At 36.1% G+C, this 144179-nt stretch overlaps 4 protein-coding genes and 2 non-coding genes across 7 annotated transcripts; 3 read left to right on the top strand and 3 right to left on the bottom strand.

The window, feature by feature from the left end:
• The first annotated feature begins 6162 nt into the window (after positions 1 to 6162).
• Positions 6163 to 13712, top strand: LOC112790152 (VAMP-like protein YKT61). The gene is made up of 6 exons (XM_025832413.3): positions 6163 to 6607; positions 7212 to 7309; positions 7945 to 8049; positions 9170 to 9235; positions 9897 to 9983; positions 13369 to 13712. Exons 1-6 carry the CDS (start codon positions 6415 to 6417, stop codon positions 13417 to 13419), a joined length of 600 nt encoding a protein of 199 aa, XP_025688198.1. The 5' UTR covers positions 6163 to 6414; the 3' UTR covers positions 13420 to 13712.
• A 30407-nt stretch (positions 13713 to 44119) lies between these two features.
• LOC112790151 (uncharacterized) lies at positions 44120 to 46436 on the top strand. The gene is made up of 3 exons (XM_025832411.3): positions 44120 to 44473; positions 45222 to 45245; positions 45849 to 46436. The coding sequence occupies exons 1-3, from the start codon at positions 44260 to 44262 to the stop codon at positions 46148 to 46150; spliced, it is 540 nt and encodes a 179-aa protein (XP_025688196.1). The 5' UTR covers positions 44120 to 44259; the 3' UTR covers positions 46151 to 46436.
• A 13152-nt stretch (positions 46437 to 59588) lies between these two features.
• On the top strand, positions 59589 to 64396 carry LOC112790150 (calmodulin-binding protein 60 E). The gene is made up of 7 exons (XM_025832410.3): positions 59589 to 60256; positions 60844 to 60919; positions 61329 to 61387; positions 61526 to 62019; positions 62603 to 62763; positions 62888 to 63091; positions 63191 to 64396. The coding sequence occupies exons 1-7, from the start codon at positions 60147 to 60149 to the stop codon at positions 63917 to 63919; spliced, it is 1833 nt and encodes a 610-aa protein (XP_025688195.1). The 5' UTR covers positions 59589 to 60146; the 3' UTR covers positions 63920 to 64396.
• Positions 64397 to 74940: 10544 nt separating this feature from the next.
• On the bottom strand, positions 74941 to 80050 carry LOC112790149 (two-component response regulator ARR12). 2 transcript variants are annotated; one of them, XM_025832406.3, is made up of 6 exons: positions 79598 to 80050; positions 79029 to 79181; positions 78284 to 78688; positions 78097 to 78173; positions 76339 to 77565; positions 74941 to 75359 (listed from the first exon to the last, which is right to left on the bottom strand). In XM_025832406.3, exons 1-6 carry the CDS (start codon positions 79713 to 79715, stop codon positions 75288 to 75290), a joined length of 2052 nt encoding a protein of 683 aa, XP_025688191.1. In that variant the 5' UTR covers positions 79716 to 80050; the 3' UTR covers positions 74941 to 75287. The 2 variants fall into 2 exon arrangements, with proteins under 2 accessions (XP_025688191.1, XP_025688190.1); XM_025832405.3 differs by having other exon boundaries at positions 74941 to 75371; positions 79598 to 80045.
• A 22835-nt stretch (positions 80051 to 102885) lies between these two features.
• LOC112793349 (small nucleolar RNA R71) lies at positions 102886 to 102993 on the bottom strand. Its single transcript, XR_003198046.1, has one exon. It is a non-coding gene; the product is annotated as a small nucleolar RNA R71 (small nucleolar RNA).
• Positions 102994 to 122210: 19217 nt separating this feature from the next.
• LOC112793324 (small nucleolar RNA R71) lies at positions 122211 to 122318 on the bottom strand. The gene has a single exon (XR_003198022.1). It is a non-coding gene; the product is annotated as a small nucleolar RNA R71 (small nucleolar RNA).
• Between the last annotated feature and the right edge of the window lie 21861 nt (positions 122319 to 144179).

Here is a 144179-nt window from a genome sequence, read left to right as displayed (position 1 = left end):
TTTAAACGCAAAGGTTGGTGTAAAGCTCAACTGAATGGGTCTAGGAAGCTGTTTGGTCGCTGCAGTGAGATTTCAGATCACCTTTCACCCGGCTGAAAAAATGCAGATCGAGACAAAAACGGGTGTAAAAGTAAGGTTTGGGATCCTGGAATCTGTTCTGACATTTGTCACTGCGGGAGTCTAAGAATCTGTTTGAAGCTTCTTAAGGGCTTTACATTCTTAGTTTGGGACCCCAGAGGCTACTGGAAGTACAAACATCGGTGGGGATTCCTTGATCAGTACAAGCATAAACTACCATAACAGGGAGCTCACCAAATGTCCAACTTAAGGGCTTTAACTAAAAGGTGGGAGACAACCCACCATGGTATGATCGTTTCTTTTTCATTTTTATCTAGTTTTATTTGTTTCCGAGTCTTATTTTATCTTATTATATTGAACCGGGAGTTTTGCATAACATTCATATTAGCATTGCATTCTGCATTTTTCATGCATAATAAAAAAAATTTTCACGCAACGCGACCGCATCAGCGACGCATCCGCGTCGCAAGGAGAGGGGAGAAAATAAAAACGAATAGAGAGTCACGCGAGAGCATGGCTGGAGGCGTGCCAATGGCACAAATCGTCCCATGCGACCGCGTCATATGGGAATAATGGCCTCCCACGCGACCGTGTGCCCCACGCGGCCGCGTGCCCTAGATTTTGACGTAAAAAGGTGCACAACCAATTATTGTGCTAGAGTGGTGCTGGATTGGTGCTGAACGCACAATTCTACCCACGCGGCCGTGTGACCCACGCGACTGCGTCACATTCTTCTAAAGCCCACTCACGCGATCGCATGCCCCATGCGATCGCGTCACTTAAAATTTGGCACTAATAATAATTTGAACGGAGAGTTGTGCGAGCGCGCGGCTGCCCTCGCGCCAGTAGCATGAATTGTGTCACGCGACCGCGTGACCAACGCGACCGCGTCAATCAGTATCAGCGCAAGTCGCGCGACCGCGTGCCCCACGCGATCGCGTCACTTGCGCCGCACAGCTTATCCTAATTTGTCAAATATCTTAACTTTTCTTCCCCAATCCTAATTTTTCCTCCCTCCTTTCTTACTTACTTCTTCTTCCCTTCTTTCCCTTCTCATTCTTCTTATCTCTTATTTTATTTTACTTAATTTATTTACATATTTCATTCATTGCATCTTCATTTTGTGCATAATTTTTATTTTCTTTTCTAAATTCATTATTTTTCCTTTGGTGTTTGATTTTCTTATTTAACTGTGCATCTTCTCTTGAACTATTTTGGGTGCTTAGTGACTTGTGTTATTCTGGTTAGCTAATATTATCAATGCCAATCTTTTTTTTCTTTGTATTACTTTTGCATTGACATTACTTTATATTATCTCTCCTCTTCCACTCTCTTCCCCATTGTTGTACATTTTGTACCACTGGCATGCCATGACTTCTATTATTTTTTCACTTGCATGTTGTAGCTACCATGTAATTGAGACCCTCATTATTTGGCATTAACCCACCCATACTTTATTTATTTTCTTATCTTTACTTCTGGGTATTACTGTTCTTCTTTTTCCCTTCTTCTAGGCTGGCCACCGAAGACAGAAAAAGGGAGAAACTTCTAAAAGGGGAGACAAAAAAAGTCCATCTGCACAATCCTTGAAGGAAATCATTAGTTGGAACAACCCGTCCACCTACACATCTCAGCATGCACCGAGGACGGTGCAACCTTTAAGTGTGGGGAGGTCGATACCGATCTCCACGGGTTAGTTAGTCCCTTCTCAACACCAATTTTTGTTTTTCATTGTTGCATTTGCATGTTTGATTGCATTTTGTTTCTTTTTATGCATATTTTACCACTTGGTTAAAGTAATATTTTCTTTTTCAAGAAATTTTTATAGTATTTCACTAATTTGAATAAAACTTTTTTAAAAAAAACTTGTTTGAAGAAATATTATCTTGGAACATAGTTTAGAGCTCGAACACACAAAACCAGTGAGATTTTGAGCCTATTTGATTGGTTGCATTTTATCAACCAATATTTTATTCTTGGTGTGTGTTTCTCTCTCTAAAATTGTGATCTTTGTCTTGCTTAATTCTATATTTCCATTATTTGATGTATGCATGCACTTATATGATTGAGGCCTTGTTTCACTGAGCTTACATACCCTTATGGCCTTACCTTTTATTATCCTTTGCAAACCCATGTTGAGCCTATTTTACCCCTTGTTCTTTACTTTAGCTCATCACTAACTCTAAGCGGAAAATAATAATGTCCCTAATTTGAATCCTTGATTAGCTTAGACTAGTGAGAATGCTCATGAACTAAGTGTGGGGAAAAGTGGGTTTGAAAACGTTTGGTTTGGGAATTGAGTATGTTAGACTTTGTGTAAAAATATAAAAAATGTTAAGAACATGTTTATGCATTCAAAACCTTAATCATATGCATTAAAAAAAAAAGAGAAGCAAGTAATAAAAGGGGACAAAATGCCCCAAAGTAAGTGTTGGTATCAATGCATATGTACTAAACTCAAATTTAGGATGCATGAACATGTAATAAACACAGTTAATGGGAAGTTAGATTTTGTATTTTAATTAAATAAATTGTCTTAAGTTAGGTGGAAAGTTTATGTTAATTAAGGATTCAGATTTTAGTCCACCTGGCCAAATACAATCCTACCTTGACCCTAACCCCATTACAACCCTTAAAAGACCTCTTGATTTGTGTATTGGTGCATTAAATTTATGTTGATTTTTAGATGAAGAGCAAGCTATAGAAAGCAAGATTAGTAGAGAATTGAGAGAATTGACCCTAGACACTTGAGAGTTAGAATGATATACACTACTAGTAAGGGTTCAGTGCTTAATTCTATGTTCCCTACTTTTATGAGCTATCTTCTTCTTGCAAGCTATTTATATTGTATTTTGTGATTTAAATTAGTGAAATCCAGTTCATATTTATTCTTGAAAGATTTATTTACTTTTTCACCAAGTAGGTAGAACCATTTTAGCATGTAGTTGCATTCACATTTCATAGGTTGCATTGCATGAGTCTTGCCTTTTCCTACTCATTTATTTGGTCTCCTTGAGTTTAGCATGAGGACATGCTAATATTTAAATGTGGGGAGGTTGATAAACCACTATTTTATGGTTTACAATGTGCTTAATTGTGTGGTTTTATCATGGTCTTTACCCACTTATTCATATAATTAGCATGCATTTATATTTCCTTCCTAAAATTATTACATGATTGAAAACATGCTTCTTTGGTCTTAATTTAGCTCATCTTAATCCTCTCTTATTATCATTCGATGCCTTGATCTGTGTGTTAAGTGTTTCAGGCTTTATAGGGCATGTGTGAGTGAGAGATTGGGAAGGAAGCTTGCAAAAATAGAAGGAACACAAGAAATTGAGGAGATGACCAGCAAGAAGTGACGCGTACGCGTCAGCGACGCGACCGCGCGGAAGAAAGGAATTCGCAGTGACGCGGCCGCATGGCTCACGCGACCGTGCGGATTGGAAAAGCACAAGTGACGGGGAAGCGTGGACGACGCGAACGTGTGGCAGGGAAAAACGCGAATGACGCGTCCGCATGGATGACGCGATCGCGTGACGTGCGCGATCTGCAGAATTACAAAAGTCGCTGACAGAGATTTTGGGCTGCATTTCAACCCAGTTTTCGGCCTAAAAACACAGATTAAAGTCAGAAAACTTGCAGAGACTTGAGATCATGCTCTCATAATTCATAATTTTAGGATTAGATGTAGTTTTTAGAGAGAGAGGTTCTCTCCTCTCTCTTAGGACTAGGATTTTTAGAACTTAAGAATATTTTTATCTCATCCTTTTATCAGGTTCAATATCTTTTTATTTCGACTTCTCTTAATTGTTGATCATTAATGTTGCTTATTTGGCTTATGACTCTTCATATTTGGATTGATTTTATTTTATTAATATAATTGAGATATTTCAGACTTATATGTCACTGATGTTTGGTGTCTATCCAAATTATTTTCATTCAAGTAGATTTTATTCCATTTTGGCTTTGGTTGATTGATTGGTAACTCTTGAGTTATCAAACTCATTGTTGACTGAAAATTGGAATTCTTCAAGAATTAATTCGAAATCCAATAACTCTGACTTTTCCCAAGGAAAGACTGTGACTTGAGGATTCGAATTAATTCATTCACTTGACTTACCTTCATAGTTAGAGGTTAACAAAGTGGGAGAAAAATCAAATTCTCATCACAATTGATAAGGATAACTAGGATAGGACTTCCAGTTCTCATACCTTACCAAGAGTTTATTTTACAGTTGTTATTATTTTATTTTAAGTGTCATTCAACATACCTTTTACCTTAATCCAAAACTCTGAACATACTTTTGCATAACCAATAATAAGAACATACCTCCCTGCAATTCCTTGAGAAGGCGACCCGAGGTTTAAATACTCGGTTATCAATTTTAAAAAGGGGTTTGTTACTTGTGACAACCAAAACTTTTGTACGAAGGAATTTCTGTTAGTTTAGAAGCTATATCTACAACGCGAATATTTTTATAAATTCTTTACTAGCAAAAATCCTAACGTCAGGACTCCCTTCGTTGTCGCCAGCAAAAGGACACACGACTTGTTGTTGTAATGGGAGAGTTGTCGGCACTGGCTAAGAGGTGGCAGCGCAATTACGGGAAGTGGAGCGACATCGTGAGTAGGGGTGGGAGAAGAAGGAAAGTAGGTATGCAGTTAAAAATTTTTACCGTGTGTGAAAGTAAAAAGTAAAATGAGAGTTAAGTTTGAATATGAATGTCAAGATGTGGAATACTTTGTGTTATTGAACTTTTTTATTAGGTGAATTTTATGGTGTAGAATGTAATTTTTTTCTACACATATAGAACTTAGGTGGAAGCTTTTAAAAATAGACATCTGTTGTACTACACTCTGTTTAATCAAATCTTGTAGTCTCTTGGCTAATCAATAAGATAGTTTGCAGTGATTTTGTCTCTTTAAATTAAGTATTAGCTGAACTTAATTTTTGAATGAAAGTGTTAATTAGACGGGTTAAATTTTTTTTGTAACAGGCCAGTTAAAAATTTGGACCATACTTGAATTTGTGCTAAAATAAGTCTCTATTTTTTATCACTATAGTTAATTAATTATTATAGATAGTTCTTTATAACTTTATCAATTGTCCATGACCAAAGAAAGAAAAAATACCAATAGTCACTTTTGATTATTTTAGTCAAAAACAAAATAAATAAAATAAAATATTAAAAAAATAAAAATCTGATTTTAGAAAATAAATTACGATGTAGTTTTATCTCTAGATCAAACTTCTCTTATTGCACTTTTTCTCTTATATTATAAACATTATATATGTTATAATTATTTAGATTTTTAAATATTAATTTAGATATTCTTTAAAAAAAATAAAATCGTGCAATAGAAAATATTCATTTAGAAACTAAAATAAAATATTTTAACATTTGGTTTTTATATAAAATAATTATACATACAAATTTAGTAAGTATAATAATTATAAAAGTTAAAATATAACGAAGTAAAAGTATGGTCATATTATTCATTTAAATTAGAATAATTTTTTCAAATTTGTACTAAAATCGGTGTGGCCAAACTTATATTTTTTGTAAACCAACAAGAAAAAACGAAATTGTATGTTGGTATTTTATTTGATTTTCATTGTTTTTTTGAAAATAATGCTGTGTTAATTTATTTATTTATTCATTTTTGTCAATTAATTTATTTATGTTAAAAAATCTAAAAGAATTATACTGTATTTTTTTTGTCCGGTGAACAATTATATTATATATTAAAAGACCTAAAATGATTATTATTTTGATCCAAATTAAAATATGATTCAATTTTTAATTGACCTGTTGCAAAAAAATTTAACCCACCTAATTAATATTTTCATTTAAAAATCAATTTCAGTTAATATTTAATATAAAAAAATAAATTACTGCAAACTATCCTATTGATAAGTCAAGAGATTGTAAGACTTGATTAGACATAAAATACAGTATAAAAATTACCCATTTTTAAAACTTCCACCAAAATTTTATATGTGTAGAAAAAAAATATATTTTTCACCATAGAATTCACCATTTTATTATGGCCTATATTGTAATTGGCAAAATTGGGTGATACTTAGTTGGTCACCTAGCAAAATTGTCTGTTATAAAACTAAAAGGTTCCTTGTTTTCAATAGTGTGCAACTTGCCTCGTATTCCATTTCTTTTCTTTTACACGGTTGCACCATCGTTTGCCGACTCCATAATCGGAATCCAAGAAAGGAACAAAAAGGAAACTGAGACTTTTGTAAGAGCAAATCGAGCGAGAAAGAACTCAGAGACAGAAGCAGTAGGAAGAGAGAGAGAGAGAGAGAGAGAGAGAGATATGAAGATCACATCTCTGTTGGTATTGAAATGCAGTGGCGAGGGTTCGGATCCGGTGATTCTGGCGAACGCTTCGGACGTGAGCCACTTTGGTTACTTCCAGCGCTCAAGCGTCAAGGAGTTCATCGTCTTCGTTGGTCGCACCGTCGCCAAACGCACTCCTCAGGGCCAGCGTCAATCTGTTCAGCATGAAGGTTCGTATATTCCCTTCAAAATCTCAACGTTTTAGGGTTTCATTCTCGCTTTCCGATTCTTGAATTTATGATGAGTTTGGTCGTTTTTGAATTGTTTGGTTGTCGTTTTGATTGATCTAGGTTGTTGATGATACTGTATTTTGGTGCTGATCGCTTCTCTAGTCGTAGGATTTTTAATCATTTATTTTGGGTTCTGCTTCTGCTATTTACTAGAAAAATTTACAAATGTTTTTTTGCTTCCTTTTCTTCCTTTGGGTGGGGGATGGGGGTAGTGGTTTTTTTTTTTAAAGCAAAGGATGGAATAAGGTTTGGTCCTATTCATGGGGATTCTGTAAATATTCCATTCCAAAAAAAAGAGAAAATTCGAAACAATTGGGATTTTTTGGAGATTGGATGCAGTTACTAATTCATAACAATAGAAATTGTAGATCAATTTGTGATGAGTGATGGCAATATATTTTGGTCTCTGATGAGGATAATCTTTATTTTCCATTTGATTTTAGTTTTTGGTTGTGATCGTTCAACGCGTGGTTCGGTACGGTTTCTTGTGTTTGAAATTTTGAAAATTTGAAAACTTGTTTCACTTTGTTGCTTCCTTTTCCAGAGTACAAGGTGCATGCTTACAACAGAAATGGCCTTTGTGCTGTGGGATTTATGGATGATCACTACCCAATTCGAAGTGCATTTTCTCTTCTCAACCAGGTGAGGGTGGGATCAATGTTTTCCGTGAACTGTTAAATTTTCCTTGTAAGACTTAGGCTTAGATCATAAAATGTTAAAGCTTTAACATGCATAAACCAATTTCAACAAAGACTCTTTTCTGCAATCCCTGCTACCGATACTAAGTGACAAGCCTTAGTCTTTGGTTCTATAGTGGTTGTGGGATGTGTGGCTAATTTGGACTCTGCAACAAGTGTAAAATGGCTTCTGTATGATAGGAGAGTCGTGATGTGAGAAAATTGGGGAGAACAGTGTGTTTGGAAAAGGAGAAACAGAGTCTCTTGGGTGATCTTGTAAATGCTCCTAATCCTAAATTATAGAGAGATTGATAACCAGAATCACAAGAATCATGAAGCCACTTGAAGAGCGTCCATGGTGCACCTGTAGAACCAAACCTCCGTTACAAATTCAATATACCATAGATTATTAGGAATCTAGATTTGAAACTGTAGCAGCAATCTCAAATCTCAATCATCAACTGCACCGAATTAATTTTTCCTAACTTTGGACTCCATAATTGGCACAAAAAGACAGTTTCTGATATGATACTTATAATTTAGTATTGTTTCATGGTGATGAACTTTCTTTACTATGAAAAGAAATTTGATTTTTTGCAGGTGTTGGATGAATATAACAAAAAATTTGGTGAGTCATGGAGAAGTGCTCAAACAGACAGCACTCAACCCTGGCCTTATTTGGATGAAGCTCTGACAAAATTCCAGGCATGTAAATACCTTTTCGTTATATTAGCTTCACAAAGAATAGATATTACTAATTTCATTTAAAAATTTTCATAATCTTAGAGCCTGTTTGAAAGTGTTTTGGTTTTCTAATACTTTGAAATTGTTGTATAAAGCTAGTTTGATTTGAATTTTTAAAAACAAGAGATAAAAAAAAATCTGTTTCACAAATTAACTTTCCAAACAGTTATATAATGGTAAAATCTATAACTTCTGTTTGGATGGTTTTGTTTCACAATTCACCAACTATATGAACTGCAAGATCTCTAACTTTTTTGTTATTTTTATTAATTTTTTGATTTTTTAATTATTTAATCGTAAATATCACTTGTTGTACTCTGCGGTATTTTTCTATTTGTTTTATGTTGCCACATTCAGTTTACAATGTGATCACATTTCGATGTTTTGGGCCAAAGCACGCATTTGAAGAAAAGGAAAGTTGTTTAACACCTGATAGAGCAGAGTTCAAGAAATAGTGTTGGTGGGATAATAATGCCAATTGGCAGGTTCAGATGATCAGTTGATTCAGATGTCTGTTGTCAGACTAACTCAAAGGATCAACTGAGATCATTTCGAACTGATGTTTGCCAAATCAAAGCAGACTCTGGTGCTGAACATGTTGGCACGTGGAGGTGGCCTGTGGCTGAGTTGCAGTAAGGAGCTTCCTCACCATTGGCTGCAGAAAATAATTTGTAATGGAAAAGCGGGTGATATGCCAAATGGAAGAAGAAAAAGCAGCTTCTTCTTTGGCAAATGGAAGTTTGTGAGGACACTTGATGCTCCCCTGTTAAAACTAGTTTCTTAAATTAGAATGATGAATTTCTTAAAATGTATTCTCTATTTTTTTAATTATCAAGCATATTATTAGTAAGACTCAAGCTGTTTTAAGGTTTTAAAAATTAATCCAGATTAATTTCTTAGCAGGCAAGCTGTTTTTTTTGTTTTTTTTTTTCTTTTTTTTTTGTTTTTTTTTAACACCAAGAACCAGTTTCCAATAACACTTACCAAACGGGCTATAAGTTGTATCAATGTTTCCCTGTCCTTCGATGAATACTTTTACATAATTGCATTTCACTGGAATCCTCCTTCTACATATTGTCAGGACCCTGCAGAGGCTGACAAGTTGTTGAAAATCCAAAGAGAACTAGATGAAACAAAAATCATTCTCGTAAGTATTGGGTTAACTATGTATTGCTTTATATATTTGCAAAACAGTGAATTTCTTCTAAAATTCACTTATCCTTAGTCAGATGTTTTCCCTTATATGTAATTATTCAAGTTATAAATGCTTTGTAGCTTTTGTCACTTTAATGGAATTTTGGCATTGCTTTTCAAATACATTTAGTCGCAGATGACAATGTCTGCATTATGGCCAAGTGTTCTCTCTCATGAGGCAAAATATAATGTACTATTACAAATTTCTGTATGATATTTGTCGGTGGGTTATCAACCAATCAGTTACTATCAATTCTGTTTCATCAAACATATTAGTGTTTCTTAGACTTAATAATTCACTTGTTCAATTTAAATTTGATGTTTGATATTAGTGTTTCATTTCTAAGAATCGTATACACATGAAAGCATGAAGTAGTTTCATTTCAACTGATTTCTAATGTCATTGTCAAGGACCTTTGACTTGTTTTTAACATTTATAGTTTCTCTGACATCATTTTCACATTTTATATTCCTTTGGCATAAGTTTTATATGTATAAGTATTTCCATTTGGACTTCAAGAAAAGCATAAATCGTCCCTCCAACAATCCCATTGACCTTCTATTTGAGTTATTTTACTATTCTCTCACTGTCTGGTCTTTAATTTTGTAAACAGCATAAGACTATTGATAGTGTGCTTGCTCGAGGAGAGAGGCTGGACAGTTTAGTTGAAAAGAGTTCTGATTTGAGTGCAGCATCACAGGTACACAATAGCTCTTATTTTACTTCTTTGCATTTGTTTCTGATACATGAATGCATTGCTTTCCCTCATCCTTCTCGTTACTAAACCTTTGTCTTTGAAGGTTATCATTAAGTATATTGGTGATCTTATTTATATTATTCTTTTCATTCATGTCTTGGCTTGTAGCAATTGTAAGTTGTCTGATTTTGGACAATTACTGATACAAGCTCATTTAGCCTAACAAGCCAAAAATGCTAGATAATTTAGTGTGGCACCTCTGGGAATACAACACTAGTTCCCTAAAATTAAACAAATCTTATATCATTTTCACCTGTTTAACAACAATATATGTGTAATCGAAACAATCAACTTTAGCATTACCTCTTCCATGGTACTGGTCATGACTTGCAAATATAGACAATGTCAGCTATACAAAAAGGATATTCAAAACAGAATAACCACCTATGGATACCCTTATTTCATTTTGCATCCAAAAGTGGATTATCTCCTATCGAGTCACATTTCAATCATACACATCTCAACTCTCAAGTTGTTGGTCTTGGCAACTTCTTATGGTTAGAAACTTAGAATCCCTCCTAAGACATAAGCAGGGTTAACATGATACTGTTGATCTAAGAAGCATATCTCTTGACATGGACAGTCAACATAACATAGACATGGGGACTCATCAAATTCTTAAATTGTAGGATATATCATATATATAAACATGAATGTGAAGTTGAAGATTCACAATATCTTTAGATGCTGGTAGATGTCAAGACCTATGATGCATATAAGTTGACATGGAATGTCATAATGACATAGACATGGAGATGCACCAAATTCTTAATATATATATATATATATATATATATATATATATATATATATATATATATATATATATATCTTCAGATCTCATAGATATGAAGTTGCTAATTTTAACGTTTCACTAGCATCTAAGCTCCGTCAAAACATATGTAGCATTCTTGACATACACATGCCAGTACAAGTGGATCTTTGGGAATTTTTTGTTTGATACAAATGCTAGTACAAATATTGCTTTGGCTTTCTGATTCATATACAATCTAAAATAATCTCTCAACGAATAACTTGCACTTTTTTATATTTATTCTTTAGTAATTCAATTTTTTAATAAAATACAATAAACTTCATGATGATCGATGTCTTAAAATGACTGCACATTAAATTCAAGAGCATAAAAAGGTAATAATGCTAATAACAATTCCAGAATCGTTATTGAAGTTATAATTATGGCTTCGGAACAAGCTTTCTGGAGAGATATAGGCTTTCTCCAATGATCTATGATAAATTTGAAGGATTGATTTCCTCATCGTTGAACATCATCTGGAAAGGATTTTACAAATGCCTTCCTAGATTTTACAGTGCTTTCTGGAAATACATCCGTTAGTTGGGTTGTTTGGTAGATATGCAAAGAGATTAGCATGTCTTGTCACATGAATCAATCTTGTACGGCCTTCTATTTTTCTTTGGAGGATGTCAGCTATACAAAAAGGATATTCAAAACAGAATAACCACCTATGGATACCCTTATTTCATTTTGCATCCAAAAGTGGATTATCTCCTATCGAGTCACATTTCAATCATACACATCTCAACTCTCAAGTTGTTGGTCTTGGCAACTTCTTATGGTTAGAAACTTAGAATCCCTCCTAAGACATAAGCAGGGTTAACATGATACTGTTGATCTAAGAAGCATATCTCTTGACATGGACAGTCAACATAACATAGACATGGGGACTCATCAAATTCTTAAATTGTAGGATATATCATATATATAAACATGAATGTGAAGTTGAAGATTCACAATATCTTTAGATGCTGGTAGATGTCAAGACCTATGATGCATATAAGTTGACATGGAATGTCATAATGACATAGACATGGAGATGCACCAAATTCTTAATATATATATATATATATATATCTTCAGATCTCATAGATATGAAGTTGCTAATTTTAACGTTTCACTAGCATCTAAGCTCCGTCAAAACATATGTAGCATTCTTGACATACACATGCCAGTACAAGTGGATCTTTGGGAATTTTTTGTTTGATACAAATGCTAGTACAAATATTGCTTTGGCTTTCTGATTCATATACAATCTAAAATAATCTCTCAACGAATAACTTGCACTTTTTTATATTTATTCTTTAGTAATTCAATTTTTTAATAAAATACAATAAACTTCATGATGATCGATGTCTTAAAATGACTGCACATTAAATTCAAGAGCATAAAAAGGTAATAATGCTAATAACAATTCCAGAATCGTTATTGAAGTTATAATTATGGCTTCGGAACAAGCTTTCTGGAGAGATATAGGCTTTCTCCAATGATCTATGATAAATTTGAAGGATTGATTTCCTCATCGTTGAACATCATCTGGAAAGGATTTTACAAATGCCTTCCTAGATTTTACAGTGCTTTCTGGAAATACATCCGTTAGTTGGGTTGTTTGGTAGATATGCAAAGAGATTAGCATGTCTTGTCACATGAATCAATCTTGTACGGCCTTCTATTTTTCTTTGGAGGATGCCTTATCCTCTTTCTGTAGTGATATTCTTTCTTTCTTAAAAGAAAAAGTTGCATTCTCTTAGAAGATATTATCTAGTTATTCTCATTTCATTATAATTGATATTTTAATGGAGGTTAAGTGTGAATTTATAAGACATGAATGTAATTGCAATGATAGTTGGTAGGGATAAAATGAAAAAGCGGGAATTGGACACCAAACTCCCTATATCTCCTTTATATATTGTTATAAATACCGTATATAGTGAAGATATGGAAAGAGTTAGTGTACAATTTTTTTTTAATTCTAAAATACTCTTCATTATATATAATCCATAATTTTTTTTTTTACTCTTCAGAACTTGAATCCAAGTGCCTATTGATAAACAAAACAGTAAATTAGTGTCTATTGATTAACTTGTATAAAATAGTTAGACAGACTTGCCAAAATTTACAATGCTTCTCTTACATATAGAACTTTTTCTCTACTCTTACCTTGATTTTGTACCCTTAAGAGTGTCATCGCTTTTCACAGTTTTCTCTTTTCTCCTACCATCAAAAGAATGAAACATCAACATGGACACTAACACTTCCATTCTAATTTTGTGGAAGATAATTCTTTCAGTCTAAATTATAGTTATCGAGTTATTTCCATTATTTACACATCCCTTTTCTTTTCCTGGTAGTTATCCATTGATGAATGTTAAATCAGTTGTTCTATTTATTGCCATGATTAGAGTGAATTATTTGAGTACATATTTTCTTGTGTATTTGAAAGAAAGCAAGACGAACTTTTTGGATTAATTTGCTATGCTGACACAAGAACCATGATGCTGGTGTTTGAAACAGATGTTCTACAAACAGGCGAAGAAAACCAATCAGTGTTGTACCATATTATAAACTTCGAAGACCATCAGTTTCCAGTGAACTCACCTGAATCCTGTTCTGATGTTGAGGCTGTTGGATAGGAGAAAATAGCTTCATTATGTCTATATATCTATATACATATCTCACTTTCTCCGTTGTTTGCTTCGTGAAATTCTATGGTCTCCGCGATATATGTATTGCAGACGGGAACTGAATGTTGGTTAAAGGTCTTACCGTGTTGATTTAAAGAGTTAATACTCTCATTTACGTTGTCTGTGATTCATAATATGTTAATTATAGTATACATAAATTATTGTTTCGATACAGCCGTTCAGTCTATGTTAAATGTCATCTTATCCCCTGCAATGGTTATTTGATTTTCATGCCCTCCAGTCCCTCTTATTCTGGTGGATGACAAAAGGGAAAAAGGAAAAAAAAAATTCAAAATGAGTATCCATGGAAATTAACGGTTATAGGACGAAAGCGGAAATCAGTCCTCACGATATACGGGGATAGAGGCGGGAAGAGGTCCCTGTCCTCCGGAGACATGTAAAAGTCCTATAAAATGTGAAAATTGTAATAGAATTGTGATTCCATTAATATGAAAATTTAAAATTAGAATGCTAGTTATTGATTTTGTTAATATGAAACTTGAGTAAATAATTATTTTGATAACCAAGTTGGGTTGGTCTAGTGGTTAGCTCACTAGTCCGCTTAAGCAAGTGTCGGGGGTTTGAATCCCGCCTTGTGCATGCAGCAACCCATTGGCCAGCGGCAAACCCTTAAATGGAGCTCAGTACCGCGGCGGATTAATCCTTGGCCTGCCGGGCTGGGGGATACCGTGGGAAACCAAAAAAAAAAAATTATTTTGATACTTGAAAGATTTTGAATTTAAACAAAATGGATTTCAATTTTCATTTGTGACAAAATGAATTATCAAATATCAGTTTAGTTTGACAAAATGGGTTAATCATTAATTTATACCATTTTGTTAGACAAAGTTGATATTTGGAATTTTATTGTCAAAAATAAAATTGACACCCATTTAGTCAATCAAAATCTTTTAAGTGTCAAAATGTGTATTTATTCTATAGAATTTAATAAAATAATTTTTTTTAACTTTATATGTTTTCTAATGAATGCAATACGTTTTTTTATTTTTTATATTAGATTTTGTTGGATTATATTGTTGAGAAAATTTTATGCAAATAATATATGATGTACACTCATTCTATTAGTAGAACTCTCAAGCTTCGTGAGGATTGGACAAGACGTTTTAGGTTGAACCAATATACATTGTTGTGTATGTAAATGTGTTTGATCGATTTGAGAGCAAAAACAATCCTTGCAATGAACCAAACCGACCAGACTTTCGGTTTATCAGTTTTTTGGTCAAAACGGTTAGCTCGATTTAGTTATGATAATTATGATATCATGTATTCATTCTAGCGATAATTAATGAATGCAAGACAAAAGCCAAAAAGAAAAGTTATGGCTATCTTTGGCCCCAAACTTGGCTCCAGATATTTTTTATATTAATAACTAATTTAAATTAAAATATCACATTTTAACAATATAATAAAATTTAAAAAAAGAAGTTGTTTCGAGAGTTACCTGAAACGTTGATTTGGACTTGAACGGGAGGTCCAAATCTCTTTGTAGGACAGCGTCCGACTTGTTGGTGTCGAGGTGCCGCCTGTCCGAGTTCCTCGTGAGGAAGTGGGGGTGGTACCTGCAAGAGACTCCGATGTTTAAGTTAGCAAGGACCTTAGGCAAGTTTTTAGTAGATTAGAACGTGCGTTATACTTGGGAGTTTCAGTGTATTTATAGTAGAGTAGATAACCACCTTTGTTGGAGTAGTCCTTATCTTTTCTGTTAGATAAGTGTTCCCTTTATCTGGGGAGTTTGTTGGGATCTACCTTCTAGATGAAATAGAGTCGGCTGGAGAGACTTTATGGAGGTGGTTATGCCAGGTTGAGCTGCACCTTTAAGTCATCATCCGACCTCTTTGAAGAGGTCGGGTCTATCAATAAGTCCACCTTTATTGTTGGGCTTTTTGGGTTATTGGGCCTGGCTTTCATTTATTGGGACAGGGTATGAACAGTGCCCCTGCTTGAGTTCGTTCCTTTTATAGGTTGAGCTCAAGCATTCTATGGCTTCTACTATGTAAGTCGGGTTTTGATCTTGTCGGTGTCACCCAACTTCTTTCGAATTTTTGAACGTTGGGGGAGCTTTAATGACCGTCGAATTCTGCGCGGTGGTTTGCTCCTGGGGATTCGTGCGCTTTAAAGGGGCATAAAAGAGCTGTTCCTGATTGATTGTTCCTTTAAAAGGGGACTTTTCGGCTCTTCTTCTTCTTCTTTTTGTTTGTTCCTAAAAAGTTGTTTTGCTTTCTTCTTCACCAAAGTACTTTCTTTGTTGTTTCCTCGTCTCTGTTTCTTCGAGGTTTCTCGATCTTGGCGTTTTGAAGGGTTATCTGTTGTGTCGGCACGAAGGAGATTGTTCGTGCTCTTGTTGTTTTTTAGATGCGCTCTTCCTCTCTTCTATTCGATCTTCTTCGAGGTTGGTTCTCTCTTCTTTTTCCCTCAAGCTCTTCTTTCTGCGTGTGACCTGCTTTGTTGTTGGTTTTGCTTTAGCTATCTTTGAATTTTTTTTGTTGTTTTTGGAGAAATTTTGATATGGAGTGTTTTGAGGAAAAGATTTAAAAAGACCCTCTATTTTTTCCTTTGAATGAATCCTTGTTGGTGTGGCTGTTGTCTGTTATGCACTGTGTTGCCCATGATGGTGCCGTCTTTGACATGGTGTTTGTGTCGAAGAGGTGCCATTTATTTTGTTGTGTGGAAGGATTTTGAAAAGAATGGTTTACCCTTGATTTGATTTGTTTTGCTCGACTTGCATTGAACGAGTTTCGACTTCTGTTAGTGACTGTTTGCTTTATTTTGCACTTTGTAGGTGTAGTATTTATGCCTCACAAAATTATCTTGAACATGTCAACTAAGGTTCCCCCTGCTCTTCGGATTTGGGTAGATAGTACTGTTTTAATGTGTGTCCTGATAATCGACAGAGAGTTGATACGTTTCGTAGATACCATAGCATTTGTGAGAATAGGGAATATGAGAGAAACTATGTCTTAGAACCACTTGATCCTGAGGAGAGAGTCTATTTTCCTCCTATAGTAGAGTCCGAGCATCCTTTCTTTTATGCCTACGATTGCCTTTTTACTAGGTTAGGTGTCCGACTTCCTTTCACAGATTTTGAGGTGGAGGTCTTGCGGTCTTCAAATCTTGCCCCTTCCCAACTGCACCCGAATTCCTGGGCTTTCATGAAGATGTTCCAGCTCCTATGTCGTGAGTTAGACGTCCAGCCTACCTTGAACGTTTTCTTTTATCTCTTTGTTGCAACTAAACCATATAGCTCGACTAAGAAGTTGGGATGGATATCCTTCCAAGCTGTTCAGGGTCGGAAGGACTTTTCCATTTTCGACGACTCTTTTCATGACTTTAAAAATCACTTTTTTAAGGTTAAAAAGGCTGTGAATGCTCAACCTTTCTTCCTTTCCGAGAGCCAAGGGCCCTTATTTCCCTTGTATTGAGAGAACACCCTCAATATCATTAAACGGGATTTGTTTGACTTAGATGATCTGGAGAGGGGGATTGTAGACTTTATTTTGGGTACCTGGGATCAAGATCCCCATTTGGACACGAAGAGATATCTAGGAGATCCTAGCCTTCTGAGGTCGAATCTTGGTAGTTCTTCTTCCCTTGCTTGTTGAATTTTTCTTATTTTTTAAATGTTAATTCTGACTTCGTTCTGTGTTGCTTTGCAAAAAGTATGGCTCCCAAGTCGGCTATAAATTATCTGTGGAATATCAAAAAATCCTTCGTTGCAAAAAACCTTCAACAGCAAAAAGATATTGGAGCCGGGTCTCAAAAAAAGGTCGGGGCAGGATCATCCGTCCGATCTTCCCTGAGAAAGAAGTCGGGTCAAGCCCTACTATCCTGAAGGTCATCATCCCTACTCGCTTGTCCAGGCCTGTGTCTTCTGAGCTCTCCCCTGAGTTTCCTCCTTCTTCTGAGCCTCCCTTTAAGAAATAGAAGGTAGATGACGAGGAGAGCATTTAGTCGAGCTGCTTCGACGCCTTGACCTGGGGTGAGAGGAATGTGCTCCCTTATCATCATCTAAGCATGGATGATATTGCCATCCAGAACCATCTCCAGCATTTAGCCTGGGGAGGCCTTCGGACGGTTTGGGTGTGTGCGATCCTGGCTAGAGAGTAAAGGGGCTCCCCTATCCAAGCGACGACCAGTACCCTGGTGGCTGCTCTGGCGTATGTAGAGAGACTTGGCGAGATGAAGAAGGATTTGGAGAAGGAGCGGGATAGTTTGAAGTTGGACCTTGAAAGAGCTCGGGAGAGGGCCACTAAGTCGGAAGCTGTAGCTGCCTTGGCTGAAGAAAAGGCCAAGAAATACCAAGAGTATACTTGTGTGTTTGGCGAGAGGTTGGCATTGGAGGAGGAGGTGAAGGAGTTGAAGCAGTGGTGGTGGAGACTTCTATTCCTGCTCTTGAGGTCGTTTCGGCAGTACCAGTGTCCGTGCTTACCCCTCCTTCGGCCTCGGGCAAAGAGGTTACTACTGGCGAGGCTTTCAACCCTCTCATGGGTGAGAAGCGTTAAGTTTTTTTGCTTCTAGTGTTTGCTTGATTGCCGACCTGTGGGTTTATGACATTTAGTTTTTTGTAATAGTGGGTAGAACACTTTACTTTTCGTTGCCTTTGTTCGCAACTTTTATTAAGCAATGCTCTTCCTTCAACTTAATTTGTTAAGTACCCTTTAAGTCTTTGTAGTAGGGTATGGTTTGTTTTAGTTCTCTGGGTTTTAGTTATTATTTTCCTTAAGTATAACTGATTTCGAGTAATCGGACTTTCGCTAAGTTACTTTTACAACTCTATTTTTATGCCGACCTGTTTTGAGGTCGCTTTGTACATGTTGTTTGTGTAACTTCTTACATTAACTTGTACCTTGTCACTTTATCTTGCTGACTATTTTAGGTTGGTCAATGATTTTTGCGATTTGTCAAGCTTAAGTTAAAGCGTTTGAGATAGAAAACTTAAAAAAGAAACAAACCAAAAAATTCCATTACAGAGCTATTTACCAGAGGCTTCGGTGCCCCTAGTTCTTGTACTGGTGCCTCATTAAAAAACCTATCTTTCAAGGAAAAAAGAGTGCACCTAGGTACAAGACTCCTAGCTATAGTACCTTTTAGGTTACAAGCGTGCCAGGACCTCAGGATCTCCCGCCCTTGGAGGTCGGACACCTTATAGGAGCCTTTGCCTAGGACCTCTACTATCTTGTAAGGTCCTTTCCAGTTTGCAGCTAGCTTTACTTCACCCGACTTCTGTGTTTTGATGTCGTTCCAAATTAGGACGATGTCGTTGGTGGTGAAGTTTCTCTTGATCACGTTTTTTATTGTACCTTAGATCAATCCTTTGCTTTCGTGCTTCTTCCTTAATCCGAGCTCTTTCTCGGACTTCAGATAGGAGGTCGAGCTCTTCTTTCTGAGCCTGGGTGTTAGCTTTTTCGTTGTAAAATAGAACTTTAGGTGATTCTTCAGCTATTTCTATGGGGATTACTGCTTCCATTTTGTATGCAAGTCAGAAGGGTGTTTCTTCCATTGTGGAATGTGGAGTGGTTCGATAAGCCCATAAGACTTGAGAAAGCTGGTTAGCCCAAGCTCCTTTCGCATCTTGTAATCAGCATTTTAACCTAATCAATATGACTTTATTGGCAACTTCACCTTGTCCATTGGCCTGAGGGTGCTCTACGGACATGAACTGGTGTTTAATTTTCAAGTTGGACACCAGGTTTTTGAAGGTCGAGTTGGTAAATTGAGTTTCATTGTCTGTGGTGATGGAGTGGGGAACTCCAAACCTTGTGATTATGTTTTTATACAGAAATTTTCGATTTCTTTGAGTAGTGATGGTTGCCATAGGTTCTGCCTCAATCCACTTAGTAAAATAGTCAACTCCTACTATAAGGTACTTGACTTGGCCTGGGGCTTGGGGGAATGGTCCAAGTAGATCCAACCCCCCATTTAGCAAATGGCCATGGTGAGGTGACACTGATGAGATCCTCAAGAGGTGCAACGTGGAAATTGGCATATTTTTGGTAAGGCGGGCATGTTTTGAGGAACTCGGCTGCCTCCTTCTGCAAGGTCGGCCAGATAAAGCCAGCTCGGATAACTTTTTTGGCTAATGATCGAGCTCCTAAGTGATTAACCACATATGCCACTATGTACGTCCTCCAAGACTTCCTTTGTGCTAGAAGTCAGGATGTATTTTAAGAGGGGTGTTGAGATCCCTCTTTTGTATAGGATATTGTGGACTAGGGTATAGTTTTATGCCTCCTTGACAAGCCTTTTAGCCTCCTTTTCATCATTGGGGAGCAAGTCGAATTTGCGGTAGCTGACTTTGGGAGCCATCCACCCTAAATGATGATTATGTATGGTCAACACTTCTTCCTTTGATATGGATGTCTTTTATAGAGTTTTCTAAATGAGGCTTCTATTGTTGCCCCCTGACTTGGTGATGGCTAACTTTGATAGAGCATCAGCTCGGGCATTGGATTCCCAATTTATATGTTGGACCTCACTTTCTGAAAAGTGTGTCAATTGTTCTCATGTTTCATCTAGGTATTTCTTCATAGTGGAGTCTTTAGCTTGGTAGGTGGCATTGATTTGTGAGGTTATTACTTATGAATCACTGAACACCATCAATTTTTCTGCTTCTACTTCTTTAGCCAGCTTCAAGCCAGCAAGGAGAGTCTCGTATTCCACCCGATTATTAGAAGCAGGGAACTTAAACCTTAAGGATAGCTCTATCCGAGTTTCTTGATCGCTTTCTAGTATAACGCCAGCCCCGCTTTCAGATTTATTTGATGACCCATCTATGTATAGACTCCATGTAGTGGGGTTCCCGGGTTTTTAATGTATTCAATGATGAAGTCGGCGAGATATTGTGATTCGATGGCTGTCCGAGCTTCATATCTTAAGTCGAACTCAGACAGCTCCAGCCAGGTCTGTTTTTTGCAAGAAATTTTTAATTGGTTAATTAGTACAGACTTTAATGGTATGGGCCTGGAAGTAAGGTCGTAGCCTCCGAGATGTAAGAACAGGAGCGTAAGCAAACTTCTCTATCTTTTGATAATTCAACTCTACCCCTTGTAAGGCTTTGCTGATGAAGTAGATAGGTTTCTGCCCCTTCTCTTCTTCTCGGATTAGGGCCGAGGCTATAGCCTGACTTCCCACTAATAGATATAGGATGAGTTTTTTCCCCTTTTCAGTTCGGCTAAGTATGGGTGGTTGCCCCAGAAATACCTTAAAGCCTTGGAAAGCTAGTTCGTATTCTGGGGTCCACTCAAATTGCTTCCCTTTCCTTAGAATTGAATAGAGGGGAAGGGATTTCAGAGCTGACCTTGCCATAAATCTGGATAGAGCGGCCAACCTTCCATTTAATTGTTGGACCTCTTTAACACAGGTTAGACTTTTCATATCGAGTATAGCATGGCGTTTGTCGGGGTTACCTTCTATGCCCCTCTGAGTCAGCATAAACCCTAAGAACTTCCCAGCTTCTATTGGAAAGGTGCACTTTGAGGGGTTTAACCTCATTTCATTCTTTTGTATAGTGGAAAACACTTCTGAGAGGTTGGACAATAGTGTTCTGTCCTCTTTGGTTGAGCATGTCATCCACGTATACTTCCATGAGTTTTCCTCTGTGAGAGAAAAATACCTTATTCATCAACCATTGGTAGGTAGCTCCTGCATTCTTTAATCCAAAGGGCATCATTATATAGCAGTAGTTTGCCCTTGGAGTTATGAATGAGGTCTTTTTTTGGTCCGACTTATACATCGGAATTTGATTGTATCCCGAGTAAGTGGTGCGGAATTTAAGTAAACTAATCGACAAGTGCACCAGATCGTACCAAGTAATACCTCATGTGAGTGAGGGGTCGATCCCACGAGGATTGATGGATTAAGCAACAATAGTTGAGTGATTTACTTAGTCAGACAAACAGAAAATGATGTTGAGTGTTCAATAGCATTAAATAGTAAATTTAGAGAATTAGAGAGAAAGCAGTAAATGGGTTGCGAAGATTATATGAGAGAACAGTTAAGGTTTCAGAGTTATTTATCTTCTGGATTAACTTTTCTTACCAACTATTTTAATCATGCAAGATTCAATTCATGGCAAACTACATATGACTAAACCCTAATTCCTTAGTGATTTAGTCTCCTTTAACCTAGTTAACCGCCAATTCCTTGGTCACTTAAGTTCAATTAGAGGGTTAAGTTCAATTCTAGTTTATGTACCACAAAAATCCTAATTACCCAAATATAAGAGGATTATATGTCACATATTCTGTTAAGTCCAAATAATTAGTGATTTAGGAGAAATTATTTTCAAGCTGTTGTTCAAGTAAATTACTTTTCCAAGGTTCACAAGAACTCAAATAGAATAAGGGTTATTCTTCCGATCTACCCAAATCCATAAGATAAAGAACAAAAATAAATTCTTGAAATTGAAATCAATACATGAATTAAAATAAAAGAGTAATAGTATTGATCCATAGAATAAACAGAGCTCTTAACCTTAACAGTGGAGGTTTAGTTGCTCATGGCTGTAAAGTGTGGAATGAGGTGCGTAAAAAAGAAGTGAGCCCAAAAGGCTAAATCTTTTCCCTTTTATATCAAATCCTAATTAATGTAAAACATATTTTCTAAAACTAAATAATATCTCTTCCTATTTGTAAATAAAATAAAGTTTTAATCAAAATTAATACAATCTTTGTTTCCATTATCACTATAGATGCGGGGACCACTGCAAGCATTAGGATTGGTGCCTAACTTGAAGAAATTGAAGTTGGGCGCCACTGCACCCGAATGTATTAGAGTGAAATTTCTTCATCCATCGCCTAACTTGGAGAATCCCAAGTTAGGCGCCATTAAGGCCATACAGTCTGGGAGAGAAGTGTATACTATTATATATCTTTGGAAAGCTCTAGAAGTTAGCTTTTCAATGCAACTAAAATCACGTCAATTGGACTTTTATAGCTCAAGTTATGCTCAATAGAGTGCAAGAAGGTCAGGGTTGACAACATCATTCATTTTCTCCATTTTCTTTTACACAAACCTTGTCAAATCCATCCGAATGCTACTTGAAATAAACCAAATTGTACACGACTCAAAGTAGCATTCATAGTGACTCAAAGATACTTAATTCTTGATTAAACTTACAAATTCAAACGCAAATTCACTATGAAAAGCTAGGAAAGATGCTCACGCATTAGTAGGCATCAATAAAAGATAGGTATCTATAGCCTGATGCTGAGTCGACCAGAGCGTCTATGCTGGAGAGTGGATGAGAGTTCTTAGGGCAGGCTTTATTGAGGTTGGTATAATCGACACACATTCTCCACTTTTCGTTTTGTTTCTTCACTAACACGACGTTGGCTAACCACAACAGATACTTAACCTCCCTTATAAACCTTACCTCCAATAGGGCCTGTATTTGTTCTCCGAGCTTTCTTCGCTTCTGCTGAACAGGTCGAGAACCTCGGTACACAACAAGCTTATGCCACATCAAGTTGGGATCTATACCCGGCATGTCAGAGGTTTTCTAGGCAAAAAGATCGGATTTTTTCCTCAATCATTCAATGAGTTGTTTCTTTAGGCTTTCTTCCAGGTTGACCCCTATACTTGTTGTTTTGTCGGGGTGGTCTTTGGTTTGTATCTCTTCTGTTTTGCCTTTTGGTTGGGGTCGTAGTTCCTCTCGAACTCGGACTCTGCTTAACTCGATTGTATTTACTTCTTTGCCTTCTGAGCTGCTCTTCAAACTGAGGCTCTCATTATAGGATTTTCTTGCTAGACTTTGATCTCCTTTAATGGTAGCAACTTCTTTAGCTGTGAGAAACTTCATGTAGAGATATGGGGTGGAAACGACGGCTGCAAGTTGGTTTAGGATTATCCCACCTATTAGGGCATTGTATGCCGGATTTTCGTTGAGCACAATGAAGTTGACACTTAGTGTCCTTGATCATGCTCCTCTTCCGAAGGTGGTGTACAATGAGATGTAATCCAGAGGCCGGATCGAGGTATCTCCCAGTCGAAAAAGGTTGTCTGGGTATGCCCTTAGATAATTTTTCTCTAACCCGAGCTTGTCGAAGGCGGGCTTAAACAGGATATCCGCCGAGCTGCCTTGATCTACCAAGGTCCGGTGTAGGTTAGCTTTTACTAGGATCATAGTTATTACCACTGGGTCATTATGTCCGGGTATTATTCCTTGAGCATCTTCTTTAGTAAAGGAGATGGTGAGTAAGTCGAGTAATCGATCGTCCTGTCCGACTTGATATACTTTCTTGAGGTGCCTTTATCACAAGGATTTTGATATTCCTCCTCCTGCGAATCCACCATTGATCATATGTATATGTCGTTCAAGGGTGTGAGGAGGGTGTTCTGGTCGTCCTCCTTCTTCATCCCTTCTTCTCTTTCTCAGGTCGTCCGACCTGTCTGCCAATTATCTAACAAGTCAGCCTTCCCTGGCTAGCTTTTCGATGACATTCTTGAGATTGTAGCATTCATTAGTGGAGTATCCGTATAGCTAGTGATACTCACAATATTCAGTCCTACTTCCGGCTTTCTTATGCTTAATCAGACTGGGGGGAGGGCGGAAGCTTCTCCGTATGGTATATCTCCCTGTAGACATCAACTAGGGAAACCCTTAGAGGGGTATAGTTATGGTACTTTCGAGACTTTTCCACACTTCGCTCTTCTTTCTTCTTGGGTTCCCTTTCTTTGTCCTGACTTGGATAGTAGGGTAGGTTGGATCGAAGGGGAGGTTCTCTAAGTTAGGAGTTTTCTTCCATGTTGATATATTTTTCAACCCTTTCTTGGATCTTGTTCAGGAAAGTCAGGTATCTTTTGGATATTAATTGAGAGAATGGTCCTTCTTTGAGGCCATTGACCAGACTTATAATTATACCTTCAGTTGGTAGATGCTGAATTTCCAAGCAAGCTTTGTTGAATCTTTCCATAAAGTCGCGAAGGGTCTCCCGGACCTCTTGCTTTACTCCTAGTAGGCTCGGGGCGTGCTTTGTTTTGTCTTTCTGGATGGAGAATCTGGTAAAAAAATTTTCTGGACAAATCGTCAAAGCTAGTGACTGACTGGGGGGCAGTCTGTCAAACCATTTCATTGTGGATTTGGTTAAAGTAGTCGGGAAGTCTTTGCAACGAGTGGCGTCGGAGGCGTCGGGCAAGTACATTCAGCTTTTGAAGTTACTGAGATGGTAGCTCGGGTTAGACATTTCGTCATAGAGGTCCATGTCGGGCGATTTAAAGTTCCTAGGAACTTTAGCTTTCATGATCTCTTATGTGAACGGATCTTGCCCTCCCAAGGGGATTTTTAACCTAGTGGCTCGACTTCGAATGTCGGCCTCCATCTTTTAGAGTTTTTCTTCTAGCTCCCTACGTCTTCTTAATTCTCTTCTCAATTCTCGTTTGGCCTCTTGTTGTCGCTCGGCCTCGTGTTCGAGCTGTCTCAAGCGATCTTACTGTCCATGGACCATGTTCAATATCTCTATCGCGTGAGGATGATCCTCGTCCCCGGGGTGGTGTGCTTCAGAATGGATCCTCCTTGGATGAGGGTTTCCCGAAGGCCCTTCTCCGTGAGGTCCTTCCGTATATTGTGGTGGAGGGGGAGCATGACAGCATGGTCTTCTGGTTGAGCTTCTTGCTCAGGTTTGGACGCGGTGTGACCGTCCTCTGGTTGGCTATCCATTATGGTTGTGGGATGACTTCCAGGTCCCCCGCAACGGCGCCAGTGTTTCGAAGGTTACCTGAAATATTGATTTGGGTCTGAACGTGAGGTCTAGATCCCTTTGTAGGGCAGTGTCCAACTTGTTGATGCCGAGGTGCCGCCTGTCCAAGTTCCTTGTGAGGAGGTGGGAGGTGGTACCTACAAGAGACTCCGATGCTTAAGTTAGCAAGGGCCTTAGGCAAGTTTTTAGTAGATTAGAACCTGCGTTATACCTGTGGGTTCCAGTGTATTTAAAGTAGAGTAGATAACCACTTTTGTTGGAGTAGTCCTTATCTTTTCTGTTAGATAAGTGTCCCTTTTATCTTGGGAGTTTGTTGGGATCTACCTTCTAGATGAGATTGAGTTGGCTAAAGAGACTTTATGGAGGCGGTTACGCCAGGTTGAGCTGGGCCTTTAAGTCATTGTTCGACCTCTTTGAAGAGGTCGGGTCTATCAATAAGTCCACCTTTATTGGTGGGCCTTTTGGGTTATTGGGCATCGCTTTCATTTGTTAGGCTAGGGTATGAATAGAAGCATGGTGGCAATTTAGTGACATGTAATCTGCAGAAGTGATAAATGCATATTATTTTTTATGGCAATGTTATATGTGCAAGCATTTTTGTAATCAAGTTCAAACAAGTTACCACAATCCCAGCAGAAACCAACATGCGCATGCATCACATGCTTCTTTTTTGATCTTCTTCTTATTGATATCGCATAGAAATTTCTATTAGAAAATGCAGAAACTCATTAATGTAGTATATAAAATTTTTCACCTAGCATAAAACATTTTGTACATAACACATAAACTCATAGTTATTAGAACCGGACCGAACCGATCGGTTTGACTGGAAAACTGGTGAACCAGACTCAAAAGTTAAGAATCGAAATGAACTAGTCAGATCTGGAGTAAATCGATAAAAATCGGTCAAACTCGTTACAGACCGGTTTGACCGGACCACTTGAAATTAAAATATCAAGAAACGTGTGAGGTGGGATTTGACCTCCTGTCTTCATGGAAAAGAGCATCTTTCATAGCCACTGAGCTAGCATGCTTCTTATTAATATATATATACAAAATATAATACATATAAGTATCTTTCATCAAATAGTTTACTTCTATTTAATTTATTTTAATTTTAGTTATAAACTCACTCATTCTTAAATTAATTATATTTTTATTTAACAATAATTATAAACTCACTTATTTTTTCTTTTCATACTAATATATTATTTATTAATATTATTTTTTAATAAATACTTGTAATATAAAATAGTATAATAGATAAAAACTAATTAATAAATTATTAAAATTTTAAAATAATAGTTATTTTAATATAAACACAAAATAAAAATATTTATGATGGAATAAAATTAACAAAATACTTATTGTTCATGTTCTATATTATTTTAAAATAGCTAGATATTCATAAAATATGAGTAAAAATATGTATTTTAAATATTTTACTATTTTTTATTTTTTATATATATAGTACCAGATCAATCGGTTCAACCAGTGACCTACCAGTTGAACCAATAACCCAATGACCCAGTAGTCTGACCGGTTCGATCACTGGTTTGGTTCTGATAACTATGCATTAACTTGTCAATGTAGCATAGAAATTTTTGCACATAACACAAATATTTTCACACAACACAAACTTATCGATATAACATAGAAATGTTTTGCACATAGCTCAGAAAATTTTGCTACACAACTTAGAAAATGACTTTTATTGCCATTGATCTGGATTCTATGTTGTGCACTAAAGTTTCTGTGTTATGCACTAAAGTGTCTGTGTTGTGTGATTATTGACGACGATGATGATAATGGAGAAGGAGGAGGAAAAAAGAAGGAGTAGAAGAAATCAACCAAAGAGAACAAAGGAAGAAAAGAAGATACAGAAAAAGGAGGAAGAGAAAGAAAAAAACAAAGTAGACGAAGAAGGTATATATATATATATATATATAGGAAATTTAAACTAAGCATTTAGTGGCAATGAACCAGTGACGACTTAAAATTCTCTACTATTACACCATTAGAGATGCACAATGCCTTGGGGTTGCCTGAATTTGATTAGACTTGGGTTCTGATCTAATATTTTCATTAACTAATGTATATAATTTTAGAGTAGGATGATGAGCTTTCATGAAGATATCAGCAGTCTGATGTAAGGTCTTAATAGCTATAAGGCAAACAACATCATTAAGGAGACGTTGCCGGATAAAATGACAATCGATCTCAATGTGTTTAGTGCAATCTGAATAGCACTATGATTGTCACAAAAAACATCAGTTGCGGATGATTGAGGAGCACCCAAGTCTTCAAGATGCCAATGAATCGAGACAACCTCAGTAATGGTGTCAGCGAGAGCACAATAGTCACCTTTGGTGCTTGATCGAGCATTGAATGTTTGCTTCTTGGCTTGCTAGTAAATGAGAGAGTCACCAAGAAAAAAATAGTAACCAGTAGTAGAATGACAATCAGTAAGATCCCTAGCCCAATCAGCATCTGAGTACGCTTGAAAGGTCAAAGATGAATGGGTAGAAAAATGAAGGCAATTAAACAGAGTGCCTTTGATATATGTAGTGAAGAATGCGAAGAATTACCGAATAGTGAGTAGTACGAGGAGCTGACAAGAACTGGCTAAGAACATGAAATTGATAGGCGATGTCTGGTTGTGTGACAGTCAAGTAGATGAGACCTCTAATTAACTATCGATAAAGACTAAGATTATCCAAAACAGTGCCATCCATAGGAGTTAACCGAACATTAGGCTCAAGAGGAGTAGACTCAATGCGGCTATCTGTAATTCCAACTCAAGCAAGAAGATCAGAAGCATATTTAGCTTGAGAGAGATAGATACCATCATCTGAGGATGTGATTTCAAGGCCAAGAAAATAACTGAAAGAACCAAGATCTTTCATCTCAAAGGTGTGGTGAAGGGATGCTTTAAGATCAGAGATACCATCAACATTATCTCCAATAATGATTATGTCATCAACATACAAAAATAGAAAAACACCTCCATGTTCACTTTTACGAATAAAGAGAGCATTCTCATGAAGAGTACAAGCAAAATCGAGATTGCATATAGTGGTGCTGAACTTTTCAAACCATTCACGAGGAGCTTGCTTAAGACCATAAAGTGCCTTACGAAGATGATAGACTTTCTAGAAGGACAAGGATATCATGGGGTGGTTTCATATAGACATTCTTTTTCAAATTCCCATTAAGAAATGCATTATTCACATCCATCTGACTGAGAGATTACTTTTTAACTGCAATAATGGCAAGGAGAGCATGAACAGATGTGAGAAGTTCAACGGGAAGAAAAGTCTCTTCACAATCAATACTACACTCTTGCGTACATATTTGAGCAACCAATTGTGCCTTAAAATGTTTAATAGAACCATTAGAACATGTTTTGATCTTGTATATCCATCTACTACCCACAACTTCTTGATCAGAAGGAGGATCAAACAAGTCTCAAGTGTGTGCTTTCTCAAGTTCCTGGATTTTTTCCTGCATTGTTTGATGCCAATTTAAATTTGTGGAGGCTTCTCTGAATGACTTAGGTTCATGGTAATGAAGAATAATAGAAAACAAATTATAATCAAGAAGGTGAGGAGGTGGATTTCTTACATAGAAGAACAAGTAGAGGGAAGAGGCATGACAGTAGGAGCAGGATCATCATCCGGTCTAGAATCATTGGGATATGTAGAAGGTGGAAGAGTAGGAGGATTGAGAGGTTGACTTGAGATAGAACCTATAGTATCATCACCAGAAAAAAGAACAACATTAGGGTTAATGAAAAATGACTGGGTAGAAAAAATAGACTCAAAAGAGGAGAAACTAGAGAACATGTGATGCTCCCAAAATATAACATGACAAGATATACAAATATGTTGAGAGATAGGATCCCAACAATGATAACCCTTGTGTTCAGTGCCATAACAAAAAAAACAACACATGCGAGCCCGAGGTTCAAGTTTATTATGTTCATGAGGCTGAAGAAGGAAAAAACAAACACAACAAAAAACAAGAAAAGAGCTACAATTTGGAGAAGTATGATAAAGACACTCAAAGGGAGTAGTGTTACTAAGGACAGAAGAAAGGAGTCTATTGATAACATGAACAACAGTGAGAACAGCTTCACCCCAAATATGGTAAAGACACGAAGAAAAAATAAGCATTGCACGAACAGAGTCAAGAATATGACGCTGTTTGTGTTCATCTCTTCCATTTTGTTGAGAGATACCAGGACAAAAAAACTCAAACAAAGTACCCTGTTCAGCGAGAAAATTTAAGAGTTTGGAGTCACGATATTCCATAGCATTTTCGCGTCGAAAAATTTTAATGACCTTGAAAAACTGAGTTTTAATCATAATGGCAAAGTTAATATAGAGCTGAGGCTGCTCATGACAATTAATCATCAAATAAACCCAAGTAAAATGTGAATGATCATCAATAAATACTACAAAGTATCGAGCCCCTCCCATAGAAGCGGTGGGAACGAGGCCCCAAACATCAGAGTGAATAAGATCAAAAAGAGAACAGCAAGAAATGAATTATTATGAAAAAATAAAGCTGGTTGTTTTGTAGTTTGACAAGAATAATGCATTGGCATCTTAAGTGATTTTCATATATCTTTTTTAAGTAGTTTTCATATGTTTAATTTGAATTTCTTATATTTTTAATTAAGTTTTCATAACTAATCATATATTTGTAATTGTTTTAGAATTATTATGTATTTAGGATCAATTTTTTAAGGGAAAGCAGGCACCAGAATGCCTAGAATTTGACAAAACGGGCCCCTAGTGCCCAAATCCATCAAGCCCAGTGCCCAAACTTTAAGCCCAGTGCTCAAAGTTCAAGCCCAGTGCCTAGTATTCAAAATTTCCAAGTTTAGCACCCATTTGGGCGCCCAAAGCCTTCGACAAAGTCACAAGGGTTGGCGGCCAACTTCCAGAGGTGGCACCCAGTGCTAGGATAGTTTAATACACTAGGCACCCAACGTCAAATCCAGGAGCCCGACTTCAAGTGATTTTTCACTCCCAAGCGTCCAAAATTGCATCCAAGTTTGGCGCCACTCATGAAAGTCCAGCACCAAGCCCATGCTCCTCTCCCAAGAAGCTCTAAATTCAATCGAAAGATTCAAGATTTGAATAATTAGTTATCATTAACTTTTTATAGAAAGATAAGAATTAGTTTAGTTTAGGTTTGAATTATTAGTTTAGTTACCTTATCCTTCTAAAGATAAGATTAGAATTAGTTTTTGAATTTAAAATCTAGGATAGGATTTAGGATATAAATAAGTGAACGATAATTCACAAAAGGGCATCGAGGATCCTCGGATCCCGACCATCATCATCCAACATCTCATTAGTTTTAGTTGGTTTTCTTTATCTTGAATATAACTAAACCTCCTATGTTAAGGGTTAGAAGCTCTATTTGACTTTTCATGGATTGGTAATCTAATTGTTTCTTTTATTTTGATTTACGCATTGATACGTTTTTAAGATTAGTATTAAAAAATATTCTAATTCTATTTTGAATTCTGCTATTACTTTGAGAAATTTAATATCGGAACTAGCTTGAAACTCATTCTCATAATTTCCAATTGTCTAAGACTAGCTCTTTAATATGTGACATTAATTCAGTTAGGAATAGCTTTGAATATTATGCGATTTTAAATCAAAATTGCACTTAACCTCTTTTTCTTAATTAATTGACCATGAAATTGTCGATTAAATAAGTTAAAGAGAAATTGAATTGCTAAAGAATTAGAATTTGATTATATATGATTTGTCATGAAAGTATTTGTATGAAACAAAATAAATAAACATGAGGATTTTCTTTTTTGAAAGTTAAACATCTCCGAAACCTTTAACATCTTTATTTACTATTTTTTTTTCTTCAAATTCATAAGGATTCATTCATTAACACCAAACATTCTCTTTTACTTTTCTTTATTACTTCAAGATTCACATCTTTCCCCTTGTAAAAGTTTAATTGATCTAATTAGAAGTTGCTTGATTTAATTCTTTAATCCTCGTGAAAATGATATTCACTTACCGTGGTATTACTTGGAGCGATTTGGTGCACTTGCCAATTTTTGAGTGTATCAAATTTTTGGCTTATCAAGTTTTTTGTGCAATTGCTGGGAATTAACTGAGATTAACAACACATCCGATTGAATCACTAAATTAGATCTTTATTTTATTTTATTTTCTTCTATTTATTCTTCTTTTCTTCTTTGTTCTTCTTCTTTATTTCACACGATGTGTTTTATTTCTTTTGTGTTTGTATTTACAAGGAAGTGATAGAGTCAGACACCATAGATACAATCCTAGCAATGAACAAACTCATGATTCAACAAATCCTCACTCACAAAAAAAACAAAACAAATGCAAGTTTCAGCCACTAAAACACAAGTTGCTATGTGTGACTTGTGTGGAGGAGCCCGCAAGAATAAAAGGTGTAGGCTATTCAAAGAAGTTCAGTCTCTCACCGAGCAATTAAATTACATGGGACAATTCTCAAGGCCAAGAAATGACTTATATTTTTCTGGATGGAGGAATCACCTTAATTTTGGTTGGAAGAATCAAGGATAAAAAAACTTCAACGTTCCATATCAAATCCTTCAAGAATCATCACCTCTTGAGCTTTCCTTGGAGAAACTATCTCAATCCACTACTGAGTTTGTTCAACAAACCCAAACTTCATGCAAGAGACAAGAAGAAACTTCAAAAACCAAGAAGCCTCCATAAAAAATTTAGAGGTACAAGTAGAGTAGATTGCCAAGAAATTTGCAGAGAAGCCAACAAATTTCTTCCTAAGTGAAATAATGCCAAATCTTATAGAGGAGTGAAGTTGCTTAAGAAGAGACTCAATGTCAGATGGAGAGACAGAAGGTGGGATGAGAGAAGTAGAGTTGGTGGATTCAGTAGCAGCAGTAGGAGCATTGAAGAAGCCACATTCTTAGATTTGTTGGGAGATGAGATTGATACTTGTTTTGATCTGAACGTGATAGGCGAATAGGATAGGTAGTAATCAAGTGTCTCAAGAGCTTGCAATAATGGTAGAATAGTTTTGGACAATTGGAGCCAATGTGACCTTTCTGTTTATATTTTTGACATTTAATAGAAGGACAGTCTAAGAAGAGGTGCTTAGAACAGTTACAGTTTTGACAAAATTTACCTTTTCTGTTGGTGACAGCAAAGACAGTTTCACTATTAGAGCGAGTCAACTCCAGGAGTGTTTCTTTAGACTTAAAATGAGGAAGCACATCTTCAAGGCTAGGCAAGGGATTCTGATGAAGAAGAGAAGCCCTAACCGGCTCGTAGTTATCAGTAAGAGCCATGAGGAACTGTATGAGACAAGTTTGGTTGTTATAATCCTAATATGCATTACCATCAATTGTATCTTTAATAATACGCTCACAAGAGGTCAATTGATCCCAAATTATTTTCTTAAAGCTTTGAAGCTCCTTTAGCAGTTGGCACTGATGAGAGAAGTAAAAAATAGTGTAGCATTTTGCCAAATAATTCCATACTTCTTTAGAAGTTTCAAAATGCCCAATCTGTAAATGAATACCTGACGTATAAGTGTTGCAAAACCAAGTGATAATCTAGTGATTTTTACTGTTCCAATCATCTAAAATTTTTTTTTTGCAAAGTCTTCCTCCTTGAATGCGGAGGTCCCATCTTTTGATTTTTCAGTCATAGTTGGCTTAACAGCACAAACAACATCACCAGTAATATAGCGCCACAATTTGCACCCTTTAAGAAATTCTCTCATAACTTCAACCGAATGAGCATAGTTGGAGTAATTAAGGATAACAGGAATATGCTAAAAAATATATGATTTGTCAATGATAGTAGATACAAAGAAAGAAACTACAAGATCGAAAAAAATCAAAGAAATGGAGAACAAATTTAGAAAGAGCCCATCCAAAAATCTTAGGATGGGTCCCACTATGTGCCATATCAGCAGACACATGACGATGCCTGAGTGGAGAGGGAAGACATGTCAACGTTGAGTCAGCGAGGGTTGACACGTGGGTCAACGAAGCGGTCTGCGTCAGGTCGAGGGGCGGATTAACACGCGGGTTTGCGGGGAGGTGCTGCCCCGTGACACGTATACGATTCTAGACCGTTGATCATGGATGGTGATCAACGGTGTTGGATGCATTGGAGGAAAAACAGGAAAAACAGGCAGTGAAGGTTGCGGCGGTGCGTCAAGTAGTCTCCGGCGATGAGGTTGGGCTCATTGGATTCATACTGGTGAGATGAAGACGATGGTATAGTCGCCTACAAAATACAGCGTCGGAAAAGGATCAGAGACAGGAGTAGAAAAACACTGCCGAAAGAGAAAAATATAAATGACTATGAACGAATCTCTATTGAAAAAGAAAACCTAAACTCTTGATATCCTGTTAAAAATAAGAGAGTAATCTAAAGAATGTGTTTTTGTGTATTATTCAGTATATGATGAATGATACAATATATAAGGGTATATATAGGTGCTAAAAGAATCAAAGTAATAAAAGCATAATATTCTACAATAAACATACAGATATGCTAAATAAATATAATTGATACTAACTAATTTTAATTGATCCTAATTTTACTCTAACATATGTATGTTTAACTCATTTTAAATATATATTCTATATTTTTATGTATATTCTATATTGGCGACTAGGCGTGTTTGCAGTGCGATTTGGATCAATTTTGAGTCAAAAATTCATCTGATACAAACACTAATTTTACTTACAGTGCGGTTTGAATTGGATTGGATTTGCAGTTTTATAAACTAAAAAATTAAATATACATAGCAAGTCTCAACATCAAATTAAAAAATTAAATATACATAACAAATTTCAACATCAAATTTTAAATAATCAACAGTAACATAATAAATCTTAACAATATTTTAAAAGACTAACAATAACATAACAATAAGAATAAAATATGTTAGTTAAAATAAATAAATAAATTTTATTTTGAACGGAAAATATTTATTAAATAATAATCATATATGAATAATATAAGAAGGTATAATAAATTGAACATATTATAAATAAAATTATAAATATAAAGATAAAATAATAATAATATTATAGTATATTGTATAGTTTGTATTGGATTGGATCGGTTTTGAAAAAATAAATTTAAAATTCGATACAATTCATACTGTTTGTAAAAATTAAAATTTTAATTATATTTAAATTAGTACAATTTTAATTAATTTTCGATTTGAATTGAATTAAACGAGCAGTTTAATTTAGATTAGTTTAAATTTTAACACTTTTATTAATAACTAATTTTAATATATACCTAGTATAATTGAATGGTGGATTCTATGGTGTAGAAAGGAAATTGTTTCTACATGTGTAGAAGGATAGGTGTCAATGCATTAGTAGTTTATGTTGATGGCTCTTGGATGGGGAAGAATTAATTAGAGTACACAATTGTTGATTCATTGGACCCACAAAAAAAAAGAGAGTGTGTGACATTATATCTGTGTCATAGAGACAACTTATTAGGTTTTTTTATTTTAATAAATTAAATAAATATTTTATTTATTAAAATAAATAATTTAAAAAATTATTACCATGTAGACGAGATATATGTATTTATAAATATAAAAATATATTTTATAAAAATAATAAAAATATTAATAATTTAAATTAGACCAAACTCTTAAAAATAGAACATTTCAATTAATATGGAAGGTGGAGGATCTTAACCGTACTACTTCCATTCTCTGGCGTTTTTTATTAGAATTTACACTAAATCAATTCAAATAATAACAAGGTGGGATTCGAATCTTCAACACTTGCTTAAGCAAACTAGTGAGCTAACCAGTAGACCAAGTTCATTAATTAGTTAGTTAAAACCGCCTATTTCTTCTATTATTTTGAAACTGTTCATCTTTTCTATTATTTGAAACTGCTTATCTTTCTTATTATTTGAAATATTCTATTTTTAAGAGTTTGATTTAATTTAAATTATTAATATTTTTTATTATTTTCAAAAATTATATTTTTATATTTACAAATACATATATCTCGTTTACAGTAAGGAGATATATGAAAATTGAAAAATACACATATCTCGATGCGGATAAAATTATCTCGTTTACAGTATAAACAAGATAAGAGATGCTGATGTATTTTTCTAATAATTTTTAAAATTATTTATTTCAGAAAATAAAATATTTATTTAATTTATTAAAATAAAAAATTCCCACATATTATTTGATTTATTGTTAATAAATTTGTATATCACTAATTAAATTAAAATTAAGTCCGTTAGATGAAAAAAATTTAAAAAAAATAATATTTTTTTAATATTAACCAAAATATTTTTCATAGAATTTAAAAAAAAGATTTGGAGACTAACTTACTTTCACTCTTAAAATTATTAATATTAAAAACGAAAGAACGTATAATTTAAGTAATAGGTAATTACTATTCATTTACTGTGGTTAACAAATTTAATTTGTTTTTATAATTATATGTCCTAAATATATTACTAATTATTTTTATATTTTTAATATTTTACATGTTTTAATTTATAAATTGAATTGATAATTTACTATTATTAAAGGTATCCCATTTTTTAGAAGAAAATATTTAATTTTGAACAAAAGACTAAATTAGAACGATATAAAATGTTTTAGACAAAAATAAAATATTTTAAACATTAAGAATAAAATTAGAACTTAGTTTAAATATTATGGACCAAAACAATATTTTTTCAATTGTAAATTGTTATTTATTTTCAAATATTTAATGATAGGATAAAATATACTTTTGTCCTTAATATCCTTAATGTCCTTAATGTTTTCGATTCATTCAATTACAATTAAAAAAATATTTTACTTTTGTTTAAAATATTTTATATCGTTCTAATTTAGTCATTTGTTCAAAGTTAAATATTTTCTTCTAAAAAAAATAGGATACCTTTAATTATAGTAAATTATCAATTCAATTTAAAAATTAAAACATGTAAAATATTAAAAATATAAAAATAATTAGTAATATATTTAGGACATATAATTATAAAAACAAATTAAATTTGTTAACCACGGTAAATGAATAGTAATTACCTATTACTTAAATTATACATTCTTTTGTTTTTAATAGTAATAATTTTAAGGGTGAAAATAAGTTAGTCTCCAGATTTTTTTCTTTTTTAAATTCTATGAAAAATATTTTGGTTAATATTAAAAAATATTATTTTTTTCAATTTTTTTTCATCTAATAGACTTAATTCTAATTTGATTAGTGATACACATATTTATTAACAATAAATCAAATAATATGTGGAAATTTTTTATTTTAATAAATTAAATAAATGTTTTATTTTTTGAAATAAATAATTTTCAAAATTATTAGAAAAATACATCTGCATCTCTTATCTTGTTTATACTGTAAACGAGATAATTTTATCCGTATCGAGATATGTGTATTTTTTAATTTTCATATATCTCCTTCCTGTAAACGAGATATGTGTATTTGTAAATATAAAAATATAATTTTTGAAAATAATAAAAAATATTAATAATTTAAATTAAATCAAACTCTTAAAAATAGAATATTTCAAATAATAAGAAAGATAAGCAGTTTCAAATAATAGAAAAGATGAACAGTTTCAAAATAATAGAAGAAATAGACGATTTTAACTAACTAATTAATGAACTTGGTCTAGTGGTTAGCTCACTAGTTTGCTTAAGCAAGTGTTGGGATTCGAATCCCGCCTTATTATTATTTCAATTGATTTAGTGTAAATTCTAATAAAAAACGCCGGTGGATGGAAGTAGTACGGTTAAGATCGCCCACCTTCCATATTAATTGAAATGTTCTATTTTTAAGAGTTTGGTCTAATTTAAATTATTAATCTTTTTATTATTTTTAGAAAATATATTTTTATATTTATAAATACATATATCTCGTCTACATGGTAATAATTTTTTAAATTATTTATTTTAATAAATAAAATATTTATTAAATTTATTATAATAAAAAAACCTAATAAATTGTCTCTATAACACAGATATAATGTCACACACTCTCTTTTTTTTGTGGGTCCAATAAATCAACAATTCTATTCTGTACTCTAATTAATTCTTTCCCATCCAAAAACTATCAACATAAACTACTAATGCATTAACACCTATCCTTTTACACATATAAAAATAATTTCCTTTCTACACCACTATAGAATCCACCTGAATTGAATCTAACATAATTGAACGTTAAGAAACCAATTTATTTTGTGCCACCACTAAGATAATGCTCACTCAACTAAAGTCGTTCAAATGCCACTTGAGTCTTCATACCAGACAAAGTTTCGGCAGTATAAGAATAATTTAATAACCTGGATTTGAAAAAAAAAAAACCCGTAGATTCGGAAAAAAAATAAAGAAGAAAACAGATAGATAGTTTATCCGGGTTCAAAATCAAGTTAAAATCCATGTACAGAAATTTAAGTTATTTTATTCAAGATTCAACTCAAACTATTGAGTTTAGCCCGTATGGATGATTAATGTAAATCTAATTTATATTATCAATGAGTTAAATCTAAAATCTTTAATGACAATTTTTAACTACTAAAACACAAATAGATTTTAACAATTGATTAATTAATAGAAAATTCTTTTGACCATCTATTTATAATCAATTATATTAAATATATATTAAAATTAATTATTAAAGTTAATTATTAATATAAAATATATATTAAAATAAATTATATAATATATATTTATACATAAATATATAATAACTAATTTTAATAATTAATTTTATCATATATACAACATTTTTTATATATAATTGTTAGATTTGTAAATAAGTTTATCGTTATTAACCGAGTTGCTACTAGAAAATTATAAAAACTTTGTGAAACTAAAAAATTCATAAAATTTATAAAGAATATCTCAAATATTTGAATTTAAACAAAAGAATTCAAAATGAATTCAACTAAATGCAAACTGTTTACCGCCAATAACTATTGTTAAGCATAAAGTTTATTAGCTATTAGATACTTATATTTGATTATAGAAAGTTATAAAGAGTTAATCCTCAAATTAATTTCTAAAAGATGAGACATCTTTTTAATTTGTCTTTAAAAAACTTTATTAATTAAATTATTTTTTAGTTACTTCGTTAATAATTTTTATTAATAATTGATAATATGAAAAATTAATTAATATTATACATGTTATCTAATATATTTAATTGGACGTTAACTAAATATATTTATAAAAATTTATCAATTTATTAATTAACGTTTCATAACATTAGTTATTGATAGAAATTATTAAATGGAGTGACTGAAAAATAAATATGACTAATTTTTAATTTTTGATGAATTAATTTAATTAAAAAAATTTTTAGAAACGAATTTAAAAAATACTTCATCTTTCAAAGACTAATTTAATTATTAACTCCAAATTATAAGTAGTCACCAAAAATAAAAACTCCAAGTTATAAGTATGTGCAAGTTATGCATTCCGTGAAATTAATTTTATGAGTTTTGAGAAATGCTTTTTGTCTTCTCTACTTTTTTGACGAGTGTTGATCAAATTGAGAAAAAAAATATGATGGTATTATTTATGTGAATATATGACTTTGGATCAAATTAATTGTGGGTGTTAACTTTATATTTGGTATAAAAAGTAATTTAATCCAATGACAATTAATTGAGAATTTATGAGGTATAAGAGAGTTTGTTTGTAAAATTTTAAAAATTAAATGAGTTATCGAATTATTTTATCTATTATTTTATTAATTTAAAGATTCAGTCGGTTTAACTGTAATTTAATCGAAATAAATAAATTACAGTAAAATAGTATATAAATTATAAATAAACATGCAATGATAGAAATGAATGGAGCTACCTATAGTTCATGATAGAAAAATTGGGATTTGGTAAAAAATGGATCAGCTGAATCAAGGAGTGTGTAACTTTAGTTCATATTCTATTTTGGTGGAAGGCTAACCAACAAGTTTCTTTAGACTTAGCAGAGGATTTCGACAAGGAGATCTTCTCTCATCCTACCTCTTCTTTATCTGTGCAGAAAGTTTAACTCATATACTCCACCAAGGAGAACAGAATACTATGTTTCAAGGTCTAAGATTGAATACTAAATGTCTCTCAATTAGTCATCTACTATTTGTTAATGATTCAATCATGTTTAGTAAGGCTAGTTACCAGAGTTGTGAATCCATATTGCAAGTATTGGAGACCTATAATGATATTAGTGGACACCAAGTAAACTTAGACAAGTTCTCAGTGTTTTTTAGCAATAATTCTTTTCCATTACTACGAGACCAGCTGATAGATATTCTAAACATCAGACATGTTGGATCCCAAAATAAGTATCTCGGAATGACAATAGTAATTAATAAATCAAAGACACAAACTTTTAACTACATTAAAGAGAAAATAATGAAAAAATTACAGCATTAAAAAGGTTTTTACTATCCACAAGTGGGCGGGAGGTTCTATTGAAGGCTATTGCTTTAGCCATGCTTCAAGTTACCAGACTCTTTAATTGATGAACTACACAAGATGATGACGTAATTTTGGTGCAGACAGGGCAATAATGAGAACAAGATGCAATGGATTAATTGGAATGTCATGAGTAGACCGAAAGCACTAGGAGGACTAGAATTCAGAGACCTCAAGGCCTTCAATTTGGCTATGTTGGCAAAATAAGGGTAGAGACTGAGCACTAAGGAGCACTCTTTGCTTTTCAAGGTCTATCGAAATAGATACTTCAAGTATTCGACCTTTATGAAAGCAGAAATTGCTTCCAACCCATCATGGGCATGGGGGAGTCTCCTAAAAGGTCGTAAGGTTTTTACGAAGGGTATTAAATGGCAAATAGGAAGATATGAAACTATCAGAATCATGAAAGATCTTTGGTTTGGTGATAACTCTCCCTTTAATATTCCTCCAACCAATGGCACAAATTCTACTCTCATCTGAGTTAGACAACTATTAAAGAAAGATGGAAGCTGGGATTAAAACCTAATCCAAAGTAATTATTCTCTGGAGGTGGCGAGAATAATTTGTCAAACCACTAGATCACAGAGAAAGGACAAATTAATTTGGAGCAAGGAGAGAAATAGTTTATATTCAGTAGTTACAGGATATGATGTTGCATTCTACTTTTATCACATTTATGAATAGCAACTAGATTCAAAATTCAGAGACAGAAAATTCTAGGACACAATTTAAAAATCAAATGCACTCTAAAAATTATAGTATTTCTATGAAAGTTAAGTCACAATGACTTATCTCTGATGGAGAGACTTCACTCCAAAATAATCAATATTCCACCAATCTGCCAAGTGCCAACGATATCACTAACATCCTGAATCAATATTCCATTGCTTCTTCACATATCCAGTATCAGCAGCAATCTGGATAAAACTAGGATAGCACCTTATTTCTGCCAACCAACATGACCAACCGTCATAGTAATGACTTAGTTCAAGCTTCAATTTCATTAAATTAAGATAACAAAGCAAAAATCTTCTTACTCAGTTTGTATACATGTTTTAGAAAATTTGGCTTGCTCAAAATTTGTAACTCTTTGAAGACAAATGCAACACCTGAGAAAATTCTAGCTCAAGCAGAAAGATTAACTTTGGAATTCACAAACCGTGCACTTCTTTTTTCGTGACTGTTCTTTTTCTTTATTCTTGCATATTTCTATTTTTTTCTTTAGCTTTGATTTCTTTGGGTACTGTTCACTTGTGTTGAGAGATATCCTTTTTATTGTGATCGTTGTTGTCTAAGTATGGATCAAACTTTTTTATAAAATAAAATAATATTTTATCTTTGTAAAAAAAATATAAATAACATTAAAAATTAACTTTTAAAATCTTTTAGAGAATGGATATTTAATATTAATTTATTTTATTATTTTTTTTGCATATTATCATTTGTAGTTTTTGAAATTATTTGTACTAGCAATATAAACTTTTAAATATTATTTTGATAATTTATCTATTTATATGTTTATTTAATTCTAATAATTATTTTAAAATAAATGAGAGTTGAATCATTGGTCCAAATGACTCAATATTATACTCATAGGAATAAGAATGAAAATCTCTCTATTATTTCAATTATTTTATAAAGTATGATTTTTCACTATACACTTCTTAAGTGTAATAAAAAAAACAATGAAAAAAGATAATAAATAGTAAAAAATTATACTTTACAAAATAATAAAAAAATTAAGAACATTTATTACAATGGGAGAGACGCTGACTTTGTAGGATTTTTTTAAAGAAATAATTTAATTCTTTTATTTACTGAAAAAGATAATTTTTTAAATATTTACAAATTTGTGTCGCTTTACTTATTTCGTGTATATTATAAACGAATTAAGTTTGAGTATATCTCGTTTATAGAATAAGATAAGACACGTTTTTTTAAACAAGTATGACAGATACAACCATGATATGCGAGAAACGGCGGACTATAGGTATCTGATACGCGTAAATTCGATTCGTTTATAATGTAAACAAGATACAATCACAATTATTTCGTTTACACTATAAACAAGATAGAACATGCTAAATTTCAAACAACTATAAAAATGATATGCAAGTATTAGCCTTCCTTACAGACATATCACTTTTTCTTCTTTGTTCTTTCAATAAATTTAGTAAAAATGTCTAGTAGTAGTGAATGTATTTTTATAAGTATATATACTAATTGTCACATGAGAAACAGTGATGATGGAGTTGCATTTGAGTGTGATAATCCTTCCTATTCTTTTGAGTACTCGATTAAGTTTTCTGTATGAGTTAAAGAGTCTAATATTGACGAATATCGGTGCTAGTGACACAAAGAAGGTTGGATGAGTTAGGTATAGTGTCATATTTAATAATTTATTATTTTTGAAATTAAATAAATCCATAAATCTGTTGTGAAAAATTTATTTTCTAAATCAAATATTTAAAAATTTTATTTAACAGAAATGCAACTAATATTCAACAAGACAAGTTACTAATAATATATTCCAACACCTAATAAAAACTAATTTGGCAACTAACCTATTTTATGTTACTAGAGCAACATCTATTATAGTCATATATAACAATATTAAATCTATAAAAGTACCTAACTATAATTGTATGTTTCTTTATTTAAAAGAAAAAAATAACAACACTAACCTGAAAGTTGGTCACTCCAGCGATATATCGCATTGTATTCAGACGATTGATATTGTCATTTCGTATATCTACACGCACTGTAATGTCCAAATACCTCAATAATATTAAGAAAAAACTCTAAGAGGGAGAAGAAAAATGTAAAAGGGTATGAAAGTGACATTTAAAGGAGCTGTCAATGATGCTTATCTCGTTTACACTATAAATTCGTTGAGTTTGTGCATATCTTATTTACATTGTAAACGAGATAAATTTCGTGTCACAACACATTTGGTATATATGTCTTATCTTGTTTATACTGTAAACGAGATACATTCAAATTCAATTCGTTTACAGTTTAAACGACGAGATAAGTAAAGCGATACAAATTCGTAAATAATTTAAAATTACAAATAAAAAAATATTTATTTAAAAAAATTGACTTTGTACTCCATAAAAAAAACTAAAAAGAAAGGAGTTAATAGTCAAATTTATCCATGAAAGATCATTCATTTTTCAAATTGGTCCTCAAATAATTTTTTAAGTCATATTAGTCCTTAAAAGGTAAAACGTAAGTCAAATTGGCCCTTTTGTCAGTTAGATGATGTCATGTCACGTTAAGTGCCACGTGGTAGGTTAATGACACATGTCACAAAATTATCGGTTGACGTATCAGGTTAGTGACATCTAGCATGCCATATGTTATTTGACATATAGTAAATATGTTTATAATCAAAATCTTCCTTAAAAATACACATGTAAGTCATTTTCATCCCTAAAATTTTAAAAGTTGATCAAATTAGTCATTATATGAAATTTTCTTATTTTTTTTCATAATATTAAATTCTAATTTTTTATACTACTAATTTTAATATTATTTTTTTAGACCTTAATAAATAAAATTTTCATTACATAAAATAATAAAATAATTAAATTATTAAGTAATTATTTATATTTTCAAATTGTAGTTTTGTTGGAGTAAAATTTTTTTATTTAAATGAGTTTATTAAATTATTATAGATTATATATTTAAAAATATAATATTTTAAATCTCATTAAATAATATATTACTTATTTTAAAATTTAAATCTTTTAGATTTTTTAAAATTATAATTTTTGTTATTGTTTAATTTATATGGTACAACTCAATAATTGAAAAATTGATACGTAGAATTACTCATTAAATCTTAATATTTTAATATAATTTTTTTAAAATAAATACTATATTTATTTAATGAAATCCAAAAGATTAAAATATTTAAAATAATTATATTTATTTAGTGAGATCTAAAAGATTAAAATTTTTAGTATATAATTAATATTAGTTTAATAAACTTATTTATATAAAAGAATTTTATTACAAAAAAAGCTTGAATTTAAAAATAAAAATAATCTAAAAATAAAAATAAGAAATAACTTTGTAATAATTTGATTATTTTTATTATTTTATTTTAAAAAAATTTATTTATTAAAATATAAAAAATAAAATTATAAATAAATTTATGTCAAATGATACATAATATTAATTTATTATATCATTATATTAAATAATAATTAATGTAATACATTATTATTTAATTGATAAAATAACTAATTTAACGATTAATACGCTTTTAAGAATGAATTTAATTATTAACCAAAAAAGAAGTAACGAAAAGGTTTTAAGTTTTAACCCCGTTTAGTAATTAACTTCTTACAACAACATCCACCTCATTCATTGTGAATCGCAGTGCAGTGCAGTGCATAATAGCAAAGAGCACACAGCACAGCACAGTTTAGAACTCATTAGATCTCCGTATTAACTGGGCCATCACAGAGAGAGAGAGAGAGAAATCAGATGTCGAGGGGAAGATCTGATCCAGGAGGAGGTTGGCTGAGGTGGTGTCTGGTGTTATTCGCAGTTGTGTCGGCGTTGGGTGTGTGTGGTCCAGCTCTCTACTGGCGTTTCAAGAAGACAATCTCTCTCCGCGGCACTTCCACTTCCAACCTCTCCTGCCCTCCTTGCATCTGCGACTGCCCTCCCCCTCTCTCCCTCTTCCAAGTTGCTCCTGGTTCGTATCCCGACTCAGCTTTTGTTACAATTGCTGTTTAAACCATTTTTTTAGGTTTTGTTACTCCTTCCTCTGTTATTTGCTTAGATCTAACAAGCATCACGTGAATTTTGTACTGTTAAAAGTAATATTTTTCTTTTGTTTCAGTCTCTATCAAAAGGTGGAGACAGAAATGCAATAATATTTTTCTACGATTGCAATTGGGTTTTTGAATTGTTACAACTTACAATGCGTTGCTACTACAATTCATTATTATATATTGGTTGTTTCTTGATGGAACTTAGTTTCATAATCTTTCCTCTTAATTACAAAAACCCTATACTGCGGAAGAATTAACAATACAATATTGTTCAAGGAGAGGTTGAAATGTTTTGGGACAAAGCAAGATTTAAAATGAAGGAGTTTTAGACCCTGTAAAATCTGGCCATGGTTTTGCCTGATCTTGCTGCTTTATTTTCCTTTAGAAATAATCGTTGTTCAATTTTGAATATAAATATCATTGGTATCAAAACTGGAAATGACTTTTGTTGTTAATTACGGTTTACAATGTAATTTCTTGGTGCTTATACAATAAAGATCGGAGGGTTTATTTATTGAAGTAACCTTCAGTTTTACATATTTTTATGAATGTCTCATTTCTTCCCCTGTGACTATGTTATGATTAGTTGTATCATATATGTTTGATATTCATTTTTTAATGGGAGATATTAACACAACTAACTATTTACTTATTCATGTTCCTATGCAGGGCTGGCCAATCTCTCTGTATCGGGTTAGGCTTTCTCCTACTGCATGGTTTTCTTAAAAATATATTTAATTGTTTGTGCATTGCAATCATGAGAACTATGTCAATCATGGCTTTCATGAAATGTTCTGTATTATCATCTAGTTCTTTGTCATCTTATTGGGTAGCTTTTTAAATCCGAGTTTCTACAATAACATTTTGAGGTATTTCAAGTTCCACATTAAATTTCTGTCACGGATCATAGCGTGCAAGCACCTATGATAACCATGAAACTTCAACTATAAAATTTTTACTACTATGAACATGAACAACTCAGATGAGCCAGTTTTGCCCTGTGGTTCAATCAGTCACTTGGACTTCAAGCACTGATATTGTGTCTTGTTACTATCTCTGTCTGTTTTGATGATTGCAGTTATATATTTACTCTAGTTAACTACTGCTTAGGTAAAATATCAAAGAGGTGCAAGAGGTGCCAGCGCTTTTCCATGTGGAAATTCAGCATCACTTCTTGTCAGATGTCTTATTTTTTAGAAAATTTGGGATTTGGTCTTATTTTCAATCAAAGTCGTGATGAATAAAAGATGTTTCCAGTTTCATGCTCAAACTTGTTGATTTGCTGCTGATGAACAGATTGCGGAGGTAATGACCCAGACCTAAAGGCGGAGATGGAGAAGCAGTTTGTGGACCTTCTCACGGAGGAGCTGAAGTTGCAGGAGGCTGTTTCTGAAGCGCACACACGTCACATGAACATAACTTTGGCAGAAGCGAAAAGAGTGGCATCTCAGTACCAGAGAGAGGCAGATAAATGCATTGCTGCAACTGAAACATGTGAGCAGGCAAGAGAGCTGGCTGAGGCCAAGCTCATCAAGGAGAGGAAGATAACAGCCGTGTGGGAGCGGCGAGCGCGGCAAATGGGATGGGAAGGAGAGTAGCTATAAAAAATTATAATCTATAATTCTTCATTGTCATAATCGTGTTTTACACAAGCATGCAAGTCAAGCAAAATGCTTGAGTTGTCAACCAATTTAGGTTAAAGTTGTTCTCATACTCTCTTTGTAACAGTATCGCCTATGTCCTTGTATCAAACAGTTTTTACCTTATACCAATGCATACGCGTCCGCTATTACCACAGCACAATATATCCTCGTGGACCCTGAAAATTCATCGAACATGTATACTTTTATTACTATTATACATTGAACTCTCTCCTTCCATGTATACTTTTGTTTTTTGCATTTCTTCTTTTACATTTATTTTTATTATCCCCAATTAATCACCGGCATTCACGTCTTATAACTAAAAATATGACTGAAGTCACATGAAGGGAGTAAAGGTTTTCCGTGGAGGAAATTTTTTTATTCGCAGGATTCATATTTGAGGCCTCCAGTTAAGGGACTAATGTATTTATAATTTTGATCAATGCCACCTTGTTCAGTAATCTTGCAGTTATGTAACCCATAAGCATTAACCAAAAAAGTACCTGAAAGCATTCTACAAAAATAATTTTCAGGAAATAAAAAAGAGAAAGTATAAGGAGTCAATGGAATATTTGTATAATGTGTACAATGGAAGTTTAGAGAGTATTAGAGATATAAGCATTAGTGTTACATTTTCCCATCAACTGAAGTTTTTGGGATGAGTGGTATCATGATATGGTATTAGAATGGCATGAGTTTTTTGAATACTATGTATTTGATTTATTTAACTTATTGTTCATTTATTTGATATTTTATTTTGTTAAATTTATGTGGAATATTTAATATTTATTTGAAATAAAAAATATATCTTCCATTTACAATTTATTGTGTCATCTTAATAGTAATTTCATAATTCATAAACAATTAAGTTATTTATTTAATTAGAGAAATTATGTATGGAATAAAAAAGATTTATAGAAATATTTTAGACATTAGACACAAATGAAAATTATGAACAATTAAGTTATTTATTTAATTAGAGAAATTATGTATGGAATAAAAAAGATTTATAGAAATATTTTAGACATTAGACACAAATGAAAATTATGAATTCCTTCTCTTTTAAATCACATTTAAAGACATATATTTAAAAGTGAGTACATTTCTATAAATATTTAAATCTTTAAGTTGAAAACTCTTAAAATATCTTTGATATATCAATTATAAAAAACTTAGAATTATAGTTAAAGGAGAATCAATAGTAAGGACCATTAATAAAGGTCAATAAAAAAGAGGGATTAAAATTGTGTACAAACAATTAGTAAATATATACAAAATGAAATGTATCAATAAATAGAATTGGTTAGAATGATGCTTTGTACAGTATATGGCCTTGACACCTATATTTATAGGGATCCCAAACCTTATATATGAGGCAAGTTTGAAGAAAATGTACTATTTTGTCAAAACTATTTGTTACAGGTTAATAGAGTTAAAAAAATAAATAATGAAAATGAAGTGAGCTAACAAATAAAAATTTTCTGTTATTCTGTTGGAAACAAAATTTATTAAAGTTAGTTCTCTCTTTTAGTTAATGCAGCTAGGTGCACTATATAAAATGTATCTGCATTGTAAAGTAAACTAATTCTTATTCACTCTCTATTCATCAATTGATAATCATTCAGTAAATTTTTTATACTCATTTTCATCATCACTGTATTGTATCTGCATCATGCTTTTGCATTAGCTCAATCATATCAAGATTCTTTCATGGTATCATGAGCTACGTGTTACGATCCATGACTTCGATTGTTCCAATTTCATCATCTCCATCTTCTAACACCAATACCTTTACTGCTCCTCTTCTTGATAAATTGAATGTGAACACATTCAAGACTTGGCAACAATTGGGTCTACATGTCATAAATGCGAATCAGCTTGTAGATCATTTAATTCCAGGAAAAATTCCACAACAGTTTGAAGATGATGCAGCCAAAGCTTCATGGACAGAATTTGAAACATACAAGCAATGGAAGAATAAGGACGACTACCTTACGACTTGGTTACTTTCTTCAATTGATTCAAGCTTAAGAACCGTATGCTAGATTATGGTTTTGCACATGAAGTTTGCTTCAAGATTCAAGATTATTTCTCTAAAATCTCCAAGATCAAAGTTCAACAATCGAAGGCACAACTCAAATCCATCAAGAGGGAAGGTACATTTGCTGCTGAGTACTTGAACAAAATCAGAAAGTTGTAGATTCTTTAATTGCAATAGGTTACACTTTGTCTTTAGAAGACCACATCACTGCCATAAATGATGGACTTTTTGAAGAATATGCTATCTACATCTCTTCTGTCATGACCAAATCAGACACCATTATACTAATTGAGGTAGAAGCACTCTTGCTGGCTCATGAGGACATGTTTGAAAGATTTAATAAGCCAGATTTTGGATCTTTTCAAGCAAATTTTACTCGAGCTCCATCACAACTTGGTCGTGCACTATCAAGAACAAATTCTAATGGAAGAAGAGGTAGAGGGGGAAGGTTCTATAGAGGTGGAAGATTTAATAATATGGATTCAAGACCAGTTTGCCAACTCTGGAAGCACAAGCCATATTGTTTTTAATTGCTTTTATAGATTCGATCAAAATTTCCAGCAACCTTCCACTACCATGCTTCAATCACAACACAATGGTAATTTGGCTCTTCCACCACCCCTTTCTATCACACATCTAAAGCTTACCTTGCCGCTCTATCGTCGATTTCAGATCCTTTTTAAGCCACCATGTTACGTCTGATCCAAGCAACTTCATTGCTGGCTCTAAATACAACGGGGCTGAACAGATCATGCTAGCTAATGGTACATGTACTTATATAGCACATTCTGGTTACTCTTATTTGGTGAATCTTGATACTCAACAAAAATTTCTTCTTGATCAGCTTTTACATTCTTCTGACATTGCTCAAAATTTAACAAGTGTTCAAAAGTTTTGTGCTGACAATAATAACTATTTCTTGAATTCCATGCTAACATTTGCTTTGTCAAATCCCAGGCTACCTGTTGGAAAAATTCAACAAAAGTTTAATTTAAATAAGAACCTGTCTAACAGCAGAAATACCAAAAATAAATTTTTTCACAACCTATGCAATTAAATAGGCAACTACAAATATAATGACAGAAATTAAATAATCAAACACCAGAATTTTATTGTAGAAACCCCCCCAAAGAGGGATAAAAAAAATCTACGGGACTTAGTCCAGTAAAATCTTCCACCATCAAAATAATGGGTATACAATCAGTCTTCCTAGTAGTACTAGGACATCTCAACAATCAATAAAATACATAATCAAAACTGATGGAATCAACATGAACCTTCCACAAAGTAGGTATCTCAAATCAGACAAAAGAAAAGGCAATACAACTAGCAAGTTATATCCTAATGTTCATCTTTACACAAAGAATAACATACTAAAATTTTATAAAAAATGGAGCTACCATTTTTTCTCAATTCTTCTTCTCTTCGTCGATGCTGTTTTGTTTTCTTTCATTCAAAAGTGAATGAAGCTTAAGGCGCGCTCTCTCCCTCTCCCTCTCCCGGTGGCTTAAAGCCACTTTCTTTTGTTTTATTATTATTTTTTTGTGTTTTTAACTTATGGGTCCTACTTAGTTAGGGACCTACCAACATATCTCCCCCTTACCAACTGAAGTGGGATAGGCTGCTCCACTAAGTCTGCCTTCTCTTTGTAGGAATCAAATTTCACTACAGATAAACTCTTAGTCATCATATCTGAACCATTATCATCAGTATGGATCTTCTCAAATGCATATGACTTCATCTCAAGCGCTTGACATATCCAATGATACCTCACCTCTATGTGCTTCAATCTGGAATGAAACGTCAGATTCTTGTTGAAATAGATAGCATTCTGACTGCACAAAATAACACAAGCTTCTCTTGATTGATGCCTAATTCTTGTAGAAATGTTTTCATCCACAAGAGTTCTTTATACAACATATCTTCCATGAGGCTCTTCCAAATCGGATAATTTTGGGAATTCAATTTGACCATATTTGGTTCATGAGTATTTTCTTCTATTTAATCAGCATAGAGATAAACAACCAAGGCTCTAGATACCACTTTATTGAAAAAACTCAACAAAGGTTCAAAAAAGAACCTATCTAATAGCAAAAGCACCAAAAATAAATTTTTGGTTGTGCAATTAAATAGGCAACTCTAAAGATACTCCAAGCAACAAATATAATGGTAGAAATAAAATAAATAAACACCATAATTTTATCGTGAAAAAATTTTCAAAAGAGGGATAAAAAACCCACGGAACCTAGTCCAATAAAATCTTTTACTATCAAAATAGGTGAATGCTACCCAACCCCTTCTAAAATAACATGTAAGTTACTCTTCATTATGTGTCACATTGTAATTGGTCCTTATCTTAACCATAGTTGAGTTATTTTATAATTTATTATTCTTAAAATATCAAAGTTCCACTCCCGTTAATTGAAGCACATTTCACTCATTCATTCTTTGTTTATCACTTCATCACCAAAGTTACTCTTCCGAGCACCGTCGCGTTCGTGACAAGAAGCGCTAACGTCATCGCCATGCCCTCCTACACAACCTCTCTTCTTAGTATAGTATAGCCAGTGCCTCTTTTTGGCGTGAATCACTGCTTACCCACATAATTAATGGTTAATTTGGTTATTAAATTTTTTTATTAAAAAAATATATCTTTATTTAATTACGTGATGAACATATATTTATATGTAAAATATAATATAATAAAATAAATCTATTCAAAGTATTTAAAAGTATAATTAAAATCATGAACATACAAATATAATAATAAAATTTGTACTCCAAAAAAGTAAACATATTCTTTTATCATACATATATTATTTAAAAATAAATATATTATTAGAATTAATAACAGAAATTTAAAATGATAAAATTCAACTTTTTTACCGTATTTTTTATAGTATTTTTATTTTTTAATTTTTAATTTATTAGTACTTTATTATTTAATTAATAATTAAACAAATTATTTTTATGAAAAATTATTTTTTATATTATATTAGAGAAGAGACCAATATAACAGTTTAAAAAATAAATTGTATAAATATTTAAGAGATAAATATGAAATACATACCTAAGTAATGTTTAGTTTGGTTATTAAATTTTTTTATTAAAATAAATATTTATTTAATTACACGATAGAACATATATTCATATGTAAAATATAATATAATAACTCTATTTAAAGTACTTAAAAGTATAATTAAAATCAGAAAAAATATATTTTTTATTGTACATAAATTATTTTAAAAAATAATAAATTGTTAAAATTAATAACACAAGTTTAAAATGATAAAATCTAACTTTCTTACAAGTATTTTTTATAGTATTTTTATTCTTTTAATTTTTAATTTATTCGTACTTTATTATTTAATTAATGATTAAATAAATTATCTTCATGATAAATTATTTTTTGTATTATCTTAAAGAAGAGACTAATATAACAGTCTAGAAAATAATGTAAAAATAATTTTTAAATAAAAAATAGATAATATTAAAATTTTTAAATACAAAAGTAAATTATATAGATAAATATTTAAGAGATAAATATGAAATACATGCCTAAAATAAATAAAACAGACAACATAATTCTCCATTTCTCAATAGTACTCCCATTTTGTCTATTTTATTTATTTTAGGTATGTATTTCATATTTATCTCTTAAATATTTATACAATTTATTTTTTAAACTGCTATATTGGTTTCTTCTCTAATATAATACAAAAAATAATTTTTCATAAAAATAATTTGTTTAATTTTTAATTAAATAATAAAGTACTAATAAATTAAAAATTAAAAAAATAAAAATACTATAAAAATACGGTAAGAAAGTTAAATTTTATTATTTTAAATTTCTGTTATTAATTTTAATAATATATTTATTTTTTAAATAATATATGTATGATAAAAAAATATGTTTATTTGTTTGGAGTACAAATTTTATTATTATATTTGTATGTTCATAATTTTAATTATACTTTTAAATACTTTGAATAGATTTATTTTATTATATTATATTTTATTATATTATATTTTACATATAAATATATATGTTCCGTCAAGTAATTAAATAAAGATATATTTTTTTAATAAAAAAATTTAATAACTAAAATTAACCATTAATTATGTGGATAAGCAGTGATACATGGCAAAAAGAAGCGCTGGTTATACTGGGAAGGACAAGTTATGGGCGACGGAATTCAACGACGTGACTAAGGGATGATGCACTAAAGAAATAGAGGTTGTGTGGGAAGGCAGTAGATGGCGATGACGTTGGTGCTTCTTGTCACGAACGCAAGGGTGGTTGGAAGGACCGAATCTAGGTGATGAAGTGATGAACAAAAAATGGAGGAGTGGAATGTGCTTCAATTAACGGAAGTATTTAATTAAGGATTTCTAACTAACATAAACACCATTATCCCACAGCAAGTAAAGCACAAGTAACATATATATACAGTAAGAAAAGCAAATAATAAGTAGGCATGTTATTTAATTAAGCATAACTCAAGTAATCAAAGTAGGCTAGCATGTAAAAGATGCATATGATGAATGTCTATCCTATTTGGCTCATGATATTACTTGTAACTCGACACATCCTTTCGGATGTAGCCTTTCTTTCACGCTCAGGGATATAGTGATCTACTCACCTTTTTTTTGTGCTTCCTGGTGTATAATGTCTAGCACTTTTTCTTGCGCCCCCTTTGGATATAGTGCCTGTTACACTCTTTCAGGTTATAGTGTCCGAGTTCACTCTTGCGGCAGAGAAGGTTATGTGAGCGAGAGACTGCCACAGTCCTCACATCTAAACATAGGCGGGACACTATCACGATCTTTATGTCGGCACCGCTACCTCGACAAGCGGGATTAATCACTGTCCTTGCCAGGTGCATAACGACTTACCAAATCTCCGCATATTAGTAATACATAATCAGTCTTAGTGATCACAGCTCAAATATCACAGGTTCAAAATAACTTTCATTTCCTCAATCTCAACAACTTCAGTTTTCTTATATTTCTCATTTCATCAACAACTCAACACTCCACCAATTCACTCAAGTCATACCATCCGCAGAAACTTTTCAAGTCTAAGTCACTGTCTTCTAATCTTATTAACAGATAATATCTAATTTTAGTTACCTAACTCATCCTCACTAGTCTCAAAGCCTAATCACTAGTTATAAGTCTTAAATAGTAGTTAAGGAAGTTTAGAAAGTTAGAGAAACTATTGGAATGAAGAAAAATAAATTTTCAACAAAACAGGGGTCATGTGTACCCATGCCCCGGTCCGCGTACGCATGGGTGTCAAAACGCCCAAGTTGCATACGCTTCTACACTCGCGTACGCGAGTCCTCAAAATAGTAAGGGAGACTTACGTCGCGTGCAACATGCCGCACACACATGCCTGTAAAAGTGACACTTCCGCGTATGCATGCCAGTGCCGTGTACACATGGGTGCTTGACAGCACCCAATCCCCGCATCGCGTGCACTGTCTGCGTACGCATAGATTTTAGTGTCGAACTTCAAACGCGCATAACTTTTTTGTTTTAAAACATTTTTTGCCTATTTTTCAAACTTCTTAAAGCCCTCAAACCCAACTTTCATAAAAAACAAATGTCCGGAGGCCAAGTTATGCCTCGTCAAAGTTCATAAAAAACAAGGGTTTACAAAATTTAACAAAGTTCTCTAGTTTTCAAAACTTCAATTCAAACCAAACTTAAACATACTCAAAATCATCAACAAATCACTGTCACACACTACAATTTACTATTTCATTGCACCTCAAGAATTTTCACACCTATTTTACTCAATTTTCCATCTCTTCTCTTCATAGTTCAACCAAATCTACAGTTTCCAAATCAAGATTACAATATTAACAATTTTGCACATTTCAACTCTTCATAAACATCATTAATTATCTATCATCACTAATACTCTTTAACATCCATTTTCATCCAAATTAATCACCACATTAATGATCAACAACATGCATCATCAATTCAATAATTATCAACAATCAATTCAATCCTATCCTAAGGTCCACTAGCCTAAGTTTCACGAAACATTACATATTACCTAACTGAAACCATACTTTGGCCGATTTCTGCATAAGCTCCAAATCACCAAATGACCTCCAACCAAGCTTCCAAGTCCAAATAGCCACCAAACTCAATCCAAATGCTCCAATAGCCAATTTAACTCCAACAAACACTAATTCTCAATCTAATATCATGCAATTTCACTAAAATTAACTTAGAATTCACAATAATCAACTAAATACAAGGGTTTAGTGAAACTTTATCTTATCCAATAAAATTTGGGGTGAAACCCACTAATCACCTAAGATTAATCACCACCTAAACAACCAAAACCACAAAACCCACTCAAATCAAATCCAAAAACACCAAATCTGTTAGAGCAGGGAACTGGAGCATAGATTTCGAGAATCTTACCACTTTTCTTAGATAAAAATGATGGACTTGGAGAGAGCTTTGCATGGCTACAAATGACACGCAAATCGGAGCACCATAACTCAAGTTATGAGCGATTTAACGTTAGAGTAAATAGTAACTTCTCCTCTCTTCTTCCTTCTCCATTTCAACGCCTCCCACTTTCTTTTTTTTTTTTTTGAATAATGAGGCTGAATGCCTCTTAATGAACTTATATATAGGTTGGGCTTGGGCCCGACTTGGACCCAGTCCAACCGGTTAGCGTTTTAGGTTCGTTGGCCCAATTTCGGGACAAAACCATTAAAATTGTTGTCCGGTTTTCAATTATAAATTATTTTTATATTTCCAAATTAATAAATTAAATTTTCTAAATTTATTCACTCATAATTTAATTTGTTTTCTCACTTACAGTGCCGGTCCAATTAGAGCCAGTACGCGCTTTTACGCGATAAATAAGATTTTTACGCTAAATTCTATTGTCTTCATTAAATATTCTATTTTAATATTTCTTATCATTTTTTAGCCTATTCCGGATAATTAAATTATATTTTTATTTTATTTTAATTAAAAGATTAATTAATTCAGGTTCTTATAAATGGTCTTCTTTGCTCAATTCACACTCCTCGCTCGGGTGTGATCCTCCACACAAATCACATAAGGCTTGAGTTTCAATACAAATTGCCTATGTCTGAGTTGTTTTGTAAGTGAGGAGAGTTGTTGAGTCATTAGTCTATTTTGAGTTAGAATTATATCTATGGTGTCCAATGCCATCACACTCTTTCTAGTGGACCTTTCAGATGAGTACATGAAATTATTAGCCGCCATTGTTTTTGATAAGCGAAAATCAAAGCTCACGAATACCGACAAGTACACCGGATTGCACAAGTAATACTACGGTGAGTGGATATCGTTCCCACGAGAATTAAAGAATTGAACAAGCAAATTTTTTATTAAAAAGCCTAATTAGATTAATAAAACTTGATTGATGATTGAAGAGGACAAGAGAGTGTATTGTTGGGAGCATTGAGAATCTTGAGTGCTGAATGTTTGGATGCCACAGATAGTGAACTTGAATAATGAATTGAGAGGAGACAGTAATGATGAGAGTCAAGGACTTTGGAGATGCATATACTTTAGAAAAACCAATCGTGTTTATTTATCGTGAAGTTTATAAAGATCTTTCACAACAAAACTTAGTAACTGATTTTCAATTTGTTGACTTCTCAGTTTCTCAAATATTAATTAGACATCAATTAATTAATCAAGAGATTAAGCACAAAAACTGATTTTAGATTTAAATAAGATTTAAAAATAGTCGTTAGTTCGAATTATATGTCACATATTCAAGCTAGTCCTGTCCTGTTAAATCTTAAAAAAAACATAATTTTCAAAAGTTATTCTAATCTGAATTATATGTAACTTATTCAAAATTAGAGTGGTTGAAAATTATGTATATGTTACACACTAATTGAACCATTATTCCTAGCCGAATTCAAATAGTTATGTGAAAGAGTTTTCAAGCTTTGATTTAAATATCAAATTTTCCAATTATAATAAAAGAATCCATGAAGAATTCGCTTACCTTTCGATCCAATCTAAATGAAGAACGAATAATTCAATCATGAAATAGATTAATGCAAGATTTTGAAATAAAATAAACGTAGATTAATTATCCATACAAAACATAAACAGAATTCCTAACCATTTGACAAGGAATTCGTAACCCATGAAAAAGTAAGAAAAACAAGAAGAGAAGTAGTCCGAGGACTTGATGATCTTTTTTGTAAGTTATGCTCACTTATTTATAGTTTAAATTCTAGAATTCAAATTCAAAACTAAACTAATCTTATCCTTCAGATAGAAAGGATAAGATAATCACTTATCTTTTGGAGAGGAAAACAAGAAAACTTCTTACTGAAATCTAAACGACCAAACTCCTTATGTTTCTAGAAAGAATTAATAACTAATCTTCTAAAATCTTCAATGTTCTGAACGTGATTAAGGCTTCTAATGATGTGTTAGTCTTGGGCCTTAATGATTGAATCCAAGAGTTGTAATTGCCTTCAAACCAAGCTTGTATTAAGAGAAATTGGGCAAAAGCCCAATATTTCATCCTCCAGGAGCATCAGGTCCGCTAGGCGTGCAGGAGCTTGTAGGGGAGTCTGCAGGGCGTGCTAGGAGGGCCACCGGGCGTGGGGCACCTTCGCCAGGCGTGGGGCACCTCCGCCGAGCGTGGCTTGCATGGTAATGGTTCACGCAGGCATGCCTCTTGTACCGTAGCTTCGTTTTTCTTGGGCTACACTGCTTGGGCTATGCTTTTATTTTATTTGTGCTTTCCTTATGAAAAAACCTTGATTTTTGCTAATATTTGAGACCAAAATTTCTGAAAACATAAAAATACTATCCCAAATCCAAATATTTGATTATTTATTAAATTATATTAGAAAACATAAGAAATCTAATTGAAACCTAAAAAAATAAATAAGAAAAAGAAATTAAAAATTGCTTAAAATAACGTGTCATCAGTTTCTATCAATTCCAATACCTCTTCAGGGGTCTTTCTAGGTAGAAAACCTCCGGTCAATAAATCAATTATCGTTTTTGAGGTTTGAGAAATTCCATCATAAAAGATTTGAATTTGAAGCCACTTGGGAAAGACATGGTGTAGACATTTTCTAGGCATCTCTTTGTACCTTTTCCAAACTTCATAGAGCGATTCGCCCTCTATTTGAGAAAAGGAATTAATATCATTTCTAAACCAGACTAACTTTTGGGTGGGAGTACGTAGTTAGAAATTTGCTAACTAAATCCTCCCAAGAAGTAATACTGCCCAATGGTTGAGCTTGGAGCCATTGTGTGGCTCTATCTCTTAAAGAGAATGGAAATAGCCTTAGCCAGATGGCTTCGAAGCTAACTCCATTACTCTTTATTGTGTTACTAGCTGCATAAAACTAGCTATGTGTTTATTTGGATCCTCTTGCGGGCTACCACCAAATTGGTCTCGCTGTACCAATCGGATTAGTGATGGCTATAGTTCAAAGTTATTTGTTTGAACTGTGGGCATCACTATGCTTCTTCTGCAGCTATCAGTAGTAGGTATAGTCTAATCACCAAGGATCCTTCTCACATTATTATTCTCCTGTTTCATTCTTTTTACATCTTCTCTCCTAGCTCTTGATCTCTTCTTTATTTGTGCAAGCATTTTCTCAATTTTCGGATGGAAGAGAATGCAGTCCTCTTCTTCTTGCATGCACAAAAACAATAAGAAATCAAATATACCGTGTAGAATAAAGAAGAAAAGAAGGATTACACACAAAAAAAAAAAAGCAAAGAAAATAAAACAAGATCTAAGTTAGTGATTCAACTGGAAGTATGTTGTCAATCTCAATTAATCTCTGGCAACGACGCCAAGAACTTGATGAGGCAAAACTGATACGCTCGTATATTGGTAAGTGCACCAAATTGCTTTAAGTAATACCACGGTGAGTGGATATTGTTTCCATGACCATTAACGAATTGAATCAAGCAATGTCTAATTGAATCTCTAATTAGATCGATCAAACCTTGGGAAGAGGATTGTGAATCTTGAAATAGAAGAAAAAATAGTAAAGAAGATTGTTGATTGTGAATGAGAGATCAGAAGGTTTAGAAACTTTGGAGAAGTAATCAAGAATATAAATGTTAAAGGCTTTAGAGGTGGTTTAAGGTTTTGGTTTTGAGGCTTGTCACTGACACGTTCTACCGTACTTGTGTAAGTTGACATGAGAGATCTATAATCATATTAGTTATAGTAGGTGGTGGTTTTGGAATCACTAGTGCAAATTTCCACAAATAGCATAATTGTTAACTTGGATCTTGACTAGGTTATCCCGAAAGAGGAGAATGACAAACTTCTAATTGACACCATCCAATGAACCAATGGTGGGGTTACTTGTAAGGGATTTGACGCTTAAATGAGCGTTGAATCAAGTATAAGATTAGAGTTAGATGATAGCATACATACGTATATAATAAGCCTTTTTTTAACAGTGTTATAGAAAATCTTACATAATCTGAATAGATTTCATCTAGATTTAAGCGAGATTCAACCAATATATGATCCATACTACGCCTTATATGAAATTATGGATTAACGTGCCTCAAAAGAGGCATTATTGGATGGATCATCCATGGTCTTAGAATAACCAATGAATGATGTTGATTCTTTTTTCTTGAATAAATTATTGTAGGAATAACATCAATATTTTTTAGAGTAAAATATTATTTTAGTTCCAAGCATTTGGATCAAGTCTTAATATGGTGCTTAACATTTTAAATGTCTTATTTCAATCCTAAAAAAATTTAAATTTTTTATTTTAGTCTCAAAAATTTTAAACGTGTTTAATGTTGTTTCACAATTAAATTTGAACAAACAATTAACATATTAAAGAGCAAATAACGTTTAATTTCGGTATATAAGTAAATCAATCCACCAACGATCACCAAAATAATTGTTTTTTCTTTGATTCTAGAATAGTAATGATTAATTGATTGGATTTGAAATTTTTTTTTACAAGAAAATTGACATAAAAAAATGTTACAAGAATATTTTGATTATTTTGATTATGTTTTTTTAATACACAAAAAAATATATAACTTAACAATAACGTTATTAATGTCTACGTTAATTATTTTATGAATTGTTTGTGTCAAATTTAATGATAGAATAATATTAAATCTACTTAATTTTTTTTTAAAATATGGCATTTAAAACCTTAATAACCAAATTATAATTTATCTCAAAGATTAAAGGTTAAAATAATATTTTATTATTATTGTTTTTTCGGGTCACCAAAACGTAAATGACAGGCCACGTTGAATAGACAAACGTAATTAAGGAAAACATGCGTGGGTAATTATGTCTATTCAACCTAACACTAGCAAATGACGAAGTCAATGACACAAGTGAGACACCGCGAAACGCGCTTTCAGTATTTTTTTTTTCAACGTTGATGCACACACAAGACCCCAACCCAGCTGTGACCTGCAATCATATCAATTATGAATAATGTATTATGAAATTCCAATAAAGAAAGACACTTTAAATTAATTAATTAATTAAAATACGAGCACTATGTGTAGATTAAAGATTTATTCATTGTTAGATCCATGCTACAGTGACCCACCATAGGTATTTTACCTTTTATGTCCTAATCCTAGATCCCACTAAGCTATTGCCAAGGCAACAATCTTGCCCCTCCTTGTTTCTTTTCTTTTTTGGATGGGTTTCAGAACTCAAAAAGTGTTAAGGCTTAGCAATTAGCCCTAACAAGATTTTTAGTTTTACCTCCTCTACTGTTGTGCTTCTGGGAAGCTTCTTAGGTACACATGTTCTTCTATACGGATCACTAAGACAAAGAAAGACTAGTAAGTTTCCAAATTTAGAAATCACCCAAAGATATTATCGGAATTGGATAAGTTCTAGAAATGGAAAGTTCCAAGAACAATAGAGTGGAGAAGAGAGGGTATGACTTGGTTGAGGAGGGTGATGATCGATTAACACAGCCAAAGAAGCCTAAACTACCTGGTTTAGCAAGGTACTCTATGTTGCAATACAAATTCAAGTGTTTCAGCCTCTGCTCTTGGCTAAGTTGTTAATTAATTTAATTATTATTGGTTAAGAGCCTAAACTGTATTATCAAACTTTATTATGTTTTTTTCCTTTTATGTTTTGGGAGGGGGCTACACGATCGGATATGCACCGTCAAATACGGTGTCTAATTTCACGTTGGCTTGTAAACTCCTCCCAGAATTTTAAAGCTTTTCTATATCCACTTGTTAATAGACCCGGATTTTTCTTGTGTTGTTTATTAACAATCTAATTACATTTTTTGTGTGTGTGATTTACATTGCTATTGATGTTGACTTGTGTCTAATGGATCTTGATAACACTAAAGCAGTTCTCTGATCATTTTTTCGGGACGCTTGATTGTTGAACTCTCTAATCTAATGCAAAAGTAGCAATTTGAACTTTCGGAACAACCCTGTATGTTTGATATTTTGACAAGATAATAAATCTCATTGGTTGATTATTTCAATTTAAACATGTTAATTTTAATTCCGTATATGTTCCATAATTCATGCTTCCTCAAACTAACTCCATTGATTTACTTAAAATTTATAGTGTGATTGTGGAAGCTTTGAAGGTAGATAGTCTGCAGAGACTTTGTTCATCTCTGGAACCTCTACTCAGAAAAATTGTGAGTTATAATTTCTTCCTTTGTATTAAATCTTGCATATTTGTCAATATATATATATATATATATATAATCTGCAATTAATCACACCTACAAAAATATTTAATGTTGTGCGTTGCATACTACCCAAACCCCTCCCCACTAGACCACTCCCACTGTGCATGAATACTTGTTTAAAACAGAATTGAGTTTATAATAGTTTTCAGAACAAATTGAGGCCAACACTCTTCACTTGATTTGAAGCATTATTGGTTTTTTGTTTGATCTAAAGAATTCAATATTAAATTTATTGTTTTATTTGGACATAGCTATATATGGAAGAATCATTTAAAGGAAGTAATCAAGATCTTCAGTCCTTATGATGTTTTGTAAGGTACCGTTTTAATTCTTCTAAGTCTTATGAACTATATAGGTCAGTGAAGAAGTGGAGCGTGCTTTGGCAAAACTAGGCCCTGCTAAACTGGCTGAAAGGTGTGTTCCAGCCTCATATTCAAATTTCTAAGTCAAACTTCTCTACTCTTTGTAATACTTTTCTGCAGGTTATGATAAGCAATTCATTTTCATGAATTTTCTGTTAAGCATGAATTACTTACATTTAGCTTGCATTAGATCTTTTCCATCAAGAATTGAAGGTCCAAAGGCAAAGAATTTGCAGCTTCATTTCCGAACAAGAATGCCACCTCACTTGTTCACAGGTGGGAAGGTGGACGGAGAGCAAGGAGCAGCCATCCATGTTGTGCTGCTAGATCCCAACACGGGCAATGTGGTTCAAGTTGGACCAGAATCAGTCGCCAAGTTGAATGTTGTGGTTCTTGAGGGTGACTTTAGTGAGGAAAGTGATGATGAATGGACAAAAGAGCACTTTGAAAGCCACGAAGTGAAGGAACGTGAAGGGAAAAGGCCACTTCTCACTGGAGATTTGCAAGTTAGCCTAAAGGAAGGCGTAGGAACCTTGGGTGATCTTACTTTCACTGACAATTCTAGCTGGATTAGAAGTAGAAAATTCAGGCTTGGTGTTAAAGTAGCTCCTGGGTATTGTGAGGGAATCCGTGTTCGCGAGGGAAAGACTGAAGCCTTTGCTGTTAAAGATCATAGAGGAGAATGTGAGTTTTTCGAATGTTTTTCCTTTGTTCTTTTGCTGATGATAAAATAAATTTTGTGCCTGTCCAGCTTGGAGATATTTGATAATTAAAACTGCAATTTCAAGGCATGGATTGCAAAACTCGTAAAAGAAAACAAAAATTGACTTTTGCATCTTACTCTGAAGTTTTAAAATTAATGGATTTTCATTATATGTGGAAAAATTTGCAGGTCTGTGTGTACACCATATAGCAGATAACATGTGAAATATAATAAACGATCTGTATCTCAAACCACAGACATAAGAATATGGAAGATGTAAAATTCTATCTGTAGTTGGCATGTATCCTTTGCATTTTATTAAATCAGCAAGCAAATTATCCTACAATCTAACTTTAGAAAAACAACCTGGAGATGAAAAATGATGCAAAGATACTCTACATAATTGAACTCTTCCTTTTCTAAACTGTTTCTTCTTTGATTTGATGTATGACTACAACCTTCTGAACTTCTGATTGGTATGGTAAAGTTTTTCAGTATTTAGGCTTTGGACAAATCTTGTTTCCTTAAAATTTCTCTAAGCAAATCATTTTCTGTAACTTGCAGTGTACAAGAAACACTATCCGCCTGCTTTGCATGATGAAGTTTGGCGACTGGATCGCATAGCTAAGGACGGTGCACTTCACAAAAAATTGATTCAAGCAAAAATAGTAACTGTAGAAGATTTCCTGCGTCTTCTTGTTCGGGATCCACAGAGGTTAAGAAGCGTAAGAATTCAATGATATATGTTCTAAACATCCATATCATCTCTTAGACAGTTTTTTTCCCCTTTATTTACTCCTTCTGAAACTTCTTTCTAGAAATTTCCTTATTTGGCACCTTTTGCTACAGACACTCGGAAGTGGAATGTCGAACAGGATGTGGGAGAATACTGTGGAGCATGCCAAGACATGTGTCTTGGGTGGTAAGCTTTTCGTTTACTACACTGATGAAACCCACAGCACTGGCATTGTGTTCAACCATATATATGAGCTGAGAGGCCTCATTGCTGAGGGGCAATTCTGCACTTTGGAATCACTTACTCCAAATCAGAAGGTCAGTTTTCTGTACTAATTAAAATTTGAAAGCATTTAATTTGATCATTTATCTGACTGGTAACTAAATTCACTCAATTATATATAATTTCTATTACAGATGTCTGTGGATTCCTTGGTGAAGAAAGCATATGACAATTGGAACCAAGTTATTGAATATGATGGAAAAGTCCTAAATTCTCTTATGAATTCCAGAAAGGGATCAAGATCTGTATCTTCTATAATTAATCATAATGATGTCCCAGGGCAGCAGCCACCGACATCTGCGAAGAATAGGCTGCCATATGTACCCTCTTTACAAAATCAACCTTTGCAAATAGCGAATAACTACTCCTCAAGTTCTGATTTAGCTGATTACCAGTTTGAAAGATCCAATAATGACATGGTAGGGACATCAGTGAATAACTCTCAACTAGCATTTTCTGGCATCATGAACTACCTACCGGGCGAAAATCCTGAAGTTGAAGGTACATATTTCTCGGGAGATTGGTCTAGGCCGAGAAATTCACAAGGACTGGAAGACATTGTTGCCGAAGAACTCCGTCTTAGGAGTTCAGAGATGTTGGAGAGTGATGATATGCAGAGGTTGCTGAAGACTATTAATGCTGGAGTCAGTATGTCTACCAATTTCAGTCAGTCTAATGAAGGTTCATACACCTACAGCCTGCAGTATGAGCCTCAAATGTATCATTCGTTCGCCGAGGATCAGGGAAAGTCATCAGGGAAAGCTGTTGTTGGATGGCTTAAGCTCAAAGCAGCATTGAGATGGGGCATATTTATCAGGAAAAAAGCTGCTGAAAGGAGAGCACAGCTCACTGAGTTGAATTGAGTTAAAATATTTGAAAGTGGGATATTTTCAATTCATTTTAAGCAAGGTGCTTGGTTATGTGGTTCTTGGAATTTTACAAAAGCAACCTATTTCATTGCTTTGAAGGCTTGAGAAAAAGTGTAAAAAAATTCTGTTTCAGGGTTTCAACAGTGGGTTGAAGGTGGTAGTACCACCGCGGAATAATGTGCGAAATTCTGAAGTGCGATCCAGAACATGCTTATTACTGATGGAACAACCTTTACTTTTCACTGAGGCTAAATGTTAGGCAGCAGCATCTAATAGTATTTTGTGGATTTTTGCATTTTTATTGTGTAATTTAATTATGATTTATATTTTCATTCTTTACTTTTACTTTTATTTATCAGAAACTTGTATTCAGTGTTTTAATGTTTGTTTACATAATGTAATAAGTTGATCTGTAACGGAGAAAATTAGAGAATATTTTATTTTCAAATGATAGAAACGTAATTCAGATTTTCCTGGTGAGTAATCCAAGCTTAGGTGTATTCAACTAACTATTTTCTCATATGATTCATTGAATCTAAATATTAAAATATTTTTTCTTTGTTTACCAACAATTGTGTTAAAGAGGTGATAACTTTAGAAGTAGATTCTTAGCTAGGTTAACTTACAAAAGATTTTTTTCGCTTAACTCAACCAAAGCTTAAGCAGTATAAAAATTATGATTAGATAGTATAGTTTAAATATATATTAAACTCTTAATTTATAATTTTTGAAAAAGAATTTGGAGAGAATCTGAATCGATTCGTACAAAATTTAAATGTATAAAAGTTTGCAATTGAAACAAAAATAGTATTGAATTCTAAAATATATGATTTTTATAAAAAAATTTAATTTAATTGATTGACCACTAATATATAAATTAAATAAAATAAATTCAAAATTATAAAAAGAGAAATAATCTATCTATAATAAAAGATGAGATGAGATCATATAAAAATATAATTAATTCTTTCCTTGTATAAGTTACTTGACTATTTCTCGAAAGTTTTATATTTAATATCGATATTTTAGCAACAAATTCAATTTGATTTCTTCTTCATATAAAAAAGCTTAGGATTTGTTTAATTGTTCATAAGGTCTTAACAAGAGATTTTTATCAATAATAATTATAATAACCAAAAGAAATTATAATAATAATAAATAAATAAATAATTGAGATGGTGAGAGCTACTCTTCAATTTCTAACTTAACCCTTAAATTCATCACCTTTCCTCTAATCCTTCGAACGTCAATACACATACAAATAATATACACAAAGAAAACACAAATAATTCATAGTTACAGCAAACAGAATACATAGTAGTTAAGCATGAAATAACAAGTAGGCAATCCCAAGAAAGCAAACTAAAGCAAACAGACAAATGCATATAATGCATGCCTTTCCTACTGGTCGTAAACTCACGTATCGGTAACTTTACCAAAACCTAACACACTTGTAGCTAATCTGGATATTGTCTCTCTGACATGCCTCCACACTCTCAGGATATAGTGCTCGTCGCATTTCCTGGGACAAAGTATTCCCACACTCTTGGGATATAGTGCCCGCCACGCTCTCGGTATATAATGCCCGTCACACTCATAGGATATAGTGTCTGACACACTTTCCAGGGTAAGGTGCTCCCACACTCTTGGGATATAGCTCCCGCCATGCTCTCGGGATATAGTACTCGTCACACTCATGGGATATAGTGCCCGACACACCTTACAACGGAGAGAAAACTCAACATACTAATGATCAACAATCTCAATCAGACTTTAATATCATATTCATTCATAATCATTCACATTCATATATTCAATATCATTATGCTTCCTCAATTAGCGAACCATGGCCACAATCATTGTCTACCAGGGATATAGTGCCAGGAACACTTTCTAATCACACCCATTATATCTCATTACCACCCTTATACCCTCTCTCATGTACTCACATTTCATCAACTCATTTTACTTCTTCCTTCACCAGCAAGTCATCTCCTTCATAAGCCTAACCATACTCCGCTATTCATAATTCATCATTTAAGCTTTAAACAAGAGTAAAAAGGATTTTGAAAGTTGGAGAAATGTATTAAAAATAAAAAATTGAAGTTTGAAGAAACAAGAGGCTCGCATACGCATCACTACGCCTGCTTATGCATCATTTAAAAAGTTGCCCATTTTGCGTACGCGCCACTCAGCCCGTACGTGGAAGCTCTGGGCAGAGACTACCATCTGCGTATAGAGGGGTCCGCGTATGCAGGCTTAGCAGCAAAAGCAAAAAGCTGCTAAGTCCCAAAATTCCTGTTTTGCACAACAAACTTTGAACGCTCATAACTTTCTTATTTTAAAATATTTTCCTCCGTTCTTCGAACGGTGTAAACCTCTCGGATCTAATTTTTTTCTAACAAGTTTGGTAAAAATCGGGGGTCCGAAGGCCAAATTATACTCCGTTAAAGTTGGCCAAAAATAATAACTTTCATTAAATTATAAACCTCCACTTTCAAAAACCTACCATTTCCAAACCATTTCAAAACTAACCCATCCTCACCACAACAGCATCAAAACTCTTCCTTGTCATCAATCTCCATTTGATGATTCAAGTCAAAACAATATCCAATATACCTCATCAATAATCACATTCATAATACTCAATCCCAACCAACAACAACATCAACGATTCATTTCCTATCTTAGGGTCTCTAGCCTAAGTTTTCACAATACATTATATTTTATATACGACAAACCGAAACCATACCTTGGTCGATTTTCCGATAAACTTGGAACACTTCAAACGTTTCTGCACCACAAGCTTATCAACACAGCCCCTCACCGAGAAACCTAGCTTCCAAAATCAATCTCAAGCTCCCATATTCTCAAATTAATTCCACTTCTCAACCAATTTCCAATCTAACAACATAATTACAATTATAATTAACATATAATTCTCTAACTCAATATTTCACAAGAAAATTGAGGAAACTTACCTTGTCCACAACTCAAGTGAGTTAAACCCAACAAAATCTGCAAGCTAACTTGAACCTAAACACCAAAATTAAACAAAATTCAACATGGATACACATTGAATTTCGAAATTGGGAAGGAGAGAATATGAAACTAGGAATTGGATTCCATGTCTAATTAATGACTGGCCTTTGTAGAGCTTGACGCACTGGTCGCATGGCCGCAAACGATGCGGCGATCAGAGCTCCGGATCAAAAGTTAACTTGATTTAAAGTAAGAACAAGGGTTAGGTTTTGTGTTCATTGTTCCCTTTCTCATTTCAGCAGAATTGCCTATGAGGGGGAGAAGAGGATGCTGAGCTCTTTTTGTTTAATGAGGCTGTTGGGCCTTGAGTCTAATACGTGTCCAGTTTGTTCGGTTTGATCTGTTCGGCCTAATCTTTGGCCAAATTCTTTGAAACTAGTGTCAAAATTTCTATTTTAATTAATTCTACCTCATTAAATTATAAAATTTTATTTTCTAATTTCTTAGATTAATAATTGATTTATTTGCTAATTATTCATTAATTTCTCGAGTTTTACATCGTACCCCCCTTAACTTCTATTTTCGCCCTCGAAAATTTCGGTTACTAAAGAAAGTAGATGGAAGCACTCTCCGAATACCTCACCCTCAAAACCATCGATCTCTGTCATGTCCATTACCGCCTTCATCACCGTTTCCAGTTCAGATGTGTCATCCTTTCAGCAGTAGCTCATGTAATGGTAGCCATCTTCTCCAGAGCGGCCATAAGAATCAACTGGATAACCTCGCTCGCGTCCACGAGATGCCATTTGGGTCTTGTCCATACCGAACAATCGATATTAAGGTGATCAGTGTTAATATCTAAAGTCTAGTGCTTCGAATCTCCAAAGGTAATGCTCATGAACATTTATACTATATATGTCAAGCAGACATCTTAAATAGCATGTATACATAGCCAGAGTATACTCAGAAGCATAGTCAGTCCATTCTCCAAGCTTTACAGGAACGAACTGCTCTGATACTATAATGTAACACCCTACCACACAAAACTTTACACCTAGGATGTAAAACAGAGGTGGTGATGTGCTACAACCTCTAAAAGTAAAATTATATATATGTAATAGTTGAAAAGAATTTCTATCTAGGAGCCTTTTGAAGGAAGGTTTTAAACAAAAGTGTTAAATCGAAAAGTGTAACACTCAAGTAAAGGTTAACGTAAACGAAACAAGATACGAGTATACTAATCATTGGTATATACAAAGAGTTCTAAGGTACAGATAGCAAAGCTTTTGACCCAGCTTGCGAAGTTAAAACCGGCCAGAGCATATATACATATATATACATACCCATATCAACCCAAAAGATAAACTATAACAGCCTGTTTCTCCACGTCAACCTCTAAGAGGGACACACCAGTATATATACATATAGGAGAAATCTAGGGCAGAAGTACAAGATACAATATCAAACATAAGTCCCAAAATATATGATTCGCTTGCCCGAGTCCTGGATGCTCACAAGGGTGCCTCCCGACCTACATCTGAAAAACAATAATACAGTATGGAATGATAATCAGAGGTTCTCAGCATGGTAATAGTACCTACATCTCTAACATATAATGTCTCGAGAAAGCCGAAGGCAATTCTAGAACTCCCAACAACAGATTCAGACTTAAAACTAAAATTTAAAACCGTAAATAGGGTAGGCTATCTAAGGTTCTTAATTCTATCTCAATTTCTAACTTAACCCCTAAGTTCATCACCTTTCCTCCAACTCTTTGAAAGTCGATACACACACAAACAATGCACATAAAGAAAATACAAGTAGTTCACAGTTACAACAAATAGAATACATAGCAGTTAAGCATGAAACAACAAGTAGGCAATCCCAAGAAGGAAAACCAAAGCAATCAGAAGCATGCATATGATGCATGCCTTTCCTGCTGGCCATGAGCTCACGTGTCAGTTGCTTTGCCAAAACCTAACACACCCAATAGCTACTCGGATATTGTCTCTCTGACATGCCTCCACACTCTTGGGATATAGCGCCCGCCACGCTCTCAGGATATAGTGCCCGACACACTTTCCAAGGTAAGGTGCTCCCACACTCTTGGGATATAGCTCACGTCATGCTCTCGGGATATAGTGCCCGCCACATTCATGGGACATAGTGTCCGACACACCTTACAACAGAGAGAAAACTTAACATACTCATGATCAACAATCTCAATCAGACTTCAATATCATATTCATTCATAATCATTCACATTCATACATTCAATATCATTATGCTTCCTCAATTAGCCAACCATAGCCACAGTCACTGTCTACCAGGGATACAATGTCTGGCACACTCTCCAATCACACCCATTATATCTCATTACCACCCTTATACCCTCTCTCATATACTTACATGTCATCAACTCACTTTACTTCTTTCTTCACCAGCAAGTCATCTCCCTCAAAGGCCCTAACCATATTTTGCTACCCATAATTCATCATTTATCCTTTAAACAAGAGTAAAAATGGTTTTGAAAGTTGGAGGAATGCATTAAAAATAAAAAATAGATGTGTGAAGAAACAGGGGGCTCGCGTACGCATCACTACGCCCGCTTACGCATCATTTAAGAAGTCGCCTATTCCGCGTCCGCGCCACTCAGTGGCGTACGTGGAGGCTTTGGGCAGAGACCACCATCCACGTTTAGAGGGGGTCCGCATACGTGGGCTTAGCAGCAAAAGCAAAAAGCTTATAACTCCCAAAATGCCTATTTTGCACACCAAACTTTGAACGCGCATAACTTTCTCGTTTTAAAACATTTTTCCTCCGTTCTTTGAAGGTGTAAACCTCTCGAATCCAATTTTCTTTCTGAATAAGTTTGGTAAAAATCAAGAGTCCGGAGGCCAAGTTATACTCCATCAAAGTTGGCCGAAAAACATAACTTTCATTAAATTACAGACCTCCACTCTCAAAAAGCTACTATTTCCAAACCATTTCAAAAACTAACCTATCCTCACCACAACAGCATCAAAACTCTCCCTTGTCGTCAATCTCCATTCAATGATTCAAGTCCAATCAATATCAAATATACCCCATCATTCATCATTATCAACACAACGTCAACTTCATCACCAACATAGTACCAACAACAACATCAAATTCACTAATCAATATGCATATCAACCAATATAACACATAAGGGTACACAGGCATTATTCATAGGAATCTCAATCACAACCCCCAATTTAATAATCACATTCATAATACTCAATCCCAACCAACAACAACATCAACGATTCATTTCCTATCTTAGGGTCTCTAGTCTAAGTTTTCACAATATATTATATTTTTAGATACGAGAAACCGAAATCATACCTTAGCCGATTTTCTGATAAACCAGAAACATTTCAAGCGTTCCTGCACGACAAGCTTATCAACACAGCCCCTCACCGAGGAACCTAGCTTCCAAAATCGATCTCAAGCTCCCATATCCTCAAATTAATTCCACTTCTCAACCAATTTCCAATCTAACAACATAATTACAACTATAATTAACATAGAATTCTCTAACCCAATATTTCACAAGGAAATTGAGGAAGTTTACCTTGTCCACAGCTCAAGTGAGATAAACCCAACAAAATCCGCAAGCTAACTCGAATCTAAACACCGAAATTAAACAAGATTCAATATGGATACATATTAAATTTTGAAATTGGGAAGGAGAGAATCTGAAACTAGGAAGTGGATTCCATACATAATTAATGACTGGGCATTGTAGAGCTCGACGCGCTGGTCGCATAGTCACAAACGGTGTGGCGATCGAAACTCCCGATCAAAAGTTATCTTGATTTGAAGTAAGAACAAGGGTTATGTTTTGTGTACATTGTTTTCTTCCTCATTTCAGCGTGAATTTCTTATGAGGGGGAGAAGAGGATGATGAGCACTTTTTGTTTAATGAGGCTTGGTTGGGCCTTGGGCTCAATACGGGTCTGGTTCGTTTGGTTTGGTTCGTTTGGCTCGATTTTGGGCCAAATTATTTGAAATTAGTATCAAAATTCCTATTTTAATTAATTCTACTTCATCAAACTATAAAAAATTATTTTTTAATTTTTTAGATTAATAATTGATTTATTTGCTAATTATTCATTAATTTCTCAGGTTTTACAAAACCCTTGAAAGGTGGTAACGTCCGGATTTTAGGGGAGCTGTTGCCGAAATTTTTATAAGTATTTAAGTTAATTTAAATAATTGGGATTGATTGGTGAAATGAAATGATCTTTTAAGTCTTTTTGGGGGGGAGGGGGGAAGTCTTGAACTAAAGAAATGAGTTTTTGTTTGATTAAGTGTGTATTTAAGAATAAACAATTTTCGAGCCTTAGAGAAAAAAATTTTGAACTTGAAAAGAAGTTGAAGTTAGTTAATTTGATTGATACATTCTGTTTTGAGAAGTTTAAAGGAGTTAAAATATTTGAATTTGATTTGGTGAAAATGAAATTGATTTCGAGACTTTTTGGAAATGTATTAACTTAAAAGTGAAGCTGGAAACTATTTTGGGAAAATTTTGTAAGTTTGGTTTAAAATGAGATTGGTTGTCGCTCTCCTAAAGTCTAGAGACCTTGCCGTGGGGTTTTATTAATAAATCCTGATTTAAATTAACTAAATGATTGATTTAAGAATAAATGATTTCTTTTAGTCTTTTAAAAGAGGTTTAAACATGAAATGATTTTTAAGTTAGCTTGAAAATTTTTGGTTAAGTGAAAATTGAATTTTATAGAAGAACTAGTTTTAAGTGTTTGTTTGGGTGTCATTATTTTGATAAAAAGATTTTTTTCAATGAATTTTTTTTTTATTTTTTTGTGTGTTTGACAAATTTCTAGTAGTAAAAGTAAAAGTACTAGAAAAATAAAAAAATTTCTTTTTGAAAAGTTACAATTTACATCTTTTTTTAAGGGAAGTTGTTTTGGAGGTTTTGGAAAATGTTACAAAAAGTGGTGTTGATTTTAAAGAAAAATGATTTGAGAAAAAGGTGATTCTTGACGTGATGTGAATTAAATGGATATTGATATTGAAAGTAAATGGGTCAAAAATGATTTTGAATTAGGATAAAGATGAGTATAAATACTTTGTTTTGATTATGATTATGAATTGAGTCTGATTGTGATCAGATTCACTACGCTGGCAAGGGCTGAAGTTAATCTCGCTTGCATACTGAACTGATATGTATTTTGGCAAGGTCTGAGTGTTATCCCTTTTGCATATTGATTTGAGTTTTGCTCCGAACAAGGATGGTGGTCAATCCTGCTTGTTCGCAATTCCGAGCAGGTACAGCAGTTAGTCCCGCTTGCTTGAGATCCCAGGTAAGGACGGTGGTTAATTCTGCTTACTCTCGCGGTTCTCTCTGGTTGCAAGGTGACAGGACACTCTCTCTCTAACGGTAACATGGCACTCTCCCTCTAACGGCCAGCCGATATGCTGAGATATTAGTGCGCAACAGAGATACAATATCTGGGTTAGCTACTGGATGTGTCGGATTCTGGCAGTTTAACTGACACGTGAGCTCATGGCTAATAGGACAGGCATGTATCATGTGCATCTATGTGACATCGTTTGGGTGTGCATATTGTATTTGATTTGCTTATATGAATATTTATGTTTGATTACTAATTGCTATACTTGCTGTAATTGCTCTTGATTGTGTTTGAACTTCATTACTTGTAATTGTGATTGGTTAGTTGGATTGTGGTGGATTGAGTGCTGATTGATTATACTTGGGGCGAAGACCGTGATTGATTTATGTTTAAGGTTTAGTAAAGTATGAAAAATCAAGCTGGTTTAGCATAGACTTAATAAACCTATACTTGAAACAGGTTGGTTGTTCATACAGTTTACGTAACTTTTAAAATTTTCATAATTGAAATATAAATTTGGATTTTCAAATAATAAACCGTTAGTTTTAAAAAAGATTCATAAGACTAGTGATGATCACTGCGGTTGAAAATAGTTTTCTTTTATATATCTTCTTGTGACAATTTTAAAACTCTTATTGTGAGACCATGCGGTTAGATTCTCACCCCTTACAGACTTTTTTTTCCAGGACGGACAAGGTAGCTTATGAAGAGATATTTGTGCTTTTACTTATGCGATATTGTTGTATTAGTTTAGTTATTATTTTTCCTTGCTATGTATATTATGTTTTTGTAAAGAGTGATAGGAGTCGTGATTATAATGACATGTCATGTTTATAAGTTATATGTATAAAGAACTATTATTATTATTATATATATGAAGTGATGTGATTGGTTTTGTATGTGTGTACGTACGTTTTCAAGAAAAAGTATTTTCGGTTTTCACAGAAAAGTTTATACGGTTTCGAGTTAAAGGCTCCCATTTTGTTATAAAGTATATAGAAGTCATCATAATATCCTTGCTATCAAAGTGGCACAGACATAAGTGTGTCATTCTAATAGTAAGGGTGTTACACTATCCACCTTTGTCTTTATTATTTTATTTTACTTATTACTTTATTAAATATCTCCCTCCCCCTCCTCCTATTTAAGGGATTCCTTGGTTCAGACCGAAAAAGTAATGTCATTCGATCATTATCAAACTGACAGCAATATTTTTCTGTCCATGAAGTTCCCACCATCTTTTACTTCTAATAGGTAATGAGCTAGATCATAATCATTCTCAACGAGTCTATAAGAAGTGATCCTGTTATTTTCATCAGCTCCAAATACATACCAAAGATTTGAGCAACCGATCTAGTAGAACAACTCAAAAAATAAAGAAGTATCGTTAATTCCTTCATATCCGTTCCAAGTTTGAAGTGCCATTTGTACAATCGTCTTCATTACAAGATTTTTTTTTCATAAAAATAGATATAGAATCTTTAGAACAATTACTTAAAAGTACATTTTTTAAAATAACCCTTCCTATCTAATAGAAAAGGATCCCATAATTCTGAACCAATCTTAACTAAGATCACAAATATAGAGGGGTGCTCATGGATCGGATCGGATCCACGTATTTGTGGTGTTTATCCGAATTCGATCCGAAAATTGTGGATATTGATCCAATCTACAAGATTATCGGATCTGATTTGATCCGCACATTAATAGGATTGGATTGTGGATTTCAAGTAGGTATCTGTATATTCAATTCGCATACCCACAGATCCGCAAAAAATAAATAAATAAATAAGTAAATATACTTTTTATGCTTTATTTCAACTAATAATTATTGTATATGTTGTATTATTTTAATTTTTTATTTAAGAAAAATATGTTTAATAATATTTTAAGAGTAAACATGTTTAAAACAGTGAAAAAAGGGATTTTATTGATATTTTTTAATAAAAATAAATATTTTAAAATATTTTTATATCTTACAGATATATCTGAAATCTGATCTAACCTGATGCGCAATGTGTGGATCAGATTTAAGCTTGAAAAACACGGATATTGGATCTGATCCGATTATTAGTGCAGATCGAATCGAGATTTTGGTCATATCCAATTCGATCCGCATTTATCCCAATATAGAACCTCGTTGGTAAGTGCTACAAAATCTTATACATTGAAAGCCATGGTTCTGGTTATACATCCGAGTCTATTAGTATATAACATTTTTTTTTCCACGTAAAATCCCTTAATATATGAAATAGTAAAAAAATGTTTTTATTGTTGTGGAATAAAAAACTTTCGTATCTTAATGCATATATTTTATTCATTTAGAGCTAGTAGAGTGGGATTCATTTTTTAGAAAATATGAGTCAAAACAACAAAAAAAATATTTTTAGAGCAATATCTTTTACAATCTCAAAAGTGATAATTCACTAATAGACCGAAGGATAAACAATTTGACTCATTAACATCCAGATTATAAATGCCTAAAATTCATATTATACAAGGTGACATTGCTTTGCTAATTTGAATTGAAGGGGATATAAATCAGTTTATTTCCAGCACCATAGCATCATATCCATAGTTAGCGTATTCATCATAAAGTTTGGAGAGAATCAGTCGGTGCTTAATAACATATTTTTGTATAAAGTATGTGCAAACATAATTCCATTAAACTTCTCTGCTCAATAAACATTTTTACTTAGTGGGAGGGGCACAAGTAAACAACTAACAAGGAACACATTCATATTACAATTCCTCAATCTAAGAAAGCAGCAGAAATCTTTCAATGTGGGTAGTAAACTACAAGAGGGAACGAATCAGATGCCTAACAATTATGTCCATAGAGAAACAAGTTACCTAAGAAAGAGGAGAATATTAATCATATAGAAACTACACAACGAAACTGTCTCCACGGACAGTAAACTAGTAAAGTGTCTCACGATTTTAATGCTCCTCGGGGATTCTTGCTGAATCAGAAGAAATCAGATACATGATCCTACGGGGTAAGCCTCAAATCCCATTTCTCCATCTATAAATGTCGGTTCATTTTGTTCCTGCATCAGAAACTATCTTTCATGTAACCATCATGCTAAATTACCTTTTATTATTAAGGGGAAAAAATGCTGTGTACTCATTCTACCTTGTACATTAAGTTCGTACAAACCACTCTACTGTGTATATGGGGATTAATCATATAAAAGACAAAAGTAAAAGCAAATAATCCATATCAAACTATGACCAAATTATAAGATAATCATAACCGAAGAATCAGCGTCTATATTTGGTAACATTCCATGTGATGGCTTCAATTCTTATCAGGTACTGTTTACTGACTTGACATTATTTGCAATTTTGCATGCAAAACTTATGAGATTTGAATCATTAATTTATTTCAACACAAACATCAGGAACCTTCATAAAGAAAAGTAGTTGCACATTTTGAATTTCTTCGTTTCAGATACAAACTAGGGAAGATGAGAAGTGTTCCAAAATGCTCAAATCTCATACCTTTTGCCAGTAAAATACCATGGTGAATGTGATGTGGCCATTACATTCACATTCTATTTCAAATGAAACAGTCATATGTTAATAAAAAATACAAAGAAACGACAACACCAAAATATAACAGCAAATTGCACTTATATAACTTTATCATGTTATATCAACGCTTAGGAAATCATGGTAAGTTAAAAATATTTAGAACTTGAGTTTCATACAGAAAAAATTTTAATAACAAAAAAAGGTTGATGATTTTCACCAAAATAAAAGAAAAACAGGTTCAGGAAAGCCAAAGCTACACAAACCACATATACATGTTGATAGAATGTAACAATCAATACTACGGTGAATAAACATTTAAAGCAACTAAAAGAAATTTATGTAACAACTGCAATTCAAAGTAATGTATCATGGATTATTTCTTGATAATATTAAAATCCCAAAAGCATTAAAGGGGGGCCGGGGGGGGGGGGGTTAAACAGTTTTTTTTTTCTTTTTTCAAGAATGGGAACGATGTGTGCTATCTAATCATACCCTTTTGACCATTGGGACCATTATGTCATCCAAGGTGCCAAAATTATTCTGAATAAATCCATCTTGGGACTTCATTAGCTCTAAGATGTAGGCATCATTTGACTTCAATCTTGTGTCAACATTAGTGCACTGGATGATTGATGGGGGAGCTCCACTCAGTTGGCCAACAAATGAGGCATCAACACTGTTGCTGCAGGTTGCATTTGTTTGGTTTAAATTATGCCCCAAAGAACTTGTTACTCGACTTGAAGAAACATGAGAGTTTACAGAGTTGAAGGGACGGCTCATGTTTTGGCTGTATTCAAGTTTATGTTCTTCCCACCTTTGTGATGGTGTTGTATAACTCGAAGGCTGTACAATATTTTCAATTAAGCCTTCTTGGCGCTGCAGCTCATTTCTTGTATCCTCCAAAGGAACAGAAATCGCGACTCTGGATGAATAATCAACAGGACTGTTACCAATACGAGTACTTGTGTTGGCAACATTTATGCCAGTGGGAGGGAGTGGATCATTATTGAACGGCTCACACAATGGCAAGGGATTGGCAGGAAGTTTAGACAACTGTTCTGCATTCTGCCAGTTTTTGTTACACCGATTATAATCCAACATATTAGAAGGCCCACAAATTCCAGCATCAAAGGAATCCGTGCCTAAAGAAGCCGGTCTAACAGGAGGCTGATTTCTAAATGCTCCTGAATTATGTGTTTGTGGTGAGTTACAGGCGGCTGAAGGTAGAGCATTGCTTGCTGTACCAACTGTAAGCCTACGGTCACGGAAGCCAGAGGCAGCAGTAAATCCACTACAACTAACTTGATTTACTTGTGTTATACCTGTTGTACAGTTGTTTTGCTTAGACTGATTAAGCTCAATTGATGTTGGAATTCCTTGCAATAAACTTGAGGTTTGATTTGCCGGAAATATTGATGCCTGAATGTTACCCAGAGGGCTCAAGGTGCTGTTCAGGTCTTGAGGCTGAACAGGAGGCTGAATTAGAGTGGAAGAACTAATGCCTCTCATGCTCAAGCTAGCTGGGGAATTCAGCCTGCCAAAAATACCACTCGAGGCATATGGTTGCAATGCAGGGTTTGGAATCTTTCCTGAACCAGAAGAGGTGCAAAACTCTGCATATGCATCTATTGAACCGATCCTCAGGTATGATTCAGTATTACCCAATGCAGCAACCATGCTAGCTTGCTGGGTTGCCTTTTTCAGGTAGAGCCTATATTTCTGCAAATAAAAAAAAATGACAGGGAGTTTATGTACAATCATCACAACATCACAAATAATATTTTCTCCTGGAAAACTAAGAACTATTTCCAAGAAATTTAACAAACTAGTGGAAGTGCAGTGTTGCTAATCCATAATAGACAAATAATAATCGAAAAACCTCAAATGTTGATCCAGAAAACAACTCATGAGCAGTAGTGGAACTTGAATATGTGTATTTCAAGTTTAAAAAGGCTAATTAGTTTCAAGCCATTCTTTTGCATAGAAAAGATCCTGTTTATTAAGATACTAAATAATTAAAAGATATATCTACAATCTTATACTTGGCAGATTATTCAATTAGATTAGATGTTAAGCATTTATAAACTTATGTTGAAATAGACTCTCCCAGAGTTGTTAATTCCTTATGCAAACTTTCATTTTGTTAACTACAACTTTAATTAAATAATCATAAGATCTAAACTATTTTCATTTAACTAGTTGTTGACAACTATATAGCACAACTATTAACTACAAAACAAGAATTTTTACCTGCAGATGGCTTGCCACATTTTCCCTAGTAAGTCCTTCAACATTCATCAGATCAAGTATTTTCTTAGGGACAGCCTCTGTAACAACAGAAAGAAACCTTGGATTAGGAATCAAGAAAACCATATTGTGCAAATTGAATTGTTCTGAATTCAAAGAAAATGGGGAGTTATATTTGTAAGAAACTCACTATCAAGGCCAAGTTGATTAACTGCTGCAACAAATTTTCTATGAAGCTCGACAGACCAAACAACACGAGGCTTTTTTTGTGATGAAGGGTCATCATTATCCTCTCCATTGTCTTCACCATCATCTTCCTCTTCTTCAGTCTGGTCCTTTCGTTTTTTGCCAAGATTTTTATTCTGGTCACTGCCGTCTTCTGATATGATACTTTGATTACCTTCCCCAGCAGCATTGGGACCCCTTTTGTCATTTGAACCCTTATTCTGATCCCTGGGATCAAAGTTCTTCCTTCGGACAACATGTTGCCAAATGTTCTTCAGCTCTTCAATCCGAACAGGTTTCAGCAAATAGTCAACTGCACCATGTGTAACACCCTTCATCACCAGCTTTGTGTCACTGTGTCCAGACAACACTACAAAAAACAAGGGGGAAAAATGTTCAAATCAACCAACTGATTGAATCCATCAATCTCAGGACACTGTTCTAACATTAGAGATCCCACAGCGAGCATGACTCTCCAAATACTGGTCACCATCACACCAATAACTCAAACTCGAGACCAATGGCAATAATTATGGGGGAAACGGACAAATTCTTTTCTCAAGCTAATCCTCAGTTTTGGGAGGAACTTAAAGGAAAACAAACTAAACAAGAAACGTGTCATTGCAACAATCTTGATCCATTATTAACTAACAACTGCAAATTAAGCAGATGCAAAATTCTAGTCAATACAAAACGGTGAATGTGCTTACTGATCACAGGTAAGTCCATTTCAAGCCCCACCAACTCAAGGAGCTTAAATCCATCCATGTCAGGCATATTCACATCGCTAATGACGAGGTCAAACTTGTTCCTGTTTTCCCTCAACATTCTCAGCGCCTCAATTGCTTGATTAGTTGTAGTAACTACAACAACAACAACCACAAAAATAAGATATGAGGTTCTTAAAAGCCAAATGACTCCTAAACCATCAAACTAGATCAACGACAAGGTACATTAATACTTCTAAGATAATGTAACAACCCAATAAAATCATAAAAACAATTCAAATATAGATTAAAGTCTTCAACTTAGGGAAAATTGAGAACAAGTACACCTTGCAAGGAAACAAAAAATCTTGAATTGCAAGATGAAGACACAAAACTTAAACATATTATTTATGCCCACAGACAAAAAAGCTACTAAAATACAAACTTAACCGCGAATTTAACGAGTTAATCACAAAATTATATATAGATATAAAAAGAAGAAGCAGAAGAAATTGTTTTGAGTACAATAATTGAAGTTTTGGCTGAATCAGAAGAGAACAAAAGTAAGGAACCTTGGTATTGGCATTTGCGAAGGAGATTCTCCAAGACTTTGAGGCAAGTTGGGTCATCATCCACAGCGAGAACACGCATACCCACGGGGAACCGGTCAATTTGGTCCTCCACGGTCATCTTTAACCAGCGCTGTAGAAAGAGAAGAAGAACAAAAAACCAGGGGTACTGTAACTGTAACTGTAACTGTTGGCAGAGATCACGGTCCAAAGGGCCCAAAAAGGTTCAATCTTGAAAGCGAGTAACCACCATAGGAAACAACAAACGAAAAAGGGGCGAGAGAGAGAGAGAGAGAGCGAACGTGGAACTGAAAGATGGTAACGAAAACCTGTACAAATGGACAGCGATGGATTGAAGACAAAAAAAAAAAAACAAAAAAAAAATCATTTTAGTCTTTTATAAAAAGTGTTTTCTTTTCCCTCTCTCCTAGTCCTTCACCTGTTTTTTCTGAGTAATCCTCGTATGAGTTATTAAAATTTTTAAGTTTAAGATTTTAGTTTGAGATTTTAATCAATATTTATGGCATTTGATGACTAGAGATTTGGGAGTATATACATCTGATTTTAGCTTATTTAGAGGGATATGATTTTTATTTAGTGATGTGTAATTTTAAAATTTTGACTTTTGAGTAATTTTTTATAGGTAGTAAAATTTATTTTTTTTTATGCCCTCCAAAACTCTAAGTGCATATTTTTGTTTATTAGGGTTTTCGAGCATGTCTTTTTCAAACGTTACAGTTATAGTTATTAAAACCGAATCGACAATTATTTCGGTTAAAGAATTGAGTTATTAAATTACTGGTTCAACCGTTGACTTACTAATTGAATCGTTGAGTTATTTATTTGACAAAATAGCTTAATTTTAAACCAAAGCGTCCAACAAAGACAAACAAGTTCAGCTACCAACAAAGGAGGTCTATTCCAAATTGTAATTTTCGAATGACCCTTCACTAATAATAGGATGATGGACAAAAGAGAAAGCGAGTTGGAATGCAGGCTAGCATCTATAGATAATAGGAAAAGCAAACAGGGTTGGTGGATAAGCACTCAATGATGCAGGTAAAGAGAGGCATGGTACATGGATTCCCACACTCCGTACAACTGAACCAACAAGTACACTGAGCCGTCCAAGTAATACTGAGGTGAGTCAGGATCGATCCGACGAGAATTGTCGGCTTGGATCAAACAGTGGTTATTTTTTAAATCTTAGTTAGGCGGATAAAGAAGTTGTTTAGTTGTTTGCATAAAAGTAAAATAAAGATAACGTTACTCAGTGGGTTGTGAATCTAATGATAAGAAGATGGTTAAGGCTTCAAAGATGCTTTGTACTTCTTGATTAATACTTTCTTACTCTCTGCTCCAACTGTGAATGATTTCTTCTATAGCAGGCTGTATGTGATCAACACCGGTTTGAGCGGCCGCCAATCTTCCCCTAGGCTGAACATCAGGTTTAGTGCGCATCTAGTCTGAATGAGGGTGAAGCTCCTGCAGTTTATTCCCTTGGTGATTCTACTCAAAACGCCACAGACAAGGTCGAATCTTCCGGATCAGAGAATGCTGCGCCTTGGTTCTAGTCTTTACCACAAAGACTCTAATCTCCCTATACCTCGGCTGAACTGATGTCTCGAAAAGTCCCCAACGAAGTCGTGGATTAGCTGTCTAAGAGATGTATAATCAAGCTAGTGGTTCATTGATATCCGATGAAAGACACTTGCTGAACCCATGTAGAATAGAGATAACTTTTGACGGTTCAACTCATTCATAAGGTTGAAGAACGAAGATACATCTTAGGAGAGAATCAAACACGAATTGAAATAGAACAATGATACTTTTATTAATCCATAAAACTCAGGAGAGTGCCTAACCTTAACCTAGGAGGTTTAGTGGCTTATACTGTACATAGAACAATGTAAAAATGTGTAAAGTGGTGGAAGATCCTAAACAAGGGTGATATTCTCCTATATATACTAACCTAATGACTAAGGATTACAGAAGTATGATAGGCTTAGCCTTGTAGTGTGAAAATCCACTTTCGGGGCCCACTTGGTGAGTGTTTGGGCTGAGCTTGAGTGTCTTCCACGTGCTAGGACGCCCTAGGGGCGTTGAACGTTGGCTAGGGGGCCCCCTTTTGGGCGTTGAACGCTGGCCACCTCTCTGTGGGCATTGGATGCCAGGACTGGGGTAGATGGCTGGCATTGAACGCCAGTTTTGGGCCTTAAATTCTGAAGCAAAGTATGGACTATTATATATTTCTGAAAAGGCCTGAATGTTAGCTTTCCATAGCTCTTGAGAGCGCGTCTTTTGAGCTTGTGTAGCTCTAGAAATGATCCTTTGAGTGCACGGAGGTCAGATCCTGACAGCATTTGCGGTGCTTTTTCTGTCTCTGAATCAGACTTTTGCTCTAGCTCCTCAATTTCACCAGAAAATACCTGAAATTGCATAAAAATACACAAACTCATATTAAAATACAAAAATATGAATTTTACACTAAAAGCTATGAAAACATAATAAAATTTAAATAAAACATGCTAAAAACTATATGAAAATGATGTCAAAAAGTGTATAAAATATCCACTCATCACAACACCAAACTTAAATTATTGCTTGTCCTCAAGCAACTTAAAACAAGGTAGGATAAAAAGAAGAGTAAGATACAATAAATCTTAGAGTTTTCAATGAAGCTCGGTTTCAATTAGATGAGCGGGACTTAGTAGCTTTTTGCTTTTGAATAGTTTTGGCATCTCACTATCCATTGAAACTCAAAAGTGTTAGCCTCTTTAGGAACTTAGAATTCAGATGATATTATTGACTCTCCTAGTTTAGTTCTTTTTTATTCTTGAACACAGCTTTTAGAGTTTTGGCTATGGCCCTAAGCACTTTATTTTCCAGTATTACCACCAGATACATAAATGCCACAGACACTTAACTGGGTGAACCCTTTCGGATTGTGATTCAACTTTGCTAAAATCCCCAGATAGAGTAGTCCAAAGTTCTTAAACACACTCTTTTTTTTTTGCTTTGGATCACGACTTTAACTGCTCAGTCTCAAGCTTTTTTACTTGACACCTTCACACCACAAGCATATAGTTAGGGACAGCTTAGTTGAGCCGTTTAGGCCAAGATTTTTGTTTCTTTTAGGCCCTCCTAACCATTGATGCTCAAAGCCTTGGATCCTTTTACCCTTGCCTTTTGGTTTAAAGGGTTATTATTGGCTTTTTTTGCTCTTGCCTTTTAGTTTAAAGAGCTATTGACTTTTTCTGCATTTTATTTCTTCTTCTTTTTTTTTTTCGCATGCAATTTTTTTCTTTTTATTGCATCTTGCTTTTTGCTGCTTTTTCTTGCTTCAAGAATCAATTTCTTTTGATTTTTCAGATCACCAATAATACTTCTCCTTTTTCATCATTCTTTGAAGAGCCAACATTCTTAATTCCAATTTTAAATATGCACTGTTCATTCATACATTTAGAAAATAAAAGCAATGCCACCACTTCAAGATAATTGAACTATTCTTAAGGTAAAACTTGAAATTCATGCATCTTAATTTTCTTTTTCAAATAAAATTTTCTTTTAAGAAAGGTGAGAGATATATGGAACATTTTATAACTTTAAGACATAGATAGAAAAGATCATGCAATAAGAACAAGAGAACAGACAATAAAACATAATGAAAAACAGAAAAATAACATAAAAGAAGGGGGTGATGGAACAGGACCACTTTAATGACGGCGATTACCACTTCCTTTAGAGAATCCAATAGAGCGCTTGATGTCTTCAATGTCACACCCTTATCTCTATTGTTGTTTTCTTATAGCTCTTTGATCTTTTCTAATTTCATTGAGGATGGTGGAATGCTCTTGATGCTCCATCCTCATCTGATTCATGTTAGAGCTTAATTCTCCAACAAAAGTATGCCATTGATCCCAATAGCTTAAGGAGAAAAATATATCCCTTGAGGCATCTCAGGTATCTCATGTTGAGGCGGCTCTACATGCTCATGTCGTGGTTCATGTGCCGGCTCTCTAGTATGCTCCATCCTTCTTTTAGTGATGGACTTGTCCTCCTCAATTAGAATGTCACTCTCGATGTCAATCCCAACTGAATCCTATAGGTGACAGATAAGATGAGGGAAAGCTAACCTTGCTTGGGTGGAGGGCTTGTCCGCCACTTTGTACAAATCTTGAGGTATCACCTTATGTACTTCCACCTCCTCTCCGAGCATGATACAATGGATCATGATGGCTCGATCTACGGTCACTTCGGACCGGTTGCTAGTGGGGTTGATAGAGTGTTGGATAAATTCCAACCATCCTCTAGCTATGGGCTTGAGGTCAGGCCTTCTTAGTTGGATAGGCTTGCCTTGGGAATCCCTTTTCCACTCTGCTCCTTCCACACAGATGTCTGAGAGCACTTGATCCAGCCTTTGATCAAAATTGACTCTTTTTGTGTAAGGATGTGGGTCTCCTTGCATCAAAGGCAAGTTGAACGCTAACCTCACACTTTTTGGACTAAAGTCCAAAATTCTCCCTCGGACCATGGTGCTCCAATTCTTAGGATGAGGGTTCACACTAATGTCATAATTTTTCGTGACCCATGCATTAGGATAGAACTCTTGCACCATTAAGATTCCAACCTCTTGGATGGGATTGGTTAGGACTTCCCAACCTCTTCTCCGGATTTCATGTCGGATCTCTGGATACTCATTCTTCTTAAGCTTAAAAGGGACCTCAGGGATCACTTTTTTCTTTGCCACCACTTCATAGAAGTGGTCTTGGTGGGTTTTGGTGATGAATCTCTCTATCTCCCAAGATGCGGAGGTGGCGGCTACGGCCTTTCCTTTCCTCTTTCTAGAGGGTTTTCTGACCTTAGGTACCATAAGGGGGAATGGAAATAAAAAAAATAAGGCTTTTCCAACAACAAACTTAAACTTTGTTCGTCCCCGAGCAAAAATAAACAAAAGAGAAGAATGGAGTAGAAGAAAAAAAATAGATGGAGATGGAGTGAGAAGAGCAATTCGGCCAAGTGAGGGCTAAAGGTGTATGAGTAGTGTGTGGGATAAGTGGAATGAAGGGGTTATTCATAGGGAGGGTATGGTTAGGGTTTCAAATGAATGGGGGGGAATATGGGTGGGAAAATTTGAATTTTAGTGGGTGGGGGTTGGTGGGAATTATGATGATTTTAGGGAAGAGATATGGATGTGATTGGTTGAGGGTTTATAGGGAAGAGTATGTAGGAAAATGTGAAAAGAAGAGAGAAGAAGGTGGGGTAAGTGAAGATGCTGTGGGACCTACTGGTCCTGAGAGGCTAGGGTATTCAAATTTCCTACCCTCCTTTTGGGCGTTGAACACCCAGCTCATGCTCCATAGCTGGCGTTCAATGCCAGCTTGCTGCTCCACTCAGGGCGTTGAACTCCCAGGAGGGACCTTCTTCCTGGCGTTCAACGCCAAGTCTTCTGTCTCTGTTGGGCATTGAACGCCCAGCTTCTGCTCCAGGGCTGGCGTTCAACGCCAGTAATGTTACCCTTTGTGGGTGTTGAACGCCCACTCTTGCCTTTTTGTCTGGTGTTCAACGCCAGCAAGACATATTCTCCAGGGTATTCTGTTTTCACTTCTGAACGTTTTTGTTTCTGTTCTGACTAATACACATGATCATGAACCTAAAGAAGATAATTAAGAAAAAAACGTTAAAGAAAGACATAAATAATAACTGTGGTTGGTTTACCTCCCAACAAGCGCTCTTTTAATGTCACTAGCTTGACGGTTAGCTCCCTACGGAGAATAATATGGGCTCAGAATTTCTCCCCTTACAGTGAACTTTTTCCTGTCTTTTCATAAATGAGCTCCACAGGCTCTAGAGATAAGACACGACTCACTGTGTGTGGTATGACTGATTTCTTGGTGAAGACAACTCTCATGCCAAGTGAGAGGCCTTCAGTGGGGATCTTTTTGTCTCTCCAACCTTTACATACTTTCTTCTTAGTAGCTTTGTTCTTAGTGCTTGCCGATGGCTGCCCAACACCAAACTTAGAATTGGTGCCTAGGGGCTTAGTAAAGCTCTGCACTGAGAGAGATGGTTGGAACACTAAGTGTTACACAGTTATCTCTTTTTACTCAGAGGGAGAGTTGGGGTGAGGAATCTTGAACAAGATGTGCTCCTCTCCTAGTTGTAAAATTAATTCTTCCTTTGCTACATCAATGATAGCATTGGTAATGGCTAGGAAAGGTCTTCCAAGGATGATGGATTTATCCTCATCTTCCCTAGTATCTAATATTATGAAGTTTGCAGGGATGTAAAGATCTTCAACCTTTACTAAGACATCCTCTACTAAGCCATATGCTTTTTTCATTGACTTGTCTGCCATCTCCAGTGAGATATTTGCAGCTTGTTGATAAACCACTATTTTATGGTTTATATTGTGTTTAATTGAGTGGTTTTTTATCAAATTCTTGCACACTTATTCATATGATTTACATGATTTTACAATTCCTTCCTAGTTTTATGCTATGATTGAAAACCTGCGTCCTAAGCCTTTAAATTGTGTATTTTAAATTCTCCCTTATACCATTCAATGCCGTGATACGTGTGTTAAGTGTTTTCAGGCTTTATAGGATAGGAATGGCTTAGAGAATGGAGAAGAAGCTTGCAAAAATAGAAGGAGCACAAGAAACCAAGGAGATGACCAGCGAGCTTCTATGTGCACGCATGGCTCACGCGTGCATGCGAAATAGAGAAAATCACAGCGACGTGTACGCGTGCCTGACGCGTACGCGTGGATTGGATTTCATGGAAACGACGCGAGCGTGTGCCTGGCGCGCACGCGTGGAGAAGAAAATCGTCATACGACGTGTACGCGTGACCGACACGTACGCGTGACATGCACGATCTGCAGAATTAACAGAAATCGCTGGGGGCAATTTCCAGCCGTGTTTTGACCCAATTTTTGGCGCAGAAACACAGATTAAAGCCAGAAAACATGCAGAGACTCAGGACAATATTAGACAACATTCATTCAACAACAATTTTAGGTTTAGATGTAGTTTTTAGAGAGAGAGGCTCTCTCCTCTCTCTTAGGTTTTAGGATTTAGGATTTCTTTTAGGATTGGAATTTCTTCTTCTCAATTTCCAGGTTCAATGTTCCTTTTATTTATTTTTCCAATTTAATTTATGAATTTCCATGTTTCTTTTATTAATGCAATTTGAGGTATTTCAGATTTATGATTTTTACTTAGCTTTTTATATTATTGGATTTAATTGATGAATTGATTAATTGGAGACACTTGAGTTATCAAACTCATTGTGATTGATAATTGTTATCTTTACTGATTAATTTGAATTCCAATAACTCTAGTCTTTTTTTAGGAATTGACTAGGATCTGAGGAATCAAATTGATTCATCCACTTAACTTACCTTCATAGTTAGAGGTTAATAAGGTGGGAACAAAATCCAATTCTCATCATAATTGATAATGATAACTAGGATAGGACGTCCAATTTTCATATCTTGTCAAGAGTTTTTCTAGTTATTAATTTATTTTTCCTGCAATTTATTTTCCCTGTTCAACCTTTCAAAAACCCAAAGATATTGTTTTCCATAACCAATAATAAATCATACTTCCCTGTAATTCCTTGAGAAGACGACCCGAGGTTTGAATACTTCGGTTATAAATTTTATTGGATTTTGTTACTTGTGACAACCAAACTTTTGTACGAAAGGATTCTCTATTGATTTAGAAACTATACTTACAACGCGATTATATTCTTGTGAATTTCTTTACCGATAGAAATCCACTCGTCAAAATAGCGCCGTTGCCGGGGAATTGCAAATGTGTACCTTATTATTGGTTATTGTAAATATTTTCTTTTACTTGTTTATTTATTTTTATTTTTATTTTTAATTTTTATTAGCTACTATGAGTTCTCACCCCTATCGCTTTGAGTTTGGTTCCAATGTTGCTGTGAGGATTGAAAATTATAATAGGAACATATATCAAGGTTAAAACAATCAGAGATGGAAGGAGCTACAAGGATCTGATCAACCCCTTCGGCAACAACACCTTCCAAAGTACCATGGACAACGACCATCCTACAATGCATACCAAGACAATAGTTATGGTAGACCCTTTTGTGACAACCAACACCCACCCAATTACTATGGTCAAGAGCCATTCCAGGGAGCGTACCCAGATGATGAATATAGTGGACTCCCTTGTAGTTACCAACAAGGCCCACCATATGCTTGTGAACCGCCTCCCCAACATACCTTTGAACCACCATACTCACAAGCCCCCTACAACCAACCACCTCCATATGACCCTAACTTATATCCACCATACCAACCACCTTATGAGCCATACTTAGAACCACCACCTCAATATACACCATGTCCATATCCATCAATCCAAGAGCACTATGATCCTACTTATGATAGCCGAACGAAACAAGAATCAAAGGATCGTCTCAAGGAAACAGTGGAAAATTTTCATGCAACCCTTCACCAACTGGAGCAAGCAATCAATCGATTACCTTCCCGATGTTCGGACACTCAAGAAACCCCCATGGCTTCATGTGGACAATCTAATGAAGAACGTAGCATGAAGGAGATACTAGAAACTTCGGTGGACAGTAAGCAGCATGACTTTGTACTGGAACAAGTGAAGGAAGCCGAAATCATTGAAGAGGAAGAAGTGGTCGAAGACTTAGGAGATGCAGAATGTCCATGGGAACCTCAAGTCACAGAGCCCCATTCTAAGGAGTTTGAATTTGATGTTCATGGGAACCTCAAGTCACAGAACCTCCAAGGCATATCATAGTTAAAGACTTTGAAGGGGATGATCAAGAGATGGATTCAATCATTGATGAATTCTTATCTACATTTGAATCCTCTTCCACTGGACTTGATATGGAGATTAAAGAAGAAGAAGCACAATCTCCCATGCTCTTGGTGAACAATAAAGAAGAGATCGAATTGGAAGAAAGCTACCAAGAGGAAGAGGTTGATATTGAAGAAGCTTGTAAAGAGGTGGAAGTTGTCAAAGAAGAGCCCAAGGGAATGGAGCTGGAAACCACCTTACCAAAGTTGTTGGAGACCTCTCCCCCAAAGCCATCACCATCCATCCCTTCATTCAAGTGGGTAAATCTCTCATCTCTAAGCTTAATTAGCTCACTTGAATATGCTTTACTTGAGACAGATGGTCAGCTTAGAGCTCTTTGTGGCTATAAGAGCAAGTGGGAGATGGTTAGTGGTAAGAGTTATCATGCAAGGTCCAATATGGTTACATGCTCCAAATTGAAGTACAAAAGTTGGTACAAATCTCAATTGAATGGGTCTAGGAAGCTGTTTGGATGTCTCAGTGAGAATTTCAATTGCGTACCACCCGGTTGGAACAAAGATGGTCAACAAGAAGACGGGTGCAAAAGCAAGGTTTGAGACCCTGGAATTCAGTCTAGCAATCAACACTCTTAGGGTCTTGTCACTTGCTTTAACCTGCTTGAAGGCTCTTTGCGCCTAGTTTGGGATCTCGGAGGCCATTAGAATTACAAACATTGGTGGAGATTCCTGGATGAGTTCAAGCATAAGCCACCATGATAGGGAGCTCACCAAATGTCCAACTTAAGGACTTTAACTAAAAGTTCTAGGTGGGAGACAACCCACCATGATATACTCGTTCTTTTTCAGTCTTACATTTATTTTGTTTTATTTTATTCTTAGTTTTATTTTATTCTTTTTTTCTTAGTGTTCATTCATAATTTCTTATATTCACTTGCATTTGCATTTGCATTCTGCATAAAAAAAAAGAGAGGAAGCACGCGACGCGCCAGCGTCGCTGACGCGTCCGCGTCAAAGGAGAATTAGCGATAAAAGGGAATTGAACAGAAAGTCACATGGGAGCGTGGCTGGAGGTGTGCCTCAGGCACAAACACGCCCACGCGAATGCGTCCCTGACGCATCCGCGTCCTTTACGAATACAGCCTTCCACGCGTGCGCGTCACCCACGCGCACGCGTGACCCCGCGAAATCGACGTAAATGGGTGTATCGCAGCAAGTTGTGATGGAGTAGGGCTGGAACCATGCTAGAAGCACAAGTCCTACCACGCGAACGCGTGCCCCACGCGTTCGCGTCATTTTAAAAGATAGGCCATGCACGCTTGCGCGTCACCCACGCGCACGCGTCACCCTAAATTTTGGCAATATGCGTTTGAGACAGAGAGTTGCGCGAACGCGAGGCTGCTCTCTCGCCACTAGCACAAATCAAGTCACGTGTTCGCGTGACCGACGCATCCGCGTCACTTGAAAATAGCTCCAACCATGCGAACGCGTGCTCCATGCGTCCGCGTCACCTGCATCGCACAGCTTATCCAGATCAGCGCCAGAAATCTTATTTTTTCTTCCCTAATCCTAATCTTTTCTTCTCCCTTCTTATTTCTTTCTTCTTCCTTCTTTCTGCTTTCTTCCTCCTTTCTTACTTTCTTCCTCTTCATCTCTTTAACTTCTCATCCTTCTTCACTTTCATTCTATTTTACTTAATTTGTTTGCATACTTTCATTCATTGCATTTTAATTTTGTGCATATTTTTATTTTCTTTTCTAAATTTATTATTTTTCCATTGGTGTTAAAATTCTCTTATTCAACTGTTGCATCTTTTCTTGAATTATTCTGGTACTTCATAACTTGTTTTATTCTGATTGGGTATTATTATTCATAAGTCAATGCTATTCTTTTATGATACTTGCATTCCATTTGCATTGATATGCACTCATACTACCTTGCATTACCCACACTCTCTCCCCTATTTTTGCACTTTTTGCACTATTGATATGTCATTTGCTTCTATTGTTTTCTCACTTGCATGTTGTAGCTATCATGTAATTGAGACCCTTATTATTTGGCATTAACCCACCCATACTGTATTTATTTTCTTATCTTTATTTCTGGGTTACTTTTCCTCTTTTCCTCTTCTTTCAGGATGGCCACCAAAGAAAGGAAAGGAAAAGCTTCTCATTGGGATGGGAGACAAGTCCATCTGCACATTCTTTGGAGAAAAGCATCAGTTGTAGCAGCCCGTCCACTTGCACATCTTAGCATGCACTGAGGACGGTGTAATCTTTAAGTGTGGGGAGGTCGATACCGATCTCCATGGGTTAGTTATTTCCTATCTCAACACCAATGTTTAGTTTTCTTTGTTAGTTCATTGTTGCATTGCATAATAGATTGCATGTGTAGTTGATTGTTTGCATTTATGTACTACTTAGTTAAAAAATAATATGTTTCTTTTTAAGACCCTATTTTTGAAAAATTTCACTAATTTAAATTAAAACTTTTGTGTTAAACTTGTTTGAAGACTGTAAATTGGAACATGGTTTTTGAGTTAAGAACACAAAACCTGTGAGACTTTGAGCTTAATTATATGGTTACATTATTTAACCATGAATTTTATTCTTGTGTGTTTCCTTCTCTATAATTGCAATCTAGATTTTGTTCCATTCTATATGTCCATTGTTTAGTGTATTTACATGCTTGCATATGATTGAGGCCATCATTTGATTATTAGCTCACTTATTCCCAAAAAGCCTACCCTTTCATTTACCTTTGTTAGCCACTTTGAGCCTTTTATCCCCATTTGTTTAATATTTTACCACATCACTAGCCTTAAGCAGAAAAATAAATTAATTATCCCAAATTGAATCTTTGGCTAGCTTAAGATAGAGATTGTGCATTAACTAAGTGCGGAAAAATCGTGGGAACATGGGTCAATAAGGGAATGTATCATGTTTCTAATTTTGAATATTGGGAATTTGGAAACCTACTCATGTAAAACCAAAAAAATTAAAAGTCTATGTGCATTGATAAGTTATGTTTATTTTTCAGATTTAAAAAAAAATCTAAAAATATTCAATAAATAAGTAAATAAACAACGGGACAAAATTACCCCAATGTTAAGCTTTAATAAAAGATCAATGCACATGTGATAAAGGTAAAGAAATATCAAAATTTTGGTACATGAGTATGTGATACAAAAGTGAGAATTATGGGTAGCTAGGTATGATTTTAGAATTACATAGAGTGTGTGTGTGTGTTAGGTAAGAGCTTAGGTTAGCCAAAGCTTCATATTATAGCTCACTTGGCCATACATGCATCCTTACCTTTACCTCAGCCCCATTACAACCCTGAAAAGACCTCATGATATTTGCATTTGTATGATAAATATTTGTTGATTGGTTAGATGAAGAACAAGGTTTAGAAAGCATGAATAGGAAAGAGTAGAGTGATTGACCCTAGACACTTGAGAGTTAGAGTGATATACACTACCAATAAGAGTTTAGTGCTTGATTCTATGTTCCCTGCTTTCATGAGCTATTTTCTTACAAGTTTACTTGCTTTTTATTGTACGATTTGAATTAGTGGAATTTGGTTTGTATTTTTTTTGGAGAACTTGTTTGCTTTTAACCAAGTAGATAGAAACGTCTTAGCATATAGTTGCATTCACATTCATAGGTTGCATTGCATGAGTATTGCTTTTCCCTACTCATTTATTTTATCTCCTTAAGCTAAGCATGAGGACATGCTAATGTTTAAGTGTGGGGATGTTGATAAACCACTATTTTATGGTTTATATTGTGTTTAATTGAGTGATTTTTATCAAATTCTTGCCCACTTATTCATATGATTTGCATGATTTTACAATTCCTTCCTAGTTTTATACTATGATTGAAAACCTGCTTCCTAAGCCTTTAATTTGTGTATTTTAAATTCTCCCTTATACCATTCAATGTCGTGATACGTGTGTTAAGTGTTTTCAGACTTTATAGGGCAGGAATGGCTTAGAGAATGGAGAGGAAGCTTGCAAAAATGGAAGGAACACAAGAAACCAAGGAGATGACCAGTGAGCTTCGATGCGCACGCATGGCTCACGCGTGCACACGAAATAGAGAAAATCACAGCGACGCGTACGCGTGCCTGACGCGTACGCGTGGATTAGATTTTGCGCGAATGACGCGAGCGCGTGCCTGGCGCGCACGTGTGGAGAGGAAAATCTTCAAACGATGCATACGCGTGACCGAAGCGTACGCGTGACATGCACGATCTGCAGAATTAACAGAAATCACTGGGGGCGATTTCGAGCTGTGTTTTGACCCAGTTCTCGGTCCAAAAACACAGATTAAAGCAAGGGAATATGCAGAGACTCAAGACAACATTAGACAACATTCATTCAACAACAATTTTAGGTTTAGATGTAGTTTTTAGAGAGAGAGGCTCTCTCCTCTCTCCTAGGTTTTAGGATTTAGAATTTCTTTTAGGATTAGGATTTCTTCTTCTCAATTTCCAGGTTCAATGTTTCTTTTATTTATTTTCCCAATTTAATTTATGAATTTCCATGTTAGATTTGATTTCTTTTGTTAATGCAATTTGAGGTATTTCAGATTTATGATTTTTACTTAGCTTTTTATATTCTTGGCTTTAATTGATGAATTGATTAATTGGAGACACTTGAGTTATCAAACTCATTGTGATTGATAATTGTTATCTTTGCTGATTAATTTAAATTCCAATAACTCTAGTTTTTTCTTAGGAATTGACTAGGACCTGAGGAAACAAATTGATTTATCCACTTAACATACCTTCATAGTTAGAGGTTGACCAAGTGGGAGAAAAAGCCAATTCTCATCACAATTGATAAGGATAACTAGGATAGGACTTCCAATTCTCATACCTTGCCAAGAGTTTTTATTGTTATTATTATATTTTCTCTATAATTGACTCTTCTTATTTCTCATCCCCAAAACCCCAATTTACATAACTCATAACCAATAATAAGAACACTTCCCTGCAATTCCTTGAGAGACAACCCGAGATTTAAATACTTCGGTTATTATTTATTAGGGGTTTGTACTTGTGACGGCCAAACTTTTGCACGAAAGGATTCTCTATTGGTTTAGAAACTATACTTACAACGCGATTATATTCTTGTAAATTTCTTTACCGATAGAAATCAGTTCGCCACTTGTACCTCAAAGATTCCCAATTTTTCCATCACAGAGAGTGGCATGAGGTTTATACTTGACCCTAGGTCACACAGAACCTTCTCAAAGGTCATGGTTCCTATGGTGCAAGGAATTAGGAAGCGTCTGGGGTCTGGAAGCTTCTGAGGCAGCTTCTACTGAACCAAAGCATTGAGTTCTTTGGTAAGCACTGGAAGTTCTTCCTCCAATGTCTTTACTCCAAATAACTTGGCATTTAGCTTCATGAGAGCTCCTAGGTACTGAGCAACTTGCTCTTCCCTAGTTTCTTCATCCTCATTAGAGGATGAGTATTCATTAGAACTCGTGAATTGCAAGAGTGCTTGCAAGGGGACCTCTATGGTCTCTACATGAGCCTTGGCCTCCTTTAATTCTTCTATAGGGACTTCATCAGTGGTTGTTGAATACTCAGTAGCGATACCCTTACTAGCGTTCAACTCTATTTTTTGTGGCTTTTTGGGCGTTGAGCGCTCAGTGGGGGACATCTTCACTGGCGTTCAACACCAGCTTCTCTGCCAATTTGGGCGTTGAATTCAACTCCCAGTAAGGTCCTCCTTATTGGCGTGCAACACCATCTCTAGTGCCAGTTTGGGCGTTGAACGCCCAGGAGGGATCTCCTTACTGGCGTTCAATGCCATTAAAGGTGTTGCATTGGGCATTGAATGCCCATTAGGGAGCTCTTCATTGGCGATCAGCGGCAAATTACTCCCTTCAGATTCGGTCTCTGCTTCAGTAGTGATAGCCTTGTACTCTTCTCCTGGGTTTACTTCAGTGTTACTAGGAAGAGTGTTAGAAGGAGTTTCATGGATTCTCTTGCTCAGTTGACCAACTTGTACCTTCAAATTTCTGATGGAGGACCTTATTTCAGTTATGAAACTATGAGTGGTCTTAGAGAGGTTAGAGACTATAGTGACTAAATCAGAAAGGTTGTGCCTAGGAGTCCCCATATGTTCCTGAGAAGATGGGAATGGTGGCTTATTGTTGAACCTATTCTGGTTTCTTACACCTTGATTATTATTGAAGCCTTGCTGAGGCTTCTGTTGATCATTCCATGAAAGGTTAGGATGGTTCTTCCATGAAGGATTATAGGTGTTTTCATAGGGTTCTCCCATGTAATTCACTTCCTTCATCATGGGTTGGTCAGGATCATAAGCTTCTCCTTCAGAGGAAGCTTCTTAAGTGTTGCCATTTGCAGCTTGCATTCCAGTCAAATGTTGAGAGATCATATTGACCTATTGGGTCAAGATCTTATTCTGAAACAATATGGCAGTCAGAGTGTCTACTTTAAAAACTCCTTTCTTTTGAGCTACCCCATTATTCACAGGGTTTCTCTCAGAAGTATACATGAATTGGTTGTTTGCAACCATCTCAATGAGTTTTCTTGCTTCTGCAGGTGTTTTCTTCAAGTGGAGTGATCCACCTGCAGAGCTGTCCAATGGTATTTTGGACATCTCAGAAAGACCATCATAGAAGATGCCTATGATAGACCATTTTGAGGGCATGTCAGAAGGACATCTTCTGATCAGTTGCTTGTATCTTTCCCAAACTTCATAGAGGGATTCACCCTCTTTTTATTAGAAGGTTTGAACTTCCACTATGATTTTGCTCATCTTCTGAGGTGGAAAGAACTTGGCCAAGAAAGCATTGACCAATTTTTTCCAAGAGTCTAGGCTTTCCTTAGGATGAGAGTCCAACCATATCCTAGCTCTGTCTCTAACCGCAAAGAGAAAGAGCATAAGTCTATAGACCTCAAGATCTACTCCATTGGTTTTAATAGTGTCACAGACTTGCAAGAATTCAGCTAGAAACTGATGTGGATCTTCTAGTGGAAGTCCATGGAATTTGCAATTCTGTTGCACTAGAAAGACTAATTAAGGCTTAAGCTCAAAGTTGCTCACTCTAATTACAGGTATGGAGATACTTCTTCCAAAGAAATCAGAAGTTGGTATGGTGTAGTCACCAAGAACCTTTCATGCATCTCCTTCATTGTTAGGCACGACTGCCATGCTTTCAGCTTCTTGTTCAAAAATCCTTGTGAGGTTTCTTCTGGAGTGTTGTGCTTTAGGATCAAGATTAAAGATATGTTCTTTATCTCTGTTCTAGCTCATAAACAAGAAAAGAAAGCAAAGAAAGAAAGAAAGGAAGCTTCTATGCTTGAGTGTATATGACTTCCAATTAGATGTGAAGAAGAAAAGAAAAGAAGAATGAAAATAAAAGAAAAGAGAAAGAATTCAAATAAAAGAGAAAAAGAGTTCGAAAATTAAGAAGAAAAAGGAAGCCAGAATTAAGATATTTTTATTTTATTTTTATTTATTAATGAAATTCGAAAATAGAAGCTTAATTAATTAAAAATATTTGAAAATTGAATGATGAATTTCGAAAAAGAGGAGAGAGAAGAATTAGTTAGGAAGTTTTGAAAAAGAGGAAAGAGAAAACAAGTAACTAATTAAGAAAGATTTGAAATTAAGATAAGATAGAAGATTAAAAAAGATTTGAATTTAAAATTTAAAATTAGAAAAGATAATATAGAAATTGAAAATATTTGAAAAACATTTGCTTTTTAAAAATTGAAATTATAAAAGATAAGATAAGAATTTAAAAAGATTTGAAAAAGATTTAAAAGAGATAAGATGTGATTTTGATTTTTGAAAAAGATTTGATATTGAAATTGAATTTTAAAGTTTGAAATTGAAATAAGATAAGCTAAGATTTTTGAATTTTAAAGAAAGATAAAAAGATAAGATAGTAATTTGAAAAAAGATTTGATTTTTTTGAAAAGATTTGAATTTGAAACTTAAAACTAAGATAATGGTTTTGAAATTAAAATTTGAAATTTTTGTTGCAATTTTCGAAATTAAAGTAAAAAGATAGAAAATATATTTTTTTATTTTTTTGAATTAATGAAGAAAGAGAAAAACAACTAAATCACATCAAACTTAAAATTTTTAGATCTAAAACACAAGGTTTTCAAAAACTTAAAAAGAAAAACACCAAAAGACACTAAACTTAAAACTTTTAAAGATCAAAACAAGAAAAGAAACAAGGGCAACTTGAATACCAAGAAAGAACACAAAGAACAATTTGAAAATTTTGAAGAAACAAAGAATACATAAAGGACACCAAACTTAAGATTTGACACTAGACTTAAACAAAAGACACTATTTTTGAAAATTTTTGGAAAAACTCAAGAAAGTTCGAACTTTAACAAGGACAAGAACAAAAGACTCAAACAAAAGATAAAGATTAATAAAGAAAGGAAAAGGTTTTTGAAAAATTTTTAATTTTTTTTTGAAAAAAAATAAAAGACTCAAACAAAATTAAAGGCAATACCTCATCTAAGCAATTAAATAATTCGTTAGTTTGTTCAAACTCGAACAATCCTCGGCAACGGCGCCAAAAACTTGGTGCATGGATTCCCACACTCCGTACAACTGAACCAGCAAGTGCACTGGGTCGTCAAAGTAATACCTGAGGTGAGTCAGGGTCGATCCCACGAGGATTGTCGGCTTGGATCAAACAGTGGTTATTTTATAAATCTTAGTTAGGCGGATAAAGAATTTGTTTAGTTGTTTAAGTGCATAAAAGTAAAATAAAGATAACGTTACTCAGTGGTTGTGAATCTAATGATAAGAAGATGGTTAAGGCTTTAGAGATGCTTTTTACTTCTGGATCAATACTTTCTTACTATCTGCTCCAACTGTGAATGATTTCTTCTATAGCAGGCTGTATGTGATTAATGCTGGTTTGAGCGGCCGCCAATCTTCCTTTAGGCTGAACACCAGGTTTAGTGCACATCCAGTCTGAATGAAGGTGAAGCTTCTGCAGTTCATTCCCTTGGTGATCCTACTCAAAATGGCACAGACAAGGTCGAATCTTTCGGATCAGAGAATGATGCGCCTTGGTTCTAGCCTTCACCACAAAGACTCTAATCTCCCCATACCTCGGCTGAACTGATGTCGTGAGAAGTCCCTGATGAGCGGATAATTTGTACGCTTTTTGGTATTGTTTTTAGTATGTTTTTAGTAGATTTAGTTAAGTTTTTAGTATATTTTTATTAGTTTTTAGTTAAAATTCACTTTTTTGGACTTTACTATGATTTTGTGTGTTTTTCTGTGATTTCAGGTATTTTCTGGCTGAAATTGAGGGACCTGAGCAAAAATCTGATTCAGAGACTGAAAAGGACTGCAGATGCTGTTGGATTCTGACCTCCCTGCACTCGAAGTGGAGAAGCCCAATTGGCACGCTCTCAACGGCGTTGGAAAGTAGACATCCTGGGCTTTCCAGCAATATATAATAGTCCATACTTTGCCCAAGATTTGATGGCCCAAACCGGCGTTCAAAGTCACCTTCAGAATTCCCAGCGTTAAACGCCGGAACTGGCACCAAAGTGGGAGTTAAACGCCCAAACTGGCATAAAAGCTGGCGTTTAACTCCAAGAAGAGTCTCTACACGAAAATGCTTCAATGCTCAGCCCAAGCACACACCAAGTGGGTCCGGAAGTGGATTTTTATGTCTTTTACTCATCTTTGTAATTCTTAAGCTACTAGTTCCCTATAAGTAGGACCTTTTACTATTGTATTTTTCATCTTCGGACATCTAGTTCTTAGATCAGATCGTGGTTCTTCTGGTTCCCTCTCTGGGGCCGAGGCCAATGATCACTCTTGTTCTTATGTATTTTCAACGGTGGAGTTTCTACACACCATAGATTAAGGTGTGGAGCTCTGCTGTACCTCGAGTATTAATGCAATTACTATTGGTCTTCTATTCAATTCAGCTTGTTCTTGTTCTAAGATATTCATTTGCAACCAAGAACTTGATGAATGTGATGATTATGTGACGCTCATCATCATTCTCACTAATGAACGCGTGACTGACAACCACTTCCGTTCTACAAGCAAACAAGGCTCTAATGTTTATCTCTTGGATTCTTTAACCAGAATCTTCGTGGTATAAGCTAGAATTGATGGCGGCATTCAAGAGAATCCGGAAGGTCTAAACCTTGTCTGTGGTATTCTGAGTAGGATTCAATGATTGAATGACTGTGACGTGCTTCAAACTCGCGATTGTGGGGCGTTAGTGACAGACGCAAAAGAATCACTAGATTCTATTCCGACATGATCGAGAACCGACAGCTGGATAGCCGTGCCGTGATAGGGTGTGCGTTGAACATTTCCACTGAGAGGATGGGAGGTAGCCACTGACAACGGTGAAACCCTACATACAGCTTGCCATGGAAAGGAGTAAGAAGGATTGGATGAAGATAGTAGGAAAGCAGAGAGACGGAAGGGACAAAGCATCTCCATTCGCTTATCTGAAGTTCTCACCAATGAATTGCATAAGTATCTCTATCCTTATCTTTATGTTTTATTCATACATCATCCATAACCATTTGAGTCTGCCTGACTAAGATTTACAAGGTGACCATAGCTTGCTTCATACCAACAATCTCCGTGGGATCGACCCTTACTCGCGTAAGGTTTATTACTTGGACGACCCAGTGCACTTGCTGGTTAGTTGTGCGAAGTTGTGTTTATACCATGGTATTGAGCACCAAGTCTTTGGGCCCATTACTAGGGATTATTTGAGTTGTGAAAAGTAGTGATCACAATTTCGTGCACCAAGTTTTTGGCGCCATTGTCGGGGATTGTTTTGAGTTTGGACAACTGACGGCTCATCTTGTTGCTTAGATTAGGTATTTTTTTCAGAATTTGTTTAAGAATGAATTCTAGAGTTTCATGATGATCTGTTGAAATCTGGCTGGCTGTGAAGCCATGTCTAATCTTATTGGACCGAGGTTTCAACTTATCATCACAAGAGCTTGTTGATTTCTATCAATCTTGCTGTTGAAGCAATGATCTGCTGAGGCTTGGCTGGCCATTGGCCATGTCTAGTTTTTTGGACCGGAGCTTTCTTTGAAAGCTTGGCTGGCTGTGAAGCCATGTCTAATTCCTGGACCGGAGTCTTAGACTAGCATTGCAATGATTCCTGGAATTCTCATTAAGAATTCTGAAACCTTTATTTTCTTTTTTCACATAATTTTCGAAAAAGCACAAAAAAATTACAAAATCATAAAAACAAAAAAAATATTTTATGTTTCTTGTTTAAGTCTAGTGTCTTATTTTAAGTTTGGTGTCTTGCATGCATTGTTTATTTGATCTTGGTTCTATCTTCAAGACAATAATAAAGAGAACTGAAGATTCAGTACATGCAGCAGAGGAATTATACAGAAAAAGCTGGGCGTTCAAAACGCCCAGTGAAGAAGGAAAACTGGCGTTTAAACGCCAGCCAGGATACCTGGTTGGGCGTTTAACGCCCAAAAGGGTAGCATCTTGGGCGTTAAACGCCAGAATGTGCACCATTCTGGGCGTTTAACGCCAGGATGGCACAAGAGGGAAGATTCTGTTTTTAATGCAAATTTTTTTCAGGTTTTCAAAATTTTTCAAAATCAAATCTTTTTCAAATCATATCTTTTCAATCAAATCTTTTTCAAAATCAATTTCTTTCCTTTTTCAAAGATACTTGCTAACAATTAATGATTTGATTCAACATTTCAAGTATGTTGCCTTTTCTGTTGAGAAAGGTTTAATGTTTGAATCATATCTTTTCTTGTTAGGCAAGTTATTAATTTTTAAAATCAAATCTTTTTAAATTGTTTTCAAATCAAATCTTTTCAATCATATCTTCTTAATCACATCTTTTTCAAAAATAGTTTTCAATTATATCTTTTTTATTTCCAATTTCAAAATCTTTTTCAAAAATCACTTGATTTCTTTTCCACACTTAATTTTCGAAAATCTCTTCCTCTATTCTCACATCCTTTTATTTATGGAGTACCACTCCTCCTCAATGCACAATTCGAACTCTATCTCACTAAGTTCGAATTCTTCTACTTCTTCTTTCTATTTTTTTTCCTCTGACACCTCAAGGAATCTCTATACTGTGACATAGAGGATTCCACATTTTCTTGTTCTCTTCTCTTTCATATGAGCAAGAACAAAGACAAAGGCATTCTTGTTGAAGCTGACCCTGAACCTGAAAGGACCTTGAAGCGAAAGCTAAGAGAAGCTAAAGCACAATTCTCTGTAGAGGACCTAACAGAAATCTTCAAACAAGAAGAACCTATGGCAGCTGAAAATAACAACAATGCCAACAATGCAAGGAAGGTGCTGGGTGACTTTACTGCACCTACTCCCGACTTCTATGGGAGAAGCATCTCTATCCCTGCCATTGGAGCAAACAACTATGAGCTTAAGCCTCAATTAGTTTCTCTAATGCAACAGAATTGCAAGTTCCATGGACTTCTGATGAGCGGATAATTTGTATACTTTTTGGCATTGTTTTTAGTATGTTTTTGGTATGATCTAGTTAGTTTTTAGTATATTTTTATTAGTTTTTAGTTAAAATTCACTTTTCTGGACTTTACTATGAGTTTGTGTGTTTTTCTGTGATTTCAGGTATTTTCTGGCTGAAATTGAGGGACCTGAGCAAAAATCTGATTCAGAGACCAAAAAGGACTGCAGATGCTGTTGGATTCTGACCTCCCTGCACTCGAAGTGGATTTTCTGGAGCTACAGAAGCCTAATTGGCGGGCTCTCAACGGCGTTGGAAAGTAGACATCCTGAGCTTTCCAGCAATATATGATAGTCCATACTTTGCCCAAGATTTGATGGCCCAAACCGGCGTTCAAAGTCACCCTCAGAAATCCCAGCGTTAAACGCTGGAACTGGCACCCAAATGGGAGTTAAACGCCCAAACTGGCACTAAAGCTGGCGTTTAACTCCAAGAAGAGTCTCTGCACGAAAAATGCTTCATTGCTCAGCCCAAGCACACACCAAGTGGGCCCGGAAGAGGATTTTTATGTCATTTACTCATTTCTGTACACCTTAGGCTACTAGTTTTCTATAAGTAGGACCTTTGACTATTGTATTAGAAATCTTTTGATCACTTTAGATCTCTAGATCATCTTTGGACATTTTAGTTCTTAGATCATTGGGAGGCTGGCCATTCGGCCATGCCTAGACCTTATGCTTATGTATTTTCAACGGTGGAGTTTCTACACACCATAGATTAAGGTGTGGAGCTCTGCTGTACCTCGAGTATTAATGCAATTACTATTGTTCTTCCATTCAATTCCGCTTGTTCTTGTTCTAAGATATCACTTGTTCTTCAACTTGATGAATGTGATGATCCGTGACACTCATCATCATTCTCACCCATGAACAAGGTGACTGACAACCACTCTTGTTCTACAAGCGATCAAGGCTCTAGTGAATATCTCTTGGATTCCTGATTGCACGATGCATGGTTGATCGTCTGACAACCGAGTGCTCGTCTGACAAACGAGCCAACCATTCCGTGAGATCAGAGTCTTCGTGGTATAGGCGAGAACTGATGGCAGCATTCAAGAGAATCCGGAAGGTCTAACCTTGTCTGTGGTATTCTGAGTAGGATTCAATGACTGAATGACTGTGACGTGCTTCAAACTCCTGAGGGCGGGGCGTTAGTGACAGACGCAAAAGAATCACTGGATTCTATTCCGGCCTGATTGAGAACCGACAGATGAATTCCGCTATGCTGTGACAGAGCATATGCAATCGCTTTCACTGAGAGGATGGGAGGTAGCCACTGACAACGGTGAAACCCTTGCTTAAGCTTGCCATGGAAAGGAGTAAGAAGGATTGGATGAAGACAGTAGGAAAGCAGAGAGACGGAAGGGAAGGCATCTTCATGCGCTTATCTGAAGTTCCTGCCAATGAATTACATAAGTATCTCTATCTTTATCTTTTATGTTATTTTCGTTTATCACCATTACCATTTGAGTTTGCCTGACTAAGATTTACAAGATGACCATAGCTTGCTTCAATACTAACAATCTCCGTGGGATCGACCCTTACTCGCGTAAGGTTTATTACTTGGACGACCCAGTGCACTTGCTGGTTAGTTGTGCGAAGTTGTGTAATGCCATGGTATTGAGCTACCAAGTTTTTGGGGTTCATGACCGGGGATTATGAGAGTTGTGAAAAAGTATTGTTCACAATTTCGCGCACCAACTTCCATTGGAAGATCCTCATCAGTTTTTAGCTGAGTTCTTGCAAATCTGTGACACTGTCAAGACTAATGGGGTTGATCCTGAGGTCTACAGACTTATGCTATTCCCTTTTGCTGTAAGAGACAGAGCTAGAATATGGTTGGACTCACAACCTAAAGAAAGCCTGAACTCTTGGGAAAAGCTAGTCAATGCCTTCTTGGAAAAGTTCTTTCCACCTCAAAAATTGAGTAAGCTTAGAGTGGAAGTCCAAACCTTCAGACAGAAGGAAGGTGAATCCCTCTATGAAGCTTGGGAAAGATACAAATAATTGATCAAAAAATGTCCTTCTGACATGCTTTCTGAATGGAGCATCATAGGTATTTTCTATGACGGTCTGTCTGAACTGTCCAAGATGTCATTGGATAGCTCTGCTGGAGGATCTCTTCATCTAAAGAAGATGCCTGCAGAAGCTCAAGAACTAATTGAAATTGTTGCAAATAACCAATTCATGTACACTTATGAAAGGAATCATGTGAACAATAGGACAAGTCAGAAGAAAGGAGTTCTTGAGATTGATACTCTGAATGCCATACTGGCTCAGAACAAAATATTGTCTCAGCAAGTCAATTTGATTTCTCAAAGTCTGTCTGAAATGCAAAATGCACCAGGCAGTACTAAGGATGCTTCATCTGAAGAAGAAGCTTATGATCCTGAGAACCCTTCAATGGAAGAGGTGAATTACATGGGAGAACCCTATGGAAACACCTATAATCCTTTATGGAGAAATCATCCAAATCTCTCATGGAAGGATCAACAGAGACCTCAACAAGGTTTCAACAACAATAATGGTGGAAGAAACAGGTTTAGCAATGGCAAGCCTTTTCCATCATCTTCTCAGCAACAGACAGAGAATTCTAAGCAGAACCACTCTGACTTAGCAACCATGGTCTCTGATCTAATCAAAACCACTCAAAGTTTCATGACTGAAACAAGGTCCTCCATTAGAAACTTGGAGGTGCAAGTGGGTCAGCTGAGCAAGAAAGTTACTGAACTCCCTCCTAGTACTCTTCCAAGCAATACAGAAGAGAATCCAAAAGGAGAATGTAAGGCCATCAACATGGCCGAACTAGGAGAGGAAGAAGAGGCAGTGAACGCCACTGAAGAAGACCTCAATGGACGTCCACTGGCCTCCAATGAGTTCCCTAATGAGGAACCATGGGAATCTGAGGCTCACATTGAGACCATAGAGATTCCATTGGACTTACTTCTGCCATTCATGAGCTCTGATGAGTATTCTTCCTCTGAAGAGGATGAATATGTCACTGAAGAGCAAGTTTCTAAATACCTTGGAGCAATCATGAAGCTAAATGACAAGTTATTTGGTAATGAGACTTGGGAGAACGAACCTCCTTTGCTCACCAAAGAACTGGATGACTTGTCTAGGCAGAGATTACCTCAAAAGAGACAAGATCCTGGGAAGTTTTCAATACCTTGTACCATAGGCACCATGAACTTCAAGAAGGCTCTGTGTGACTTAGGGTCAAGTATAAACCTCATGCCTCTCTCTGTAATGGAGAAGCTAGGGATCTTTGAGGTACAAGCTGCAAGAATCTCACTAGAGATGGCAGACAACTCAAGAAAACAAGCTTATGGACTTGTAGAGAATGTTCTGATAAAAGTTGAAGACCATTACATCCCTGCTGATTTCATAGTCCTAGAAACTGGGAAGTACATGGATGAATCCATCATCCTTGGCAAACCCTTCCTAGCCACAGCAAAGGCTGTGATTAATGTTGACAGAGGCGAATTGATCATTCAAGTGAATGAAGAATCCTTTGTGTTTAAGGCTCAAGGATATCCCTCTGTCACCATGGAGAGGAAGCATGAAGAGCTTCTCTCAAAACAGAGCCAAACAGAGCCCCCACAGTCAAACTCTAAGTTTGGTGTTGGGAGGCCACAACCAAACTCTAAGTTTGGTGTTGAACCTCCACATTCAAACTCTAAGTTTGGTGTTGGGAGGTTCTAACATTGCTCTAAGTATCTGTGAGGCTCCATGAGAGCCCACTGTCAAGCTACTGACATTAAAGAAGCGCTTGTTGGGAGGCAACCCAATGTTATATTTTATCTATTTTCTTTTGTTATTTTATGTTTTCTGTAGGTTGATGATCATGAGAAGTCACAAAATCAATTGAAAAAGCAAAAACAAAATGAAAAACGGAAAGAAAAATAGCACACCCTGGAGGAGAATTTGCTGGCGTTTAAACGCCAGTGAAGCTAGCAAATGGGCGTTTAACGCCCAGTCTGGCACCATTCTGGGCGTTTAACGCCAGAAAGGGGCACCAGACTGGCATTAAACGCCAGGAAAGGGCAAGAAGTTGGCGTTAAACGCTAGAAATGGGCACCAGCCCAGCGTTTAACGCCAGAATTGGCACAAAGAGCAGTTTTGCTCACCAATTGGTGCAGGGATGACTTTTCCTTGACACCTCAGGATCTGTGGACCCCACAGGATCCCCACCTACCCCACCACCCTCTCTCTTCTTCTTCACCCATTCACCAATCACCTCAACCACTCTTTCCCAAAAACCCTTCACCTATCAAATCCCATCTTTTTCTTCACCACTCACATCCATCCTTCATAAAACCCTACCTACCTCACCATTCAAAAATTCAAACCACTTTCCCTCCCAAACCCACCCTCACATGACCGAACCCTACCCCTCTCTCCACCCCTATATAAACCCATCTTCACTCCTTCATTTTCACACAACCTAAACACTACTTCTCCCCCTTTGGCCGAACCACAAAGCCATCTCCATCTCCTCTATTTCTTCTTCTTCTACTCTCTTCTTTCTTCTTTTGCTCGAGGACGAGCAAACCTTTTAAGTTTGGTGTGGTAAAAGCATTGCTTTTTGTTTTTCCATAACCATTTATGGCATCCAAGGCCGGAGAAACCTCTAGAAAGAGGAAAGGAAAGGCAAAAGCTTCCACCTCCGAGTCATGGGAGATGGAGAGATTCATCTCAAGGGTGCATCAAGACCACTTCTATGAAGTTGTGGCCTTGAAGAAGGTGATCCCCGAAGTCCCTTTCAAACTCAAAAAGAGTGAATATCCGGAGATCCGACATGAGATCCGAAGAAGAGGTTGGGAAGTTCTTACCAACCCCATTCAACAAGTCGGAATCTTAATGGTTCAAGAGTTCTATGCCAATGCATGGATCACCAAGAACCATGATCAAAGTGTGAACCCGGACCCAAAGAATTGGCTTACAATGGTTCGGGGGAAATACTTAGATTTTAGTCCGGAAAATGTAAGGTTGGCATTCAACTTGCCCATGATGCAAGGAGATGAACATCCTTACACTAGAAGGGTCAACTTTGATCAAAGGTTGGACCAAGTCCTCATAGACATCTGTGAAGAGGGCGCCCAATGGAAGAGAGATTCAAGAGGGAAGCCGGTTCAACTGAGAAGGCATGACCTCAAGCCCATCACTAAGAAAAGGATGGAGCAAACAAGAATTCCCACTCATCATTAAATCCCTGAGATACCTCAAGGGATGCACTTTCCTCCACAAAACTATTGGGAGCAAATCAACACCTCCCTAGGAGAATTGAGTTCCAATATGGGACAACTAAGGGTAGAGCACCAAGAACATTCCATCCTCCTCCATGAAATTAGAGAAGATCAAAGAATTATGAGAGAGGAGCAACAAAGGCAAGGAAGAGACATTGAGGAGCTCAAGCACTCCATAAGATCTTCAAGAGGAAGAACAAGCCGCCATCACTAAGGTGGACCCGTTCTTTAATCTCCTTGTTCTTTATTTTCCTGTTTTTTGAATTTTCATGCTTATGTTTATCCATGTTTGTGTCTTATGATCACTAGTGTCTTAGTGTCTATGCCTTAAAGTTATGAATGTCCTATGAATCCATCACCTTTCTTAAAAAAATTGTTCTTAATTGAAAAAGAGAAGAATTGCATGAATTTTGAATTTTATAACAGATTAATTATTTTGATGTGGTGGCAATACTTTTGTTTTCTGAATGTATGCTTAAACAGTGCATATGTCTTTTGAATTTGTTGTTCATGAATATTGGCTCTTGAAAGAATGATGAAAAAGGAGACATGTTACTGAGGATCTGAAAAATCATAAAAATGATTCTTGAAGCAAGAAAAAGCAGTGAATTAAAAAAAACGAAAAAAAGGGAGAAAAAGAAAAAAAAGAAAGAAAAAGAAAAAAAGAAAGAAAAAGAAAGAAATAAAGTTGTGATCCAAGGCAAAAAGAGTGTGCTTAAGAACCCTGGACACCTCTAATTGGGGACTCTAGCAAAGCTGAGTCACAATCTGAAAAGGTTCACCCAATTATGTGTCTGTGGTATGTATGTATCCGGTGGTAATACTGGAAGACTGGCCAAGACTCATAAAGTAGCTGTGTTCAAGAATCATCATACTTAACTAGGAGAATCAATAACACTATCTGGATTCTGAGTTCCTATAGAAGCCAATCATTCTGAATTTCAAAGGATAGAGTGAGATGCCAAAACTGTTCAGAGGCAAAAAGCTAAAAGCCCTGCTCATCTAATTAATGCTGATCTTCATAGATGTTTTTGGAATTCATTGCATATTCTCTTCTTTTTATCTTATTTGATTTTCAGTTGCTTGAGGACAAGCAACAATTTAAGTTTGGTGTTGTGATGAGCGGATAATTTGTACGCTTTTTGGCATTGTTTTTAGTATGTTTTTAGTAGATTTAGTTAAGTTTTTAGTATATTTTTATTAGTTTTTAGTTAAAATTCACTTTTCTGGACTTTACTATGAGTTTGTGTGTTTTTCTGTGATTTCAGGTATTTTCTGGCTGAAATTGAGGGACCTGAGCAAAAATCTGATTCAGAGACTGAAAAGGACTGCAGATGCTGTTGGATTCTGACCTCCCTGCACTCGAAGTGGATTTTCTGGAGCTACAGAAGCCCAATTGGCGCGCTCTCAACAGCGTTAAAAAGTAGACATCCTGGGCTTTCCAGCAATATATAATAGTCCATACTTTGCCCAAGATTTGATGGCCCAAACCGGCGTTCAAAGTCACCTTCAGAATTCCCAGCGTTAAACGCCGGAACTGGCACCAAAGTGGGAGTTAAACGCCCAAACTGGCATAAAAGCTGGCGTTTAACTCCAAGAAGAGTCTCTACACGAAAATGCTTCAATGCTCAGCCCAAGCACACACCAAGTGGGTCCGGAAGTGGATTTTTATGTCTTTTACCCATCTTTGTAATTCTTAAGCTACTAGTTTCCTATAAGTAGGACCTTTTACTATTGTATTTTTCATCTTCGGACATCTAGTTCTTAGATCAGATCGTGGTTCTTCTGGTTCCCTCTCTGGGGCCGAGGCCAATGATCACTCTTGTTCTTATGTATTTTCAACGGTGGAGTTTCTACACACCATAGATTAAGGTGTGGAGCTCTGTTGTACCTCGAGTATTAATGCAATTACTATTGTTCTTCTATTCAATTCAGCTTATTCTTGTTCTAAGATATTCATTTGCAACCAAGAACTTGATGAATGTGATGATTATGTGACGCTCATCATCATTCTCACTAATGAACGCGTGACTGACAACCACTTCCGTTCTACAAGCAAACAAGGCTCTAATGTTTATCTCTTGGATTCTTTAACCGGAATCTTCGTGGTATAAGCTAGAATTGATGGCGGCATTCAAGATAATCCGGAAGGTCTAAACCTTGTCTGTGGTATTCTGAGTAGGATTCAATGATTGAATGACTGTGACGTGCTTCAAACTCGCGATTGTGGGGCGTTAGTGACAGACGCAAAAGAATCACTGGATTCTATTCCGACATGATCGAGAACCGACAGCTGGATAGCCGTGCCGTGACAGGGTGCGTTGAACATTTCCACTGAGAGGATGGGAGGTAGCCACTGACAACGGTGAAACCCTACATACAGCTTGCCATGGAAAGGAGTAAGAAGGATTGGATGAAGACAGTAGGAAAGCAGAGAGACGGAAGGGACAAAGCATCTCCATTCGCTTATCTGAAGTTCTCACCAATGAATTGCATAAGTATCTCTATCCTTATCTTTGCATAAGTATCTCTATCCTTATCTTTATGTTTTATTCATACATCATCCATAACCATTTGAGTCTGCCTGACTAAGATTTACAAGGTGACCATAAATTGCTTCATACCAACAATCTCCGTGGGATCGACCCTTACTCGCGTAAGGTTTATTACTTGGACGACCCAGTGCACTTGCTGGTTAGTTGTGCGAAGTTGTGTTTATACCATGGTATTGAGCACCAAGTCTTTGGGGCCATTACTAGGGATTATTTGAGTTGTGAAAAGTAGTGATCAAAATTTCGTGCACCAGTCCCCAACAAAGTCGTGGATTAGTCGTCTAAGAGATGAATAATCAAGCTAGTGGTTCATTGATATCCGATGAAAGACGCTCGCTGAACCATGTAGAATAGAGATAACTTTTGACAGTTCAACTCATTCATAAGGTTGAAGAACGAAGATACATATTAGGAGAGAATCAAACACAAATTGAAATAGAACAATGATACTTTTATTAATCCATAAAACTCAGCAGAGCTCCTAACCTTAAACTAGGAGCTTTAGTGGCTCATACTGTACATAGAACAATGTAAAATCATGTAAAGTGGTGGAAGATCCTAAACAAGGGTGATCTTTTCCTATATATACTAACCTAATGACTAAGGATTACAAAAGTATGATAGGCTTAGGCTTGTAGTGCAAAAATCCACTTCCGGGACCCACTTGGTGAGTGTTTGGGCTGAGCTCGAGTGTCTCCTACATGCTAGGACTCCCTAAGGGCGTTGAACGTTGGCTAGGGGCCCCCTTTTGGGCGTTGAACGCTGGCCACCTCTCTGTGGGTGTTGGACGCCAGGACTGGGGTAGATGGCTGGCATTGAATGCCAATTTTGGGCCTTCAATTCTAAAGCAAAGTATAAATTATTATATATTTATAGAAAGTCCTGAATGTTAGCTTTCCATAGCTCTTGAGAGTGTGCCTTTTAAGCTTGTATAGCTCTAGAAAAGCTCCTTCGAGTGCACGAAGGTCAGATCCTAATAGCATCTGTAGTGTTTTCTCTGTCTCTAAATCAGACTTTTACTCCAACTCCTCAATTTCTGCTAGAAAATACCTGAAATTCATCAAAACACACATACTCATAGTAGATTCCAAAAATGTGAATTTTACACTAAAACCTATGAAAATATAATAAAATTTAAATAAAACATACTAAAAATTATATGAAAATGATGTCAAAAAGGGTATAAAATATTCGCTTATCAAGACACTCAACGATATGGACTCGGAATTTGACGATATCGTTGTAATACCGGAGGAACAAGTTGCAGGGGTGTAGTTTGAGAATTAGAGAAGCTTGCAAGGGCACGTTTTCGAGAAAGCAAGTAGCATTAAATGGAGAAGTTAGCAACGATGCGGACATGCGACATTGATAGAGAACACAACATTAAATCCAGCAAAAAAAAAACAAGCTGTGATGAGAATAAGAGATGAGAAAGACTGGAGGAGAAGAAGGAAGTACAACATTTTTTATTTTTTTTATCCCTAAAGCACCCAAACAAAATAAGACTATAGAGGAAAACAAAGAACTGAGGTAGCTAGTCTAGTTAAAATCTAACCAAACTTGAACCAAACTAAACCAATTTTACTCCACCAAAAATCGGTTTCCTTCTCTTTCTCCCTCCAAACTGGTTCTTTCCCTCTCCTCTCCTCACCCGAGCTTACCTCCCCCACCAAACTAACCAAGTGTTGATTAAAGCGAATGGAAAGCATTAAATAAAAATGAAAACTTGGTTAGCATGCATGGTAACAAGTGTAGCTCCCTTAATGTATGCAACATTACCACCCTATCCTCCATTCATCATTCTTCATATAACACTTCTTAACAATAGCTAAGTATTAAACAAACACAAAAGAGAGCAGCCAAGAGAGAGTGAGAGTCGGGAGAGTGAGAAGGGCGAGAGGTACACAGAGCAAGAAAACACCAAATTCCTTCATCATTCATCAAGTTCCTCCACTCCTTCTTCATATTAATCCCTTCAATCTTGCATGAGTGAGTTATAAACTCAAAGAAAACAGCAAGAGAGGGAGAGGAGTCTGAGAAAGTGATAGTTAGAGAAGGAGAGTGAGAGAGCTGAGAAAGTGAGCATGAGTTCTTCCACCTTTTACCAAATTTCTCCACCAACAAAAGCTAATTCCATACCAACATCTGCTTAGGAGTTCAAGGAGCTTAAGCTTCTCTTCATCATCTTTCCTTTGGTGTCTTTAAAAATCAGCAACTAGGTGAGGAATACCATCACCATTCTTCTTCTCTTATTTGGCTATATAAGCTTCCTTGAATATCTTATTTCATCTCCTTTTCTTCTAAATAAAGTCGTCACTAACATCTCTTCCAATAGTATCAAGCCAAACGAATATCCAAGTTCGAGAGAGAGAGAGAGAGAGAGAGAGAGAGAGAGAGAGAGAGAGAGAGAGAGAATAAAAGTAAGGTTTAGGAATATTTAAAGATGGTACTTATGCTTAAATGAAGGTTGGTGATGTGATTGTTATTTTTGAATGCACATAAATCCTAATAGTATTGAATATGTACGATGGTTTGCTGAATGTTTGATGATACCTTGAGAGTTATGTTTATGCATGAATTGCTTGATGATGATTGATGATGATTGATATGGTTAAATCTAAAAAATTAATGATGATGGTGTATGATGGAGATGATGACCGAATCGATAATTATGTTTGATGAGTATATGATCAAATGTATGATTGAGCTATTGGAGTTAGGATTTAACGTTGCTTATGATAGTAATAAAGAAAAGACTCATAGATGAATGTTCATAAAAGATTAAGAAAGTGGAAGGACATAAAATTTTAGGAAAACAGATTCTGCAGAATTATGTAGAAAAATTAGTAACTTTGCAGATTTTTTAATCTTAATCTATAAGTCCAAATGATATGAAACTAATTTTAGATGAAACTTTAGCGAATCTAATTTCATCCCTTAAAATTTTAAAATTTTTGAAGTTATGGATTGGGAGATATGAATTTTTGAAACTGGACACTTCTCTACAGAAAAATCATATTTCTATTTTCAAACCAGTAACTTTTCACATGCATAACTCCTATTCTGAATAAATTTTAGGATGCAACAAGTGACAAATGAGAGATATAGATGTCTAGTATAACCTATATAAATTTCAGGTTAATCCAAGTTCTACAAAGAGAGTTATACAACTTAGAAGAAGTAGTGCTCATTGTTTTGTCAAAACATAATTCTAAAGAATAGTACCAACTTCCAATGTGCATAATTCCCAAATTTGGATGAGTTTGGAGTTTAAACTAATGAGATATGAAAGATTAAGGTGGCTAGTTTACTCAGTCCAGATTTCAAGATGATAAGGGTTGTAGAAAATAAATTATGTAACTTAGAAGGGGCCAAGGTCACTGATTGTAGAAACTGATGAATGGTATAGAACCAAGCTAGATGCTGTAGAAGTTATACAGAGAAACCAATAACTTCACCAAATTACTGTTCTCATTCTAGACATCCAATTACTACTCTCATCGAATTTATAAAACTTTGATAAGGCTATTTTATTGCTTCAAAGTTTCGTAACTTTTGAAGTTATGGATTGAAAGATATGATTTTTGAAAGTTTAGCCATTTTTTATACAAAAATAGTTTTCCAAATTTTAGAAGAGTAACTTTCAATTTGTATATCTTTTGATTTTGGATGATTTTTGACTTGCAACTTATGGCAAATAAAATATTAGAATATATAGAATGACCAGTCTAACTTTTAGATCAATCTATATTTTAGAAAATAAGTTATGCAACTTGAAAAGAGGTGAACTCACTCTTTTAGTTAAACAGACCACTTTAAAATTTGCATAACTTTTTCATTTAAAATGATATTGATCTGAAACCTGAACCAATTGAAATTTAGAAGAGCCTAGTTGTAAAAGACCACTTTTTAAAAACACAAATTGAAAATAATAATTAATTAAGTAATTTTAATGTCACAGATAATTTTATTTATTATCCTCTCAATGGTATCCTTGAGGTATTCTAGAAGTGAGAGTGCAATTAATGCCATTTAAAGTTCAAACTGGGTTAATTAATGATTTTTGCAAAAAATTATAAAAGAGTAGTTAGTGGGTTTTTATTACCTTCTTTTTTCTTTTCCAATGAAGAAATTCCAGCCACATATTTTATGCATTACCTTTGATGAGCGGATAATTTATACGCTTTTTGGCATTATTTTTAGGTAGTTTTTAGTAGGATCTAGCTATTTTTAGAGATGTTTTCATTAGTTTTTATGCTAAATTCACATTTCTGGACTTTACTATGAGTTTGTGTTTTTTTGTGATTTCAGGTATTTTTTGGTTGAAATTGAGGGACCTGAGCAAAACTCTAATAAGAAGGCTGACAAAGGACTGCTGATGCTGTGGTATTCTAACCTCCTTGCACTCGAAATGGATTTTCTGGAGCTACAGAACTCCAAATGGCGCACGCTCAACGTCTTTGGAAAGTAGACATCCAGAGCTTTTCAGCAATATATAATAGTCCATATTTTATTCGAGATTAGACGATGCAAACTGGCGCTCAACGCCAGTTCCATGCTGCATTCTGGAGTCAAACGCCAGAAACACGTCACAAACCAGAGTTAAACGCCAAAAACACGTTACAACTTGGCGTTCAACTCCAAAAGAAGCCTTTGCACGTGTAAAGTTGAAGCTCAGCCCAAGGACACACCAAGTGGACCCCGGAAGTAGATTTCTGCATCAATTACTTACTTCTGTAAACCCTAGTAGCTAGACTAGTATAAATAAGACATTTTATTATTGTATTAGAGATCCTGGATTGTATTTTTGATCCTGTGATCACATTTTGGGGCTGGCCATTCGGCCATGCCTGGACCTTCATCACTTATGTATTTTCAACGGTGGAGTTTCTACACACCATAGATTAAGGGTGTGGAGCTCTGCTGTACCTCGAGTTTTAATGCAATTACTACTATTTTCTATTCAATTCAGTTTATTCCTGTTCTAAGATATTCGTTGCACTTTACCATGACGAATGTGATGATCCATGACACTCATCATCATTCTCACCTATGAACGCGTGACTGACAACCACTTCCGTTCTACCTTAGACCGAACGCATATCTCTTAGATTCCTTAATCAGAATCTTCGTGTATAAGCTAGAATTGATGGCGGCATTCATGAGAGTCCAGAAAGTCTAAACCTTGTCTGTGGTATTCCGAGTAGGATTCAAGGAGTGAATGACTGTGACGAGCTTCAAACTCACGATTGTTGGGCGTGATGACAAACGCAAAAGAATCAATGGATTCTATTCCGGCATGATCGAGAACCGACAGATGATTAGCCGTGCTGTGACAGAGCATTTGGACCTTTTTCACTGAGAGGATGGGATATAGCCATTGACAACGGTGATGCCCTACATACAGCTTGCCATGGAAAGGAGTAAGAAGGATTGGATGAAGGTAGTAGGAAAGCAAATATTCAGAAGGAGCACAGCATCTTCATACGCCTATCTGAAATTCCCATCAATGATTTACATAAGTATTTCTATCTTTATTTTCTGTTTATTTATTATTATTATTCGAAAACTCCATAACCATATATTATCCGCCTAACTGAGAATTTCAAGATGACCATAACTTGCTTCATACCAACAATCTCCGTGGGATCGACCCTTACTCACGTAAGGTTTATTACTTGGACGACCCAGTGCACTTGCTGGTTAGTTGTGCGAGGTTGTGAAGAAAGTGTTGAGTTATAAACGCGCATACCAAGTTGAATGCCATTATTAGAGATCACAATTGCGTGCACCAAGTTTTTGGCGCCGTTGCCGGGGATTGTTCGAGTTTGGACAACTGACGGTTCATCTTGTTGCTCAGATTAGGTAATTTTCTTTTTGTTTTATTTTCAAAAAAAATTTTACTTCTATTTTCGAAAAAATTATTCTAAATTTTTAAGAATGAATTCTAGTGTTTCATGAAGCATGTTGTAGCCTGGTTGGCTGTAAATCCATGTCTAAATTCTTTTGAACTGAGGCTTCCTCTTCACATGCTTGAACTATGTATGCTAAAGCTTGGCTGGCTATTAAGCCATGTCCAATTTCTGGACCGGAGTTTTAGACTAACATTGAAAGATTCCTGGAATTCTTATTAAAAATTTTGAATTTCTTATTTTATTTTTCCAATATGTTTTCGAAAAAAATATACAAAAATCCAAAAAAATTATAAAATCATAAAAATAAAAAATATTTTGTGTTTCTTGTTTGAGTCTAGAGTCAATTTTAAGTTTGGTGTCAATTACATATTTTTAAAATTTATGCATTTTTCGAAAATTCATGCATATGTTCTTCATGATCTTCAAGTTGTTCTTGGTAAGTCTTCTTGTTTGATCTTTGAATTTCCTTGTTTTGTGTCTTTTCTTGTTTTTCATATGCATTTTTCGTTTGTTAGAGTCAAAGCATTAAAGATTTCTAAGTTTGGTATCTTGCATGTCTTCTTTTCTTGAAAATTTTTCAAAAATAAGTCTTGATGTTCATCTTGATCTTGAAAGTGTTCTTGGTGTTCATCTTGACATTCATAGTGTTCTTGCATGCATTATGTGTTTGATCCAAAATTTTTATGTTTTGGATCATATTTGTGTTTTTCTCTCTCATCATTAAAAATTCAAAAAAAAAATATCTTTTCCTTTTTTCTCTCAAAATTTCGAAAATTTGAGTTGACTTAGTCAAAAATTTTTAAAATTAGTTAGTTCTTATAAGTCAAGTCAAATTTTCAATTTTAAAAATCTTATCTTTTCAAAATCTTTTTTAAAAATCAAATCTCTTTTACTTTTATCTTATGATTTTCGAAAATTTAAAACTATTTTTCAAAATCTTTTTCTTATTTTATTTCAAATTTTCGAAACTTAACTAACAAGTAATGTGATTGATTCAAAAATTTGAAGTATGTTACTTTATTGTTAAGAAAGGTTCAATCTTTAAATTCTAGAATCATAGCTTTTAGTTTCTTGTTAGTCAAGTAATTAATTTTAATTTTAAAATTAAATCTTTTTCAAAATATCTTTTCTATCATATCTTTTTCAAAATTTTATCTTTTTCAAAAATTTGATTTAAAAATATCTTTTCAAAATTGATTTTCAAATCTTTTTCAACTAACTAATTGTTTTGTTTTGTCTATTTCTTATCTTTTTCAAAACCACCTAACAACTTTTCTCTCTCTAATTTTCGAAAATACCTCCCTCTTTTTCAAAAAAAATTCTTTTTAAATTAATTAATTATTTTAAATTTTAAATTTAATTTTATTCTCCTTTAATTTTCGAAAATCACTAACTACTTTTTCAAAATTTATTTTCGACAATTTCTCCCTCTCTCATCTTATTCTATTTATTTATTCATTTACTAACACTTCTCTTCATCTCAAGAATCTGCTCTTATCTTCACCCTTGTGTTTGGATTCTTGACTCTTTTTCTTCACTCTTATTTGCTTTCTTCTTTTACTAACATAAAGGAATCTCTATACTGTGACATAGAGGATTCCTCTTCCTTTTCTATTTTCTTCTCTTTCATATGAGCAGGAACAAGAAAAAAGGCATTCTTGTTGAAGCTGATCCGGAACCTGAAAGGACTTTGAAGAGAAAACTAAGAGAAGCTAAATTACAACAATTCAGAGACAACCTTACTGAAATTTTCGAACAAGAAAAGGATATGGCAGCCAAACCCAACAACAATAATGCTAGGAGGATGCTTGGTGATTATACTACACCTACTTCCAAGTTTGATGGAAGAAGCATCTCAATTCCTGCCATTGGAGCAAACAATTTTGGGCTAAAACCTCAACTAGTTGCTCTAATGCAACAAAACTGCAAGTTTCATGGACTTCCATTAGAAGATCCCTACCAGTTTTTAACTGAGTTCTTGCAGATCTGTGAGACTGTTAAGACTAATGGAGTAGATCCTGAAGTCTACAGGCTCATGCTTTTTCCTTTTGCTGTAAGAGACAGAGCTAGAACATGGTTGGACTCACAACCTAAGGCTAGCCTGGACTCTTGGGATAAGCTGGTCACGGCCTTCTTGGTTAAATTCTTTCCTCCTCAAAAGCTGAGCAAGCTTAGAGTGGATGTTCAGACCTTCAAGCAAAAAGATGGTGAATCCCTCTATGAAGCTTGGGAAAGATACAAGCAGGTGACAAAAAAGTGTCCTTCTGACATGTTTTCAGAGTGAACCATGTTAGATATATTCTATTATGGTCTGTCTGAGTTCTCTAAGATGTCACTAGACCATTCTGCAGGTGGATCTATTCACCTAAAGAAAACGCCTGCAGAAGCTTAGGAACTTATTGAAATGGTTGCAAATAACCAATTCATGTACACTTTTGAGAGGAATTCCGTGAATAATGGACGCCTCAGAGGAAGGGAGTTCTTGAAATTGATACTCTGAATGCCATATTGGCTCAGAACAAAATGTTGACTCAGCAAGTCAACATAATTTTTCAAAGTCTGAATGGATGGCAAAATGCATCCAACAACACTAAAGAGGCATCTTCTGAAGAAGATGCTTATGATCTTGAAAACCCTGAAATGGCAGAGGTAAATTACATGGGGGAAGCCTTTGGCAACACCTATAACCCCTCATGGAGAAATCATCCAAATTTCTCATAGAAGGATCAACAAAAGCCTCAACAAGGCTTTAATAATGGTGGAAGAAACAGGTTTAGTAATAGCAAGCCTTTTCCATCATCTTCTCAGTAACAAACAGAGAATACTGAGCAGAGCACCTCTAACATAGCAAATATAGTCTCTGATCTGTCTAAGGCCACTTTAAGCTTCATGAGTGAAACAAGGTCCTCCATTAGAAATTTGAAGGCACAAGTGGGCCAGTTGAGTAAGAAAGTCACAAAAACTTCTCCTAGTACTCTCCCAAGCAATACTGAAGAAAATCCAAAAAGAGAGTGCAAGGCCATTGATATAATCAACATGGCCGAACCTAGAGAGGAAGGAGAGGACGTGAATCCCAATGAGGAAGACCTCATGGGACGTCTCTCAAGCAAGAAGGAGATCCCTATTGAGGACCCAAAGGAATCTGAGGCTCATATAGAGACCATAGAGATCCCATTAAATCTCCTTCTGCCATTCATGAGCTCTGAAGACTATTCTTCCTCTGAAGAGGATGAAGATGTAACTGGAGAGCAAGTTGCTCAATATCTAGGAGCCATCATGAAGCTGAATGCCAAATTGTTTGGTAATGAGACTTGGGAAGGTGAACCTCCCTTGCTCATTAGTGAACTAGATACGTTGGTTCAGCAAACCTTACCTCAAAAGAGACAAGATCCTGGCAAATTCTTAATACCCTGTACCATAGGCACCATGACCTTTGAAAAGGCTCTGGGTGACCTAGGGTCAGGCATAAATCTTATGCCACTCTCTGTAATGGAGAAGCTGGGGATCATTGAGGTACAGCCTACCATATTCTCATTACAAATGGCAGACAAGTCAGTAAGACAAGCTTATGGATTGGTAGAGGACGTGTTAGTAAAGGATGAAGGCCTTTACGTCACTGCTGATTTCATAATCTTAGACACTAGGAAGGAGGAGGAAGAATGCATCATCCTTGGAAGACCTTTCCTAGCCACAGCAGAAGCTGTGATAGATGTTAACAGAGGAGAATTAGTCCTTCAATTGAATGGGGACTACTGATGAGCGGATAATTTGTACGCTTTTTGGCATTGTTTTTAGTATATTTTTAGTATGATCTAGTTAGTTTTTAGTATATTTTTATTAGTTTTTAGTTAAAATTCACTTTTCTAGACTTTACTATGAGTTTGTGTATTTTTCTGTGATTTCAGGTATTTTCTGGCTGAAATTGAGGGACCTGAGCAAAAATCTGATTCAGAGACTAAAAAGAACTGCAGATGCTGTTGGATTCTGACCTCCCTGCACTCGAAGTGGATTTTCTGGAGCTACAGAAGCCCAATTGGCGCGCTCTCAATGGTATTGGAAAGTAGGCATCCTGGGCTTTCCAGCAATATATGATAGTCCATACTTTGCCCAAGATTTGATGGCCCAAACCGGCGTTCAAAGTCACTCTCAGAATTCCCAGCGTTAAACGCCGGAACTGGCACAAGGTTGGGAGTTAAACGCCCAAACTGGCATAAAAGCTGGCGTTTAACTCTAGGAAGAGTCTCTACACGAAAATGCTTCAATGCTCAGCCCAAGCACACACCAAGTGGGCCCGGAAGTGGATTTTTATGTCATTTACTCATCTCTGTATACCCTAGGCTACTAGTTTTCCATATATAGGACCTTTTACTATTGTATTTTAAATCTTCGGACATCTAGTTCTTAGATCATTGGGAGGCTGGCCTCACGGCCATGCCTAGACCTTGTTCTTATGTATTTTCAACGGTGGAGTTTCTACACACCATAGATTAAGGTGTGGAGCTCTGCTGTACCTCGAGTATTAATGCAATTACTATTGTTCTTCTATTCAATTCCGCTTATTCTTGTTCTAAGATATCACTTGTTCTTCAACTTGATGAATGTGATGATCCGTGACACTCATCATCATTCTCACCTATGAACGTGTGCCTGACAACCACCTCCGTTCTACCTTAGATTGGGTGGATATGTCTTGGATTCTTTAACCGGAATCTTCGTGGTGTAAGCTAGAACTGATGGCGGCGGCATTCAAGAGAATCCGGAAGGTCTAAACCTTGTCTGTGGAATTCTGAGTAGGATTCAATGATTGAATGACTGTGACGAGCTTTAAACTCCTGAGGGTGGGGCGTTAGTGACAGACGCAAAAGAATCACTGGATTCTATTCCGGCCTGATTGAGAACCGACAGATGGATAGCCGTGCCGTGACAGGGTGCGTTGAACATTTCCACTGAGAGGATGGGAGGTAGCCACTGACAACGGTGAAACCCTTGCATACAGCTTGCCATGGAAAGGAGTAAGAAGGATTGGATGAAGACAGTAGGAAAGCAGAGAGACGGAAGGGACCAAGCATCTCCATACGCTTATCTGAAATTCCCACCAATGAATTACATAAGTGTCTCTATCTTTATCTTTATGTTTTATTCGTATATCACCCATATCCATTTGAGTTTTCCTGACTAAGATTTACAAGGTGACCATAGCTTGCTTCATACCAACAATCTCTGTGGGATCGACCCTTACTCGCGTAAGGTTTATTACTTGGACGACCCAGTAACTTGCTGGTTAGTTGTGCGAAGTTGTAGTGATCACAATTTCGTCCACCAAGTTTTTGGCGCCGTTGCCGGGGATTGTTCGAGTATGGACAACTGAAGGTTCATCTTGTTGCTTAGATTAGGTATTTTTTTCTTCAGAGTTCTAAAGAATGAATTCTAGAGTTTCATGATGATCTGTTGAAGTCTGGCTGGCTGTGAAGCCATGTCTAATTTTATTGGACCGAGGTTTCAACTTATCATCACAAGAGCTTTTTGATTACTATCAATCTTGCTGTTGGAGCAGTGATATGCTAAGGCTTGGCTGGCCATTGGCCATGTCTAGTGTTTTGGACCGAAGCTTTCTTTGAAAGCTTGGCTGGCTGTGAAGCCATGTCTAATTCCTGGACCGGAGTCTTAGACTAAACATTGCATGATTCCTGGAATTCTCATTAAGAATTTTGATATCTTTATTTTCTTTTCCACTTAATTTTCGAAAAAGCACAAAAAAAATTTACAAAATCATAAAAACCAAAAATATTCTATGTTTCTTGTTTGAGTCTAGTGTTTCATGTTAAGTTTGGTGTCAATTGCATGTTTTTGTTCTTCTTGCATTCATGCATGTGTCTTAAGTGATCTTCAAGATGTTCTTGATGATTTCATTATTCTAATCTTTAATTTCTCTTGACTTGAATGTTTTGTGTTTCTCATGTGCATTCTCATTTTGTTAGTGTCAGTAGTATACAAACTGCTAAGTTTGGTGTCTTGCATGCATTGTTATTTGATTTTAGTTGCATTTTGATTATTCCTCATTATTAAAAATCCAAAAATTTTTAATTTGTGTCTTTTCAAGTCAATAATACAGATAATTGAAGATTTAGAACATACTGCAGAGAAATTATACAGAAAAAGCTGGGCGTTCAAAACACCCAGTGAAGAAGGACAGACTGGCGTTTAAACGCCAGCCAGGGTGCCTGGTTGGGCGTTTAACGCCCAAAAGGGTAGAGTTTTGGGCGTTAAACGCCAGAATGTGCACCATTCTAGGCGTTTAACGCCAGGATGGCACAAGAGGGAAGATTTTGTTTTCAATGCAATTTTTTTTCAAGTTTTCAAAATCTTTTCAAAATCAAATCTTTTTCAAATCATATCTTTTCAATCAAATCTTTTTCAAATTCAATTTCTTTCCATTTTCAAAGATACTTGCTATCAATTAATGATTTGATTCAACATTTCAAGTATGTTGCCTTTTCTGTTGAGAAAGGTTTAATGTTTGAATCATATCTTTTCTTGATAGCCAAGTCATTAATTTTCAAAATCAAATCTTTTTTTAAAAAAAATGTTTTTCAAATCATATCCTCTCAATTACATCTTTTTAAAATCAATCATATCTTCTTAACCACATCTTTTTCAAAATAGTTTTCAATCAAATCTTTTTGATTTCTAATTTCAAAATCCTTTTCAAAAATCACTTGATTTCTTTTCTACTCTTGGTTTTCGAAAATCAATTAAAGTTTTTCAAAATGTTTTCAAAATCTTTCACTTAATTTTCGAAAGTTGCTTCCCTTCTTCTCACATCCTTCTATTTATGGATTAACACTATTCCTTAATGCAAAATTCGAACTCCATCTTCCTTGATAAGTTCGAATTTTCTACGTCTGCCATCTATTTTTCTTTTCCTCTGACACCTCAAGGAATCTCTATACTGTGACATAGAGGATTCCACATTTTCTTGTTCTCTTCTCTTTCTTATGAGCAGGAGCAAGGACAAAAGCATTCTTGTTGAGGCTGACCCTGAACCTGAAAGGACCTTGAAGCGAAAACTAAGAGAAGCTAAGGCACAATTCTCTGTAGAGGACCTAACAGAAATCTTCAAAGAAGAAGAATCCATGGCAGCCGAAAACAACAACAATGCCAATAATGCAAGGAAGGTGCTGGGTGACTTTACTGCACCTACTCCCGACTTCTATGGGAGAAGCATCTCTATCCCTGCCATTGGAGCAAAATACTTTGAGCTTAAGCCTCAATTAGTTTCTCTAATGCAACAGAATTGCAAGTTCCATGGACTTCCATTGGAAGATCCTCATCAGTTTTTAGCTGAGTTCTTGCAAATCTGTGACACTGTCAAGACTAATGGGGTTGACCCTGAGGTCTACAGACTTATGCTATTCCTTTTTGCTGTAAGAGACAGAGCTAGGACATGGTTGGACTCACAACCTAAAGAAAGCCTGAACTCTTGGGAAAAGCTAGTCAATGTCTTCTTGGCAAAGTTCTTTCCACCTCAAAAATTGAGTAAGCTTAGAATGGAAGTCCAAACCTTCAGACAGAAGGAAGGAGAGTCCCTCTATGAAGCTTGGGAAAGATACAAACAATTAATCAGAAAGTGTCCCACTGATATGCTTTCTGAATGGAGCATCATTGGAATTTTCTATGATGGTCTCTCTGAACTATCCAAGATGTCTTTGGATAGCTCTGCTGGAGGATCTCTTCATCTGAAGAAGACGCCTACAGAAGCTCAAGAACTGATTGAAATGGTTGCAAATAACTAATTCATGTACACTTTTGAAAGGAATCCTATGAACAATGGGACCAATCAGAAGAAAGGAGTTCTTGAGATTGACACTCTGAATGCCATATTGGCTCAGAACAAAATACTGACTCAACAAGTCAATATGATTTCTCAGAGTCTGTCTGGAATGAAAAATGCACCAAGCAGTACTAAGGAAGCTTCATCTGAAGAAGAAGCTTATGATCCTGAGAACCCTTCAATAGAAGAGGTGAATTACATGGGAGAACCCTATGGAAACACCTATAATCCTTCATGGAGAAATCATCCAAATCTCTCATGGAAGGATCAACAGAGACCTCAACAAGGTTTCAACAACAATAATGGTGGAAGAAACAGGTTTAGCAATAGCAAACCTTTTCCATCATCTTCTCAGCAACAGACAGAGAGTTCTAAGCAGAATACCTCTAACTTAGCAACCATGGTCTCTGATCTAATCAAAACCACTCAAAGTTTCATGACTGAAACAAGGTCCTCCATTAGAAATTTGGAGGCACAAGTGGGTCAGCTGAGCAAGAAAATTACTAAACTCCCTCCTAGTACTCTTCCAAGCAATACAGAAGAAAATCCAAAAGGAGAGTGCAAAGCCATCAACATGGCCGAATTTGGAGAGGAGGAAGAGGCAGTGAACGCCACTGAGGAAGACCTCAATGGACGTCCACTGGCCTCCAATGAGTTCCCCAATGAGGAACCATGGGAATCTGAGGCTCAAAATGAGACCATAGAGGTTCCATTGGACTTACTTCTGCCATTCATGAGCTCTGATGAGTATTCTTCCTCTGAAGAGGATGAGTATGTCACTGAAGAGCAAGTTGCTAAATACCTTGGAGCAATCATGAAGCTAAATGACAAGTTATTTGGGAATGAGACTTGGGAAGATGAACCCCCTTTGCTCACCAAGGAACTGGATGACTTGTCTAGGCAGAAACTGCCTCAAAAGAGACAGGATCCTGGGAAGTTTTCAATACCTTGTACCATAGGCACCATGACCTTCAAGAAGGCCTTGTGTGACTTAGGGTCAAGTGTAAACCTCATGCCTCTCTCTGTAATGGAGAAGTTAGGGATCTTTGAGGTGTAAGCTGCAAAAATCTCACTAGAGATGGCAGACAATTCAAGAAAACAAGCCTATGGACTTGTAGAGGATGTTCTGGTTAAAGTTGAAAACCACTACATCCCTGCTGATTTCATAGTCCTAGAGACTGGGAAGTGCATGGATGAATCCATCATCCTTGGCAGACCCTTCCTAGCCACAGCAAAGGCTGTGATTGATGTTGATAGAGGAGAATTGATCATTCAAATGAATAAGGAATCCTTTGTGTTTAAGGCTTAAGGATATCCCTTTGTCATCATGGAGAGGAAGCATGAAGAGCTTCTCTCAAAACAGAGTCAAACAGAGCCCCCACAGTCAAACTCTAAGTTTGGTGTTGGGAGGCCACAACCAACTTCTAAGTTTGGTGTTGAACCTCCACATTCAAACTCTAAGTTTGGTGTTGGGAGGTTCCAACATTGCTCTAAGCATCTGTGAGGCTCCATGAGAGCCCACTGTCAAGCTACTGACATTAAAGAAGCGCTTGTTGGGAGGCAACCCAATGTTATATTTTATCTATTCTCTTTTGTTATTTTATGTTTTCTGTAGGTTGATGATCATGAGAAGTCAAAAAATCAATGAAAAAAGCAAAAACAGAATGAAAAATAGAAAGAAAAATAGCACACCCTGGAGGAGAGCGTGCTGGCGTTTAAACGCCAGTAAGGCTAGCTGTTGGGCGTTTAATGCCCAGTCTGGCACCATTTTGGGCGTTTAACGCTAGAAAGGGGCACCAGACTGGCGTTAAATGCCAGAAAAGGACAAGCTCTTGGCGTTAAACGCCAGAAATGGGCACCAGCCCAGCGTTTAACGCCAGAATTGGCTAAAAACGCATTTTTGCTTGCCACTTGGTGCAGGGATGACTTTTCCTTGACACCTCAGGATCTGTGGACCCCACAGGATCCCCACCTACCCCACCACTCTCTCTCTTCTTCACCCATTCACCAATCACCTCAACACCTCTTCCCCAAAAACCCTTCACCTATCAAATCCCATCTTTCTCTTCACCACTCACATCCATCCTTCAAAAAACCCCACCTACCTCACCCTTCAAATTCAAAACACTTTCCCACCCAAATTCACCCTCCCATAACCGAACCATTGCCCTCCCCCCACTCCTATATAAACCCTTCTTCACTCCTTCATTATCACACAACCTAAACACCACTTCTCCCCCTTTTTGGCCGAACACAAAGCTATTCCCTTCTTCTTCATTTCTTCTTCTTCTACTCTCTTCTTTCTCCTTTTGCTTGAGGATGAGCAAACTTTTTAAGTTTGGTGTGGTAAAAGCATTGTTTTTTGTTTTTCCATAACCATTTATGGCATCCAAGGTCGGAGAAACCTCTAAAAAGAGGAAAGGGAAGGCAAAAGCTTCCACCTTCGAGTCATGGGAGATGGAGAGATTCATCTCAAGGGTGCATCAAGACCACTTCTGTGAAGTTGTGGCCTTGAAGAAGATGATCCCCGAGATCCCTTTCAAACTCAAAAAGGGTCAACTTTGATCAAAGGTTGGACCAAGTCCTCACAGTCATTTGTGAAGAGGGCGCTCAATGGAAGAGAAACTCAAGAAGGAAGCCAATTGAACTAAGAAGGCATGACCTCAAGCCCATCACTAAGAAAAGGATGGAGCAAACAAAAGATCCCACTCATCACGAAATCCCTAAGATACCTCAAGGGATGCACTTTCCTCCACAAAACTATTGGGAGCAACTAAACACCTCCCTAGGAGAATTGAGTTCCAACATGGGACAACTAAGGGTGGAGCACCAAGAACACTCAGTCCTCCTCCATGAAATAAGAGAAGATCAAAGAATCATGAGAGAGGAGCAACAAAGACAAGGAAGAGACATTGAGGAGCTCAAGCATTCCATAGGATCTTCAAGAGGAAGAACAAGCCGCCATCACTAAGGTGGACCCGTTCTTTAATTTCCTTGTTCTTTATTTTCCTGTTTTTCGAATTTTAGTGCTTATGTTTGTCTATGTTTGTGTCTTGTGATCATTAGTGTCTTAGTGTCTATGCCTTAAAGTTATGAATGTCCTATGAATCCATCACCTCTCTTAAATGAAAAATGTTCTTAATTGAAAAAGAGTAGAATTGCATGAATTCTGAATTTTATAACAGTTTAATTATTTTGATGTGGTGGCAATACTCTTGTTTTCTGAATGTATGCTTAAACAGTGCATATGTCTTTTGAATTTGTGGTTTATGAATATTGGCTCTTGAAAGAATGATGAAAAAGGAGACATGTTACTGAGGATCTGAAAAATCATTAAAATGATTCTTGAAGCAAGAAAAAGCAGTGAATACAAAAAAAAAAGAAAAAAAAATTTCGAAAAAAAAGGGAGAAAGAAAAAGAAAAAGAAAAAGAAAGAAAAAGAAAGGAATAAAGTTGTGATCCAAGGCAAAAAGAGTGTGCTTAAGAACCCTGGACACCTCTAATTGGGGACTCTAGCAAAGATGAGTCACAATCTGAAAAGGTTCACCCAGTTATGTGTCTGTGGCATGTATGTATCCGGTGGTAATACTGGAAGACAGAGTGCTTTGGGCCACGGCCAAGACTCAATACGTAGCTGTGTTCAAGAATCATCATACTTAACTAGGAGAATCAATGACACTATCTGGATTCTGAGTTCCTAAAGAAGCCAATCATTCTGAATTTCAAAGGATAGAGTGAGATGCCAAAACTATTTAGAGGCAAAAAGCTAAAAGCCCCGCTCATCTAATTAATACTGATCTTCATAGATGTTTTTGGAATTCATTGCATATTCTCTTCTTTTTATCTTATTTGATTTTCAGTTGCTTGGGGACAAGAAACAATTTAAGTTTGGTGTTGTGATGAGCGGATAATTTGTACGCTTTTTGGCATTATTTTTAGTATGTTTTTAGTATGATCTAGTTAGTTTTTAGTATATTTTTATTAGTTTTTAGTTAAAATTCACTTTTCTGGACTTTACTATGAGTTTGTGTGTTTTTCTGTGATTTCAGGTATTTTCTGGCTGAAATTGAGGGACCTGAGCAAAAATCTGATTCAGAGACTAAAAAGGACTGCAGATGCTGTTGGATTCTGACCTCCCTGCACTCGAAGTGGATTTTCTGGAGCTACAGAAGCCCAATTGGCGCGCTCTTAATGGCGTTGGAAAGTAGACATCCTGGGCTTTCCAGCAATATATGATAGTCCATACTTTGCCCAAGATTTGATGGCCCGAACCGGCGTTCAAATTCACCCTCAGAATTCCCAGCGTTAAACGCCGGAACTGGCACAAGGATGGGAGTTAAACGCCCAAACTGGCATAAAAGCTGGCGTTTAACTCCAGGAAGAGTCTCTACACAAAAATGCTTCAATGCTCAGCCCAAACACACACCAAGTGGGCCCGGAAGTGGATTTTTATGTCATTTACTCATCTCTGTATACCCTAGGCTACTAGTTTTCCATATATAGGACCTTTTACTATTGTATTTTAAATCTTCGGACATCTAGTTCTTAGATCATTGAGAGGCTGGCCTCACGGCCATGCCTAGACCTTGTTCTTATGTATTTTCAACGGTGGAGTTTCTACACACCATAGATTAAGGTGTGGAGCTCTGCTGTACCTCGAGTATTAATGCAATTACTATTGTTCTTCTATTCAATTCCGCTTATTCTTGTTCTAAGATATCACTTGTTCTTCAACTTGATGAATGTGATGATCCGTGACACTCATCATCATTCTCACCTATGAACGTGTGCCTGACAACCACCTCCGTTCTACCTTAGATTGGGTGGATATCTCTTGGATTCTTTAACTGGAATCTTCGTGGTATAAGCTAGAACTGATGGCGGCATTCAAGAGAATCCGGAAGGTCTAAACCTTGTCTGTGGAATTCTGAGTAGGATTCAATGATTGAATGACTGTGATGAGCTTCAAACTCCTGAGGGTGGGGCGTTAGTGACAGACGCAAAAGAATCACTGGATTCTATTCCGGCCTGATTGAGAACCGACAGATGGATAGCCGTGCCGTGACAGGGTGCGTTGAACATTTCCACTGAGAGGATGGGAGGTAGCCACTGACAACGGTGAAACCCTTGCATACAGCTTGCCATGGAAAGGAGTAAGAAGGATTGGATGAAGACAGTAGGAAAGCAGAGAGACGGAAGGGACCAAGCATCTCCATACGCTTATCTGAAATTCCCACCAATGAATTACATAAGTGTCTCTATCTTTATCTTTATGTTTTATTCGTATATCACCCATATCCATTTGAGTTTGCCTGATTAAGATTTACAAGGTGACCATAGCTTGCTTCATACCAATAATCTCTGTGGGATCGACCCTTACTCGCGTAAGGTTTATTACTTGGATGACCCAGTACACTTGCTGGTTAGTTGTGCGAAGTTGTAGTGATCACAATTTCGTCCACCAACTACCTTGTGTTTAAGACCCAAGAGTGTTCTTCTTTAACAATGGAGAGGAAGCATGAAAAGCTTCTCTCAGTACAGAGTCAAACAGAGCCCCCACCATCAAACTCTAAGTTTGGTGTTGGGAGGCTACAGCCAAACTCTAAGTTTGGTGTTGAATCCCCATATTCAAACTCTAAATTTGGTGTTGGGAGTCTACAACATTGACCTGATCACCTTTGAGGCTCCATGAGAGCCCACTGTCAAGCTAGTGACATTAAAGGAGCGCTTATTGGGAGGCAACCCAATTTTTATTTATCTTATTTTATTTTTATTTTATTGTTCTTTTATGTTTTATTAGGTTCATGATCATGTGGAGTCACAAAATAAATATTAAAATTAAAAACAGGATCAAAAACAGCAGAAGAAAAAGCACACCCTGGAAGAAGGGCTTACTCGCGTTTAAACGCCAGTAAGGAGCATCTGGCTGGCCTTCAATGCCAGAACAGAGTATGGATCTGGCGTTGAACGCCAGAAATAAGCAACATCCTGGCGTTTAAACGCCAGGAAAACACCCTGAGGAGAGCTGGCGCTGAACGCCAGAAACAAGCATGGAACTGGCGTTCAACGCTAGAAACATACTGCAAATGGGCGCTGAACGCCCAAAACAAGCATGAAGCTGGCGTTCAACGCCAGAAACAAGCATCAATCTGGCGTTGAATGCCAGGATTGCATGAAAAGGGCATTTTACATGCCTCATTGGTGCAGGGATGTAAATCTTTGACACCTCAGGATCTGTGAATCCCACAGGATCATCTCAGGATCTGTGGACCCCACAGGATCCCCACCTACCTCAACTCACCTTCTCTCCTCTTCACACAATCCAATAACACTTTTCCCCAAAACCCTTCACCAATCACCTCAATCTCTCTTCCCTATCACCTCTTCAACACTCACATCCTCCCACTCTTCCCCATAAACCCCATTTACCTTCAAAATTTAAAATCTCTTTCCCACCCAAACCCACCCTAAATAGCCGAACCTACTCCCTCTCCCTCCACTATATAAACCCCTCCATTCTTCTTCATTTTCACACAACACAACCCTTTCTTCTCCTCCTTGGCCGAAACACAACCCTCTCTCCCTCTCCTCCATATTTTCTTCTTCTTCATCTATTTTTTCTTTTCTTACTCGAGGGCGAGCAATATTCTAAGTTTGGTGTGGTAAAAGCATAAGCTTTTTTTTGTTTTTCCATAACCACCTATGGCACCTAAGGCCGGAGAAACCTCTAGAAAAGGAAAAGGGAAGACAAAAGCTTCCACCTCCGGTCATGGGAGATGGAGAGATTCATCTCTAAAGCCCATCAAGACCACTTCTATAATGTTGTGGCCAAGAAGAAGGTGATCCCTGATGTCCCTTTCTAACTCAAGAAAAATGAGTATCCGGAGATTCGACATGAAATCCAAAGAAGAAGTTGCAAAGTTCTGACCAACCCCATTCAACAAGTCGGAATCTTAATGGTTCAAGAGTTCTATGCCAATGCATGGATCACTAGGAACCATAATCAAAGTGTGAACCCGAATCCAAAGAATTATCTTACAATGGTTCGGGGGAAATACTTAGATTTCAGTCTGAAAAATGTAAGGTTGGCGTTTAACTTGCCCATGATGCAAGGAGATGCACGCCCCTATGGTGCACAAATTTGCAATCCGTACAACTAACCAGCAAGTGCACTGGGTCGTCCAAGTAATATCTTACGTGAGTAAAGGTCGATCCCACGGAGATTATTGGTTTGAAGCAAGCTATGTTTATTTTATTAATCTTAGTCAGGATGCCAAAAAAGTTATTTGGATTTAATTGTAAGAAGTAAAAGTGTTTGGAATAAGTAATGGTTACTTTATTAATGGAGAATATGTTGGAGTTTTGGAGATGCTTTGTCCTCTGAATTTCTGCAATGTAATATTCAGCTCAATTGTTTGTAAAGTTCCATCCATGGCATGCTGTATGTAGGGTGTCACCATTGTCAGTGGCTACTTCCCATCCTCTCAGTGAAAATGGTCCAGATGCTCTGTCACAGCATGGCTAATCAGCTGTTGGTTCTCGATCATGTTGGAATAGGATCCATTGATCCTTTTGTGTTTGTCATCACGCCCAGCAATCGCGAGTTTGAAGCTCGTCACAGCCATTCAATCCTTGAATCCTACTCGGAATACCACAGACAAGGTTTAGACTTTCCGGATCCTCAAGAGTGGCCGCCATCAGTTCTAGCTTATACCACAAAGATTCTGATTAAGGAAGCTAAGAGATGCTCATTCCGAGTGCAGGGAGGTCAGGATCCAACAGCATCAGTAGTCCTTTTTTTCAGCCTAACTCAGATTTTTGCTCAGCTCCCTCAATTTCAGCCAGAAAATACCTGAAATCATAGAAAAACACACAAACTTATAGTAAAGTCCATAAATGTGATTTTTGCCTAAAAACTAATAATATTCTACTAAAAACTAATTAAAACATGCTAAAATCTACATGAAATTATCGCCGAAAAGCGTATGAAATATCCGCTCATCACAACACCAAACTTAAACTGTTGCTTGTCCTCAAGCAACTAGATAAATAAAATAGGATGAAAAGAAATTAAGAAGTAATAATATCTCAGAGTTTTAAATGGAGCTTAGATTCTTATTAGATGACCGGGGCTTGTAGCTTTTTGTTTCTGAACAGTTTTGGCATCTCCCTTTATCCTTTGAAATTTAGAATGATTGGCATCCATAGGAACTTAGAATTCCGATAGTATTATTGATTCTCCTAGTGTAGTATGTTGATTTTTGAACACAGTTACTTTATGAGTCTTGGCCGTGGCCCTAAGCACTTTGTTTTCCAGTATTACTACCGAATACATAAATGCCACAGATACATGACTGGGTGAACCTTTTTAGATTGTGACTCAGCTTTGCTAAAGTCCCCAGTTAGAGGTGTCCAGAGCTCTTAAGCACACTCTTTTTGCTTTGGATCGCGACTTTAACCACTCAGTCTCAAGCTTTTCACTTGGACCTGCATGCCACAAGCACATGGTTAGGGACAGCTTGATTTAGCCGCTTAGGCCTGGAACTACTTCCTTGGGCCCTCCTATCCACTGATGCTCAAAGCCTTGGATCCTTTTCACCCTTGCCTTTTGGTTTTAAGGGCTATTGGCTTTTGTTCCCTTTCTTGATCCAATGATTCCTTGTAATTTTTTTCACTGCTTTTTCTTGCTTCAAGAATCAAATTCATGATTTTTCATATCATCAATAATTTTTTTTGTGTTCCTCATTCTTTTAGGAGCCAACATTCGTCAAATTCAGGATAAAATATGCACTGTTCAAGCATTCATTCAGAGAACAAAAAGTACTGCCACCACATATAATTAATTATAATTTTTATTATTAAAAACTCGAAAAATATAAATTACTTCTTTATTTTAAAAATCTACTATTTTATTCATGTCTGATGATGATGAGATAAATAAATTATAACTTAATTGGAAATAAAACCAGAATAGATATGCTAATTACTACCACTACTACTATATATCTTCTAAGGTAAATTCCTATAATAACACTATCACAGAGTTAAAGCTAAAATTAGAACTCAACAACCTATGTTTTGGATAGTAGATGTTCCTCTGATATGTGGGGTGCTTGGTCCTTCAAGGATTAATTTCTTGTTCCTTAAGCAGTTTGCAAAGCATGCTACTTTGATTGTTCTGTTCTTCCTTTATTTGGTTCATAGCTTCTTGCAATTTGGAAATAGATGCCTCAAGATGTTCCCAATATTCGAATTGAGGAAGTTCTGGGAGGACTTCTTATGCTCTCCTCTTGATTGGATCATCCTGCAGCTGTTGTCTTTCCATTGATATTTTAGTGATTGGCCTCTCAATTGAGATATACTCAGTTATTCCCATCTTCACACCGGTATTTCTGCAGAGCATAGAAATTAAGCTTGGATAGGCCAATCTGGCATCCTTGGAGTTCTTGTTTGCTATTTTGTATAGTTCACACGAGATCAGTTGATGGACTTCTACTTCTTTTTCCAACATGATGCAGTGAATCATCACTGCTCTTTTAACAGTAACTTCAGAACGATTGCTGGTGGGCAATATAGAACGCCCAATGAAGTCCAGCCAGCCTCTGGCAGCTGGTTTGAGATCTTCTCTTTTAAGTTGATTTGGGGTGCCAGTGGTGCTGGTGGTCCACCTGGCTTCAGGGATGCATATATCCTCTAGAATCTTGTCCAGGCCTTTGTTTACCCTCATCATTCTCCTATTAAAGGAGTCCGGGTCATCTTTCAGTTGAGGAAGCTTAAAGATCTCCCTGATTTTGTCGGGATGGGTATGAACAATCTTTCCTCTGACTAAGGTCCGATGGTCATAGAGGGCAGCTCCAATTATTCTTTGCCTGTTTGTCTGCCATAGATTAGCATAGAACTCCTGAACCATGTTCCTTCCCACTTTCGTTTCAGGATTAGCTAGGATTTCCCAGTTCCTGTTTCGAATTTGTTCTTGGATCTCCGGATATTCATCTTCATTCAGATCGAACTTGACTTCTGGGATCATTGATCTTAGACTCATTATTTTGTAGTAATGGTCTGAATGTTCTTTAGTTAAGAACTTCCCTTGATTCCAAAGTGGCTTTGGAGTATTCTCTTTCTTGCCTCTTGGGTTGGGTTGTTTTCCTTTAGGGGCCATGATCAAAGTGGGTATATTTTTGTGATCACAGATAAGCACCACAAACTTAGAGGTTTGCTTGTCCTCAAGCAAAAGAAAAGAGAGGAGAGGGATAGGAGGAGAGCAAGTGTGGAATGGTGGATGATGAGAGGGGGCCGAAAGTGGATATAAAGGGAGGGGGGTGGGTTTTCGAAAATAAGAAAAAGATATAAGATAAAAGATAAATATGATAAGAAAAGGATATAATTTAAAAAGATACGAATGATATTTAAAAATAAATTTGAAATTTATAATTTGAAAAAGATTTTAAAAGATAATTAAGTTTAAAAAAAATTTGGAAAAAGAGTTGGATTGGATTGGAAAAGGTTTATGTTTATGAATTAAAATACATTTGATATCTTTGAAAAAGGGATTTTAGAAATTAGGGTTTTTAGAAATTAGGATTAAAATTTTTGGAATTAAAGGATGATATTTTGAAACATGTTTTCTGCAAGAAATCATGAATTGAAACATAAAAATTAGAAAATTTGTGTGAAGAAAAACGAATTTTACCTCCTCCCCACCATCCTGGCGTTAAACGCCCAACTGCTGCATGTTTTGGGCGTTTAACGCCCAATTGTTGCTTCTCCTGGGCATTCAACGCCCAGCTGTTGCTTCTTTTTGGCGTTGAACGCCAGGAAGTCCTTTGTCACTGGGCGTTTTTCTGGACGCCCAGGACGCTGTCAATCTGGCGTTAAACGCCCAGAAGGTGCTTCTTTCTGGCGTTCAACGCCCAGAAGATGCTCCTTTCTGGCGTTTAACGCCCAAATGGCTACCCTTACTGGCGTTGAACGCCCAGTGGGTGCTTCTTTTGGGCGTTCAACGCCCAAAATGTTTCTTACTGGCTTTTTTTTTTCCGCCGGTGAACTTCCAAATTCTCTTATAACTTTGTGAATTCAAGCAATTGCTATTTTACCTTGAAGATACTTTGACATATACCTGTAAAAATCAATTAATTAACAAAAACAAATAAAATTAAATTTTGTGAATGGCTGGGTTGCCTCCCAGCAAGCGCTTCTTTAATGTCGTTAGCTGGACTATTACTGAGCTTTAATCAAGTCTCAGTTTTGAGCATTCTTGCTCACAGTTGCTTTCAAGATAATGTTTAACTCTCTGTCCATTAACAATGAACTTTTTGTTAGAGTCATTATCCTGAAGCTCTACGTATCCATATGGTGATACACTTGTAATTACATATGGACCTCTCCACCGGGATTTTAATTTCTCGGGGAATAATTTGAGCCTAGAATTAAATAGCAGAACTTTCTGCCTCGGCTCAAAGACTCTAGATGACAATTTCTTATCATGCCATCTTTTTGCTTTCTCTTTGTAAATTTTTGCATTTTCGAAAGCATTGAGTCTAAATTCCTCTAGCTCATTTAACTGAAGCAATCGTTTTTCTCCAGCTAACTTGGCATCAAGGTTCAGAAATCTGGTTGCCCAGTAGGCCTTATGTTCCAGTTCCACTGGCAAGTGACATGCCTTTCCATACACAAGCTGGTATGGAGAGGTCCCTATAGGGGTCTTGAATGCTGTTCTATATGCCCACAGAGCATCATCCAAGCTTCTTGCCCAATCCCTTCTACGGTTAATTACAGTCCGTTCCAGGATTCTTTTGAGTTCTCTATTTGAGACTTCAGCTTGCCCATTAGTCTGTGGGTGATATGGAGTGGCCACCCTGTGGCTAACTCCATAACGAACCAAAGCAGAATAGAGCTGTTTATTGTAGAAATGAGTGCCCCCATCAATGATTAGTACTCTAGGGGTGCCAAATCTGCTGAAGATGTGTTTCTGGAGGAATTTTAACACTGTTTTAGTGTCATTAGTAGGTGTTGCAATAGCTTCCACCCATTTGGATACATAATCCACTGCCACCAGAATGTAAGTGTTTGTGTATGATGGTGGGAAAGGTCCCATGAAGTCAATACCCCATACATCAAACAACTCAATCTCCAAGATCCCTTGTTGAGGCATGGCATAACTGTGAGGCAGATTGCCAGATCTTTGACAACTGTCACAATTAAGTAAAAACACTCGGGAATCTTTATAGAGAGTAGGCCAGTAGAAGCCACATTGGAGGACTCTTGTGGCTATTCGCTCACTTCTAAAATGTCCTCCATACTGTGATCCATGGCAGTGCCAGAGGATCTTCTGTGCTTCTTCTTTAGGCACACATCTATGGATTACTCCGTCTGCACATCTCTTGAAGAGATATGGTTCATCCCAAAGATAGTACTTTGCATCCGTGATCAACTTCTTTGATTGCTGCCTACTGTACTCTTTGGGTATGAATCTCACTGCCTTGTAGTTTGCAATGTCTGCAAACCACGGCACTTCCCGGATGGCAAAGAGTTGCTCATCCGGAAAGGTCTCAGAGATCTCAGTAAGAGGGAGGGATGCCCCTTCTACTGGTTTTATTCGGGACAGGTGATCTGCTACTTGGTTCTCTGTCCCTTTTCTGTCTCTTATTTCTATATCAAACTCTTGCAGAAGCAACACTCATCTTATACGTCTGGGTTTTGAATCCTGCTTTGTGAGTAGATATTTAAGAGCAGCATGATCAGTGTACACAATCACTTTTGATCCTACTAAATAGGATCTGAATTTGTCAATGGCGTAAACCACTGCAAGTAGTTCTTTTTCTGTGGTTGTGTAGTTTTTCTGTGCGTCATTTAAAACTCGACTGGCATAGTAAATGACGTGCAGAAGCTTGTCATGCCTTTGTCCCAACACTGCACCAATGGCATGGTCACTAGCATCACACATTAGTTCAAATGGCAATGTCCAGTTTGGTGCAGAGATGATTGGTGCTGTGACCAATTTAGCTTTCAGAGTCTCAAATGCCTGCAGACATTCCTTATCAAAGACAAATAGCGTGTCAGCAGCTAACAGGTTGCTCAGAGGTTTGGCGATTTTCGAAAAATCCTTTATAAACCTCCTTTAGAATCCTGCATGCCCGAGAAAGCTTCTGATTGCCTTAACATTGGCAGGTGGTGGTAATTTTTCAATCACCTCTACCTTAGCTTGATCCACCTCTATTCCCTTGTTCGAAATTTTGTGCACAAGGACAATTCCTTCAGTCACCATAAAGTGACATTTCTCCCAGTTTAAAACCAGGTTAGTCTCTTGGCATCTCTTTAGAACAAGTGCTAGATGGTTAAGGCAGGAGCTGAATGAGTCTCCAAACACTGAAAAGTCATCCATGAAGACTTCCAGAAATTTTTCCACCATATCAGAGAAAATTGAGAGCATGCACCTCTAAAAGGTTGCAGGTGCATTGCACAGGCCAAATGGCATCCTTCTGTATGCAAATACTTCAGATGGACATGTGAATGCCGTTTTCTCTTGATCCTGGGGATCTACTGCAATTTGGTTATAACCTGAATATCCATCCAGGAAGTAGTAGTATTCATGGCCTGCTAGTCTTCTAGCATCTGGTCTATGAATGGTAAAGGAAAATGATCCTTTCTGGTGGCTGTATTGAGCCTTCTATAATCAATACACATACGCCACCATGTAACTGTTCTTGTTAGAACCAGTTCATTTTTCTCATTATGAACCAATGTCATGCCTCCTTTCTTAGGGACGACTTGGACAAGGCTTACCCAGGGGCTGTCGAAAATAGGATAAATAATCCCAGCCTCTAGTAATTTAGTGACCTCCTTCTGCACTACTTCCTTCATGGCTGGATTCAGCCGCCTTTGTGGTTGAACCACTGGCTTGGCATCACCCTCTAATAGGATCTTGTGCATGCATCTGGCTGGGCTAATGCCCTTAAGATCATTGATGGACCACCCAAGAGCTGTCTTGTGTGTCCTTAGCACTTGAATTAGTGCTTTCTCTTCCTGTGGCTTTAAGGTAGAGCTTATGATTACAGGAAAGGTATCACCTTCTCCCAGAAATGCATATTTCAGGGATGATGGTAATGGTTTGAGCTCGGGTTTAGGAGGTTTCTCCTCTTTCTGAGGGATTTTCAGAGGTTCTATCATTCTCTCTGATTCTTCTAAATTAAGCTGAACATCTTTAAAGATGTCCTCTAGCTCTGATTCGAGACTCTCAGTCATATTGACCTCTCTTACCAGAGAGTCAAGTCAATAATATCAACACTCATGCAGTCATTTGGGGTGTCTGGATGTTGCATGGCTTTGACAACATTCAACTTGAACTCCTCCTCATTGACTCTAAGGGTTACTTCCCCTTTTTGGACGTCAATGAGGGTTCGGCCAGTTGCTAGGAAAGGTCTTCCTAGAATGAGAGTTGCACTCTTGTGCTCCTCCATTTCCAGCACCACAAAGTCAGTGGGAAAGGCAAATGGCCCAACCTTGACAATCATGTCTTCAATCACGCCTGATGGGTATTTAATGGAGCCATCAGTAAGTTGAAGACATATCCAGGTTGGTTTGACTTCTTCAGTCAAACCAAGCTTTGTGATAATAGATGCAGGTATTAAGCTGATACTTGCCCCAAGATCATATAGAGCTTGCTTGGTACAATTACCCTCTAATGTGCATGGTATTATAAAGCTCCCGGGATCTTTAAGCTTCTCAGGTAAGCTTTTCAGAATGACTGCACTGCATTCTTCAGTGAGGTAAACTTTTTCAGTTTCCCTCCAATCCTTCTTATGACTTAAGATCTCTTTCATGAACTTAGCATAAGAGGGTATTTGCTCAAGTGCTTCTACAAACGGAATCTTTATTTCAAGAGTCCTAAGATAGTCTGCAAAGCGGGCAAATTGCTTATCCTGTTCCGCTTGGCGGAGTTTTTGAGGATAAGGCATTTTGGCTTTATATTCCTCAACCTTAGTTGCTGCAGGTTTATTACCTACAGAAGTGGGTTAGGGAGCCTTTTTAGAAGGGTTGTTATCAACACTTGTATGTGACTGATCCCCCACTGGCGTTTGAATGCCAGGGGTGGAAGCTGGAGTGGCGTTAGACGCCAACTCCTCATCTGTTACTGGCGTCTGAATGCTAGAACTGTGCTCCCTTTGGGCGTTCAACGCCGGATTCCTGCTTGTTTCTGGCGTTGAACGCCAGGAATGAGCATGGTCTGGGCGTTCAGCGCCAGCCTTATTCCTCTCTGGGCTCTGATTTTCCTCAGAGGGATTTTGAGTAGCCATTTGTTCATTTCTTGGCTTCCTGCTGCTTTGAAGTGAGGTATTTAATGTTTTCCCACTTCTTAATTGAACTGCTTGGCATTCTTCTGTTATTTGTTTTGACAGTTGCTTTTCTATTTGCTTTAACTGTACTTCCATATTCCTGTTAGCCATTCTTGTTTCCTGTAGTATTTCCTTGAATTCGGCTAGCTGCTGAGTTAGAAAGTCTAATTGCTGATTGAATTCATTAGCCTGATCTACAGGACTGAGTTCAGCAGTTACTGTTTTAGCTTCTTCTTTCATGGAAGATTCACTGCTTAGGTACAGATGCTGATTTCTGGCAACTGTATCAATAAGCTCTTGAGCTTCTTCAATTGTCTTTCTCATATGTATAGATCCACCAGCTGAGTGATCTAGAGAAATCTGAGCTTTTTCTGTAAGCCCATAGTAGAAGATGTCTAATTGCACCCACTCTGAAAAATCTCAGAGGGGCATTTTCTTAGCATCTCTCTGTATCTCTCCCAGGCATCATAAAGGGATTCATCATCTCCTTGTTTGAAGCCTTGGATGCTTAGCCTTAGCTGTTGGTGGACGAAATTGTGATAAAAGAGTTTCAGGCACTGTTAGAGAAGCTCACAACTCCGTTCAACTAACCAGCAAGTGTACTGGGTCGTCCAAGTAATAAACCTTACGTGAGTAAGGGTCGATCCCACAGAGATTGTAGGTATGAAGCAAGCTATGGTCACCTTGTAAATCTCAGTTAGGCAGATTAAATTGGTTTATGGGTTTTTGAAAATAAAGATAAGAAAATAGAAATATTAAAAGGGATAGAATACTTATGCAGATTCATTGGTGGGAATTTCAGATAAGCGAATGAAGATACTGTATGGCTCAAGGACGCCTGCTCTCCTACTGCTTCAACTCAATCCTTCTTACTCCTTTCCATGGCAAGCTGTGTATAGGGGTTCACCATCAGCGGTGGCTACTTTCAATCCTCTCGGGAAAATGATCCTATGCGGCTGTCACTCGCACGGCTAATCGTCTGGAGGCATCACCCATGGTTGATGGCTACATCCCATCCTCGCAGTGAAAACTACGCTCACGCACTCTGTCACAGCACGGCTAATCGCTGGTTGGTTCCTGCGCCTACTGGAATAGAATCCCTTGATTCTTTTGCGTCTGTCACTAACGCCCAGCACTTGCAAGTTTGAAGCACGTCACAGTCATTCATTACCGGAATCCTACTCGGAATACCACAGACAAGGTTAGACTTTCCGGATTCCCAAGATCCTACTCGGAATACCACAGACAAGGTGAGACTTTCCGGATCCTCATAAATGCCGCCATCTATCTAGCTTATACCACGAAGATTCTGTTGGGGAATCTAAGAGATACACATTCAAGCTCGGTTGCATGTAGAACGGAAGTGGTTGTCAATCACGTGCGTTCATAAGTGAGAATGATAATGAGGGTTACTTATCATCACATTCATCATGTTCTTGGGTACGAATGAATATCTTGGAATAAGAATAAGAGAGATTTGAATAAAAGAAAATAGAATTGCATTAATACTTGAGGTACAGCAGAGCTCCACACCCTTAATCTATGGTGTGCAGAAACTCCACCGTTGAAAATACATAAGCAAAGGGTTCAGGCATGGCCGAATGGGCGGCCCTCTCCATGATCAAGTGACCGAATAGTCAAGAGATTAAACTGTCAAAAGATCAAAACGGTCAAAAGATGTCTAATACAATAGATAAATGTTCTATTTATAATAAACTAGCTCCTAGGGTTTACATGAGTAAGTAATTGATGCATAAATTCACTTCCGGGGCCCACTTGGTGTATGTTTGGGCTGAGCTTGATCAATTCACGAGCTGAGGCTTCTCTTGGAGTTGAACTCCGAGTTATGACGTGTTTTTGGCGTTCAACTCCGGATCATGACGTTTTTCTGGCGTTTAACTCCAGACAGCAGCATGAACTTGGCGTTCAACGCCAAGTTACGTCGTCATTCTTCGAATAAAGCATGGACTATTATATATTTCTGGAAAGCCCTGGATGTCTACTTTCCAACGCCGTTGAGAGCGCGCCAATTGAGGTTCTGTAGCTCCAGAAAATCCATTTCGAGTGCAGGGAGGTCAGATTCCAACAGCATCAGCAGTCCTTTTGTCAGCCTTCTTTAGAGTTTTGCTCAAGTCCCTCAATTTCAGTCAGAATTTACCTGAAATCACAGAAAAACACACAAACTCATAGTAAAGTCCAGAAATGTGAATTTAACATAAAAACTAATGAAAACATCCCTAAAAGTAGCTCAAACTTACTAAAAACTATATAAAAACAATGCCAAAAAGCGTATAAATTATCCGCTCATCACAACACCAAACTTAAATTGTTGCTTGTCCCCAAGCAACTGAAAATAAATTAGGATAAAAAGAAGAGAATATACTATAAATTCCAGAATATCAATGAATATTAATTTAATTAGATGAGCGGGGCTTGTAGCTTTTTGCTTCTGAATAGTTTTGGCATCTCACTTTTTCCTTTGAAGTTCAGAGTGATTGGCGTCTCTGGGAACTCAGAATTTTGGATAGTGTTATTGACTTTCCTAGTTAAGCATGTTGATTCTTGAACACAGCTACTTATGAGTCTTGGCCGTGGCCCTAAGCACTTTGTTTTCCAGTATTACCACCGGATACACAAATGCCACAGACACATAACTGGGTGAACCTTTTCAGATTGTGACTCAGCTTTGCTAGAGTCCCCAGTTAGTGGTGTCCAGAGCTCTTAAGCACACTCTTTTGCTTTGGATCACGACTTTAACCACTCAGTCTCAAGCTTTTCACTTGGACCTTCATGACACAAGCACATGGTTAGGGACAGCTTGATTTAGCCTCTTAGGCCTGGATTTTATTTCCTTAGGCCCTCCTATCCATTGATGCTCAAAGCCTTGGATCCTTGCTACCCTTGCATTTTGGTTTTAAGGGCTATTGGCTTTTTCTGCTTGCTTTTTCTTTTTCTTTCTATATTTTTTTTCGCAAGCTTCCTTTTTCACTGCTTTTTCTTGCTTCAAGAACCAATTCATGAATTTTTCAGTTCATCAATAACATTTCTCTTTGTTCATCATTCTTTCAAGAGCCAACAATTTTAACACTCATAAACAACAAGATCAAAAATATACACTGTTCAAGCATTCATTCGGAAAACAAAAAGTATTGCCACCACATCAATATAATTAAATTAAATTCAGTGATAAATTCGAAATTCATGTACTTCTTGTTCTTTTGAATTAAAACATTTTTCATTTAAGAGAGGTGAAGGATTAATGGATTTTATTCATAGCTTTAAGGCATGGTTACATACTAATGATCATGAAATAGAGACACAAAACATAGATAAACATAATACTAAAAACCGAAAACAGAAAGAAATAAAGAACAAGGAATGAATCCACCTTTAGTGGCGTCTTCTTCTTAAAGGACCAACAATGTCCTTAAGCTCTTCTATGTCCCTTCCTTGCCTTTGTTGCTCCTCCCTCATTGCTCTTTGATCTTCTCTTATTTCTTGAAGAATGATGGAGTGTTCATGATGTTCCACCCTTAATTGTTCAACATTATGGCTCAAATCTTCTAAGGAGGTATTGAGTTGCTCCCAATAGTTGTTGGGAGGAAAGTGCATTCCTTGAGGCATTTGTTGATGATGAACTTCTTCATGTTCTTCTTGAGGGCCGTGAGGAGCTTCTCTTGTTTGCTCCATCCTTTTCTTGGTGATGGGCTTGTCTTCTTCAATGGAGGCATCTCCATCTATGATAACTCCAGCTGAGTAGCATAGATGGCATATAAGGTGAGGGAAGGCTAGCCGTGCCATGGGTGAGGACTTGTCGGCTATTTTGTAGAGTTCATTGGAGATGACCTCATGAACTTCTACTTCCTCTCCAATCATGATGCTGTGAATCATGATGGCCCGATCCACAGTAACTTCAGATCGGTTGCTAGTAGGAATGATGGATCTTTGGATGAACTCCAACCATCCTCTAGCCACAGGCTTGAGATCCAGTCTTCTTAGTTGAATTGGCTTGCCTTTGGAGTCTATTCTCCACTGAGCTCCTTCCACACATATGTCCATAAGGACTTGGTCCAACCTTTGATTAAATTTGACCCTTCTAGTGTAGGGGCGTTCATCTCCTTGCATCATAGGCAAGTGAAACGCCAACCTCACATTTTCCGGACTAAAATCTAAGTATTTCCCCCGAACCATTGTGATATAGTTCTTTGGATTTGGGTTCATACTTTGATCATGGTTCCTAGTGATCCATGCATTGGCATAGAACTCTTGAATCATCAATATTCCGACTTGTTGCATGGGGTTGGCTAGGACTTCCCAACCTCTTCTTTGGATTTCATGTCGAATTTCCGGATACTCATTCTTTTTGAGCTTGAAAGGGACCTCAGGGATCACCTTCTTCTTTGCCACAACATCATAGAAGTGGTCTTGATGGCTCTTGGAGATGAATCTCTCCTTCTCCCATGACTCGGAGGTGGAAGCTTTTGTCTTCCCTTTCCCTTTTCTAGAGGATACTCCGGCCTTAGGTGCCATTGATGGTAATGGAAAAACAAAAAGCTTATGCTTTTACCACACCAAACTTAAAATTTTTCTCGCCCTCGAGCAAGAGAGAAAAGAAGAGTAGAAGAAGAAGAAGAGAATATGGGAGAAAGGGGAAGAAGTGGGTTCGGCTATGTGGGAGAAGAAGGGGTTTTGTTGTGTGAAAAATGAAGTAGAAGGGAAGGGTATTTATAGGGAGAGGGAGGGTGGGTATTCGGCCATTTTGGGTGGGAATGGGTGGGAAAGTGAATTTGAATTTTATGAAGGTAGGTGGGGTTTATGGGAAGTGTGATATCGGAAAGAGTGAAATGAGATTTGGATTAGGAGAGTGTGATTAGGATTAAAAGAAAAGGTGGGAATATGGTAGGTGGGGATCCTGTGGGGTCCACAGATCCTGAGGTGAAAAAGAAATACCATTCCTTCACCATATAGGCATGTAAAATGCCTTCGTGCATCATTCTGGCGTTCAAACGCCCATTGGTGCACGTTCTTGGCGTTCAACGCCCATGTAATGCATGTTTCTGGCGTTGAACGCCAGTTTCATGCTTGTTGCTGGCGTTTAACGCCAGCTTGTCTCCTCCAGGCACATTCCTGGCGTTCAGCGCCAGGATGTTGCTTGTTTCTGGCATTCAGCGCTAGAATGGTGCTCTGTTCTGGCGTTGAACGCCAGCCAGATGCATCTTACTGGCGTTGAATGCCAGTCTGCGCTACCTCCAGGGTGAAAAATTTTTTTCTTCTGTTTTTGACTCTGTTTTTAATTTTTTTGATTTTTTCGTGACTCCTCATGATCATGTACCTAATAAAACACAAAATAACAATAGAACAAAATAAAATAAAAATTAGATAAATAAAATTGGGTTGCCTCCCAACAAGCGCGTCTTTAATGTCAATTAGCTTGACAGTGGCTCTCATAGAGCCACAAGGTGATCAGGTCAATTTTAGTGTGGTCCCAACACCAAACTTAGAGTTTGGATATGGGGTTTGAACACCAAACTTAGAGTTTGGTTGTGGCTTCACAACACCAAACTTAGAGTTTGACTGTGTGGGCTCTTCTTGACTCTGAATTGAGAGAAGTTCTTCCTGCTTACTCTCGTTTGTCACAGAGGGATGGTCATGTGCCTTAAACACAAGGTAGTCCCCATTCAATTGAAGGACTAATTCACCTCTGTTTACATCTATCACAGCTCCTGCTGTGGCTAGGAAAGGTCTTCCTAGGATGATGCATTCATCATCTTCCTTCCTAGTGTCTAGGATTATGAAATCAGCAGGGATGTAAAGGCCTTCAACCTTTACTAGCACGTCCTCTACTATTCCATAAGCTTGTCTCACTGACTTGTCTGCCAATTGTAATGAGAACAAGACAGGTTGTACCTCAATGATCCCCAGCTTCTCCATTACAGAGAGTGGCATAAGATTTATCCCTAATCCCAGATCACATAGAGCTTTTTCAAAGCTCATGGTGCCTATGGTACAAGGTATTAGGAACTTGCCAGGATCTTGTTTCTTTTGAGGTAGAGTTTTCTGAATCCAAGTATCTAGTTCACTAATGAGCAAGGGAGGTTCACTTTCCCAAGTCTCATTACCAAACAACTTGGCATTCAGCTTCATGATAGCTCCTAAGTATTGAGCAACTTGCTCTCCAGTCACATCTTCATCCTCTTCAGAGGAAGAATAGTCTTCAGAGCTCATGAATGGCAGAAGGAGATTTAATGGGATCTCTATGGTCTCTGTGTGAGCCTCAGATTCCTCTGGATCCTTAATAGGAAACTCCTTCTTGCTTGAAGGACGTCCCAGGAGGTCTTCCTCAC

This window comes from Arachis hypogaea, chromosome 3 (genome assembly GCF_003086295.3).
Source record: "Arachis hypogaea cultivar Tifrunner chromosome 3, arahy.Tifrunner.gnm2.J5K5, whole genome shotgun sequence".
NCBI lineage: Eukaryota > Viridiplantae > Streptophyta > Magnoliopsida > Fabales > Fabaceae > Arachis > Arachis hypogaea.
The sequence above is the reverse complement of the archived record's forward strand: the minus strand, read 5'-3'. Positions and strand labels throughout refer to the sequence as shown.

Bases quoted from the DNA above. Each gene is read 5' to 3' on its own strand.
- LOC112790152 (XM_025832413.3), top strand. From the start codon at position 6,415: ATGAAGATCACATCTCTGTTGGTATTGAAATGCAGTGGCGAGGGTTCG. The intron at 8,050-9,169 runs GCATGTAAATAC...ACATATTGTCAG, and splicing joins AAGCTCTGACAAAATTCCAG to GACCCTGCAGAGGCTGACAA. The intron at 9,984-13,368 runs GTACACAATAGC...TGTTTGAAACAG, and splicing joins ATTTGAGTGCAGCATCACAG to ATGTTCTACAAACAGGCGAA.
- LOC112790151 (XM_025832411.3), top strand. From the start codon at position 44,260: ATGTCGAGGGGAAGATCTGATCCAGGAGGAGGTTGGCTGAGGTGGTGT. The intron at 44,474-45,221 runs GTTCGTATCCCG...GTTCCTATGCAG, and splicing joins CCTCTTCCAAGTTGCTCCTG to GGCTGGCCAATCTCTCTGTA. The intron at 45,246-45,848 runs GTTAGGCTTTCT...GCTGATGAACAG, and splicing joins GGCCAATCTCTCTGTATCGG to ATTGCGGAGGTAATGACCCA.
- LOC112790150 (XM_025832410.3), top strand. From the start codon at position 60,147: ATGGAAAGTTCCAAGAACAATAGAGTGGAGAAGAGAGGGTATGACTTG. The intron at 60,257-60,843 runs GTACTCTATGTT...TAAAATTTATAG, and splicing joins AAACTACCTGGTTTAGCAAG to TGTGATTGTGGAAGCTTTGA. The intron at 63,092-63,190 runs GTCAGTTTTCTG...TTTCTATTACAG, and splicing joins CACTTACTCCAAATCAGAAG to ATGTCTGTGGATTCCTTGGT.
- LOC112790149 (XM_025832405.3), bottom strand. From the start codon at position 79,715: ATGACCGTGGAGGACCAAATTGACCGGTTCCCCGTGGGTATGCGTGTT. The intron at 79,182-79,597 runs GTTCCTTACTTT...TTGTTGTTGTAG, and splicing joins TCGCAAATGCCAATACCAAG to TTACTACAACTAATCAAGCA. The intron at 77,566-78,096 runs GTAAAAATTCTT...TTTTATTTGCAG, and splicing joins ATGTGGCAAGCCATCTGCAG to AAATATAGGCTCTACCTGAA.